Source organism: Hylobates moloch, unplaced genomic scaffold (genome assembly GCF_009828535.3).
Source record: "Hylobates moloch isolate HMO894 unplaced genomic scaffold, HMol_V3 SCAFFOLD_3, whole genome shotgun sequence".
Taxonomy (NCBI): domain Eukaryota; kingdom Metazoa; phylum Chordata; class Mammalia; order Primates; family Hylobatidae; genus Hylobates; species Hylobates moloch.
Window position 1 is genome coordinate 79,258,867 of NW_026652278.1, and position 132,659 is coordinate 79,391,525.

A 132,659-nucleotide genomic window follows, 5' to 3' on the forward strand; every position below is an offset into this window, starting at 1 on the left:
GGAGCAGGGTGAGGTGCGGAGAACTCCTTTCATCACTAAGCAGAAACTGTTTCCTGGGTCTCAGTTCCCTGGCCACCACTTGCGTGCTTGGGAAGAATCTGCCTGCCAGGGCTGTGCCAGCTGCAGGGAGAAGTCTACCATCCAGTGCCAGAGGCTGTGATCACTCACCCTACTGTGTTGCCGGACCTCCTCCTCCAGCAATGGCCTGAGGTGTCCCTGAGACAGCAGAGCCCCAGGGTGCTAAGCAAGAGCAGAAACAGTTATCAGGCCAGTCACATAAGGTGTCTGCAGCCTGTTCATGGGCTTTCTGCTCAGTTCCTGGTTTGATGTTCCATTGCCCAGCCCTACCTTCCTTTATCCTGTGGTGGGATTCGGCTCCTGGCATCACTCACATCCACTCAGAAGTTCTGATAAGGTCTGTGACTCCCACACTCACCAGGTATAAGCCAAGTCATTGCCTCCATACCCTGTGGTCTTACTGAGAAATCCTGCACCTGAGCTCAGATGCTTTAAAGGAACACAGTTTCTGGCTTGGGTTAGAATGGGGTTTGATGCTCCATCCTCCTCAATGGCAGCTGCCTGTTTTCCATCCCTGAGGGACATGTCCTTAGGCCCACCCTCTTCCCACATCTCCCTCATCCCCCACCCTGGACCATACCAGAGAGGGCAGGAATCTTTGACCCAGACCAGGACTCAAGTTACAGATCAAGGGGAAGGGAAATTTGTCCTGTCTCCCTACTGCATGCTTTCCAGTAGCTTCTAATGCCCTATGGTTATCAGACACTGGGATATATTAGAATTACTTAAGAAAAAAAAGTAATCCAACACAATCATTGTGTTTGGTACTTGATAAATGCTTAATGAAGTTTGTTTAAAAAATTAAAATATTCAAATTATTTGCTAAGAGCTTATTTTTGGTGACTTTCAGGGAAAGGGAAACACATAACCAAGCAATCAAGGGAATCTTCAACTATGAGAAATCAGCTTCACCTCTAGGTGGGGTGGGGGAAGAGGCAAGCATTTAAAACAATCATCACTACTTAAACTGTGGTTGTATTCTGCTTTTTTTTTCTTATTTTTATAAGCGTAATAGATCATATGCATATTGCTTAAATTTAAAATTTGTTAAAGTTCAAATCAACTATAATGGGATAAGGATTATAACTTCTAATTACATAGATTTCAGGCAATGTAATTGTGCAACAGTTTGGGGGGAAGAACAGATGAATGCAATGCAATGGATCTCTCTCATTTCTTAATATTGGGCTTTATCCTTAACTGTGGAAAAAGGCCAAACTCCTGGATCTCCACTAATCATCCCCCCATAGTTCAGTTAAAAATACATTTCTGGTTAAATCATGTTAAATCCCATTCAGAATGGGAAGGAGGCAAAGAAATACATGAGTTTGCTACATCTTCTCACAACACGCCTGTGAGGTGGGGACCCTTATTCCTATTTCACAAATCAGAAATCTGAGCTCATGGGTCCAAATTGATGCTAAATCTCCAATGCCTACTTCTGTCTGTTACACAATGGATCAGGTCAGAGCATCAGTTCCGGGTGAAGAAGACAACAGGGTAAGGCTTTGACAAAGAAAAGTCCCAGCAAGGAATGATACTGTCAAGATATCAAAGAGGCACCAGAATGTGGGAGAAGGATCAGATCTTTTCTTCATGGAACCTGGAGATGAAACCGCAGTGAAAGCTTCAGGAAGCTCAGCTTGCTTTCAACACTAAAAGGAAATTACTAGACCTTCTGAGTTCTTATAGACAGTGGATGGCTTCTGTGGTGGTCAGCTTTCTAGAGATGAATAAACATAGGAAATAAATAGGCTTATCAGAGATGCTGTAGGAGAAATGCAATCTGCAATCAAATAACTGCTTCTCTTTAGGTCATTTTCAAATCTGAGGACCTCTGAACCCTGTGTTTCAACTCCTGTTGTCTTAGTTTCCTCATCTTCAAAACGAGAGAAGTTGAATTAAAGCCTAAATAAATGTGTCAAGTTTCATAGCTACGCATGTGTGTGTGTATGTGTGTCCTGAAATGAAGCCTATATTTAAGTCTAGCTTGTGAAATTTCCATATTACACTGCTGCATTCAGTCAGCTCACCACATGTTACTGCAACAAATGATAGATTATATTTCCTGATCAGTTGATTAATAAAAACAATTAAAGAGAAGATAATCATTATGCTATTTAGATTGATGAAAAATGGCAATAAGGAATGATATTCAGAGTTGGGTGGTCCAGGTTTTTCTTAGAGGATGACTATCTTATTTTCATAATAAAAGCAGACACTATATACTAAAAACAGCCAATCTGTGCTTTCTACTTTCCAAGCGTGTACTATGTTTCCCATATATAATCTGTACAGCAAATTTTTATTAATAGTTACTATTTCCATTACACAGAAGAAAAAAATAAAGCTCACATATGAGAGGTGCCGTGCCCAAAGTCCCCGCAGCTGGTAATTCCAGTCTGATTCTGAAGCTCTTGCTCTTTCCATGGCATATACTGCCCAAGAATAATAAGAGAAACCAGCCCCAAAGAGTTAAGATGTTCATTCTCATAATTTCATGCCAAATTAATTTTTAGGTAATGTGGTCCTGTAAAACAATTGGCACATTTTTTGGTGCTGGATGCCCTCTCCCCATCCTTGAGTTTGCAGCATTCCACCCTCTTTGACTCAGGAGCCCCTCAGCTTTGGAGCCTGCCTTCTCCAGTAAACACGCTGAAGAGCATCCTCTAGAAAGTGCCAATTCCCACTCCACACTCAGATCCCCAATAAAGAACCTCAACCTGGATTCTTTCAGCACTACTTGCTTACTCATGCACAGAACCAGCTTCCCTGAGATTCCCAGCAACACTGTCTGTCCTTAGCTATAGCATCTTAAAAAGTTAAAGACAAGTACATTCTCTTTTACAGAAAATTAACTGCTTTGCACTGACATATGCTGTATTGACGAAGGGCCGCAGGCCTTTCTCTCCCCAAAACTTTCAAAACATAAGGCTTCTGTCCAAAATAGAAGTGAATGTTACACTGTTCCCACAAAAGAAGGAAACAAGAGGAGTCTCAGAGCCACAAATGTTCTATTTCCAAGTTCAGAGCAAACAAAAAATATGTCAGCCCAGAGGGGATGGATTTGGTGGGAAGGGGGAGAGAGACATGCAAACTTTATTCTATGTTTAAATCTCTCAACATATGGGCTGTTTCTATTTTAGGATGACAAATACTGACTTCCATATTATGATAATTAATGACATACAAAGAGGAGCTAAGCTACATTTGATGTCCCAGTGGGCTATCCCAGTATCAGTAGTTTGGGGACCATGTGCCCAATTTGTAGATTAGATTTGAAGACATCAATTGGCATTGCTCAATCTCCCAGCTATTTAAAAGCAAAGACTCTAAGCCAGTGACCTCATTTCTTCTGATGAATATCATTTTTTGGGGATCAACTTTTAACAACTTGGTACATTCCTAAAATGAAACCTGCTGAGATCCAAGGTTGGTGGGAGACCCTTGCCAGTGCTGGGATGAGGGGCAAGCATTTCTGAAGGCTAGTGATGGGGATATGGCACTTGAATTCCAGTATAAGGAGCTCTTTGTGGGCTGATCCCAGGGCTTAACAGACCTCTGGACCATTCCTATTTGTCAGACTTTTGTTTTTAATTCTGTTTATGTGGTGTCTCACATTTATTGACTTGCGTATGTTAAACCATCTCTGCATCCCTGGTATGAAACTTGCTTGATCATGGTGGATTATCTTTTTGATATGTTGTTGGATTCAGTAAACTACTAGTTTGTTAAGGATTTTAGCATCTATGTTCATCAAGGATATTGGTCTGTAGTTTTCTTTTTTGGTTACATCCTTTCCTGGTTTTGGGATTAAAGGTGATGCTGGCTTCATAGAATGAATTAGGAAGGCTTCTTTCTTTGTCTATCTTGTGGAATTGTGTCAAAAGGATTAGTACCAATTCTTCTTTGAATATCTGGTAGAATTCTGCTGTGAATCCGTCTAGTCCTGGACTTTTTGTTGTTGTTGTTGGTAATTTTGTAATTACCATTTAAATCTCACTGCTTGTTATTGGTCTGTTCAGGGTACCTAATTCTTCCTGACTTAAGCAAGGAGGGTTGTATTTTTGCAGGAATTTATACATCTCTTCTAGGTTTTGTGGTTAATATGTGTAAAGGTGTTCACAGTAGCCTTGAATGATCTTTCGTATTTCAGTGATGTCAGTTGTAATAGCTCTTGTTTTCTTTCTTAGATTATTTGGATTTTCTCTCTTCTTTTCTTGGTTAATCTTGCTAATTTTCTATCAATTTTATTTATCTTCTCAAAGAACCAGTTTTTGTTTTATTTATCTTTTGTATTTTTTTTTTCTTTGTTTGTTTCAATTTCATTTAGTTCTGCTCTGATCGTGATTATTTCATTTCTTCTGGGTTTGGGTTTGGTTTGTTCTTGTTTCTCTAGTTCCTTGAGGTGTGACCTTAGATTGTCTGTGCTCTTTCAGACTTTTAGATGTAGGCATTTAGGGCTATGAACTTTCCTTTAGCACCACCTTGCTGAATCCCAGAGGTTTTGATAGGTTGTGTCATTATTGTCATTCAGTCGAATAATTTTTTAATTTCCATCTTGATTTCTCTTTTGACCCAATGCTCATTCAGGAGAAGGTTATTTAATTTCCATGCGTTTGCATGGTTTTGAAGGTTCCTTTTGGAGTTGATTTCCAGTTTTATTCCACTGTGGTCTGAGAGAATGCTTGATATAATTTCAATTTTCTTAAATTTATTGAGGGTCGTTTTATGGCCTATTATATGTTCTATCTTGAAGAAAGTTCCATGTGCTGTTGAATAGAATGTGTATTCTGCTGTTATTGGATAAAATGTTCTGTATATATCTGTTAAGTTCATTTGTTCCAAGATATAGTTTAAATCTATTGTTTCTTTGTTGACTTTCTGTCTTGATGACCTGTCTAGTGCTGTCAGTGGAGTATTGAAGTCCCCCACTATTACTGTGTTGCTGTCTATCTAATTTCTTAGGTCTATTAGTAATTGTTTTATAAATTTGGGAGCTCCAGTGTTAGCTGCATATATGTTTAGAATTATGATATTTTCCTGTTGGGTAAGGCCTTTTACCATTATATACTGCCCCTCTTTGTCTCTTTTAGTCACGGTTGCCTTAAAGTTTGTTTTGTCTGATATAAGAATAGCTACCCCTGCTCACTTTTGGTGTCCATTTGCATGAAATGCCTTTTTCTATCACTTTAAGTTTATGTGAGTCCTTATGTGTTAAGTGAGTCTTCTGAAGGCAGCAGGTAGTTAGTTGGTGAGTTCTTATCCATTCTGCAGTTCTGTGTCTTTTAAGTGGAGTTTTTAGGCCATTTACATTCAATGCTAGTATTGAAGTATGAAGTACCATTGCATTCATCATGCTCTTTGTTGTCTGTGTACTTTGGGGGTTTTTTTGTTTGTTTCTTTTTTTTTTTTTTTTTTGCTTTTTAACTTGTATTTTTGTTTTATAGGTCCTGTGTGGTTTATGCTTTAAGGAGGTTCTGTTTTGATGTGTTTCCAGGATTTGTTTCAAGATTTAGGGCTCCTTTTAGCAGTTCTTGTAGTGGTGGTTTGGTAATGGCGAATTCTCTCATCATTTGTTTGTCTGAAAACGACTGTTTCCTTCATATATGATTCTTAGCTTCACTAGATACAAAATTTTTGGCTGATAATTGTTTTATTTGAGGAGGCTGAAGATAGTTCCCAAATCCCTTCCAGTTTCTAGGATTTCTGCTGAGAAATCTGCTGTTAATCTGATAGGTTTTCCTCTATAGGTTACCTGGTGCTTTTGCCTCACATCTCTTAAGATTGTTTCCTTTGTCTTAATTTTGTATAACCTGATGACAATGTGCCCAGGCAAAGATCTTTTTGCAACGACTTTCCCAGGTGTTCTTTGTGCTTCTTGTATTTGGCTGTGTAGGTCTCTCACAAGGCTGGGAAAGTTTTCCTCAATAATTCCCCTAAATATGTTTTCCAGGCTTTTAGAATTCTCTTCTTCCTCAGGTTTGGTGGTTTAACATAATCCCAGACTTCTGGGAGGCTTTGTTCATATTTTCTTATTCTTTTTTCTTTGTTTTTGTTGGATTGGGTTAATTTGAAGACCTTGTCTTTGAACTCTGAATTCTTTCTTCTACTTGTTCAACTCTATTGCTGAGAATTTCCAGAGCATTTCACATTTCTAAAAGTGTGTCAAAAGTTTCCTGAATTTTAAATTGTTTTCTCTTTAAGCTATCTATTTCCATGAATTTCTTCCTTCAATTCTTGCATAATTTTTTTGGATTTCCTTGCACTGGGCTTTGCTTTTCTCTGGGCCCTCCCTGATTAGCTTAATAACTAACTTCCTGAATTCTTTTTCAGGTAAATCAGGATTTCTTCTTGGTTTGGATCCATTGTGGGTGAACTAGTGAGATTTTTTGTGGGGTGTTGAAGAGCCTTGTTTTGTCATATTACCAGGGTTGTTTTTCTGGTTCCTTCTCATTTGGGTAGGCTCTATCAGAGGGAAGGTCCAAGGCTGAAAGCTGTTGTTCAGATTCTTTTGATCCACAGGGTGTGCCCTTGATGTAGTACCCTCCCCCTTTTCCTGTGGATGTGGCCTCCTGTGAGCCAAGCTGCAGTGATTGTTGTAGACTAGCCACCCAGTGAGTCTACCCAGCTCTGGGCTGGTACTGGAAGTTGACTGCACAGAGTTCTGTGATATGAACCATCTATGGGTCTCTCAGCCATAGATAACAGCACCTTTTCTGGTGGAGGTGGCAGAGGATGCAATGGACTCTGTGAGGGTTCTTAGCTTTGGTGGTTTAATCTCTGTTCTGTATTTGATTACTTTCCCAGTCAGGCTCCATCTGAAGAAACAGGCATAGACTTGCTTGGAATTTTCTTTTTTATCCTATCAGAAGTAGCATTTTATCCAAAAGCTTAAATATATCCCCAACATCTGGTTTGTTCTGGTGAGTGGATTCCCTTTCTTAGTGCATCTTTGAAATTATTGTTTCCAAAGTCATTCCAAGGACTCTTAGAATCTAAACCTTCTTTATATTAGAACTTTGTAAATTCACATGTGAAATCAAGAATTAAGGGATATAATGATATGGGGGGAACCCACCCCCAATAATTTAACATTATTTCACGTAGGTTCTTTTCTATTTTCCCTAAGTGTCAGCCAGTCTGAGAAATAAAGGGAAAGGGTACAAAAGAGACAAATTTTTAAGCTGGGTGTCCGGGGGAGACATCACATGTCAGCAGGTTCTGTGATGCCCCTGAGCCATAAAACCAGCAAGTTTTTATTAGCAATTTTCAAAGGGGAGGGAGTGTACAAATAGGGTGTGGGTCACAGAGATCACATGCTTTAAGGGCAACAAAATATCACAAGGCAGAAGGTCAGGGGGAGATCACAAGGTCAGGGTGAAACTCAAATCACTAATGAACTTCCATGTCCCGCTGTGCACTCACTGTCATTGATAAACATCTTAACAGGGTTCAAGGGCAGAGAACCTGTCTGACTAGAATTCACCAGGCTGGAATTTCCTAATCCTAACAAGCCTGGGGGCGCTGCAGGAGAGGGTGTGTTTCATCTCTATCTATATCTGCATAAGGCAGACACTCCTAGGGTGGCCATTTTAGAGGCCCCACCCTGGGAATGCATTCTTTTCCCAGGGCTGTTAATTATTAATATTCCTTACTGGGGAAAGAATTCAGCAATATTTATCTTACCGGTTTTCTGTAATAAGAGAAATATGGCTCTGTCCTGCCCGGCCCACAGGCAGCCAGACTTTAAGGTTATCTCCCTTATTCCCTGAAAATCATTGTTATCCTGTTCTTAAGGTGCCCAGATTTCATATTGTTCAAACACACATGCTCTACAAACAATTTGTGCAGTTAACACAATCATCACAGGGTCCTGAGGTGACATACATCCTCAGTTTACGAAGATGACAGGATTAAGAGATTAAAGGCAGATATAGGAAATCACAAGAATATTCATTGGGGAAGGGATAAGTGTCCGTGAAATCTTCACAACTTATGTTCAGAGATTGCAGTAAAGACAGGTGTAAGAAATTATAAAAGTATTAATTTGGGGAACTAATAAATGTTCACAAAATCTTCACAATTTATATTCTTCTGCCATGGCTTCAGTCAGTCCCTCTGTTCGGGGTCCCTGACTTCCCGCAACATAATATGTGTGTGTGTGTGTGTGTATGTGCACGCATGCATGTTTTATAATTTACAAATTAAATATTTTCCTTACGTTAACCAATCTTTTTATTTTATCAACTGAGATGATTACATAATTTCTCTCTTTTATTCTATTAATGTGGTAAATTGCATGATTAATTTTCAAATGTCAATTTCGGAATAAAAAAGACAGCTTAGTTAGAAAAGTACATTTGCTTTTTATGTAACTGGATTTGGTTTAACAATAGAGTTTAGGAATTTTTGCATGTATGTTCCTCAAAGAGCTTGTCTTTCTTTGCAAACTCTTTGTCAGATCTTGATATTAAGTTGTGTTATCTGATAAAATGAGTTGGGAAGTATTCCTTCTTATTCCATTAACTGGAAAGTTTGTTTAAGGTCTGTGTCCTTTCTTTCATAAGAATTTGGTTGGTTTCACTGGTGAAAGCATATCAGCTTAAAGTTGTGTTCTGTGGAAATTTTAAATTTCTTTAATAGGTATAGGGTTATTCAGATTATTTGTGCCTCTTCGTGTCAGGTTGGGTTAAATTGTATTCTCTAGGAATTTATTTCACTAAGACTTTCAAAATTATGGACAGAAAATTGTTCATAGTGCCCCCTTATAATCTTTCAATCTTTTAACAGTGTCTATTGATTCTGTAATCATAGTTTTCATCTCATTTCATTTTGAAGTTTATGTCATTAATTTATTTTTCTTGCTATTTCCTTTAGGAGTTTATCAATTATTTTAGTCATTTCAATAAACCTTTGCCTTTGTTTGTTATCTGTGTAATGGGTTTATTTTAGACTCTAGTGTGTTTAGTCCTTATTGTTCTCTTCTTTCTACCTTCTTTGGCTTTAATTTGATGCTTTCTTTTGAACTTCCTGAAATATAGACTGTACCTATATTCCACCGGTTTAAGATTATACATTTCCCTTTAAACACGTTTAAGTTTATAAATTTCCATTTAATCATAGCTCTACTCTAGTATCAAATTTAAATACATAAAATTTGTATTATGATTCAATTCATTATTTTTTGTTTTCCAATTTTCATCTTCATGCCTTCCTCTATCATGGATTATTTAGAAATGCGCCATTTAATTTTCAAATGTATAGGATATTCCAGCTATTTTTTGCTATTGACTTCTACCACAATTCTTATCCAGTTAATAAAATATTTTATAATGCCTCCTCTTTTTTGTATTTGTATTATCTTTTCTACTGCATATTTGAAATTATTGGTTCCAATGTCATTGCAATGAATTATAGAATCTAAACCTTTTTTTAATAAGAGCTTTAAAATTTTCAATCATTTAGAATCTGATGAGAATTGCATCTATCCAGTAATTGGTCAATTATGGTAAATGTTCTATGTACTTTTATAAAGAAATGTATATTTTATAATTGTGAGATGCATTATTTTAATCAGATTCTTGATTTTTTTGTCTTTATATTATTATCAGTAGTATAGTGGTATCTTATCTTTCACATTTATTATGTCTTCATTTAAATTTTTTCTTGTTTTAGTTTTGTCAGTATTTGCTTTACATACTTTGAGGCTACTGTGGGTTGAACTGTGTTTTCTAAAAGAATATGTTTAAGTTCTAACCTGTGAACATCCTGACCTTATTTGGATAGGGTCTTTGTGAATGTCAAGTTAAGATAAGGTCATACCAGATTAGGGTGGTCCCAAATCCAATATGACTGTCCTTTATAAGAAGAGAAAGCAGAGGTTCAGGGAGGAAAATGCCATGTAGCAACAGAGGTAGAGATGAGAGTGATGTGGTTGAAAATCAAGGAATGCTAAGTGTTTATAGCCACAGTCGGCAGCTAGGAAGAAGCAAAGGAGAATTCTACCCAGAGTCCCAGAGGGGGGATGGTCCTGCTGACCCCTTAATTTTAGACTTACAGCCTCCAGAACTGTCAGAGAATGCATTTCTGTTGTCTTAAGCCACTCACTTTGCTTGGTTGATAGAGAGAGTATATTACTAGGTGCATAAAAGTTTAAAGTTTGTGTAATTTTCTGGAGAGTTGAAACTTTTATAGTTATTGCATGTGCTTATTTATCTATGATTGTCAGCTTACAGTCTACTTTGATATTAGTATTACTACCCTGCCTCTATTTTGATTGTTTGCATGCTATAACTTTTTACATCTTTTCATTTGCAAGCTTTGTGCGTCCGTCTCTTATATTTAATACTTGTATGTTTTTTTCAAATAAGTCCAAGAATGCATGCCATTTAATTGTATTATTTAGTCTTCTTACACTAAATGTCAATTTTTGTATTTTAGTCCACCCTGTTCTTAATTGCTGTCTATTTGTCCCATCCTCCTATCTTTCTTTCCCTCTGCCTTCTTCCTTTTCTGAGGAATTATTGTTATTACTTATCATTCCCCTCATTAAGTTGTTATTAGCTTATTATCCTAGAAAATCCTTCATGAATCTTTGACTCATTAAAGTCCAATGTAAATCAGTACTTTTATCACTTATTAGATAAGGCAAGGACACTAGAATACCATATCTATATTTAATTACCCTCAAACATACATATTTTTAATTATTTGAACTTTTATATTTTAACCACAATGATACATTATTATTGTTTTTATACACTTAGGATTCATTTAAATGTGTCTACATTTTTACCCTTTCTATTGCCTGTTACTTCTTTATGCTCTCTTGAGCTTCTACCTGGGATTACTTTTTTCTTCCACCCAAAACATGTGCTTTAACATTTGATTTAGTGTGGACCTGCTGGTGATAGTCTGATAGTCTCTTAAGTGTGTGTGTGTGTGTGTGTGTGTACGCATGTGTGTATATGTTTGAAATATCTATATTTTTGCTTCATTTCTGTTTTAGTACACGTGTCCTTCTGTAACAAAATAACAAAATACCTGAGACTAGGTTCAGCATCTGGTGAAGTCTCACTCTTTGCTTCCAGGATGGTGTCTTGTTGCTGTGTCCTCACATGGCAAAAGAGGTGAACACAGTGTTCTCACACGATGGACAGAAAAAGGGCAAAAAAAAAAAATGGGTCTAGCTATTTCTTCACAGCTGTTTTATAAGAGTGCCACAAATCCCATGTATAAATGTGGGTCCTTCATGATTCAATCACCCCCTAAAGGCTCTACCTTTTAATACTGTCACATTGGGTCTTCAGTTCCAACATACGAATTTTGAGGAGCCATATATATTCATTTTTATTTTATTTTATTATTATACTTTAGATTTTAGGGTACATGTGCATAATGTGCAGGTTTGTTACATATGTATCCATGTGCCGTGTTGGTTTGCTGCACCCATTAACTCGTCATTTAGTGTTAGGTATATCTCCTAATGCTGTTCCTCCCCCTCCCCCCAGATATATTCAAATCATAGCATTATAACCCTGGCCCCCCAAAACTCATGCCCTTCTCACATACAAAATACATCACTCCATTCCAATAGCCCGCGAACTCTTAACTTGTCTCAGCAACAACTTAAGAGTCGAAGTCCAAAGTCTCATCCAAATATCATCTAAATCTGATATGGATGAGACTCAAGGTACAATTCATTCCAAGGCAAATCCTTTCAAGCTGTAAGCCTGTGAAATCAAACAAATTACATGATTTCAAAATGCAATAGGGAGGACAGGCATAAGATAGACATTTCTATTCCAAAAGGGAGAAATAGGAAAGAAGGAAAGGGTAATAGGTTCCAACCCAATCCAAAAGTTAACAGAGCAAATATTGAATCTTAAGACTCCAGAATAATTTTCTTTGACTCTAGATCTCACCTTCTAGACACACTGGGTGGGAACTGGGCTTAAGGCCCTGGACCACCTACCCTCTATCTCTCAAGGTTGGAGTTGGTGGCTGCAATTCTCCCAGGCTGTACAGCTGGTGGCTCTAAAGGTCTGAGGTCTTGGAGGCAGCCCTGCCTCCATAGCTCTACTAAGCCTTTCCCTAATGAGGGCTTGTCACAGTGGCCGTGGTGCATGACTCTGCTTGGCATTGCCGTAGTGGGGACTCTCTGCATGGGCCCTGCTCCTATGGGCTCCACTAGGCATTGCCCTACTGGGGAAGGTCTGTGGCAGCTCTGCCTCTGTGGCAGTTCTCTGCCTGGGCCTTGAGGCTCTCTGAGGCATCCTTTGAAACCTAAGTGGAAGTAGCCATGCCTTCATAGCTCATGCACTCTGCACACCAGCAGACTTGGCACCACACACATGCTGCCAAGATTTGCCACTTGTGCTTCCAGAGCACTGGCCCAAGATACAATTGAATCTATTTCAGCAACATCTGGGGCAGCCAAAATGCGAGGAGCAGAGACTTGAAATGGTGCTAAGCAATGAGCCCCAAGATCCCACAGGTGCCCTGGGCCCCTCCTTTGTAATTGTTCTGTCCTCAGGGGCCTGGTACTCTGGGCCTGTGATAGGTGTGACAATCTCAAAGATCTCTGGGATGCTTTCCAGGTCATGTTCCCATTGTCTAAAGAACAGCATCTGACTTCCTTATATGTATGTTAATCTCATCATCATTCACTTGTCCATACTCTTTGATGTTATCTCCTGAACACATCTTTTTAGCCTTAATATTCTTACCAGGCTGAGAATTTTTCAAATCTTTAGGTTATAGTTAAAATTAAGTTTGTAATTATAAACTCCATATTTAATTCCTGTCTCTCTTCTTATATTTTACTATAAGCAATCAAGAAAAGCCATGGAGCACCCTCAACACATTGCTCAGAGATTTCTTTGGCCACATATTCTAGCCCATTACTCTAAAGTTCTGCCTTCCCTGCCTTCCACTGAGTACTAGAGCATGGACACAATTCAGCCATGTTCTTTGCCACTTCCTAACAAGGGTGATGTTTCCTTCGTTTCCAATAAGATAGTCCTCATTTTTATCCAATACCTCATCAGAATGGTCTGTACCCAAAGCACCTTTCAGATTAAATGAAATCCCTTTAAAAATATCAATGCATTCTTCACAGAAATTTAAAAAATTCCTAAAATTTATATGGAACCACAGAACACCCAGAATAGCTAAAGCTATCCTAAGCAAAAAGAACAAAACTGGAGCAATTACATTACCAGACTTCAAGTTATACTACAGAGCTATAATAACAACAACAGCATGGTACTGGCATTAAACAAACACATAGACCAATGGAACAGAATAGAGAACCCAGAAACAAATCCACACACCTGCAGTGAACTCATTTTTAACAAAGGTGTCAAAAACATACACTAGAGAAAAGACACTCTCTTCAATAAAAGGTGCTGGGAAAACTGGATATCCACATGCAGAAGAATAAAACTACACCCTTATCTCTTGCCATATACAAAATTCAAATCTAAATGGATTAAAGACTTAAATCTAAGACCTTAAACTATGAAACTATTACAAGGAAATATCGGGGAAACTCTCCAGAATGTTGGCCTGGGCAAAATTTCCTTGAACAATACCCCACAAACATAGGAAACAAAAGCAAAATGAACAACTGGGATTACATCAAGTTAAAAATCTTCTGCACAGCAAACAAAGGAAACAATCAACAAAGTAAACAGACAACCCACAGAATAGAAGAAAATATTTGCAAACTACCCATCTGACAAAGGATTAAGAACTAGAATATAAAAGGGAGCTCAAATAACTCTATAGAAAAAAATCTAGTAACCTGATCCAAAAAGTGGTGAAATATTTGAGTAGACATTTCACAAAAGAAGACATAACAATAGCAAACAGGCATATGTAAAGGTGCTTAACATCACCGATTATCAGAGAAATGCATATCAAAACTACAATGAGATATCATCTCAACTCAGTTAAAGTGGCTTATATTCAAAAGACAGGAAACAACAAATTCTGGTGAGGATGTAGAGAAAAAGAAATCTTTGTACACAGTTGGTGGGAATGTCAATTAGTGAAACCACTGTGGAGAATAGTTTGCAGGTTCCTCAAAAAACTGAAAATTGAGCTACCATGTAATCTAGCAATTCCAGGGCTGGGTATGTACTCAAACAAAGGGAAATCATTATATCAAAGAGAAATCTGCATTCCCATGTTTGTTACAGCACTGTTCATAATAGCTAAGATTTGGAAGCAACGTTAAGTATCTATCAACATGTGAATGGATAAAGAAAATGTGGTACATATACACACTGGAGGACAATTCAGCCATAAAAATGAGGGAGATCTTGTCATTTGCAACAACACGGATGAACCAGAGATCATTATGTTAAGTGAAATAAACCAGGCACAGAAAGACAAACATCACATGTTCTCACTTATTTGTGGGACCTAAAAATCAAAACAATGGAACTCACGAACATAGAGAGTAGAAGGATGGTTACCAGAGGCTGGGAATGATACTGGTGGGCTGTGGGGGAGGTGAGGATGGCTAATGGTTACAAAAAACAATAGAAAGAATGAATAAGACCTACTATTTGATAGCAAAATAGGGTGATTATAGTCAATAATAACTGTACATTTCAAAATAACTAAAAGAGTGTGGACTGTTGGTGATACAAAGGATAAATGCTTGAGTGGGTGGATACCCTATTCTCCATGATATGATTATTTCATATTGCATGCTTGTATCAAAACATCTCATGTACCCCATAAATATACATATCTACTATGTAGCCACACAAATTAAAAATAAAAATAAAATAAATAAATAAATTGAAGAAAAAATGGCCTTTACTGTAGATATTCCTACCAGCATTCTGATCACAACCACTTAGATAATCTCTGAGAAGATTTAGGCTCTTTCTACAGCTCTCTTCTTCCAAGCTTTCACCAGAATCACCCTACGTGCTCCATTCACAGCAATCTAGGCTTTTTCTAGCATACACTTCCAAACTCTTCCAGCCTCTGCTCATTACCCAGTTCCAAGACGCTTACAGTTTCTTGTATTTGTTATAGCAGCACCACACTTGTCAGTTCCAATTTCTGTCTTTGTTCAATTGTGTTGTTATAACAAAACACCTGAGACTAGGCAATTTATAAAGAATAGATATTTATTTCTCACATTTCCAGAGGTTGGGAAGCCCAAGAGATGAAGGCACCAGCAGACTTAGTATCTGGTTAGGGTTGACTCTGCTTCCAAGATGGTGCCTTGTTGCTGTGTCCTAACATTGCAGAAGGGAAGAACACTGTATCCTCACAGAGGGAGGGAAGAAGAGCAAAAATTAGGCCCAGCTAGTTCTCTAGAGCTCTTTTATAAGGGGACTTATTCCACTCAGGAAGGCAGAGCCCTCATGATTTAATCAACAAGGGCCACCTCTCTTAATCACACTGGGTCTTAGGTCTTAACATATGACTTTGGTGAGAACACATGCATTCAAACCATAGCAACATCTGAGAGCTATTTATATTTGGCATAGAATTCTAAATGGACAGATTTTTATTTTCTTTCAGTAATTTGCATACCTAATTCCATTAGCTTCTGTTTTACATTTCATTTCATGTTGAGACATCATCTGTTAGCCTTCAAAGAGCCTATTGTTGCTCTTTTAAATTAATACATCTCTGCAACATCCACTCCAGGCTGCTTTTAAGATATTTCTCTTTGTCTTTGAATTGAAGTTTTACTATTATGTGCCTAGATATGGTCTTCAAAATGTTTCTCCTGTGTGTTTTTCAGTTTCTTGAATCTGGGGCTATATATCACTTGCTAGCTTGTGGAAAATTCTAAGTCATTATTTATTAAACTATTGCTCTCTCACACTTTATCTCTTTCCTCTCCTCCTGGGAGTCCAATTACACGTATGTTACATCTTTTCACTATATTATATGTGTCTTTTATTCTGTTTGTATTTTCATTTCTTTTACATCTTCATTATTTAGAATAAATATTTTCTTCTGATCTATGTTTTGGTCACAAATTCTGTCTTCCCCTGTGACCAGTTTGTTGATAAACTCCAAATAATGAATTTTTAAATTCAGTTGTTTATTTAAGTTGTTCTAGGCTTTTCATCAAAAATAACATGCATCTCCTCTATTATATATAAAGATAAAACCTTAACCTGCATGGGGAAGTAATCACAAACTGCTGCCAAGCGGCACTGATGGACATCCGTTGCAGTTGGTGAAGTGAACAGAAATAAATTTTAACCCAGTTGGAGAGACAGGACTATGTTCTAGGCACAGTACAAAGTCTGGAGGAGGTGCAGGATCACTGTGAAGGCTGGACACCAGGAAAGGAGGGATACAATGTCTACCTAAGTTTGAAGCTTGACCAGAACATCAGGGAACAGTCCCTTTGCCTGCCATCCACCAAAAGGCTAACAATCATGGAGTCAAGTAACAGTAAAATCCTAACTGGAAAGCTACAAGAGATAAATCCCGTCCAGGACACAGAGTAAAGAGAAGATCCAGAGTCAAGGAGGACGCAGACATTGAAACAATAGCCTCTGTCAGACCAGTTCACAACCTAAACTCATGTATCACTAGAGGAATCTGAAGCCCATTTTGCACTGAGGATAACCATAGCAGCAACTAACTTTGAAGCCAGAACAACTCCTGCTAGGTTAACACACACCTGTACTATGAAAATCTGCCAGAAAACAATTGTGCTCATCTTGAAGCATACAAAATACTTTCCTGAGGCCAGATGTGGTGGCTTATGCCTGTAATCCCAGCTCTTTGGGAGGCCAAGGCGAGTGGATTATCTGAGGTCAGGAGTTCGAGACCAGCCTGACCGACATGAAGAAACTCTGTCTCTACTAAAAATACAAAATTATCCAGGCATGGTGGTGCATGCCTGTAATCCCAGCAACTCGGGAGGCTGAGGCAGGAGAATCACTTGAAACCAGGAGGCGGAGGTTGCAATGAGCTGAGAGCATACCATTGCCTACAGTCTGGGAAACAAGAGTGAAACTCCATCTCAAAAAAAAAAAACAACTTTCCTGGGTATCTACTTTCCTTCACAATATGTCCAGCTTTTTAACAACAGCAACAGCAACAAAATCACAGCATATGAAAAAGCAAGAAAAACAGATCACCAAAAGACAAAGCAATCATCAGGATATAAATCATATGTTAAATGTTGAAATTATCAAGTGGAGCTAATAAAAACTGATTAATATGTTAAAGGTTCTAATGGATCAAGATCATATAAGTAATTTCAACAAAGAGATGCAAGTCCTAAGAAATAATTAAGTGGAAGTGCTACGAATTACAAACATAACAGGAGATATGAATGATGCACTCAACAAGCTAATAACACAACACAGCTGTAAGAAGAATCAGTGAACTTGAATATAGAGCCATAGTAATTACCCACAATTCAATATAAAAAGAAAGAGAAGAGTGAGAAACAAAATCAGAATGAAACAGAACATCCAAGAGCTATGAGACAATACGAAATTTTTTTACCATACAAGTTACTGGTATTCCAGTGTAAGAAAAAGAGATGAAGAAGAAGAAATATCTAAGAAATAATGGCTAAGAATACTCCAAATTGACTACAGACACCAAAATAGAGATCCCAGAAACTCAGAAATCACCAAGATTAATAAATACTCAAATAACAACAATGTCTATTCACATCTTATTTATACTGAGAAAACCAAAGACAAGAGGAAAATCTGGAAGGTACTAGAGAAAAAAGACACTACCTAGAGAGGAACAGAATAAGATTTCAGTAGACTTCTTCAAAATCATGCAGGCAAGAAGACAACAGAGAAACATGTTCAGAATCTGAATTAAAACTCTGCTTCTCCTCAATTCTACATAAAGTGAAAATGTTTCAAAAGCAGATGGAGAAAAGGATTTGTATAAGAAAAATGTTTAAAACTCTCAAAACTCAGCAAGGAGGAGTCAATCGATCTAATTCAAAATTTCATGAAAACGAGATACAACTACACACCTGTTAGAATGGCAGAAACCCAAAACACTGACAACACCAAATGCTTTGAGAGTATGGAGCAATAGAAACTCTCACTCATTGCTAGTGGGAATGCAAAATGGTACAGCCACTTTAGAAGACAATGTGGAAATTTCTTACAAAGCTAAACATAGGACTACCACAGGATTCAGCAATTGTGATCCTAGATATTTACCCAAATAAGTCAAAAATTTGTGTTCACACAAAAGCCTGCACACAAAGGTTTATAGCACCTTCATTTGTAATTTCCAAAACTTGGAAGCAATCAAGCTATATTTCAATAGATCAATGTATAAACAAACTGCGGTATCTCCATACAGTGGAATACTATTCAGCAATAAAGAGAAATGAGCTATCGAGTCATAAAGAAACATGGAGAAAGCTTAAATGTATATTTATAACTGAAAGAAGCCAGGTTAAAATGTTTATGAACTATACAATATCAACTATATGGCATTCTTTAAAAAGAACAGCTATGGACACAGTAAATGGATCAGTGGTTGCCACGGGTTTAGGGTAGGAGATGAGTAAAGGGTGGATAAATAGGTGCTGCACAAGGCATTTTTAGGTCAGTGGAATTATTCTGAAGGATGCTGAAATGGCAGATACAAAACATTTTGCATTTTTTAAAACACACAGAATTGTACAAAGAGTGAAACCTAGCCTGGCGCGGTGGCTCACTCCTGCAATCCCAGCACTTTGGGAGGTTGAGGTGGGCAGATCACTTGAGATCAGGAGTTAGAGACCAGCCTGGCCAAAATGGTAAAACTCTGTCTCTATCAAAAATACAAAACTTAGCTAGGCGTGGTAGCACGTGCTTGTATGCTCAGCTCCTTGGGAGCTTGCAGCATGAGAATTGCTTGAACCTAGGAGGCAGGTGTTGCAGTGAGCCAAGATCACACCACTGCTTCCCAACTCTGGGCGACAGAGAAAGACCCTGCCACAAAAAAAAAAAAAAAAAAAAAAAAAAGAAGGAAGAGGAGGAGGAGAGTGAGCCCTAATGTAAACTATGGGCTTTAGTTAATTAAAATGTATCAATACTGGTTCACCAATTGTAAAACATGCAAGCTGCACTAATGCAAAATGTTAAGAATGACAACACTGAGAGTGAAGGGTAGAGAAAGTACATGGGAATTCTGTACTTTCAGACAAATTTTTCTATAAACCTAAAACTGCTGCGAAAATAGTCTGTTTTGAGAAACGCACAAAAGACTATAAGAATAACAAGTAAGCTAATAAAAACATGCTCACAGATATTACCCATTAGATAAATGTATAATAAAACATCAATAAGGTGCCAATACACACCTATAAAAATGGCTTTAAAAAGGAACTGGCATTACCAAGTACTAACAGGAATGTGGAACAACTGGAACTCTTATACATTGCTGGTAGAAATCCAAAATGTTTCAGCCTCTCTGGAAAACAGTTTGACAGTTTTTTTTTTTTTTTAACAGAAAAACACACACTTAAAGTAAGATTAGACAACCTCACTTCTAAGTGAAAACTCTAGAGCAGTATTTTTAAACATGTTTTTCATCACCACAATAGTAGAAAACCTGTTTAAACATTTTTGTTAATTATCTCCCCATGAAATTTTAATACTACAAGGATTATCTACAATTGTTTATATACTCTATATATATCTGTGCTTTATGCATGAAAGGAATAGGATAGTTTTGAACCTCAAAACCAATTTTTGCCACCTTGAAGATAATAATCTCATTAAGAATGTGTATTCTAGATAAACAAAAATTTATGTTCATAAAAAAATCAGATTATAAGTATTTTAGCAGCTTTATTCACAATTTCCAAAAATTTAAAAGAATACAATTGCTCTTCAATGGATTAAAAAGAAATGACACATCCATTCAAGAAAAATGCTATTTGATAAAAGAAACAAACTGTTGATACATTCAACTTGTATTAACCTCAAAGGTATTATACTGAGTGAGCTAAGTAAGTCACAAAAGGATGCATATTATATAATTGTATTTATATGGCATTCCCAAAAAGGTAGAGTTCTAATGACAGAGAATAAATCAGCAGGTATCAGGAATTAAAAGTGGGGTTAAGGGTGTGTCCACAAAGGGACAAAGTTCTGTTTGAGAGAAAAATTATTTTTCCTTATTGTATTGGTGAATGCATAAATTCCTACATTGAAGTATGTATCAAGAAGGTCAATTGTATTGTATGGTAACTAAAAATTATAAATTGCTAAAAGGAAGAAGAAATAAAAATGATTTCACATAAGCAAACAAAGTAGACTTCAAGACAAATATTATCAGGAACAAAAGTAAACATGAAAAAATGATAAAAGACTTAAATTCTCTAAGAAGATGTATTAATACAAAAAGTGTATGCCCCTAACCAAGGTTCCAACTACATAAGGAAAAACTGGTGGAACTGAAATGAGAAACAAATCTGTGATTAGAGTTGGAGGTTTCAACACTTTTCTCTCAATGTATAATACAAGAAGGCAGAAGTCAGTAGTTCTTAACCCAAGATGTAATAGATGTAATGTAGGCTTTTGACAAATGAATCTAATTGTGATGCAGATGTATAACACAACTGCACTACAGGATGTGGGAAAGAGAAACTGGCATAATTATCTTCAAAAGACAGTGATTTCAGCCATATATCATGAGGCTAAAGGCAAAAAGAACTGTATATAAACACTGTATTTTAATTGGTAAGACATTCAAAAACTACTTTACATATACACTAGGTTTTGACAAAATAAAATATATTTAGACAATAAAAGCCAAATTTCTCACTTCCATAGAAAGACGTTACAAATAAGCAATGGAGAAATGCTAGAATGAGCCCATGGTGCTGGATTGAGGTTGGGTATATGAATATAAACTCCTATTTTAAAAATGTATCTACAGATACATAGATACAGAAATAAGTATGTATATATATATATATACACATATGCATACATATGTGTATATATATACACATGTGTTTATTTATACACCTGTATACATTTTATATCTTTCTGGAGAGGGACAGAGAGAGTTTACTTTTTGTTTCTAAACACCATTCTGGGCTCCTTGGAGAAATGGATGATTCCAAGACTGGGACAGGAAGTATAAAGGATAAGCCTAGTGCATCTTTTGATGCCAGCATGTAAGAAATGCTTTTAAAAACAGAAAAATATCAGCATGAGTCTGATATTTCTGAATCTGACAGTTTCCCAAACTCCATATATTCCTGATAGCATGAAAAAGCACTTCCCGAAATCTGTTACAGGGAAGATTCTTCTCTCATGAAGGTCCCAGATCAAAGGAACCCATGATCAAATTTTATTTATTATGTCAGAAGTATTTTTCTTTCCTGGATTTTTCTGAGCAGTCTACTTCATGGCTTCAGGTCGCAGAGGGCAATCTACAAGAGTTCCCAGTGACCCAAGTTGGAACCATTTGAGCAACAAAATTTAAAAATGGTAGTTTTGGGTAATAACCCAAAGAATTAAATAAATATCCATAAGCCCATACTAATAACAAGTACTTAATTGAATAAAACAATAAATGAAGTAGAAATGCCAACTCTTCCTTACAGAAAAATTTTAATAATCATGGAAGAATGGGAGAAATGGAAAATTATCACTAGAACACAATAATAATTGCTGCACCCAAGATCCACTGAGAAATGCTAAATTTAGTAGCTAAATATTAAAGAGACACAGGATATTTGCATAACTTCAAGGAATCTCACCCAATATCTTTACTAATTACTACAGTGGTTTTTTTTGTTTGTTTGTTTTGTTTTTTTTGAGACGGAGTCTCGTTCTGTCGCCCAGGCCAGACTGCAGTGGCGCTATCTTGGCTCACTGCAAGCTCCACCTCCCGGGTTCACGCCCTTCTCCTGCCTCAGCCTCCGGAGTAGCTGGGACTACAGGCACCCACCCCATGCCCAGCTAATTTTTTTGTACTTTTAGTAGAAACGGGGTTTCACCGTGTTAGCCAGGATGGTCTTGATCTCCTGGCCTCGTGATCCGATCGCCTCAGCCTCCCAAAGTGCTGGGATTACAGGCGTGAGCCACCGCGCCCGACCCAGTGGTTTCAATCTTTATTAATTACTATGGTAGTTTTAATTTTTATTAATTACTATGGTTGATCTTTCTCCTTCCAGTAGTTGGAGTTTAATTCCTCACCCCTTAGGTATGAGTTGGACTTAGTGAGTCATCTAATAAATAGAGTAAGAAAAGGTGTAAAGGAAACAGTGCTTTTACAAGAGAGAATCCTGGCCGACTTGACCTTAACCATGTGATAGAGGTTAACATCACGAGTCACATTGATATTGTGTGCGCTTAATAACGATGCAGTATGAAAGGCCGTCACCTCCTGGGTGTTCTTCCCAAAATGTATAACCTCAGTCTAATCACAACAAAATACCAGACAAACATGAATTGGTAAACGTTTTACAAATACCTGGTCAGCACATTTTAAGCGTGAAGGTCACCAAGACGAGGAATAACAGGAATTAATATAAATTATACAAAGATATATGACAATTAAATGCAATGTACAATCCTGGAACAACATCAACAAAAGAACATTAGTGGAAAAACTGAGGATATCTGAAGAAAGTCTGTAGTTTAGGTGTTAGTATTGTTAATTTCTTAGTTTTGATAGTTGCACCATGGTTATGTGAGATGTTAAAGTTAGGGAAAGCTTGGTGTAGGGTGTGCAGAAATGATTTTTGCAAGATATCTGTAAGTCTGAAATTATTTCAAAATAAAAAATAATACACTCTAATAATATTTTATCCTGGAAGTGAAGATCCCTTGGATTAATGGCCCGTTTCATCATCGTGTTTTGAATTATCATCAAACTTTAGCTAATCCTAGTGGTGTCGATGCCTTAAAAGTACAGAAATTCTCTCCTCACCATGAGTTCCTCTTCAGTGACAACCAAGTTGTGGTAGATTTAATTTGCTATACCTTTTTCCCCTGCTGAATATAGTTTGGTTCCTGTAAATGTGAACCATAAGTCTCATCCATTTACAAATAAAAAGTCAGTCTTGGAATCATTTGTTACATTTTTTCATGCCATTTTGCTGTCTCAGAAAACAGAGCAACTTGTTTTCTCCTAAATCTTCTAATAGCCATTCTCTATGTAATCCATCACACACGTGTGACACATGAGAAACAAGTCTCACTAAAACAATTTTATTTTATAGTACTGCAAGGCACTACGTGATTTATGGTTTAAATAGTGCATATATATATACATACTATACTGTATATTTTATTATTTGTGTGTATGCTTTTTGTTTTACTTGTGATTTATCCTACAATTAACATTTCCTAATACATGTAGACAAATTCAGTGGTCTTTCTATGACTCCTTTTCTGGGTCTAGCAGGATCCCAAACCCCATAATTCATGGTAATATAAATGAGCTCTTCCCAAAATCTGTAGCAAGGAACATTGTTCTCTCATGAAGCTACCAGATCAAAGGAGTCCATACTTAGTATAAAAAATGCTTCATCCTATGCTTCTTTCTTGGAGATTTCAAAGCATATTAAAGTCTCTGAAAATACCAGGAGAAGAGACAATTCTTTAACACAGAGATGTCCAAATTGTTTTCTCATGTAATTCCTATTAATTGTGGAAGTCGCTTTATAAATATTCTAGGCTGACATACGGCACTTGGTAACCAGTCCAAGTATGAGGGGAGATTTCTTTGTCTGTAGCTGCACAGACTAACAGATTAGACAGATAAATTATGATATAAGGAAGGAATGAAGGAAAGAAGAAAAGTAGGGAAGAAAGAAAGAAAACAGTCAATATCTGGATACATCCCATCAGTATCCTATCAAATGGGTAGTGAGAGAGAATAGTGGAAGGGAGAACACACAAAAGAGTAAAGTCGGCCAGGCGCGGTGGCTCATGTCTGTAATCTCAGCACTTTGGGAGGTTGAAGCCGGCAGATCACCTGAGGCCAGGAGTTCAAGACCAGCCTGGCCAACATGGCAAAACCCCGTCTCTACTAAAAATACAAAAATTAGCTGGGTGTGGTGGCAGGTGCCTGTAATCCTAGCTACTTGGGAGGCAGGAGAATCGCTTGAACCCCGGAGGCAGAGGTTGCAGTGAGCCGAGATCGTGCCATTGTACTCCAGCCTTAGGGATAAAGCAAGACTCTGTCTTTTGGATAGTGTCTTAAAGATGACACAAGATGAAAAAAAAAGTAAAAGCAATATTAAATATTCATATATTATATGGTGCTTCTCATATAAACTTCCTTTTCTGTATTTCAATAGGACTGCATGGTTATTATTATAGTGCTTATCACCATTACTCATCAATCTTTATTTACCAACATTTATTTTTCTGCATGTAAGCTTCAAGTGGTAATAGCAATATCATATTTATAATTATATCATGGATGACAAGTATTCATCTAGCACAGAATTGGCAGTCAACGAATAAGGTTTAAATCAATGAAATTTATAAAAGCACTTAATTGAGTTAAATTTAATAGCAAAGATGCATAAAGAGGTAACTCCACTGACTCAAAATTTTAATAGTAATTAAATAATAGTAATATAATGTACTGGAAGTTTCTTTAAAAGAAAGTGAAAACTATGAATTAAAAAAATTAATGATGGTAAACAGTGCAAAATAAATGATAAAACTATAATACTCTGTATTTTGAAAAATATTCAACAAAGCAAATCTGAAAAAGAATGAAATAACTACAAATAAAGTGAGAAAGAAGGAAATGCAGTAGTAATTTTAGAAGAAATGTTTAATTTATAATACAACAGATGGCATATATTGGTTAATCTTAAATTTTTATATATCAGATAATTGTTATAAAATATTAAAATTCAAGTTACCAAAATTATTACAAAATGAAGTAGGAAAATCAGTAACTAGAAAACAAGAGAGGTAGTTTACAAATTAAAGAATGACCCAAGTTTGCTCAAGTCTTGTGGATCATAAAGACTAGTTCTTAGAAATATTCAGCAGTGGCAAATGTTCACACAACAGATAATCTAAAACCCAGATCAAATAAACAAACCAATTTAATCTGTAAGAAAAATATAACTCCAATATCAAAATATGCCAGAAAAATGCAAACAGAAAACTATATATCCATGAATTTGATTTGGAAACTCTTAATTTTTTCTCGTATTTGTTTTTCTTTTTCTTTTTCTTTCTTTTTTTTTTTTTCGAAGCAGCATTTCACTGTGTCACCCAGGCTGGAGTGCAGTGGCCTGATCGTAGCTCACTGCACCCTGGATCTCCTAGGCTCCAGTGATGGTCCCACCTCAGCCTCCCTAGAACCTGGGACTAGAAGTGCACGCCTCCATGCCCAGTTAGTTGGTTAATTTTGTTGTAGAGATGTAGTCTCTCTGTGCTGCCCAGGCTCATCTCAAACTCCTAGGCTCAAGTATTCCTTCCAACTCGGCCTCCCAAAGTGCTAGGATGGCAGGTGTGACCCACCATGCCATGGCTTACTAAAACATTTCTACCTTGACCAAACAAGGTTGATTTTTTAAACAACAAAAGAGGAACTTTTTTTAATAATAAAACATCAAATCAATTGGTCAAGTCAAAAAAAAAGCAAAATGAAATTCATCTCAATAGAAATCAAAAAGCCTTGTTAAATTACAAAACTGTTTCTAATAGGGGATGATATCTTCTTAGAATCAATGTTCAAAATGATACTTAGCAGCAAAACAAGGGTCTTCTTGTAAACATGAGGAATCAAATAAGGATGATTACTGTCATTGTTGCTACCTAATATTCTTATCAACAATGAAGTTACTTATATAATAATAACAAAATAACGATATTATCAAGAATTATTTATTGACTGTCCACTGCTTTCTAGTTTTACTTCTTAGACTATTATGTTACTAAAATTCCATGTCTTTATGCCGTTATAGATGAGAAATGCGATGATATGGCTTGCTTAGAGTCTGGAAATCCTGGCGTCAAACATGAGCTTTGCAGGGGACTAGTTCTATGACTTTTGGCAAAGGTAAATGAGCAAAACCAGACAATTCATAAGAGAAATAGTAATAAATAAACATTGCAAGTAAGCTATGAAAAAAAGTTTATCTTTGCCAATAATAAAAAAATGTACACTAGGGCAACCAGTCTTTTTTTATTTATGAAATTGGCAAAATATAACAAATAGGATAAACACCTGATCCCAGTAAAGATAAGGAAAATGTTTTCTCTTGTATAATGAAGGTGGCAATAAAAATGAGAACAGATCACTTCAGGGAATAAAAATAGCAATATGTGTTTGGAAGCATAGTTTTTTAGTTCTTGACGGGATTAAATAAGTAGCCCATTATATGGGAAAAAACTATTATATTAAATAGATTCTCACATATGTGGAATTCAAGTGGTGAAAGATAGGAAGCAATGCACTGTTTTCATAATAATGGAATGGCTGAGTAAGTTACGGTTGATCCACTAAGTTGAATGCTATATGCAACTATTAAAATTATATTTTCAAAAACCATGTAGGAATATTGATATACATTAATTTTAACTGAGAAAACAGGTGCAAGAAGGAATGAACACTAGGGTTATAACAAAGATATTTGCACATGAAACCTACCATGACATTGGGTATAAAACAATTACCCAATGATGCCCTTAAGCTGTAGCTTCTGGAAAGTGGTACAATGGTGGAACGCAAAAAAACATCAGTGCTTTGCACAATGGGAATCTGTTTTCCTATCAGTCTCTTCCCGGTAATGTAAAGCACTACTTCCATTGCCAAAGCTGCAGCAGAATGCTGATGATGCCAGAGACAATTCAGAGATGGGATGCATCTCTTCTCTTTGAAGAGAAAGATATCTGCAATTTCATCTAGCCATTAACAAGAAGAGCAGGAAGCCAGCAGGTTGCAGTGCAAGCTGCAGGGAAGCCAAGCATTGTGGGCACGAAAAGAAAGAAGAAAAGAGAGAAAGAGAAGAAGAAAAAGGAAGGAAGGAAGGAAGGAAGGAAAGAAGGAAGGAAGGAAGGGAGGGAGGGAGGCAGGGAGGGAGGGAGGCAGGGAGGGAAAGAGAATAAAAGAGGCTGAAGGTTGAGCAAAAATTAAGAACTGATGAATAAAGACTTGAAGTAAAGACTAGCAGTTCAATGAAAAGTACAGCACCAACAGAGGGCTCAAAAGATCTTCTTTACAGCAAAGAAAATAAGTCCACATGAAACAGTATTTTGCATTAGTGACTCTGATTATGACTCAATAACAATTCCTTATTGACAATGAGGCTGGGACCTGAGAACAGAGAAAAATTATCTTTTTATATCTAACTATAGGTAGGTAGAAATGCATCTCTGGGGACGTTTCCTAGAGTAAAAAAAAGTTGATGTTTTAAATGAAAGTGATTTGAATTGTCTAGATAGGGAAGAACTGTTGTGTGAGTGTGTGTGTGAGTGTGTGTGTGTGCATGAGTGTGTGTATGTCTGTCTTATTTTTAAGCAGTAGAGCACAAAAGACCAAGATAGCGATTTGATGAAGAATGAGTTTCTGCTTGTGCACGTGGGGAACTAGAGCCATGGTGTTTTATCACGAATGTTCATATGACCCCAGTTTTTAGTCAGAAGGTGATAAAATGTGGGCATATTAATTTCAAAATTTGTAATATAAATATTCCAACATATATAGTTTTTGTTTCAGTTGCCTAATACTTCGTAATTAATACTCCCAATATTAAAACAATGACATTTGTTTTGTTAAACAAATGTTAAAACAATAACATTTACTTACTCATAAATCTATAATTTGAGTAGGGTTTGAGAAAAGCTGGCTCTCATAAGCACCCTGAAGTGACTCTACATCTGAGGACTCTGAGCAGCTGAAAGTCTGTTTATTCATATAGTTGGTGAAGTCGTAGTTGGTAGTTGGGGAAGGCTGCAGCTCTTAATTTTTCTCTCCACATGGCATCTCCATGTGATTTCTCCACATAGGCTAGTTTGAACTTCCTTCTAGCATAGTGTCTAACTTTGAACAAAGAATGAGTGTTCCAGAGAGAAAAAGAGAAACAGAAAGAGAGAGAGAGAGGGAGAGAAAGAGAGAGAGAGAGAAAGAGAGAGAGAGAAAGAGAGAGAGAGGAGAGAGAAGGGAGAAAGTAGGTAGAAGTCACTGCCTTTTGTGACCTAGCCTGGAAAATAGTCACATTGTCATTATTAATTCTATTAAGCAAGGTGGTTATGAAAGTACACCTGCTTCTAGAAAACGGCACATAAGCTCATCTCTTGATGAAAGAGTTTCAGTGTCACACTGTAAGAAGAACGTGTGGAATCAAATAAATGTTGATGCTTCTATCTTTGGAAAATACTATCTACCACAAACCATTCTCTGACCACAATAATCCTACTTCTTCCATATCAAAAAATTATTCATTTGTCTCCTCCAAAGCCTTGAGTCTCATCTCAAAGATGCATCGTTTCAAAATCCAGGTTCTTAGCATTCAAATCACGCCCAGCTGCCATGAAGACTCCTCAGGTGAAAATCCTCAAGAATAGCTCTTCAAGTACAGTTTCTTTAAATCTGACGAATTGTGAACCAAAAAGGCAAGTTATGTGCCCCTTGAAAGCCCAGCATACCATGGTAACAGGCATTGCTTAACTGCTATGGACCTTCCTGTTCAAAGAGAAAATGGGACACATTCAGTAGTTACTGCTCCATAGCACTTCTGAAATTCAGCTAGAAAATGATGCTGGTTACCGGGCAAGAACTCAGTCTAATGCCTGCAATGATTCACTATGGTTCTCATTTCCACCCATTTACCTCTTAGCTTTACTCCATGAGTCATCCTATTTTTCCATTCGAAATGGCTGGTATTTGTAGCTGTGTGGTTTTCTCAGAATGCTTTCTGATAGTAGTAATTTGGAGCTACCAAGACCTATTTTAATTTTGTATTGTCTTTATCTGTTTGCTTAAATTGATGTAATTCTTTTTAACTTTGAGGGGTTTTTATGAATTAATTTATAATCAATTATAATTGACAAAGATCCACATTTACGAATCTATTCAAGAAAAGATTTTTTCTACTTGAGACTTTCTGTCTAACTCAGCTGTGGAGCATGACATTTTCAGGGCCTTTTGTTGAATAAAAAAGATCCAGAAGGCACACCATTTGTCTCACTAAATGACTCTCTGAGAAACTACCTTAGATTTTTCTGAAGTCTTAATAATGCATCTTATAGTCTCCTCTGGATTTTATGTTTGCTCTAAAACCCTTTCTTAATTTTGGAACGAAGAAGATGGAAATGAGAAAGTTTTATTTTCAAACCCATTAAGTACTGACTCTTTTTTATTTAACAGTTATTTCTTTAGCTTGAATCTCTCTTCTTACATTTTATTATAAGCAAGTAAAAGTATAACCAGGTAACAACTTCAACACTTTGCCTGGAAATATTTGCAGCTAGACCCTTCAGTTCATGAGACATTTTCTATTTGCCACATTATGACACATGGCACATTTGCTAAACTCCCTGAAATCACTTAATTTCCCTCAGTTTCCAAGAACATTTTTTCACTTTTCTTTACACCATAACTGATAGATTCCGAAAAGGTCATTAGATTTCCTCTACATCCTTTCAACTACTACCTGTTACTTAGTCACAGACCTACTACCACAATTTTAGGTCTTTCAATATCCAGATACCAATATTGGTACCAATTAGCTAATGCTGCATCACAAACCAGTGCAAAACTTACAGGCTTAAAACAACAACATTTAAATGTGTCATGAATCTGTACTCTCTCCAGGGTTCAACACAGGAAGGCTGCCTCCTTCCCTGAGTGTCTGGAGGCCTGGAGGGTGGGGCCTACTACATGCTTGTTTACTCGTGTGTCTAGCATTTGATGTTGGTTGTCAGTCAGGACCTCGGTTTCTCTAGGTGGTCTCTTACAACATGGTGGCTTGCTTCCCTCAGAACAAGCATTCCAAGGGGAGAGAGTGTGCCAGGCAGAAACTGTGTTGCCTTTTATGACCTATCCTTGATTGGCATGCACTGTCACTTCCACCAATTCTGTCGTCTGTAGCAGTTACAAAGTTCTACCCTACCCAGGTTTAATGGAAAGGAGCATAGATTAAACTTGTCAATGCAGGAGTGCCAACCCCTCATTGTAAGAGGAGTAGGTAGGGTGGGATATATACTGATATGGCTATATTTGGGAAATATAATATGGGAAGTTCTTACTATAGAGGCTCAATTGTGCTGAATGCATCATTTTGTTTTTTAAAAAATATAGTACGTTGTTATTATAATAATTCCTAAACCTAGAGGACCCAACTAAATAAAATCAAGATTTTAATGAAGTCAAAATCTGTACTGAATGCTTAACCAGACCTGATTTTCTGAACTGTTAGAAACCAAAAATAAAGTTTGGAGGAAGTTTTCATCAAAATTATCATAGAAAAATGCATTATCCAGGCTAACAACTATTCCCTCTTCTCTGTTTATTACCCCCTCAAAACAATGATGAATCTCTTTCATCTCCATGTCTTTATTATATGTCTATATTATATAACTTTGCACCATCAGGCAGTTCTGGCTTGTCCAGAATTGGACACCAATCTAAGATGTGCTGATCAAATTATGAGTGAAGCCATATTTATGTCAACGATCTGGAGAGAAGTTTAATAAACCCCTGATATAAAAGTCTTTCGGTTAAATAAATTCTAGTTGATTTCCAGCTTGATGTTTATTGATTCACTGCTTTCTTTGATCCCATGAGACAGCCCAGTATAATTCCAGAAATTCCCATTTATGCTTAAACTATTTAGAATTGCCTAATGTTACCTGAAACAGAATAATCTTTATATATGTAATGCATGTATGTGTGTGTGTACTCTATATATAATACTATAAATTATTATATAATAGTTCTATGTACATAGATTACATAGTCATGTACATATAACAACATTTTGGTCACTGATGGACTTCCTATACAACGATGCTCCCATAAGATTATAGTGTAGCTGAAAAATTCCTATTCCCTACTATTCACTATATTACATTTTTAGTTGTTATTTTAGTGTGCTCTTCCTACTTACATATTTTTAAAAGTTAACTATAAGCTTGTAATCCCAACAGTTTGGGAGACCAAGGCGGGCAGATTGCTTAAGCCCAGTTCAAGACCAGCCTGGGAAACACAGTGAAACTCCATCTCTACAACAACAACAAAAAATTAGCCAGGCGCGGTGGTGTGCACCCGTTGTCCCAGCTACTTGGGAGGCTGAGGCTGGAGGATCAATTGAGCCCAAGAGGTTGAGGTGGCAGGAAGCTGAGATCACACCACTGCACTCCAGCCTCAGCAACAAACTGGGTGACAAAGTGAGACCCTGTCTCAAAAAATAGAAAATAAAAAATAAAAATAAAACAGCTTCAATAAGGTCCTTCAGGAGGTGTTTGAGAAGGCATTGTTGTAATAGAAGATGACAGCTCCATGCTTGTTATTGCCCCTGAAGACTTTGCAGTGGGACAAGATGTGGAGGTGGAAGACGGTGATATTGATGATCCTGACTCTGTGTAAGCCTGGGTTGATATGTGTGTCTTAATTTCTAACAAAAAAGTTTTAAAAGGTAAAAAACTAAAAAAAAAATTTAAAATAAAAAATGCTTACAGAATAAGAATATAAAAAATAAAATATATTTGTGCAGCTGAACAATGTGTGTTTTAGGCTGTGTTATTATAAAAGAGTCAAAAAGTTAAAAAAACTAAAAAGTTGATAAGATTAAAAAGTTATAGTAAACTAAGATTAATTTATTATTGATGAAAGAATTTTTGAAACATAAATTTAGTGTGACCTAAGCGTAGAATACTTATGAACTGCAGTAGTGTACAGTTACATCTAGGCTTTGACATTCACTCACCACATACTTTCTGACTCATCTAGAGCAGATTTCATTTCTGCAAGGTTTATTCTTAAGAAGTGCCCTATAGAAGTGTATCATTTTAAATTTTTTATACTTTATGGTATCTTTTACATATATTTAGATACACAAGTATTTACCAATGTATTACAATTGCCTAGAGTATTCAGCACAGTAACATCCTGTACAGGTTTGTATCCTATGAGCAACAGACTATACGCCATATAGTCTAGGTGCGTGGTAGGTTAAACCATCTATATGTATGTAACTACACTGTATGATGTTTGCACAACTACAGAACACCTAACCATTTCTCTGAATGTATTCTTGTTGTTTAAGTGACATACGGTTGTATATGTGCAGATATGTACACACACACACACAAATACATATATACGAATATATAATATGGATATATATATATGCATATATATGCATATATATATTTTTTTCTCTCTCCATATATATATGGAGAGAGAAAAAACAGAAAAATACGTAAAAATGTAAATGCATAGGCCGCGCATGATGGCTAACGCCTGTAATCCCAGCACTTTGGGAGGCCAAGGCAGGTGGATCACAAGGTCAGGAGTTTAAGACCAGCCTGGCCAAGGTGGTGAAACCCCATCTCTACTAAAAATACAAAAAACTAGCTGGGCGTGGTGGTGGGTACCTGTGATCCCAGCTCCTTGGGAGGCTGAGGCAGAGAATTGCTTGAACCCGGGAGGTGGAGATTGCAGTGAGCCAAGATCGCACCACTGCACTCCAGCCTGGGCAACAGAGTGAGACTCTGTCTCAAAAAAAAAAAAAAAAAAAAAATATATATATCTATATATACACATATATACATGTCAGAAAAAATACTTGTGCAAGGGTCTTTATTATTGTTTGAAGGCTATGGGGTTAGCAAATTAACTTACTTCCTATCAAAGTTGATGTTCTTGCTATAACTTTAGATATGAAATCAGAACTAGAAGGGTTTTAAATATATTCATACTTCAATTGCTATTGAGTGAAGAAAGGTTGAATTGTGCATTATCCTTGGCAACTGCATTCATTGCCAGGGAAGCTTTCTCTATCTTTTCTCAGTCATGTTTAAAATCAAGCCTGTGCCACTCCTACTTATATAAACACCATCATCAAAAGATGCCATATTACCTGCTCCGATTCTTCTTCATGATCATGGGCACTTGAAAGGTCCACTGTACATGTTTGAGGTTCATCTTTTGTGGAGAATGACAACATTGCAACCAATTAGTTTGCTTTTAAAATTGACATAATTATGTAGTAGCAAAGAGAGCACGTATTTTGGAATTAGATCAAAGTTATAATGTGAACCAGCTTTGTAACCTTAATCAGTCATTAAATTTTGTAAGCTCATATATAATCTGAAGATATCTGTCAATAAAGCAAGGTCAGTGTGTAGATTTAATGCAATAAAATGTGAAATAATCCACATAATACCATTTACAGAATGATCACTAAAAGCTGCAAAGAAAGAACTCCTCTCCTCCTTTCTTTGCGCTCTTGCTCCATGTATAAAAATATACAAATGACTTTTGGCTTGCTTCCTTGAGGGGAGGGTGAGGTGGGTTGGTAAACAGATAATATAATCTAAGAAATTATTTCATGGAGAAATGAAAAGAAGCTTATAAACCCAGAGTGGAGAACATTTTAATTAAACAAAGTACCACCCCAAAAAATGTCCATGTAAGTTAAAGTTCATAGAATACATAGGAGATAGCTTCAACCCAACTCTTAATCCCTGCATGCATCAAGGATTTGGGAAGGCCTCACAGCAGTGCTCTCTACTTCATTAGAAAGAGAAAGCTGGGCCGGGTCCTGTGGCTCACACGTAATCCCAGCACTTTGGGAGGCTGAACTGGGTGGATCACAAGGTCAAGAGATCGAGACCATCTTGGCCAACATGGTGAAACCCTGTCTCTACCAAAAATACAAAAATTTGCTGGGCGCAGTGGTGTGTGCCTGTAGTCCTAGCTACTTGGGAGGCTGAGGCAGAAGAATCTCTTGAAACCAGGAGGTGGAGGTTGCAGTGAGCCGAGATCTCACCACTGCACTCCAGCCTGGTGACAGAAGGAGACTCTGTCTCAAAAGGAAAAAAAATAAAAAGAAAGAGAAACCTAAGCAACCTTCCTTAAGACAAAAGAAAATGGAAAGAAAAAGGTTCAGTAGCAGTTAACTTTGCTGCTACTGTAGCATACATTTCAGAAGTAAAGCATATTTAATTTATACACGTCTCTATTTTTTTTTCCAGGAAGACAGATTGTCATACTATCTTTCTACTTGTAGGGCACCCAAAGGGTTTTGTTTATAAAAATCAATAAGTCCAGGGCTCTTTGTTTTTTGTAAGCCAACCTATTTTATCTTTCACCTGTCTGCTGAAGGGAGCCATGTATTCTTTGTGGTCCATTATCAGCCAGCCAAGATTCAAGGTCACCCACTTTAGATGTTTGCTTCCTGGCAGAGGGCCCTTGTCCTGATGAAGGCCCTTAAAGTTGGTAAATGGGCATAGACTATTTTGGGCTTTATGAAATGTAATTCATCACCCTGCCCAGTGCTCCTCATCTAGTCTCGCTTTGTGTCTGATCACTTGGCATTTTTAGTAGGTGAATGGTGCTTTCATGGAGCTCCTAATTTTCCCTGCGCCTTCTCTAAAAGGGCTAGGGCAGTTCAGTGTGTTAGATCTATGAGGTAAGGTTGTTCAGATTATCAGGATTATTCACTATAAAGAAGACAATTTCTGCCAAAGATTATGTAATCCAGTCACTTCCCCAAATGTCAGGGTACTAAAAATAATCCCCAATTGGTTTCCTAATTCAAATACATTGACAAATTTTACAAACATATATTTAAGGATTCTCTGGGAGCCTGGGTGCGGTGGCTCTCGCCTGTAATACCAGCACTTTGGGAGGCCGAGGCAAGCAGATCATGAGGTCAAGGGACGGAGACCATCCTGGCCAACATGGGGAAACCTTGTCTCTGCTAAAAATACAAAAATCAGCTGGGTGTGGTTGTGCACGCCTGGAGTCCCCACTACTCAGGAGGCTGAGGCAGGAGAATCGCTTGAACCCGGGAGGTGGAGGTTGTGCCACTGCACTCCAGCCTGGCAACAGAGCGAGACTCTGTCTAAAAAAAAAAAAAAAAAAGAATTCTATGGGGTTTTGGATACTTCCAGTTTTACCTTTTTATGTTATTATTTTGGGCTACTATGTTTATTAATTTCTCCTTTCTTTTCTTTTTTTTTTTTTTTTTGAGACAAGAGTCTCACTCTGTCGCCCAGGTTGGAGTGCAATGGCACCATCTCAGCTCACTGCAAACTCCGCCTCCCGGGTTCAAGCGATTCTCCTGCCTCAGCCTCCCCAGTAGCTGAGATTACAGGAACTCACCACCACGCCTGGCTAATTTTTGTATTTTTAGTAGAGACAGGGTTTCGCCATGTTGGCCAGGCTAGTCTCAAACTCCTGGCCTCAGGGGATCTGCCCACCTCAGCCTCCCAAAGTGCTGCGATTACAGGCATGAGCCACCACGCCCGGCCTAATTTCTTCTATTTTTCTTTAATCACTGACTTGCCTGCTCCAGGTTTTTAAATCAAAAACTAAGTTCATTTATTTACAAAATTTCTTATTTTTTAATTTTTCAGTTCTTTAATAGTCAATGTTTATTACTGTATTAGCCAGGCATGTCCAGAGAAAAATAACCAATAGAAGATTGGGGAAAAAAGAGAGAGAAGATTCATTAGAAGGTATATTGGGTCAAATGGTTATGAAGGCTGAGAAGTCCCACAGTCTGTTGTCTTTAAGCTGGAGACAGAGGGAAGACTATAGTGTGGTTTGAAGGCCTGAGATCCAGATGTAACTCCTTGACCTTGAACTTCTAAGCCTCCATAACTATGAGAAATGAATTCCTTTTTTTTTAAATATATATTACTCAGTTCCAAGTATTCTGTTAAAAGCAATAGAAACAGGCTAAGCCACAGTCTGTGAAGGCCTGAGAACCAAGAAAGCCAAAGGCAGGAGATCAAAGTCCCAACTCAAGCCATCAGGCAGAGGGTGAATTCAACTCTACCTTTTTGTTCTATTCAGGCCCTCAGAGAATGAAATGATGCCCACTCACAGTGGGAGGGGGGAGGGCATCTGCTTTACTCAGTCCACCAATTCAAATGCTCATCTCTTCCAGAAACACCCTTACAGACACACCCAGAAATAATGTTTAACCAGCTATCTTGGCATCCCATTGCTCAGGCAAGTTGACACATAAAATTAAGCACCACAATTGTTTTTTATATCTAAGTGATACCTTTGCTATCAATTTTAACAGCAAATTTCCATTTCAATGTTTTATCTAACTCAATAGTTCTCTATAAATGTATGTTTTATTTATGCATAGATTTTACATTTTAGTATGTTTTTTTGCTCCTAATTTGTTAATTCTTAATTGTATTGGGTTTTGTTTAATGGATATAGAGTACCTAAAATCAGCTTTTTGTACCTTGTTCAGATTTCCCTTGGTTCCTACTTCATAATCATTATTTGTGAATGTTTTGTGTATGTTATTTTAAAAGTACAGTTTTGTTAAATTTAAAGGAATACATATTTATTTGCTCAAATAAATAATTCACATTCACAAAAAAATGTGCAACTCCTATTGAATTTAAACTCTACTTGTTCAAACATTTTATTATTCGATATACCTGTACTTATTTTGGTCTACTTATCTGTTCTGTCACTTTTGAGAGAGGTGTAATAAACTCTCACTAGTTTTGTAGCTTTGTCAATTTGTCTTCCATAGCTAATCATTTTTTTCTGTACGTATTTTAAGCTATGTTTCTGAATGCATAAGTATTATTGACTAAAATATTTTCATGGTGAATTATTCATTTCATCAATATGAAAAATTGTATTTTACTTTTCATCTGAATTCTACTTGATCCTGCTTGCTTTGTTTGTTCTTCAAAAAATGTGCTTTTAGTAGATTAATGTTATCCATTTATGTTGACAATCATTATTTCATTTTAAAAATTTCATCTTATTTAGTGATTTATTTTTATCCTAAGTCTTCATTACATCTTCCTCCACTTTTTAAGTTCTTATATATTTATTTATTTATTTATTTATTTATTACATTTCCTTCAAGGATTTTGTTGCTGTTCTTTCTCTAATGATCTGGAATTTATTTACTTCTATTTTTCAAGTGTTTACATTAAAGATGTTAACATATATACTTAAAATGATATTTGTCAAAGTCTTTCTAACATTAATCCATATTTGTGTCACCCTCCTCCTCTCACTTTTAATTTTTCACCCAACAGAACAAAGAAATAACCCTATTTATCTTTTTTTTCCCTACTAGACATGAGGTTTTATATGATTTCTATCTATCATGGTATAGTTTTTTAAAAAAATTATTGGTATTGTTTCAGAGTGTATTTTTTTTTTTTACTCAAGTGTTATTCGGCCTGCTTGGGAGTACTTTGCAGTCTATGCTTTATGTTTTGTGGGGGAGCTAGAATGTACCACCTCCTCCTGTGTATCTCTGGCATAGTCCCACTATTCCGACACAAGTGCCCAAACTCACTGCTCCTTCCCTGAGCTACACTGCTTTGTGGCTTTGCACAGGCTATATAGGAGAGATGAACTTCGTACAGATGTCGAAAAGCTGGCCTAATTGTGTATCCTAACTGATCACACTGCTTAGAGATATGGCCCTATCTTCCAGTGTCTTCCATTTTCAGGCTTGGAAGGCCTCTGAAAACACCTCTACTATTTAAGCAGTCTTGGCCTGTCCTTGTTTTTGCCTGTGGTTTCATTTATTTTCATCTAGAAGTTATCCGTTTTACTAATTTCAGGAATTACTCAGTTAACTTGCTTTGTTCAACTTGTATTTTAAATTCAGGGGTACATGAGCAGGTTTGTTACATAGGTAAGCTTGTGTTGTGGGGGTTTGTTGTACTGATCATTTCATCACCCAGGTATTAAGCCAAGCATCCATTCACTATTTGTCCTGTTCCTCTCCCTAGTTCCACCTTCCACCCTCTGATAGGCCCCAGTGTGTGTTGTTCTCCCGCAATCCATGTGTCCATGTGTTCTCATCATTTAGCTCCCACTTATAAGTGAAAACATGTGGTCTTTGTTTTTCTATTCCTGTGTTAATGTGCTTATTTCTGGGTTGTCTATTCTCTTCCATTGGTTTATCTGTCTGTTTTTGCACCAGTACCATACTGTTTTAATTACTGTAGCCCTATAGTACTGTTTGAAGTTGGGTAGAGTGATGCCTCCAGTGTTGTTCTTTTTGCTTAGGAATATCTTGGCTGTTCAGCCTGTTTTTCATTCCACATGAATTTTAAAATAGCTCTGTCTAGTTCTCTGAAGAGTCCCAGTGGGATTTTAATAGGAAATAGCATTGAATATATAAATTGCTTTGGGCAGTTTGGCCATTTTCACAATATTGATTCTTCCTATACATGAGCATGGAACATTTTGCCATTTGTTTCTATCACCTCTGATTTCTTTGAGCACTAGTTTGTAGTTCCCCTTGTTGAGAACTTTTACCTCCTTAGTTAACTGTATTGCAAGATATTTTATTTTTTTGTGGCAATTGTGAGTGTGCGTTATTCATGATTTGGCTCTCAGCTTGATTGTTGTTAGTGTATACGAATGCTAGTGATTTTTGCACATTGATTTTGTATTCTGAGACTTTGCTGAAGTTGCTTATCAGCTTAAAAAGCTTTTGAGTGGAGATGAAGGGGTTTTCTAGATAGAGGATCATTTCTAGATACAGGATCATTAGTCATCTGCAAACTAAGATAATGTGACTTCCTCTCTTCCTATTTTAATACCCTTTATGTCTTTCTCTTGCCTGATTGCCCTGGGAGAGGACATCCTTGTCTTGTACTGGTTTTCAAGGGGAATGCTTCCAGCTTTTGCCCATTCAGTATGATACTGGCTATGGGTGTGTTACATACAGCTCTTATTATTTTGAGGTTTGTTCATTCAATACCTCGTTTATTGAGAATTTTTAACAGGAATCGGGGTTGAGTTTTATTGAAGGCCTTTTCTGCATCTACTGAGATAATCACGTGGTTTTTGTCTTTTGTTTTGTTTATGTGATGAATCACATTTATTGATTTGCATATATTGAACCAACCTTGCATCCCAGAAATAAAGCCAACTTGATTGTGCTGGATACACTTTTTGATGTGCTGCTGGGTTCAGTTCACCAGTATTTTGTTGAGGATTTTTGCATATATGTTCATCAAGGATATTAGCCTGAAGTTTTCTTTTTTTGTTTTGTCTATGCTAAGTTTTTTTTTTTTTTTTTTCTGGTGTTTTGCTCTGTCACCCAGGCTGGAGTGCAGTGGCACAATCTCGGCTCACTGCAACCTCCACCTCCAGGGTTCCAGCAATTCTCTGCCTCAGCCTCCCGAGTAGCTGGGATTACAGGCACCCACCACCGTGGCCAGCTAATTTTTTTGTATTTTTGGTAGAGACAGGGTTTCACCATCTTGGCCAGGCTGATCTTGAACTCCTGACCTCGTGATCCACCCTCCTCAGCCTCCCAAAGTGCTGGTATTACAGGTGTGAGCCACTGCGCCTGGCAACTCTGTCAGGTTTTGGTATCAGAATGATGCTGGCCTCATAGAATGAGTTAGGGAGGAGTTCCTCTTTCTCAAGTTTTTGAAATAGTTTCAAATACAAATGGTACCAGCTCTTTTTTGTACATCTGGTATAGAGTTCAGCCAAGAATCCATTTGGTTTGGGGCTTTTTTTGGTTGGCAGGCTATTATTACTCTCAATTTCAGAGTTCATTATTAGTCATTTCAGGGATTCAGTTTCTTTATGGTTCAGTCTTGGGAGGATGTATGTGTCCAGGAATTTATCCATTTCTTCTGTATTTTCTAGTTTATGTTTATAGAGGTGTTTATAATATTCTCTGATGGTTGTTTGTATTTCTGTGGAGTCAGTGGTAGTATTTCCCTTGTCTTTCTGGTTGTGCTTATTTGAATCTTCTCTCTGTTTTTCCTTATTAGTCTAGCTAGCAGTGCATTTATTGTATTAATTCTTTCAAAAGAACAGCTCTTGGATTTGTTGACCTTTTGAATGGTTTTTCGTATCTCAATCTCTTTCAGTTCACCTCTGATTTTGGTTATTTCTGGTCCTCCATTATCTCTGGGATTTGGTTGCTCTTGGTTTCTAGTTTTTTTGGTTGTGATGTTAGGTTGTTAATTTGAGATGTTTCTAAGTTTTTGATGTGGACATTTAGTGCTATGAATTTCTCTCTTAGCTGTGTCCCAGATATTCTGGTATGTTGTATCTTTGTTCTTATTAGTTTCAGAGGGCTTCTTGATTTCTACCTTAATTTCATTATTTACCCAAAAGTCATTCAGGAGCAGGTTATGCCATTACTAATGATAACATTTTGTTTTTGGTGGCTTTTTGTATTTATTGCACTTTATTTTTTCCTGTTGATGAGTTGTTGTTGCTGTTCTTGTTTAGCTTAGCTGGCTTTTCATTTAATATTGTCTACTATGTGATGCCACTTAGGGCGGGGGTTGGAGAAGTAATTGGCATAAGGCTCATCCTGCCATTTGAAAAATGAAAATTTCATATTTTTGCTAGAAAACTATTAATTTATACTGTATTGTCAAATGCACAGTGTTAAACTTAATAATCATTTATAAATCTAATTTATTTGTATTTGTGCTTAAACCCCCTTTGTCATTCTTAATGTTTTCAGTTGTTTCATTTTCTCTTTTTCTCATAAGATGAGCTTCTTAGCATTGCATTTATTTTACTGTTTTGGAGAGAAAAATGTTTTATTATCCTATTTACCCATTTGGTTGTTTTCTATTCCTTCAGTTTTAGTTCTTAATTTTAATTAATTTCATCCTTTTAGTTCTTTTTTTTTTTTTTTTTTTGAGACGGAGTCTTGCTCTGTGCCCCAGGCTGGAGTGCAGTGGCGCGATCTCGGCTCACTGCAAGCTCCGCCTCCCGGGTTCACGCCATTCTCCTGCCTCAGCCTCCCGAGTAGCTGGGACTACAGGCGCCCGCCAACACACCCGGCTAATTTTTTGTATTTTTAGTAGAGACGGGGTTTCACCGTGTTAGCCAGGATGGTCTCGATCTCCTGACCTCATGATCCGCCCGCCTCGGCCTCCCAAAGTGCTGGGATTACAGGCTTGAGCCACCGCGCCCAGCCAGTTCTTCTTAATGTTTCTACATTTAGTAGTGAAATACTCAATGTATTATTCTATTAGCCTTTTAATAGTAAAAAAAAAGTACTATTACAATTTTTTATAGTTACATTTTGCTTTTACACATATTTTAGCATGTAGTTTTGTCCTTTTCAGATTGATTTTTTTTTTCTTTTTCTGAGACAAGGTCTTGCTTTGTCACCCAGGCTGGAGTGCAGTGGTGCAATCATGGCTCACTGTAGCCTCAACCTCCTGGGCTCAAGCAATCCTTCCACTTCTGCCCCCAAATAGCTGAGACTATAGGAATGTGCCACCATACCCAGCTAATTTTTAAAAAAATTTTTTAGAAATGGAGTCTCAAATGTGTGTCCTAGGTTGTTCTTGAACTCTTGGACGATCCTTTTTCCTCAGCCTCTCAAAGTGCTAGGATTACAGGCATGAGCCACCCAGATCAGCCTGAGGTAGTTTTTATTTCAATTTTGATATCCATTTTGCTTCAGAGATTACTTAAGAGTGTCTTAATTGTCATGATATTAAGTTTTTGTATAATTCTATAGTTGACATTTTACTTCATATATTTATGAACAATGAAGAAGGTTAATAATATCTCAACTTTTTTAGATAAATCCTTTTATTTGATAGAATCAAATCCTTCTGTTTAATCATTCAAATCCTCATTATCCATGTGCATTTATTATTGCCATCATGTGTCCTTTCAGAAAAAGAAGTTTTATTAATATCTTCTACTTTAATTTCATGTTATCAAGTTCCATTTTCTGCAGGTTTTTCCTTATTTGGCTCCATTTTGTTTTTGCATAAAGAAATATATTTTAATAATTTTTTGCACATAATATTATTTTTCCTGTATAATGCATTTGGCTTTTTCGATTCACTCCATTTCATCTTATTACATTTGCTTAATTTATATTTGCTAGAATATTTATTTCAAACTTTGCTTTGGTAGTTTTCATTGGGTATTCTACTTGAAAATATCAAACACATCGTGCATGTGTATGTGTATTTATATATTGTATTATGAAAATGAACATCATGAGGGACTATTTTAATCCACCCGTATTTATTGTGTTCACTAAAATATTTGGTTTTTATTATTTTCATCCTAGCTTGTATTTGCTACTTATTGTCTACTCTTTATTGATGCTGTTTGCTTTCTTCTAATCCTTATTTTTGCTGGCCTAGACTATTTTCTCTTTACCACCCACTGTTAATTTTAAAGTTCCAGTATAATTTTAAATTGCTTCAAATATTATCTTTTCAACAATAAAAATATTAACTTGCCTCATTTTATCAGTAACTATATTCATATTAAACAATAATTATATATTTCTAATAAATATTTTGCTCACCCATTCTTACTTTTCCCATCTTTATAAAATGAAATCATTCAAAGGCATTTAAATCTCTAACTTCTGATCATAAAACTTAAATAAATAAAATAATTTGAAATATTTTATTTATAGGCTATTAAATGTTTTTCCTGATTTTTGTTGTCTATGTTTTATTTACCTTTACTTAAATTTTATAGTAAAAATTATCAGTCATATGATCATAATCAGTTTATCCTATAAATATATATTTATAAATATGTGTACATAAATGTCTGTGCATGTATTTTAAAATCTTTGCTCATGATTTATTTCTTTGTTATCTTTTATTTAATATATCTGTTTTAATTTAATTGCCATTTGATAACATCATTTTCATATATCCTTGTGTTTTTCTTTAGATAAAACTGTGTAACATGTCCTATGAATTCCTGAAAGAAACACACAAACGCACGCACACACACACACCCTTCCTTGCCCTAACAAATGGACGGTATCTTGGCTAGATAGATTTTTGTCTCACATGTAATTCTATAGTCTACATATGTTCACTTCAGTAATCTGAGATTATCTGATTCTCTTTCTTGTGTAGAAAATCTGTACATTCTGCTTGAAACTTGTAATAGGAAATTTGTTCTAGTTGATGTTGGTTATTTATTCTAATTTGTCTTTTCCACTTATTATTTTAGTAACTGATTATTTCTACATCGGTTTTGCTTAATCTGTCCCTCATATCTCTTTTTGTTTTTGTGAACTTCAGTAATCTTTGGGCATTGAGGTACAACTATTTATTTGATCTTCTGAATTGGGAAACTAGTAAGTTTCTCTGCAGAAATCATTCTGCTTTTCAGTTTGTGTTCTAAAATTGTAAAAATTGGACCCTTCTGACCACAAAGCAGAATACTTTGTTGTTGTTCTTTTTCGGATGTGGATGGGGGAAGTTGAGGGGTTTGGGGATTTTTTTTTTCAACTTGTCTCATAATATTCCTTTCTGCTTTTGCCTTTTTTGGTCATCATATATTTTAAAAAGTCAGATATCTCACCTTTTCAGATCCCATCAATGGCTCCATAGAATGAACTAATATCCTGTTTGCTTATATCACTTTAGACCTACTTATGCTAAAGGAGTGCCTATCTTCTTTCTAGCTTTAGGTTACATATAAAGACTTTGTTTACTAAATCTCCCTTGTCAATTTTGAGTTTCTCATCCCCCTTTGATTACATACTGGAAACAATCCCATTCCACAAATAAATATGCGGTACTATGTTAAAATGTTTTTGTAATATTATCTTATTTAACGTATGGTTGCTATAACTTTACATTTGTATATTATTGACTGATATTTGGACAAAGCAGTTCAAATGCACATGTATTTAGACAAATGAAACTCAGAAATCCTCTTTCTTTGCACTGCTCATATGCACAGATAATTGTTCATTTCATCTATCAAAGCTGTAATATTAACTGTAATACACAGCATCAGTCAATTTTGTTCAATTAAAAAGTTGAGTTGTCTATCTTGAGTGACTAGGTAGCCAGTTTAATCAATCACAAAAACTGTTTATAAATAAGAGAGAATCCTTCCGGGAAAACAGGAAATATAAAAACTGCAAAGAAGTTATGTAATTATTTTACTGATATAATTTCTTTTCCTCGGATCTTTCTCGGAGCACCACCTCTAACCCTAGCCCAGGTCTCTCAACCTCATGTGCCAGTGCATCCTTCATCTGGTAGTGCTCACACAGAACAGGGACTTTCTCTCTATAAGCCATGGTGGCCACTCTAAGAAAGAACAAACTGCTCATTTATGCACTTTCATATCCTTCATTTTATTTAGACATTTCAGGCTTTGTTTGCTAATCAAAGTCTGGTTTTGCTTGAAGAATTGAATCACAATAGATGGATACTGTGAACACGTTCAAATTTGTAAAATATACTTCAGATACTAGATAAAGGCAAAGAGTGATTCCCTATGACCCCTATAAAGAAAGACATGGAAAGCCAGACCTTGCATCAAGCCTCATTTTCAATATGAAGATGTGACAAAAGAAGTAGAGTGATAGTGGGGTTTGAAGTCTGAGCCATCCAGGAATCAGGCAGATTCCTATCACACTACCAGGACTTCTGTAGGCAAAACAATGCCCTCATAAAGGTGTCCACATACTAATCCCTGGAATCCTTGAATACTGTAGGTTACATGGGGCTGGTGGGGGGAACTAAAGTTGCAGATGGAATTAGAGTGCCCATAAGCTGCCCTTGAGATGGGAAAATTATCCCAGATTGTCCAGATGGGCTTGTGATTGTAGGTCGTGAGGTAGAGGCAGACATGAGCATGGCAGGAGAGCTCCCCTTCTCCCCACCAAGGTATGCCAGGTGAGCATCAGGTGATGTTCAGGCAGTTGTTGAACTGCCTCTTTAAAATAATAATTGGTTACAGTTAGCACCAGGGAAAGGCAGTCTCCCAGTAGACAGAAACACCTAATAAGAAATAAGATTTCAGGAGTTGGGTGGGTGAGTGGGCTCAAGCATGTGCCCTAAGAGGCAAAATGGCAGAGTTTAAATGGTATATAACCTACTAGGGACACTCAACCAGTATGGAAAAAATGCCTCAAGTGAGCATGTACACTTCAGTAAACACATTGCTCATGCTTCCCCGGCCCCCACCAAGTGCAGGCAGGCCACTGCACATGCAGAGAGCCCACCCCAAGGGAAGAGTCAGGGGAGTAGAGATGCAGACTCTGGAATAATGATGAAGCATAAAACCCCAAGTCAAAGGTCAAACCGCACACTTGACTCTCTCAAGTTGCCTGCTTGGCCCTCTTCCAAGTGTACCTTACTTCCTTTCATTCCTGCTCTAAACTTTTTAATAAAGTTTCACTCCTGCTGTAAAACTTGCCTCAGTCTCTCCCTCTGCCTTATTACCCTTGGTTGAATTCTCCCCTCTGAGGAGGCAAGAATTGAACTTGCTGCAGACCTGTACAGCTTTGCAGCTGCTAACATATTTTGGTGCCATGTGACTCAGATACGTTCCCTGGTGATTACAAGCTCAGTGTAATTACAAGTGTCTTTATAAGTGGAAGAAGGGAGCAGGGGAGAGAGAGATGAAAATGTGACATTGGAAGCAGAAATTGGTCATTTAATGTAAGAAAGTCTCAATCTGCCTATGTTGTCTTTAATGACGTAGGAAGCGGATTGTGAACCAAGGATTGTGGGCAATCTGCAGAAGCTGAAGATCAAGGGAACAAATTCTCCCTTAGAGTCTCCAGAAAGGAACATAGTCCTGTTGGCACTTTGGTTTCAGCCTAGTAAGACCAATTTTTAACCTCTTACCTCAAAAACAGTATTGTTGTTTAAGCCACCAAGTTTGTGGTAACTTGTTACAGCAGCCATGTGAGACTAATACAAGGTTGGAATCACTTTCAGGTTAAAAAACGGCAGCCTGTTCTGACATCAGTTCTAAAGTTTTCCATGTTCATTTTCTTCATCTCATATCTCCTCCAGCTCTTTCCTCACGGAACTTCTACCTTTAAGGTGATCCGATATCCTCCCTTCTCCAACACCTCCCTCTTTTATCTTCTTTCTTCCCTATTTCTACCTCTCCATTGCACTATTCCCCTGTTTCTCTTTTCTCCTTTTCCAATCTCCCATTGTTTACCCACCTTCCATATTTTCCATTTCCCACATACTTCTACTTTTTTGGAGTGAGATGGAAGTCTGCAGCGGAAAGTAGGCAGTGTAAGGATATCTGAGTACCTGTTGTACATTTTTATTTTTAGAAAGGGATTTCACCAAGCTGCAGCACTTGCCTTGAGCAATCAATGAATGTAAACTTTCCAGCAAAGATCTGCAGAACAATAGGAAAAATACATGGCTCCTGGCAACTCAGCCACATGAAAACACAAGTTCAGTTGCAATTTGCTCCTATCTGTAACTCTTCAACTTACTGGAAAGTGCTGCTCCATTAAGGCATTTCTTAGAGTGGTGTTCTCAAAATGCAGAGGTTTCTATCCAAAGATTCTGTCTGTTCAGGATTTAATTCTGTCTACACAGGATTGAAATTTTGCAAGTTTCCTTTAATTAAAAAATACTAAATATAAAAATCCTACAAGAAACTGAAAAGAGGAGATTAAAAAAAAAAAACAAGATGTACTAAATTGGAAACTGACTATTGGGAAATTGAAGCCAAGTTTAAGTTGTAATTGTAAAATATTATGCAAATTTTAAACAACATTCAGAGTTTGGCCAAGGGGTCAATCTGGGTAAAAGTGGTATGAAAAGTGCTCAATCCTTCTTTTCCTGCCATTCTGTTATTGCTAATCCATAGCAGTTCAAAAAATGCAGAAGTTTCATGCCTCTGAGAGGATGCTAAGCAAAATGTTTCAAATGGCACATTTCCCAACTGTTCATAAAAATTAGTAAAGGATAATAATTGAAATGGCTCACATTTTAATTCATATTTTGTGACCCAGCCCCTAGAATGAGAAACAGCCAGAAGGATGTATGTAATAGTTTTGCTCGTAATCACAGAGGCAGAAAGTGAGGCCTTTTCACAGGAAGTCAAGAGGCGACGGCCAGACCCTAGAAAGCTGATGTTGTAACTGGACATCCAAGAAAAGAGCAAAGATTTGTGACAGATGGTCAGGGATGGAGGGACAATAGGAGTTAATTCTGCTGAGAGGTTTTTCTAATTCTATGGGGTTTAAGTCACTTTATGTTGAAGATGGCATTAATGATCCCCACAGGGAGAGATTTTAGGGGATCACAGGGAAAGTGGACAAACAGTACCTGAAGTCTAGCCAGGGAAGAGGAATTGCTGGTCTTTAGCTCTGGTCTTGAAGAAGAAGCCACGATTGTGAAGTATTATTTACCCTTAGAATAAAAGCTATACTTTTCATCATGACCCTTGTCTCTGTCTATTCCCTCAGCTTCATCCTACACTACCCAGACCCTGTTCACCATGCTTCAGCCATACTAGCCTTCTTTCTGTTCCAAAAGTTCAGTAATTTTAAACCACTCCTTGATTCATTTGTTTGTATCTGTGAATATAATCAATAGAATATAAACTCTTTGAAGGTAGGAACCTGCCTGTCTTGGTCATGACCGTATAGCCCATGTATGCTATAGTGGCCAACATATTACAAGTGCATCAAGAAATATTTGTTGAATGAATGAATGAACAAAGACCCACAATATGGCACTTACCATGGCCATGACCTAAAACACAAGGCATATATCCAAAGTCCTGAACATAAAATTTTACTGCAGCACCAGAGAGAAATATATTATGAATTATCTTTAAAATTTAATAATAAAGTCTGTGAATATAGGCTTTTCTCCTCAGGATAATGTAAACATCTTTTTATAGTTTCTTTTTCATTTTCCAAATGAATCTCTTTGCTGTTTCCCACAGATGTTTATGAGTTTATGGGCTCCCTTCTCTGCTTGCTTCTTTGTACTTTGCTGAAATTATGGAGTGGCAACTTCAGCATTGCATTGGCCTTATACAACATTGTATTCATCTGGGCAGTGGGAAAATCATACCATCAAATATTAAGCAGTCAGACCTTATAACTAACTCAGGAAGCCGGCTCTTTAGAATGCAATAGGCAGTAGAAAATGCATGCCCCAAAGACACACTGGCAATCAGTTCTGGACCTTCAAGCACAGCTGTGTAGAAGGGATCTAGAGTGCTCACTAATGTAACTTGTTAAGTGCTCCTTCAGGGGCCACCATCGTACGTAACTCATGTCAGTGCTGAGGCTGAGGTCCTTCAGTATTGAAGTAGAGAGTCTTCAGAGCCTGGGGTGTGTCTCCTCCCAAGCAACAGCTACGTCCAGGGACAAATCGACTTCACATTTAGTGTCTCTCATTAAGGGAAAAGGACAGAGAGAGAATGAGGAGGGAGGAAGAGAAGAAAGAAAGGAATAAGAGGGGGGAATGAAAATGTGACAGAAAAGAGGCAGATGATTTTTAAAAAGGACGAAGAGAATAAAATGAGAAAGAGGAAAAATACAAAACAAGAGAATGTCAAATGAAAAATGAGGGCGGAAAAGTATTAAAGAAAACAATGCAAATGAATGCAGAAAGCCGCAAATGTCTCTGTGTGCTGGCTGGTTGGTGCCTGTGGTTGCTTTCTTGTCACTTTCAAGAAAAGTCTGGATATTCACTCAGAATTTTGAGTTGCCTTCAGGTTCACACATTTTGGGTAAGGAATTAGATGCTGACTTAAATTTACTTCTTAGTTTATTTCCGGGAATCTTAAGATCATCCTGGGGCCTGGGAAGAAGGCTGTCAGTGAAACCCTCACCAAGTATTTCACTCGGGAGAAATCCAAGTGCAGGGCTTGTCAAAGGGAGGAAAATCCTTAAAGTGGAGGAGACAGTTAGCTGAGAGCCTCAGGTGGATATTCATTCTATAATTTACCACTGACCCAGTCCCCTGCCTGTGGTATCATGAGAAGAGGGAGGCTTTCAAGAGATCAGCACACCTCTGGGTGAATCTTGAAGTATGCCAGGCTCTGCTGCCTAACTCTGGGTGTCGTGTCTGGAAGAGGTGCACTGGGGATGGCAGGCACAGAGGGATGGACACAGGCAATTGGCTTCCTGAAGGGTGCTCCCACCTTTTGGTCATCTTAGGTTTCCAGCCACCACTGTCACCACTCCTGTCACCCCAAGCATATTTCTAGAAGTCAACCACCAACTGCATGGTGACCATGAAAGGATCGTTTTATTCATGTGGAAGTACTCTATAATTTATCACCTAAACTAGAGCACATTACTTGAGAGTGAGGGAGGGTGCTGTGGATGATTAAGTTAGGCTGAGAGTTGTAAACAGGACCATTCTAGGCAGGCTGGAGTGCATTCTCACTGTAGTCATGAGACTTCCTACGCCAATCACAATGGATTGGATCAAGGGTTGGTACCTGCCATTGAAAAGCCAGTCTAATAGCAGTCTTTTTCTAGGGATTTTAGAACTGGTAGTAAGCAGAACTGTCCCTGTCTTTCTGATGAATAAAGCTATTCTGGCAGTTATGCCAACCTGTCAGTGGCCATGTTTTCCACATTGTGTCTGGGAGAGACTGAGGGCAGATATGGAATCAAGGCAAAAGAACCTGGAGCAACACGTAATCTGCATATGTGGTGCCCAGGTTCCTGTATTCCACCTCCATGATTTCTTGAATGTTCTCTTTTCTGTAACAACCAGTTGCCCTTTGGAGAAGAGAAGGAGGTGGTGAAAGATAGCAGAAAGATTGAGGATACATTCCAAAGAGACTAACTTCACACTCATCAACACTCACACTCACCTGTGCTTACACATCAATGACTTCCAAGTTAGCCTGAGCTCTCTCCTATGTCCATCAATTCAACACTGAAGAAAAATGTTTTGAGAGCCTATTATGCTTCCATTCCTGAGATGAAATGGTGAATAGAAACAGAATGAACCATTCATCTGCCCTCATGCAATTTGCATTCTAGGTTGGAAAAACAGAAAATGAACAACAAGTAGATAAGTTAGATAATTCCAGGTAGCAAAAAGTGTTAACAAAATAAGTTGGGGTAATGGGATAGAAAGTGACTAAGCAAAAAATGTATTATGCAGTTTGTACTATGCATAAGTAAAATGCATAATAGCAGAAAGGTCAGGAGAGGAGAAATGGAAGTATACTGTTATAAGGTTCTCGTATAATATGTGAAGAGTATTTCCTGTGGCTAAGGTGGTCAGAGAAGCCCTCTTTGAGGAGGTGACATTTGAACTAGCACCTTATTAATGAGGAGTATTATTTTAACTGGCTCCATGGTATGTCCAGCCATGGGAAAAGAATTTGAAACTCATTTCAAAAACTCAACGGGGCAGCATATTCTTCCCTAACTCTAATTCTCTTCCTCTAGGTCTCAATAATATCACTATCCAATTCACCTTCCAAAAGAATTATCAGTATCTTGGTATGTCCTCAATACCCTCAATTTCCCAAGGGCAGGAAGCATTTTTATGTTTTTCACCGCTGTGTTTCCAGGGGCTTACGCAGTGCCTGACACAGGGTAAGCTCCAACATATCTTTTTGTTGACTCAACACATTTGATTATGGAAACTACCTTAATTGGTTTTCTGTTTTCTATAGGATACAAGCTAAACAATTTATGAATTAATCCCATCTCCTCTATACATCTTCACCTGCAATCATTTTGAATTGACTGTATCCTGTGCATGCTGTGTTCTTTCACAGTCCAATGTCTTTACACCTGCTATGTTGAATGCCTAGTTCGTCTGAAAACAAAAAACAACCCACAAAATCTATCATGCTGAGAATATAGCTGAAGCGTCCTCCCTTTATGGAGACCTCCTCTAATTTATAACTGTATTTCCATATCACTAGACATTATAACACCGGCAGTTATGTATTTCTATTATGCTGTTTCACTCATTGTGAATTGCTTTAGGTGAGAAATTTGATTCCTCACATTGCTAGGTGCCCAATAATTATAACAGTGCTAGGCACAAAAGTAGATGCTCAATAAATGCTAACTGAAGAGAGAACATGAGATTTCTGCTGCCTTACTTCTAAAGATAAATTGATCCAATAGATGTGTGCCTTTGATAAATCATTGTGATGGTTAATACTGAGTGTCAACTTGATTGGATTGAAGGATACAAAGTATTGATCCTGGGTGTGTCTGTGAGGGCACTGCCAAAAGAGATTAACATTTGAGTCAGTGGACACACTGACTACACAAGCCATTTCAAAGTAAATTAAAAATATTAGAGTTAATTTACATACTTCATTTTATGAAGCAAACGTGACTTTGGTTGTCAAATATGATGTCATGGGCAAAAATAAAAACCCATACATAATGATAGTCTAACCTATGACAATACAAAACTATTTTTTCAAGCTTATCTTAACCAATCTATTACTCTACTTATCAACATGATCAAAACAACTTGTTCTTTAAATATTAATAGATGGCAGCTTTAACACAAACATAGGAATGAGATTTAAATCCCTCTGTGCCAGTTCACTTATCTCCAAAATGGGAATATATCTCATGCATACCCACCTTTTTATGAGAATTAAGTGAGTTAATCTATGTAGAGTCCTGTAAAATAGTGCCTGACACTTATTAAATGCTAAGCAGTATTAGAAGTCATTATTGGTAATAGTAATCATAGTGATAGTCATAAGCACTTGTGTGTCTCATACATTATTCTAATTATTTTACATATTTTAATTTATTTTATCATTTCAACTACTCATTGGGGAAGGTAATAATATATGCTTTTTAATAAAAAATTTTTTCTAATTCATTTTTTAAGGCCATTTCCTAAGTCTTAATTTTCCTAAAGTGTCATAGCTAGAAAGTGCTAAAACTGAATCTGAATTTGTATAAGTCTCTCTCTAGAAGTTCATGCTTGAACATCTAGTTACAGTGTCTCAGAGCAGAAGGAACAAAGCTTTTAGAACTGAGCCTTCTATTCATTAAAATCTCACTATATTTATTTGTTTTAGTCACCAAATGACTAATATTATACCATACTAATTCCCACAATTATCAATATGTAACAGTATAAAGCATATACATATTACTTTTTGTATGTATTTTTATACTATATAGGTTTATATGTTACTAGGTAAAACATAATTATAATAATAAATAACCAAATAAAATAAATTGTAGTTTTAAAAGTATATAAATAGATATTACACTATGTACATTATAGATCATATAAAAATGAAAAGTGAAAACAATGACATAAAGTTAAAATAACCCATGTTTATATTTTAAAATAATTTTTAAATAATTTCTACATATTAAATATACATCACACCATTTCAAAAAGTAAATATTTTATTAATAATAAAATTTCCACAAGAACAATGTGTTTTAATATACATATTATTTTTGAAAAATATTTGTTTCACTCAGTGATGTAAAAATTCAAAAGTCTGGTGTTTGGTTTATTTTGGTTCTTGGTTTTATGCCTATAGTATCTAAAAAAAGATAGCTCCCAAAGATTCATGAATCCAGATGTGACTGTGCATAATTAATCACAACATCATTTATCATCCACATTATGCAGTGGTATTTGGAGAAATTGGACTTGTATATTTCCACGAATCCTGAAGTCAATCAGCAGTTCCTACACACTAATGAGAAAATATTTCATTTTGATATTTTAACAAATTGGCTTAACACTCACTGAAATTCTGTATTTGGAAAGTTTCTAAATACATAAAAATTCCATTATAATTTTTTTGTGTGTATGTGTTTGTATGCACACATACAGATTTTATGATTTTATTTTATTTACTTAACCGGTTTATGAAGTATACTTAGTCATTTTATGATTTTAGCAGTCACATTTGGGTTTACAGTATGCTTCATTAACTTAGCACAGCCTACCTTTGAGTGTTACAGCACTTCACATATTATACGTATAAGAACCTTACAACAGTAGACTTCCATTTGTCATCCTGGTCTTTCTTCTATTGTTATGCATTTTATTTATACACATTATAAATTGCATAATACTTATTTGCCTTAAATGATAAATTATCTTACAAGGAGATTTTATAAAACAAGAAAATATCTTTTATATTTACCACATATCTAACAATTTCCAGTGGTTTCTATTATTTTATGTAGATCTTATTTCTATCTCATATATTTTTTCTTCTGTCATTAGGACTTTAACCCTTTTGATAGTGTAGGTCTGCTGGTGATAAATTATTTCAGCTTCCGTAAGCCTGCAAAAAAGTAGTTTGCCTTCGTTATTGCAAATATTTTACTGGGCATAGAATCTTAAGTTGATAGTTTTGTTTTGTTTTGTTTCTTTCAGTACTTTGAAAATATTCCTTCACTGTCTCCTACCTTATGTTGTTTCTAAGAAGTTTAACGTATTTTTTCTTTCTTTCTTTGGTTCATATTTTTGTTTCTTATCTAAGAAATCTTTGCCTAATCCAGATAACTAATATTAAAATGTAAAACCTAAACCTATAAACCTTATAGAAGAAAATATAGGAGAAATTCCTATGACCTGGGTATTTTTTTGCCTTTTGAGTCACTATGAGTCAGAATATAAAAAGACAAGCTACAAATTAGGGGAAATACAACTAACACAAATACCTTTAGCCTTTAGTATAAAGAACATTTAAACCTAAACACATATTTTTAAAAGCAACTAAAAATAAACAGAAAAAGATTTGAACAGAGATTTTACCAGTAAGGAATTTTGAATGGCAAATAGGCAAAAGATTAGCAACATCATTCAACATTAGGAAAAAGCAAACTATGACTATAATGATAGACTGCTATTATACTACACAGTCACTAGTTACTAGAACAGCTAAAATTGAAAAGACTCATTGCATATTGGCAGTGATCTGGAGTAACTGACACTCTCAGATATTTGTTAATGGGAATGTAATTTTATAGTTTCTTATAAAGTTAAATATGCACTTGCAATACTAGAGGCAGGAGTCCTACTCCCAGATACTGAACCAAATTAAATAAAAATTTATATCTACACTAATAGCTTACAAAAATGTTTATAGATTATTTATCAAAAGTAACCCGAAGTCAGACATGACTCAAATTTCCATTCAGCTGGTAGATGAGTAAATCACTCGTGGCATATGCATACAATTAAAGGGAATAAACTAATGATGCATGAACCACACGAATAACTCTCAAAACTTTGTACATGATAAAAACATATGAAGTTAGCTGCCAATTTTTAAAAGAAGAAAATAAATTTAAAAAGCCTTACATAAAAGGCTACATTCTGCATGGTCCCATTTACATTAAATTCTAGAAAGGTCAAATCTATGATGACAGCAAGCAAATTAGAGGTTAACTGGGTCTCGGATGGGGTGAGAGTATTGACTGCAAAGAAGCATAAGAAAAACTTGGGGAGTAATAGATATGTTTTATATCTTGCCTTTGGTGATGTCGACACACATGCTTGGATTTGTGAAAACATCAAGTTATATGACTAAAATTGACACATTTTATTAGGTTATTCAAAGATAAAGCCTTTTTTTCCAAAACGGGTAAAACCCAATATAAAGTAAGCAAATACCCAAAACCACACATATACAAAAATAAAAGGCAAACCTCCAACTGAATGATGACTTCTTAGAACACCATGAAATGGAATCCTCCAGACATTCTATTATTAAAGAATAATAGAACATACTTAATTAGGTTTTACAGGGATGCAAAGATTGATTCCATACTAAGAAATGTACTACAGGGTCTGTCTTCTATAAGAAATCTAAAAAGGAACATCATAGGATATTCTCACTACCTTCTGAAAGGAGTTGGGTCAAATTCTGTATTCATCAATTTAGGTAAGGATAAAAGAATTATTCACACACCCAGTCAATTGAGATGATTATGCTTGCTTCCACTGATGTCAGGAATAAGACAAAAATGTAATACTTCTTTACAACAGTTGTACTGGAAGTACTTGCTCATGCAATAAAAATAAAATAATAGGAAGCATAAACATTAGAAATAAAGGGATGGAGGAAAATCTACCAAGCAAACTGAAAACAGAAAAGAGCAAGGATTGCAACCCTAAGTTCTGACAAAATAGATTTCAAACCAATAAGAATTAAAAAAAAAGACCAAGAAAGCCATTACATAATGGTAAAGTGTTCAATTCAACAAGACCTAGCTACCCTAAATATATATGCACCCAACACAAGAGTGTCCAGATTCATAAAGCAAGTTCTTAGAGACGTACGGAGAAACATAGACTCTCACACAATAATAGTGGGAGACTTCAACATTCCACTGACAGACTAACAGTATTAGACAGATCATTGGGGGGCAGAAAATTAACAAAGATATTCAGGACCTAAACTCAGCATTGGACCAAATGGATCTAGTAGACCTTAAAAATATACATTCTTCTCGTTGCCCTGTGGCACATACTCTAAAACTGATCACATAATTGGACATAAAACAATCCTCAACAGAGGCCGGGCATGGTGGCTCACGCCTGTAATCCCAGGACTTTCGGAGGCCAAGGTGGGTGGATCACGAGGTCAGGAGATCAAGACCATCCTGGCTAACACAGTGAAACCCTGTCTCTACTAAAAATACAAAACAAAACAAAACAAAAATTAGCTGGGCATGGTGGGAGGCTCCTGTAGTTCCAGCTACTCGGGAGGCTGAGGCAGAAGAATGGCATGAACCCGGGAGCTTGCAGTGAGCCGAGATCGTGCCACGCACTCCAGCCCGGGTGACAGAGCGAGAGACTCCAAAAAAAAAAATTAACAAAGGTAAAACAATCAAAATCATACCAAACACACTCTTGGACTACAGCACAATAAAAAGAGAAGTCTGTGCAGCAAACCACCATGGCACATGTTTACCTATGTAACGAACCTGTACGTCCTGTAGATGTACATCCTGTACATGTACCATAGAACTTAAAATAAAAGTAAAAAACAAAAGAATTTCACAAACACAGTGAAAACATCAAACAATAAAAATATCATAATATGCAAAAAAGACTATGAAAATTCCTCAAAACCATGCAATAACTGGAAATCAAACAGCATGCTCCTGAATGACTTATGGGTAAATAGTGAAATTACGGCAGAAATCAAGAAGTTATTTGAAAATAATGAGAACAAGAATGCAACATACCAGAATCTCTGGGACACAGCTTAGGCAGTGTTAAAGAAGGAAATTCATAGCATTACATGCCTACATCAAAAAGTTGGAAAGATCTCAAATTAACAACCTAACTTCACAACTAGAAGAATTAGAGATGCAAGAACGAAGCAACCTCTAAGCTAGCAGATTATGGAAAATAAAAATCAGAGCTGAGCTGAAGGAAATGAAACATGAAAAACCATTCAAAAGATCAATGAATCCAGGCATTGGTTTTTTTGAAAAAAAATAAATAAATAAAATACATAGGCCACCAAGTTGACTGACAAAGAAGAAAGAGAGAAGATACAAATAAACATAATTAAAAATGATGAAGGGAATGTTACTACTGACCTCACAGAAATAAAAACAACCATCGGAAACTACTAAAAACACCTTTACACACACAAACTAGAAAACCTAGAAGAGATGGATAAATTCCTAAACATATACACCTTCCCAAGACCGAGTTAAGAAGAAATTGATTCCCTGAACAGACCAATAATGAGCTCTGAAATTGAGTCAATAATAAATAGCCCACCAGCCAAAAAAACCTGGAACCTGAGGGATTCACAGCCAAATTCTGCCAGGTGTACAAAGAAGAAAAGATAACATTCCTACAGAAACTATTCCCAAAAATTGAGGAGGGACTCTTACCTAACTCACTCTACGAGGCCAGTATCATCTTGATACCACAACCTGGGAGAGACACAACAAAAAAAGCACATTTTAAACCAATAACTCTGATGAACATTGATGCAAATATCCTCAACAAAATATTTGCAAACTGAATCCTGCATCACATTAAAAAGCTAATTCACCATGATCAAGTAGGCTCATGCCTAGTGCAAGATTGGATCAACATACACAAATCAATAAATGCTATTCATCACATAAGTGGAGCTAAAGATGAAACCAAATGATTAACTCAATAGACACAGAAAAGGCTTTTGATAAAATTCAATACCACTTCATATTAAAAACTCTTAATAAGCAAGGTGTTAAAGGAACATACCTCAAAATAATAAGAGCCATTTATGAGAAATCTACAGCCGACATTATACTGAATGGGCAAAAGCTGGAAGCATTCCCTTTGAAACCCAGCATGAGACAAGGATGCACTCTTTCACCACCGCTATTCAACATAGTATCGGAAGTCCTGACCAGAGCAATCAGGCAAGAGAAAGAAGGAAAAGGCATCCGAATAGGAAGAGAGGAAGTCAAACTATCTCTGTTTGCAGACATGATTCTAATCAAGAAAACCCCATAGTCTCAGCCTAAAAACTCCTTCAGCTGATAACTTTGGAAAGTTGCAGGATACAAAATCAATGTACAAGAATTACTAGCATTTCTCTACACCAGCAACAGCCAGGGTAAGAGACAAGTCAGAAATCAGAAAGGCAATCCCATTCACAATTGCCACAAAAATAATAAAATACCTAGGAATACAGCTACCCATGGTGGTGAAGGATCTCTACAACGAGAATTACAAAACTCTGCTCAAAGAAACCAGAGAAGACACAAACAAATGGAAAAGCATCCCCTGCTCATGGATAGGAAGAATCAATATAATTAAAATGGCTATATTTCCCAAAGCAATTTACAGATTCCATGCTATTTCTACCAAACTACCAATGACATTCTTCACAGAACTAAAAAATACTATTTTAAAATTCATAAGGAGCCAAAAAAGAAAAAAGAAGCCAGAATAGCCAAGGAAATTCTTAGCAAAAAGACCAAAGCTGGCGGCATCATGATACCTGACTTCAAACTATACTACAGGGCTACAGTAAACAAAATGGCATGATACTGGTACAAGAACAAACACATAGACCAATGGAACAGAATAAAGACCCCAGAAATAAGTCCACACATCTACAATCTTCTAATCTTCAACAAAGCTGACAAAAATAAACAATGGGGAAGAGACTCCCTATTCAATAAATGGTGCTGGGATAACTGTCTAGCCATATGCAGAAGATTGAAGCTGGACCTTTACTTACACCATACACAAAAATAAAATCAACTGAAGACGTATTGTAGATTAAATGTAAAACCCCAAACTGTAAAACCCTGAAAGGCAACCTAGGAGATAATATCCTGGACATAAGAACAGGCAAAATTTCATGACAAAGATAAAAACAATTGCAACAAGGGCAAAAATTGACAAGTGGGATGTAATTAAACAGGAGCTTCTACACAGCAAAAGAAACTATCAACAGAGTAAACAGATAACTTCCAGAATGGGAGAAAATGTTTGTAAACTACACATCTGAGAAAGGTATAACATCCAGCATCTATAAGGAACTTAAACAAATTTACAGGAGAAAAACAAATAGCCCCGTTAAAAAGTGTGCAAAGAGCATGAACAGACACTTCTTAAAAGAAGACATACATGCAGCTGGCAAGCATATGAAAAAAGCTTAATATCACTGATTATTCGAGAAATGCCAATCAAAACCACAATGAGATACTATCTTACATCAGTCAGAATGGCAATTATTAAAAAGTCAAAATAGATGCTGGCAAGGTTGTGGAGAAAAGGGAACACTTACACACTGTTGGTAGGAGTGTAAATTAGTTCAACCACTGTGGAAAGCAGTGTGGTAATTCCTCAAAGAACTAAAAGCAGAACTACCATTTGACCTAGCAAACCCATTACTAGGTATACTCCCAGAGGAATAGAAATCATTCTATCATAAAAACATATACACATGAATGTTTATTGCAGCACTATTAACAATAGCAAAGACATGGAATCTACCTAAATGCCCATCAGTGACAGATTGGATAAAGAATATTTGGTACATATACACCATAAAATACCACACCACCATAAAAAGGAACGAGGTCATGTCTTTTGTGGGAACATAAATGGAGGTGAAAAGTATTATGCTTAGTAAACTAATACAGGAACAGAAAAATAAATACCGCATGTTCTCACTTATAAGTGAGAGCTAAACGATAAGAACTTATGAATACAAAGAAAGAAACAACAAAAACTGGGGTCTACTTGAGGGGGGAGGGTGAGAGGAGGGAGAGGAGCAGATAAGATAACTATTGAGTACGGGACTTAATACCTGGGTGATGGAATAATATGTGCAACAAGCCTCCATGACATGTGTTTACCTGGGTTAACAAACCTTCGCATGTACCCCCAACATAAAATAAAAGTTAAAATATAAAAATAAAATAATAAAAAATAAAAACTATTAGGTTGCACTGAAAACAATGTTGCAAATGTCATTGTAGATAATTTTTTGCATAACAAGAAAATCCAAGATAATCAACGGAAAAATTAGTATTCCTTCCATGTAAAGTTCTAAAAGTGGTCTTAGGCAAAAGTTCAACAGACATAAATTCGGAATTTTCTCATACTCCAGAAGTAGCTAATTAGGAAAGAAAAATTGGGAGAACAAATTTTATGCATGATGTCAACAAAAGACTTAGATATCACCCTAAATAGAAATCTACAGAAACTATGAATCTTATTAAAAAAAATCCAAAAAGTGCCAAAAATATGACAAATATAGAATGTTCCCCTGCCAAAAGACTATTTTTATATAAATTATTTATTTTTAAATAGATTTACAGAAAAAACGTGAAAATAGTATGAGAATTCCCATGTACCCTGTACCCAGTTTCCTCTGTTGTTAAGTTCTTACCATAGTATAGTACATTTAAACTTATTATTTAGAAAATATCTATTTTCTACTTACAGTTGACAAAGCCATTTGAATCACAAATATCCCAATAGAATGTCTTCTCTGGAAGACCTAACAGTTTGATTCTAAAAGGTATTTAGAAGAGCGATGGTGCAAAAATATCTAATATAGTTTTGAAAATGGAAAATACAAATTATTTATTTTAAAAACATAAAAAATTAAAATGCTGATATAAAAACACTATAATTACAACTACGGTCTTCATGTATAGGACTAACAGTTCAATAAAGGAGAACAAATAATCCAAAAAACAAAAACAAGTAAAATTTATTATATGATTAGTGTAATCTCTAATAATGAAACTGTATCTGTGAAATCCTTGTTTAAATATAAACCACAATAAAAATGAATTAAAAGTATCAACATATACCTCTGAATAGTTTTCTAGCCTGTGTCATTTTTTCAACTAAACAACATTGAGAAGGAAAATGATTTTTCTTCTCCTTTGGTTCTGTCTTTGACAGTTAATAAGTAATACTTAGCATTTTGGTTCATTTATGGGTATTCATTAACAAAATATTAGTAAGTTTTAAATGGTATACAAGAAAAAGAAGAAACTAAAACCTACAGTACAGGCACCAACAAGTCTTTTATTGACAGAAAGACAACAAAACTGTAAATATTAAAATTGAATACCTTCTTTATGAGAAGAGATACTATGCAGCCATAAAAAAAAAGAAGGAGATCATGTCCTTTGCAGGGACATGGATGGAGCCTCAGCAAACTAACGCAAGAATAGAAAATCAACACCACATGTTCTTACTTATAAGTGGAGCTGAACAATGAGAACACATGGACACAGGGAAGGGAACAACACGCACTGGGGCCTGTTGAAGTGGGGATGTGAGGAGAGGGAGAACATCAGGAAAGATAGCTAAAGCATGTTGGGTTTAATGCATAGGTGATGGGTTGATAGATGCAGCAAAACCCCATGGCACGCATTTAGCTATGTAACAAACCTGCACATCCTGCACGTGTACCATGGAACTTAAAATAAAATAAAATAAATAAAACTTTAAAATAATTTTAGAAATTATTTTTAAATAATTTTAAAATTTTAGGAAAAATTTTTAAAATGACATATCAGAAGAGATGCAATAGAAAAATAGGCATTGGATATATTAATATATTATTTGATTAATTGAATATTGCTATATGACAAAATGTTTATAATATATAGATGCAAGTATGTCAAATACCTAAATTATACCAAAAGAAACACAATTTTCCTGCTATTGAGAGAGTTAAATTTTCTACCTATTTAAAATGCAAAATGATATCAGAAAGAAGTTAATTGATTTAGAGATAAATACATAGGTTTAAAATTATGTGCGGGAAATATACAGTAGAAAAGGGTAATTTAAAATTATAAACAAAATGATATAAAATGATTTGTTGACATCAAATTCAAGTTAGAAATGTCTAAAAAGGAGAAAAGAGCTAAATGAATTCAGGAAAGAAAATGAAGTAAGAGATATTAGCTCAACAATGAAGATTAAATTACATGGTGACCAAAGAAGAATGAATTCAATACAGTAAGTGGAACATTAGAGAAATGAATAAAAATATCCAAGAAGAGAAAAATGAAATAAAGAAGTAAAAATGATGAGACAGAAAGTGATACATATGGAAAGTAAGTTAAGATTATCAGAGAGAGATAAGTGGGGAGGTAGACAGATAGAAACGATAGATAATGAGAGGGAGAGATATATATCACTGCTCAAAACTAGTGATGAAGATAAAATCATAGAAGTAGCCAGAAAAAAAAGGTGAGGATGCCGGCTAAGTACAGAGCTATAAACATAAAGATTATGGCAGATTTCTCATCATCTTTAAAAATCTTTTAAACACTAAAAGAAAAAGAAATCCATTGAACAAGAATCCTACACTTTTTGAAAATATCCTTCAAAAATAAAGGAAAAATTAAGTCTCTCTTCAGGGAACCAAAGGGTGAAAGACTTAATCACCAGCAAACCTGTACTACAAAAAAAATGTTAAAGGAAGTCCTTCAGACAAAAGGCAAATAGTATCAGAGGAAAATAAAGATTTACATAAAAGACAAATGAAAACCAGAAACGGTTACTATGTGGATAAGCATAGAATGCATTTTTCTTGTTATTTAAATATTTTTAGAGGATGATTACTATTTGAACAAAATATAATAACAAAGTAGTGTGGAGTTTGTAACAAATGCTAAAGTAAAACGAATGGCAAAAACAGGAATAGAGCAGAGAGTGGGAAAATTGAAGAATGGTGTTGTGTTCTGATACTATACATGAAATGGCATGTCACTTAAATGCAGACAGCAATAAAGGAAAGATGTATATTCTAAACAGTAGGACAGCCAGGAAAATAACAAAACAAAAACTGATGGCTAGTAAGCCAACAAGGAGATAAACAGAATCACAAATAATATTCAATTCATCCAAAAGAGGGAAGAAAAAGAGGAAGTAGTAGATAAAACAGATGGGACAAACAGAAAACAAATAAAGTAGTAAATTTAAGGTGAAACATATCAATAAACACATTCAATATAAATGATCTAAACCAACGGTTTTCCTGCACAAACACAAAGCAACAACTTTTTAGACTGGATGAAAAAGCAAGATCAAAATATATGCTGCCTACAAAAAGACTTCCTTTAAAGATAATAACACAAATAGGTTGAAAGTAAAGAGATGAAAAAAAAAGCTAAAACTAAATAAAGGAAAGCAGAAGTAACTGTATTAATATTTGATAAAGTAAATTTCAGTGCAAAGAACATTACCAGGGATAAATAAGTTTATGTCACATAATAAAGAAGTCAATTTGTTAAGAAAAAATTACAATTCTAAATGTTTATGCACCTAATAAAAGAGCTTCAAAATATATGAAGCAAAAACTAATCTAACAGTAAAGATCAACAAATCCACAATTTCAGTCAGACACTTCAATATCCTTTACTCAATACTTGATAGAATGACTAGGTAGACATTCTGTAAGGGTGTAGAAGACTTGAACGATCCTAGCAAAATTTGACCTAATTCACATTTACACCACACGCCACCCCACAGCAGTAAAATATTCATTCATTTCAAGTGTACATAGAACATTTATCAAGATAGAACATATTCTGGACCATAAAACTGTTCTCAATTAATTTAAAATGATTCAAGTCATGCAAAGTACGTTCTCTGACCACAATGGAAACACATTTGAGAAAAAATAACAAAAAACCATTTGGAACATCTTCAAATATTCAGAAATTAAATGTCTAAACAGTGAATAAGTCAAAGTGTAAACCAAAAGGAGAATTAGAAACCTTTTTTAACTTGATGAGAACAAAAATGTAGCATATCAGAATTTGTGAGATACTGCTAAAGCAGTGCTTAATGAGAAATTTATAACACTACAAATATTAGAAAAGAAAAGGGCCTCAAATCAATGACTTCAACTTCCACTTTAGGAAACTGGAAAGAGGAAATAAAGCCCACAACAGCAAAATAATGTTCAGTAGGTTTTTTTAAGCATTATATATACACCTAACTTATGATCTAGCAATTCTCATCCTAAGCATTTCCCCAAAAGATATGAAAGCATATTTTTTACACATTCATAGAAGCTTTATTTTGTAATAGCCAAAAATTGAAACAAATGTCTATTAACAGATTAATAGATAATCAAATTGTTGTAAATGCATACAATACAATACTGCTCAGCAATAAAAAGGAAGTAATTACTGAAACAAGAAATAACGTGGGTAAATTTCAAAATAATTATGCTGTTGGAAAAAAGCCAGATGCCCCTCCCCAAGAAAATCCCCAAATACTGTGCTATTTTATTTATATAAAATAAAATAAAAATTATATAAATAAGCCATGAAATAGTGACAGAAAGGAATTCAGTGATAGAAACAAATGGTGACAGAAAGTCTAAGAGGCTGAGTGGATCTGGGAGGTTTAAGAGGGAAGTATTATCAAAGGGTACTTTTAGAGGTGATTAATATGTTCATTATCCTGAGTGTGGTAATAGTTTCACAAGTGTACACATATTTAAAAATTTATCAAACTGTGCACTTCAAATAGGTGCAGTTTATCATATGTCAATTAAACATCATAAGAAGCTGTTATAAATATTGTAAAATTAGCAAAAGTAGGAAGTATCTTCATGACTTGGAGTAAGCAAAGATGTTTCTGGGAGACTACAAAAAGCACTAACCCACAACAGTCCCCTTCCTGTGTGATGTTCCTCTTCCTGTGTCCATGAGTTCTCATTGTTCGATTCCCACCTATGAGTGAGAACATGTGGTGTTTGGTTTTTTGTCCTTGCCATAGTTTGCTGAGAATGATGGTTTCCAGCTTCATCCATGTCCCTACAAGGACATGAATTCATCATTTTTTATGGCTGCATAGTATTCCATGGTGTATATGTGCCACATTTTCTTAATCCAGTCTATCATTGTGAGGTGGAGGGAGTGGGGAAGGATAGCATTAGGAGATATACCTAATGCTAAATGAGGAGTTAATGGGTGCAGCACACCAACATGGCATATGTATACATATGTAACAAACCTGCACGTTGTGCACATGTACCCTAAAACTTAAAGTATAATAATAATAAAATAAAATAAAGCACTAACCTACAAGACAGAGTTAAGACAATGAAAATGTAAGCCTCGGAGTGTAAGAAGATATTCATAAAACATATTTCCAACAAATAGACTCGTATCCAAAATACATAATTCTTAAAAATCATTAAGAAAAATATTGACAATGTAATAAAAAGTAGTGGAAAAAACTAATTTTACTTATTCTAGAATGACCAAGCAAGCTTTTACTTGATCTAAACATCCTGGAAATAATAAGCATATATTTATCATTATTTAATATGAAAAATTTTTTAAATGAAATTACATGAAGGCACTGGAGAGTATGAAAAGCATCTACATCCGGAAGGGACTTAAAGCTTGGGAGAAGGGGCCCGTGCAATGAGTGAGAGAGAAGGTCAGAGTTTTACAAGACTGCTAAAACTCCGATAGAAGAAAGCAGTTTATCTGAGCTGAAAAGCCCGAGACAGAGTCTGAAGCAACCACAGCTATTAACACTAAAAACCTGATTACAGAAACCTACAAAAAAAAAAAAAAAAAAAAGCCAGACATGGGAGCAGTTGCAGAAAGAAAATGCAAGCAAGTGGCAGTTTAAACACTGCCCAAATCTCTGGCTTAACCCTCAACCACACATGCGTAGGGCAGATTCAAAGCCATACAGTTAGAAGTTTTTAAAATCTAAACTTATATTGCGGTTGACAAACAAACAAAAAACAGAGTTATCAATTTGTGTCCAACCAAGTTAACACTCTACAGAGGAATAGGCAAAATCCAGAGTCTCTACATGAGCACATTCACAGTGGACAGGATACAATAACAAAACAGCCTCAACAGAAAAAACAGTGAACTGAAACTGGTACCAAAATGACCTAAATGCTGAAATTAGCAAACAAAAATCCTAAATCAGCTGTTATAACTACATCTTATAAGTAAAAGAAAATGTGCTTATACAAATAAAAACTTAGGAAATATAATCAGAAAAAATAGAATCTACAAAAATTCAAGTGGAAATTCTAAAACTAAACAATGTATTGTCTAAAGTTAAGAACACACTCTGTGGGTTTAACATCATAATAGAATTATTAATTATAGGACAGAAGGGGGAAAATACTTAAAAGAAAGAGACAGGGGGAGACTAGAGCAGAAAAAAATATTTGAAATTATAATTGCTTCAATGTTTCCAATTTGTTGACATGTAATAAAGTGACAAACTCCATGTTTAGTGTTTGATTGCTGACTGCTTTTAAGCCCCACTCTGCTTCTTCAGATTTCTGCCCATATTAAGGCAAGCAAATAAGAAAGCCCAAGTGTGTCCTCCTTTTACACCAATGGGAAGTTTAAACCAGGCAGCCCTGGAGTGCATAGAGGAACACCCATGCTGAATCTAATCCCTAACCACCGTAAAAACCCCAAGCCAATCCCCTTTGTCTGCTTTCTCATGTCATTTTTGATCTTCTTGGGAAGCCTGCCCTTCTCTCCCTAGAAAGTTTTATTAAGTGAGTAATAAGTATGTTCATATTCTCTTGGTATGTGTGTATAGCATTGCCAGGCTTGACATTTGCATCAATTTGGGAGGTTTGGGGGGACTTCATCCCACTTTTGTTGGGTGACCAGAACATGACATCATAAATTTACAGATTTAAGAAGCTCATATAACTCCAAGCAGATTAGGCACACACACACTTCTAGGAACACTAGTTAACGTGCTAAAACCAAAAAGAAAGAGCAAATTTTAGAGGCAACTATAGGAAAACAATAAACTATCTATAGACATATATTGATTTGAATGATCACTATCTTCTCAAAAATTATGGAGTTTGGAAGACAGTGGAAAGATACCTTTGAATTGAGAGAAAAGTAATCTCAGTCAAGAACTGCATATCTTTAAGAGTGATTGAGAAATTAATTTATTTTTATATAAAAAAATTAAGAAAATCCTTTGGACCTGGACACAAACTGTAAGAAAAACCAGACTTGAAGGAGGGTGCCATCAACATTTAGTGTTTAGAACACAGAGATCTCTAAACATCCTGCACAGCATAGGACAGTTGCATAAAACAAATAATTATGTAGCCCAAAATGTCAGGAGTGTAAATATTGGGTATCACTGAGTTAAAATATTCATGACAGTGTAGTACTGACATAAGAGTTGACAAATACATAGATGAAATAAACTAGAGCATCCAGAAATATACCCACAGTCACTTCCTTTTAATGAAGGTCTCAAAAGTATTTATTGGGAAAGGAAATTCTTCTCAACAAATGGTACTTATATAACTAGATATTCTTTTTGGGAAAAATAATGAATCTTCAACCCTACCTAATACTATACGTATAATGAAGTTAAATCCTAGGCCTAAAATAAAAGCTAAAACTAAAGAGATTTTAGTGGATAACACAGGAGGATATATTTGTGATTTAGGAATATTCTTAGAGAGGTCGTGGAAAACAATAACCCTAAGAGCAAAATTGATTAGTTAGACTTAACTGTTACTTTTTAAAAATCTGCTCTTCAAAAGAATATAGGAAAGCTCACTCTGGGAGAAAATTAAACAGTTCATTTCTAAATAATTCATTGATCAAAGCAAAACAAGAAAAATAAGGAAACAATCTGAAAAGAGACATTAGAATATATTTTTAACTGGGTGGCAATGAAAACACTTGTTAAAATTAGTGAGATACAGCTACATCAGTGCTTAGAAGGACACTTACAACTTTAAAGGCCTGTATTAGAAAATAAGAAAGGTCTCAAACCGTTTACCTAAATTTTGACCATACGAAACTAGAGAAGGAGGATAAAAGTAAACATAGATAAAGCAGCAATAAAGAAACAAATATTATACCAGAAATCAACAAAATGGAATAAGGAAAAATCTAAAGAAAAATAACAGTGAAACCAAAAGGTCTTTCTTTGAACACATAAACAAAATGAATAAATCTTTACCTAAACTGACAAACTAAAAATGAAAAAGACATAAAGTATCAAAACCAAGACTAAAGGAGAAAACCTCACTCTCAATCCCATGTAAATCAAAAGATTTTCTTTTAAAACAATACTATAAATAATGATATCAACAAATTAAACAATTTGAATAAAATATAAACTCTTAGACACAAATTATCAAGGATTACTCAAGAAAAATTCTGAATATGCATATAACCAACATATAAATATTGCATTCGTAATTTAAAATATTCTCACAAAAATAAGTCCAGGCCCAGATGACTTCACTTTTGTAATCTATCAAATATTTAAGGACTATAATTTAAAGAATAATACAAATCTTTCACAAACTGTTTCAGAAGATAGAGAAGTAGGGAACAGTTCTGATTTCATTCTGTCAGGCCAACACTACTCAGATATTAAAGCTAAAGACATGAAAATAAAACAAAGTGAAAAATAGATACAAAAATTCTCAACTACATATGAGCAAATTATATCCATCAACATATGAAAATAAATACACATCATAACCAAGTGGAATTTGTGCTAGAATTGCAAGGTTAGTTTAACATCCAAAAAGCAATTAAAGTAATACACCACATTAATAAAATAAAGGACAAAAAGGATCATCTTAATAGATGCAAATAAATCACTTAACAAAATCTAATACTTATTTACGATAACAATCTCTCAACAAACTATGAATAAATAGAATGTCCTCAAACTGAAAAAGGACATCTATCACCACACTCAATGGTAACATCATACTCAATGGTAAAAGATTGAATGTTGTCTCCCTAAGATCCATAACAATGCACAATGCATGCTCTTACCACTTCCATTCTACATTATACTGAAAGTTATGTCCAGTGCAATCACACTGAAATATAGAATACTCAGATTGTAAAAAAGAAGTAAGACTGTCTTTATTTGCATGCACAATCTTATATGTAGACAGTCCTATGGAATTCACACACATAAACGTGCACACACATGCAAAAAAGCACACGTAACTACTGGAACTAACGATACAGATCAGCAAGATCACTGGGTTCAAAAATCAATATACAAAAATCAAGTCCATTTATATATGTGAACAATAAATAACCCAAATATGAAACTAAGAGAATGATGCCACTCACAACATTAAAAATAATAAAAAGACATTGGGGAAATAAGTTCCCGTACACAGAAAACTACAAACCTTTCTGAGAGAATATTGAAAATATATAAATAAAATAAGGGACACTCCATGTTAATGGACTGGAGGACTTAATATTGTCCATATAGCAGTTCCATCCAAATTGATTCTATGCTGTTTACATGCAGGGAGAAAGTGTTTTGGTTATTTAACATAACATTATTTCCCCTTGAGGGTCCTATTTCTCACTGTAACCTTGACATCCATTTGTATCTCAGTCTCTGTGAGTTTGGTTAATGCAAGTGTGATCATACTCTGGTGTTCGTTGGAAATTGTTGCTTATCCAGCATCTATTTTCTCTTCCTAATAATGCTTGTTTTAAAAAATTATCTGCTCTCCCTTTCCCAGCAGCTCACTGTAGCCCCTGCTCTAGGGGAGTGGTCCTAATTCGTAACCCACTGTAGATACACTCCTTGCAGGGATTGTGTGGATTGCTGCAGGAACACAGATAACACCCACCAAAATAAAGCAATTACATCAGAAATGAGCAAGAGACCCATTTGAGTCCAAAGACTCACAGGGAATGTATCCAGGATGGGAGAGCAGTTATTTTTGAGAAGTCTCGTCAATCTTTTTTTTTTTTTTAAAGAGAGACCCTAAAAATTAAGATTCCTTCAGCATCAAGATGAAGTGGACGCCAAGAGGAAAGCAATGTCGAGAGAATGGTAGAAATACGGAGCCAGGTGCTGATGAACAGAGCAGGCACCTGACTTGGTAAATCCGCTTTGCAGTTTTAGCCAGTTTGAATTGGATTTTTTTGTTTTCGGTGACTTAAGACATTTCAACTTATTCAGGCTCTGACAAAATCAAGTTTCTAGAACTGTGGAAATGAGAGCCTGACTGTGGAACAGTGTGGCTTCACTATGTATTTCTCCTTTCTGCAGTTTTCCAGGGGTGCCTCCCAAAATACCTAAATTAGGAAAACATGCTATGAGTGATAAAAATGTTTAAGTCAATGCTGACAAGATTGTGGGGAAACATGAACGGTGCACTTTGTTTTTGGCATAGCAATTTGATTCAATCTTTCTAAGGAGAAATCTGTTGCTATGTAATAAAATATTTAAAACTGTTCACAGTTTTGACCCAGAAATTCAACTTCTGTGATTATAACTAAAGAAATTCTCCTGAATAAAAATAAACAAAATTTTAGGTCCTCATAGAAATACAATTAGAAATAGGAGAAAAGCTGGCAAATACTTCAATTACCAATCAAATGGGGAGGATGATAAATTAATATAAAGAAATATTGTTATCTATCCAAATAAAAAAGATTGGAACTGTGCTCACTTGAAACAAATATGAAATAAAGCTAAATTAAAACAGTAGAACACAAAATGGTAAGAACACATTATTCCCTAGGACATCAGCCTTTCTTTATGTGCTCGTAAATTATCATATCAAATTATCTTCTACAGATATAGGGGAAGGTTACTCTCCTATAAACACATGCACACACACACACATAACACACACACCCAACTACCTCCCCCAGACACAGCAGTAGCAATTTGAACTAGTAGTGAGCTAAGAAATAGAAACATAAATGGGAAAAAAGATCAATACGTATTTTATAAACTTTCTGTGGAGTACGGAGCACAACAGATGGGCAGGAAATCACTGAATGAATAAGGTATTCACCAGTTGTGATAAGCTTGCTGGCAATGAGTATGGTGATGGGGGGTGTGTAACTGCGTGAATGAGGTTATGGACTGAATGTTTGTGTACCCCCAGAATTGATACATGGAAGCCCTGCCTTCCAATGTTGGTATTTGAAGATGGGGCCTTGAGGAGGAAATTATGTTTAGATGAGGTCATGAGAATGGGATTAGAAGAAGAGGAAAAGACTGGAGTATTCTCACTCTCTCTCCTCCTTGTGAGGACACAGCAACAAGGTGGCCGCCTGAGATCCAGGAAGAGAGCCCTCACCAGGAACCAAATCAGCCTTATCTTGACGTCCCAGCCTCCAGGTGAGAAATGAATGCCTGTTGTTTAAACCACCCTGCCCATGGTGTTCTGTTTAGTAGCTTGAGCTAAGTTAGGTTTCTTTGGATTAGGTGATAAGGAAACAATTTGTCTGAGGAAAAGATATTTAAGCTGAGATTTAAATAATGAAGAGAAGCTTTCCAAGAGCCAGGAGAAGGGAGTCTATGTAGGGCTGTTAATAAATGTGATAAACTGAGATGAGGAAAGGCTTAGCATATTCCAGGAAGAGAAAAGGCACCGTTGTGATCAAAGCACGTACCAGGGTACAAGGGGCACACCATGGCCTTCTAGAAGGACCCATGCAAGATCTTTCCTGCCACAGTAAAGAACTGGATTTATATTAAGTGTAATGGTTGCCATTAAGTGGACTGAGGCAGGGGAAGGAAATGATCACAGTTATTTTTTAAAGGGATCACTCTTGCTGCCATATAGGCAGTGGATAAATTATAGGGGCCCAAGTTTGGAAGCAGGGAGAACAGTGAGGAGGTTGCAGTAGTGTCCCAGGGAAATATGATGATGACCTAGACCATGGCTGCAGCAATGACACTCAGAGCAGCACAGCTTGTTTGGAGGTACCTTTAGTAGGACACACAAGTGGATTCAAGATGGGAGCAGAAAGCAGGGGAAACACCAAAGCCAGATCACAGGAGTATGGGTTGGACTTCCTGCTACTTCACTGCAGGTACAGAGCATGGAGTCTAGAGAACAATACTAATGATGAGCCCATGTGATCCTCAAATGGAATACACAGGCAGAAAGCTTATGATGAGAAGCAAGAACCAAACACAAAGCTGGTGGAGTATGGAACTGGGGAGTTGAAGCCCAGAATAAACAGAAGGACCATGGATTCTTTAAGCCATGAAGAAAGAGCTGCATACATTTTGTCTGTGGTTCCTGCTGCCGTGGGCAGACAGGCTGAGGTAAACTATATGCTCTTGCATTGAAGTCCTGGCCTAGACTCAATCTCCAACCTGTTTTAAAAAGTGTCCAAATGTAAATCTCTACCCAAGAACACTGTCCAAAAACATGAGTTAAAATAGACAGCATTCTACTGGGCATCAGATATCCTGCTGGCATCTGATAATCCACATGTATAAAAGAGAAAAGCATCTTCTATGGCCTTGCCCCCAGCAGCTACACTTATGCACCCCACTTAATTTAGCAGGGTCATCTTGCAGTGCTAGAGTTTTCTTTTGTTTTTAGAAATATTAATGTCTGGTGAACTTGTTTTCCAAAGCTCAGCATTGCTTATCTCACTGTAAAGTCCTCCATGGTCTTGGGTTGTTTCTAAGCAGTAGCAGTCATTCTCTCCACTCCCTCTCATGAAAACTTGTATCCATTTGTTACCTCTCACCACCTTTTAGCAATTGTCTGTAGACAATCTATCTCTACCAACGTCACTCATCTCTGTATTCCCAGATTCTGAAAGTGACTGAGCTACATTGCTATTAGATGCTCAGTACTTCTTTGCTTAATGATGGGATGCATGCAAGCCTATTCACTAGCAGGCAAGGCCATTGGTGAGAAATGAAACATCACAATTGGAACATCACGTTTGACAGGAATAAAGCATTATGCTGATAGAGGAGATGGAGCTGCTCAAGCAGGACTTAGAAGAAGCTCTTATTGCAGCCATTCTGTGCAGATTCCTTATCTCATGCTATGTGAATACCAGTGTGCCAGTCAAGGCTCAGTCAGAGAAGCAGAATATCCATGGTGTGGATGTCCTGCAGAGTCCTGTGTTCCTTGTTGTTTAAACACACACCTGGCTCAAGAGTCAGAGAAGCTGAAGGAGGAGCCAGGGGAAGGTGAAGCAGGTGTGGGACCAGCTGCAGACTCATTCCCACAGGTGAGTCAGCAGATGAGCAACTGTGGCTGACCCCCAAGATGACTGCCACTGTCTTTTTGCCTCCAGGTCTCCCCATGGCCCACCCTGACTGGAAACATAGAGGAAAGGGTGTTCTAGAAAGTGTGGTTTAGCATAGCCAAGTTAACAAAGACACCAAATACAAGAGCATTGATAATGGGGTTTAAAAGGGTGATCCTGGATGTTCTAAGGTTTGGTTACTCATTTTGGAGCTGGATACCTGATGCGTCAAAAAGATGTTGAGTTTCCCTCAATAGTCTCATGAATACATTATTTGTTAATTTTGTGGCCCTCTGTCACTCTAATAAAAGACAACTTAAATCTTGGGCTTCAGCTGTAAAAGCCTCTATTAATGCATTCTAGCTGTGGAGAAGCAGGATCAAGGTCAAGTGTGACAGAGCCCTTCCCCCTAGAAGGGAACTCTTGACCACCAGCTGGCCCTTGCACAAAGGGTGATCCAGTGTTCTAAACACAGTGGGACAGGAATAGCTGAGTCCAATCTTACCATGAGGCTTTGCTTTACTAGATGTACCCTGAGGATGAAGTTATCAACTAACGATAGATGCGTAGATAGATGGATAAATACATGAGTAGCTAACAGTGTGTGTAATATAAAAGCAAAATAATTGCTCAAAATTATGACTATTCTTAGTGTTGAATTTTTTCTGTGTATTGTCATACAAAGAACCACATGTGATCAAATAAGCAGTGTCCTCAGCAACATTCGGACAGTACTCACAATACTAAGTTTCACAGGGTCACTCCTTATTGTGACCTTCAGTTTAATCAAATGGCACCACACAAAAGCACAGTTTAATAAAGTGGTTTACTGGGGCCCAGGAAGATGTAGCTGAGCCAGAACAACACTTTAATATATAAAACAGTGTGTTTTTATTTTTCTGCTACTATTTTTTTCTCCCTATTCTTACCCACTTAAACCTCAGAGAAGGGTTATTAGAGCCTTTTGAAGTTTTAAAAGTCTAATTCTTAGAGGACAGATGGCATTTAGAAAAAAAGCAGCATGTTGGGGCAGAACATGGTTTCTACCTCCAGCCACATGCCCCCCAAGGTTCCCCAGGCTATGAAGATGAAAAAGGCTGAGAGGCACATGGCACAGAGCAGAGGGTGTCAAAATCAGGGCTGAGGTCTCCTTGAGGCTTCATGGAGACAAAGAGGCAAAAGAGGAAACAATGACTCAGCCAGAACAATTTAGAACATGTTGCACTAACAAACAACCCCCAAATCTCAGAGGCTTCAAATACCAAAGTTCATGTCATATTTATTGTACGCACCGGAGGGTGTCCTTGGCAGGGCTTTTCTCACTCCAGGTATGCGGAGACCTGGGCTGACAGAGCAGCTACCATATTGAATGTTGCCAGCTGCTATGTCAGAGGAAGAGAAATCACTGTTCTCAAGCTGAGAGTTAAATCCTCCAGCCAAGGTGATGTCTATCCCATCTGATCAAAGCTCACTGGACGGAGCTAGTCAGATAGCTCCACTCAACCTCAGGGGTCCAGAGGAACCATCCTACAAGTGCCTGGAAAGAGGAAAGAAGTGTCTATATATTGGCAGCACCAATGAAAACGCCGGTTAGCATCCAGAAATAGCCTGGCCTCCATCTGAATAAGCACCATAAAAGCATATCCTGAGCCCTCCTGGCCTCAGTTTCCTCCTGGGGAAGTGCTGTGCTTCACCTATATGGTGGTGCTGATTTCAATTACCCCCCCATTGTGATCCAGGAAGACCTCTACGGACAGTAGCCAGTAAGTTGCCTATTGACTTTCATGCAGGAGTTAAGTCCCTCAGTCCTATAGGATGCTGCTGCAAAAGTGGCCCAGGATTCTAAGTCCCTAAAAGAAAGAGTGGGGCCTAGGGCACTGTGGCAGTGATGTGAAAGAGAAAGATTATTTTGGGTGGAAATGGAAAGGTTCCCCCTAAGGTGATAGCTTCCTATAGCTGTAGTCATTCATTCACAAAACATTAATTTGGAGTGGTGTCTCTTTCAGATTCTGCGGTGGGCAACGAGGCATTTTGCTACGCTTACTCATGGGAAAATATTCCAGTCTTTTGAGGATGTGCAATGAGGTTGTGTTGATGAAATTTTCAAGATTTCATTTAATTCTAACAATTTTATGGTAAGTCTATGAGTGATATTTTGTATATCCATGCAAGCAAGATTGTGTAATAATAAAACACACAGATTTTAAAGTCAGACAGATTTTAGTCAAATTCTGTCCCTAGATAGCCTGTCACACCTCAGATGATGTACTTCATCTCTCGTAACTTTTCTCATACAAAATAAAATTATTTTTATGTGGCAGGGTTGGCTTTGCTTACCTTAAAGCGGAGATAATATTTATGTTGGTATTGACCCTACAATTAATATTTATATATATAAACTGATTAACACAGAACATGGTACATTGGAGAAATGATTGTTATTACATTATAGCTATTATATCTATTAATCTGTAAGATGTATATTGATTAATTTCAACAATCATTTATTCATTCCTGCTGCTGATGAAGCCTTAAAGAGATGAATCAGATTTGTTTTGGGGGCCCTCAGATATCCCTGTTAAGTGATGTTTGTTTAAGATGCATGCAACGCTCTACCCTGCAGAGTGGACTCATAATGGAGGTGAGCTTATATGGAGGAATTGGTGAGAATAACAGTCATTGCTAATATTAGGTGAAGACAAGAGATTTGTAAGGACAAAAAGAAGGAGCTGCCCAACATTGAAAAGAAGATACTGAAGTATGAATATAGCCAATATGGAAAGGGGCAATATAGAGAGTTTGGAATGGATAAAGAAAAAACAATGGAAAGAAATCATCAGAGAAATTTAAATGAACTAACAAATAATATGGAGACAGACATTTGTTCAAATCTTTACAACATTGTAACAAAATAAGCTATTTGGGGTGGAGTGAGTTTCCTGAATCTCAGTGCTATACCTAAAATGTAAGAGCTCTAAATCTATCACACAACATCTAGAATACAATAGGTATTTAATAAGTGCTTTTTAATTATTTCTGAATGGACTTTGTTAGATTATAGACATATTATCAATGAAAATTATGTCATTTAATTTTCTTAATGTCTTCATAAACAGTAGAAAAGACATCATACATTAGATGTTAAACTATTTATTCATATTAATTTTTACTCCATAATCTTGTTTCTAGAAATATACCTTTAAGGTTCATTATATATGTGCCTACAGATTCACTGTCATGATGTTCATCTTAACTGCAAAAATGTTGTAAACAGCCTAAATATCCTCTATCCCAGATGTGTGTGTGTGGTCGGATGGGGTGGTGGTGGGAGGAGATGGAGGAATTTCAATAATTTATGGTACCTCCATTCAATAAAACATTGTGCAGACATTAAAATTTAAGGTTTAGAATATTTAATCACAGGAAAGGTAAGTCACTTTCCTCTTTCTACTTCTATGAAACCATGCTTTCACACTGCCCCTGCCCCTGACCTCACTGACCTCTCCTGCTTCCGTCCACTTCATTGACTGTTGTTTCTCTTGCCAACTGCTGAACTCCTCCAAGGGTCTCCTCTGATCTCATATGTACCTTGTTCTATAAATCCAAGGCCAACATCAGTGCCAAAGTCAATGTCCCACATTCATATCTTCAGTTCAGGCCTCTTCTCTGAACTCCAGATAAGCAGACCTCATGACCTACTTAAAACCTCCACTTGGATGTTTCACAGCATCTCAAATAGCACATACCTAAAATGAAGCTCTCAATTTCCCCATCCCTACGTCCCCTCAAAGAAAAGCAACTCAAAGTTAGTCTTCCCCTAGCCAGATCCATATCAGTCAGTATCACCACCTTTTTAAAAACCTTGAAGACGTAACTGACCACCCACATCCAGCCATTAGCATAGATAACTGGTCTATTTCCAAAGTATATCTCAGAAGTTTGTATTTTTCTCCATCCCTGATGCTACCAATGCAGGCCTTGCCACCATGGCATGTTGCCTGGACTACTGCAATAGCTTCCTAATTGGCCTCTCAGCTTCTGATTTGTCCCCTTACAATATGTTCTCCAGACATTGGTCAGAGGGATGTTTTCCTGAAAAAATTATAAGATTAAGTAACTACACTCTCTTGCTTAAAATCCATTCATGCCTTCCTTCTTTATTTAAAGTAAAAATTATCTTTTGCTTAAAAGACCCGATTCTTGTTATCCAGTTTGACTTCTTAATTCCTTCTGTTTCCACCCTACTGCCCTCCGCCAGTCCCTCCTGCACACCAAGGTCCTTCCCACACCAAGGCCTACAGGGTTTCTATCCCCTTCACTGAGGTCACTATTCTGGCTGCCACCTTGTTCCCAAACCCTCTGGTCTCAGGCTGCACTCCAGCTATATTAGTCTTTGCTTCTGTACTTTTTCCTCATCAGAATACTTTACTTTAAGCTCTAATGTTAAGTTTCCTGGCTGCTGTCTCCCTCTGTGCCCTGTCAGTTCTAGGAGGACATGGGAACTATTAATCACCACTGCATCCCCAGGCCTGGAGAGGCCTGCACAAAGGGGGCATTCACACATGCTTTATAAGTGAATAGATTGTTAATCAATGCTAAAAATCAGATTTCCAAATAGGATCATCCTACTATATTGGTAAAACCAGAAGTATGAAGGGAGTGATTGTGTGTATGTAAAAGGATTGGAAAGATTAAAACTAAAATATTAACCCAGGTAATTGATGAATGAGGTATTATTTATGGAAGATTTGAGTCTGTTTTCTATTTTCCAAAGATTCTACATTGCATATATGATTTGGATCATGGGGGAAAATGTTATTTTTTAAAAGATGCCAATTTTAAGTGAAAGTTTTCGGTAGGCAGGTGTGACCTGGCCGATCTCTGGAGGTCATTGGTGAATGCTTTGGTTTCTGAGAATCTCTGTCTCAAGCAGACATAATGAGCACATCATTGAGTTTGGCCAATTTGCTGATTTTAATTTGCTCAGGAGTGAATCCACTTCCCTGAGGCTCGACTTCATCCCCCCACATTTCCTTCCTAGTAAGGTGAAGAGTCCCCGGCCCCCTTCTGTTTCTGTCTCTTTGGGATTTTTCTTATCTCTTGCAATAATTGCAGAATGTTAACCCTGGATCAGAGGACAGAAAGGAGATAATGCCTTGAGCTTAATTCAACCTGCATTTTAACAAGCTACCTTCTGGTTTCACAGGATACACCCCACAGAGGCGATTACAGAAGCCTGCCTCCCTGCCTTGCTTTCTCCCCACTGAGCCTCTGATCTCTCACCCGCAGGAGCTGTCCTGCCCCAATTCCCAGGGCAGTCAGGTGGCAGGGCCCTGAATCACCCTCCCCAAGGACTGACCTAGAACAGGGAGTTCGAACACAATGACGGACTCTAAAGGCCTAGACTGCCCCTCTTTCAGCAGGAATCATGGAATACCACTGTAGGGCTGGCCTCAGACTTTTGTATCCATTTCCACCTGTAGGCACTTACCCCACATTAATTACACATGAAATGTTTGAAGTTCTCTGCAAGCTAACTCAGGTTACCTCATGTGATCTTGTTACTTTTTTTTAATGCTTCTTCTTATAATATGCATATCTTCTCCTTGCTCCTTTCCGAATTAAAGTTATGTTTATCCTTAACTGCTCATCTCAAGAATCCTCCTGGGAAGCTTCCTGAATGCTCTTTGCTGTGCCCTCCCTGTTCTTTTTGCATGCCCAACTAAACTAACTCACTTTGTCCTGGACCGATGGAGGCAACTGGCTTCTAACAGACCTCACCAGCACTTGCACATACGAACCAGCCTCCAACTACTAGGGAAAGAGCACGTGCTCCTGGCAAGGCACAAAATTGTTCTAAGTACAGTTCCTCCATCATCTTCCTGGAACTCTGCTCCTTAACTCTCCACTCTTTGTCCAATATCGGAAGCATCACATTTCCAACATTAGCTTTGGCCCATCGAATTTGGAGGCCTGTTTGGACTTGACGGATACCACTCCCAGCTAGACATGGAGCAACCTTTGCTCTGTGGAGTTTGGAATTACACTCCAAGTGACAGGCACTCTCAAAGCTACACACATTCTCCTCTCTGCCATGGGACAGAAATTTGGCAGCAGGTGAGTTGTATCTGTTTACATTTTTGACTCCCCCAGCATACAGAGCTCTCTCAGGGCAAAGACCTGTCCCCATTCTGTGTGTTACCTATGTTTGGCAGAGTGCTCCGAAGCTGGAGGAGAAGGCTGGGAGGATTTGGTACATGAAGGATTCCTCATATTCCCTAATTGGTCCTCCTTGAAAGACAGAGGCTGACTGTGAGTCTCAATGGGGATCTTTGGGCTCCACATTCCTAAAGTGGAGATCATTGGCTTCATCTCATTGCTGCAATGAGATGGGGTGCACAATGGAGCCCCTGTATAGCTGCTAGGCCCCAATACATGGCCTCATGGCAGTGGACTTCTGTCTTGATCTGTGTGTGTGTGTGTGTGTGTGTGTATCGGCATGTGAGGTACATGTTTGTGTATATGTGTGTGTTTGTGTATTTGTGTGTTTGTGTATTTGTGTGTGTGTTTGTGTATTTGTGTGTATATGCATATTTATGTGTGTGTGTTTGTGTGTGTGTGTGTAAAGGGCTCTACCTCACTATTGAATCCCAGGTTTCTTGCCTAGACTCTGGTTATTGGCTGCCTGTATTTTAACCTGGATGCAGTTATTGGTTCTCCCCTCACTTGGTGTCTCTAAATCCCCAATAGAGCTAAAGATCATCATGCAGTGACTTTTTAAAAAATATTCCCATGTAACTAAATCATTTTTATATAAATCATGGTAATAGTAATGACCAGAAAGAAAAGCACAGACAGGGAAAATATTGTTTTAAATTTCAACTAATTGTGAATTTTTGTAGATAAGTGTAAAATACCTGTTTCACTGTTTTAAAATTCAAACATAAACTTCAATGGAAGTAACTCAACTTCTATTTGATTGTCTCCAAAATTACCATTAATTTCTAATTTACCACTTAAACACAGGCACTTGGAGTAGCACAGAGCTGAGAGAGATTGGCTGCAGTGAAATGAGGTCAAATGACTGCCAACATTTTTTCTTTTTTAAGTTCCGGGGTACATGTGCAGGATGTGCAGGTTTGCAACATAGGTAAACATGCGCCATGGTAGTTTGCTGGACCTATCAACCCATCACAAGCCCAGCATGCATTAGCTATTTTTCTTAATGCTCATCCTCACCCAGCTCCACCCCTCTGATAGACCCCAGTGTATGTTGTTCCCCTCCCTATATCCATGTGCTTTCATTGTTCAGCTCACACTTATAAGTGAGAACATGTGGTGTTTGGTTTTCTGTTCCTGCATTAGTTTGCTTAGGATAATGGCCACCAGTTCCTTCCATGTCCCTGCAAAGGACATAATCTCATTCATTTTTATGGCTGCATAGTATTCCATGGTGTTTATATACCACTATTCCTTTAATAGATCAGTCTATTATTGACAGGCATTTGGGTTGATTCCACGTCTTTGCTATTGGGAATAGTACTGCAATGAACATACTTGTGCATGTATCTTTGTAACGGAATGATGTATATTCTTTTGGGTATATACTCAGTAATGGGATTGCTGGATCAGATGGTATTTCTGGTTCTAGATCTTTGAGGAATCACCACATCGTCTTCCCCAATGGTTGAACTAATTTACATTCCCACCAAAAGTGTAAAAGCATTCCTATTTCTCCACAACCTCACCAGCATCTGTTGTTTCTTGACTTTTTAATAATCACCATTCTAACCAGCATGAAATGGTATCCCATTGTGGTTTTGATTTGCATTGCTCAAATGATCAGTGATGTTGAGCTTTTTTTCATATGTTTGTTGGCCACATGAACGTCTCCTTTTGAGAAGTGTCTGTTCATGTCCTTTGCCCTCTTTTTAATGGGTTTTCTATTCTTGTAAATTTTTTTGAGTTCCATGTAGATTCTGGATATTAGAGCTTTGTCAAATGGATAGATTTCGAAAATGTTCTCCCACTCTGTAGGTTGCCTGTTCATGCTGATGTGTTACAGGAAGTCAGGGACCCTGAATGGAGGGACCCACTGGAGCCACGGCAGAGGAACATAAATTGTGAAGATTTCATCTTAATATGGAAATTTTCAGTTCTCAAATAATACTTTTATAATTTCTTGTGCCTGTCTTTACTTTAATCTCTTAATCCCATTATCTTCGTAAGCTGAGGATGTACGTCATCTCAGGACCACGGTGATAATTGTGTTAACTGTATGAATTGATTGTAAAACATGTGTGTTTGAACAATATGAAATCAGTGCACCTTGAAAAAGAACAGAATAATAGCAATTTTTATGGAACAAGGGAAGGCAACCATAAGGTCTGACTGCCTGCAGGGTCGGGCAAAAAGAGGCAAATTTTTCTTCTTGCAGAGAGCATATAAATGGATGTGCAAGTAGGAAACATATCACTAAATTCTTTTCCTAGCAAGGAATATTAATATTAATACCCTGGGAAAAGAATGCGTTCCTGGGGGGAGGTCTATAAACAGCCGCTCTGGGAATGCTTGTCTTGTGCAGTTGAGATAAGGACTGAGACAAGCCCTGGTCTCCTGCAGAATCCTCAGGCTTATTAGGGTGGGGAAAAACTCTGCCCTAGTAAATTTGTGGTCAGACCGGTTCTCTGTTCTCGAACCCTGTTTTCTGTTGTTTAAGATGTTTATCAAGACAATATGTGCACCACTGAACATAGACCCTTATCAGTGGTTCTGCTTTTGCCCTTTGCCCTGTGATCTTTGTTGGACCCTTATCAGTGGTTCTGCTTTTGCCCTTTGCCCTGTTCCCTCAGAAGCATGTGATCTTTGTTAGACCCTTATCAGTGGTTCTGCTTTTTGATCTTTGAAGCATGTGATCTTTGTACCTACTCTTTGTTCTTACACCCTCTACCCTTTTGAAACCCTTAATAAAAACTTGCTGGTCTGAGACTCAGGTGGGCATCACAGTCCTACCGATACGTGATGTCATCCCTGGTGGCCAAGCTATAAAATTCCTCTCTTTGTACTGTCTCTCTTTATTTCTCAGCCAGCCGACAATTATGGAAAATAGAAAGAACCTATGTTGAAATATTGGGGGCAGGTTCTCCCAATACTGATGATAGTTTCTTTCACTGTGCAGAAAGCTCTTTAGTATCCCATTTGTCAATTTTTATTTTCGTTGCCATTGCTTTTGATGCTTTTGTCATGAAACCTTTGCCAGTGCATATGTCTTGGATGATATTGCCTAGATTTTCTTCTAGGGTTTTTATAGTTTGGGGTTTTACATTTAAGTCTTTAATTCATATTGAGTTAACTTTTATGTAAGGTGTAAGGAAGGGGTCCAGTTTCAATCTTCTGCATACCACTAGCCAGTTCTCCCAGCACCATGGAAATCCTTTCCCCATTGCTTGTTTCTCTCAGGTTTGTCAAAGATCAGATGATTGCAGATGCGAGGTCTTATTTCTGAGTTCCCTATTATGTTCCATTGGTCCATGTGTCTGTCGCTTTGTAGTATAGTTTGAAGTCAGGTAACATGATGCTTCTACCTTTGTTCTTTTGGCTTAGGATTGTCTTGGCTACATGAGCTCTTTTTTGGTTTCATATCAATTTTAAAATAGCTTTTTCTAATTCTGTGAAGAATAAATGACAGCCAACTTTAAGAACTTACTCTGACAATAACAACATGTAGCTGAGTCTATAGGTGCCTGGGGACAAATGTATAACTGGTGTTTCTCAAAATTAACATGACTGTTATTAAATATAACGTTTATTAAAAGGTAAGTAGAAAAACTCAACAATAACTGGAGCAATTCTTTATGACTTACATCACAAAATAACTGGGAAGGGGAGAACATTTTCTTACTGAAATTGTTTAGAATTGGTGAAGCATGGGGATAATAGAGTCATGGGTTGAATTGCACTTCCCCCATATCTATATGTTAAAGCCCTCACCCCTGGCACCTTACAATATGACTGTATTTGGAGATAAAGCTTTTAAAGAGGTAATTTGGGTAAAATGAGGCCATTAGAGTGGGGTCTAATCCAATATTGTGACTGGTGTTCTTATAAGAAGAGGAAATTTGAACACACAAAGGGACACCAGGGATATATGATCACAGAGGGGAGACCAAGTGAAGACATGGTGAGAAGACAGCCATCTGCAAGCCACAGAGAAAGGTCTTAGGGGAAACCAACCTGCCCACACTTTGATCTTGGACTTCCAGCCTCCAGAACTGTATGAAAATTAATTTCTGTTGTTTAAGCCACCCAGTCTTTGATACTTTGTGATGGCAGCCTAAGAAAATGGATACAAATATAAAATACTGATTTTCAGAACACTGCAGTGTTCTTTTTATTTACAAACAATGCAGCCCAGGGTAGACTCTACCTTCTGCTTTCTCCATCCAATGCTGCTTATCCCTCTGCTCTATGCAGGATGCCCAGGGGCCCTCCAGTCTGAACTGACAGCTCTAGGGCCAAACAATGTTGGTCCTTTTGCTACAAGGAAACCATAATTTCCTGAAAATCCTAAAAGATAACTGGAGCATGCAGCTATTCCATAGAAAATACCCACCCCAGTCACAGAGGCAGAGACATATTCCAGAAGATATTAATACATGTCCAGGGATGGCAGTGGTTGTGGAGACTGTTCCATGGGTGGTGCCCATGGGAGAGACCGTGGGGCCACAGGCAAGATGCTTCCCACACCTGCTCCATGCAGGAGGTCATGAAAGCAAAGACAGAATTGTCTGCAGAGATGTTCCATACACATAGCCTTAGAGGCGTCGACAGATGGTACAGAGAAAAATGCCCCTATCTGCGATCACACACTCACCCAAGGATTGATCTCAGATGCAACCCTGGAACAGGAGCCAGACATGACACCAGTGATCTTCAGATACCAGTGGGTATTTCAGGAAACACACTCTCATCTGGAGATCAAAGAAGCCCAGCAAATGCTTCACTAAAGGTGGCCTGCAGAGATGATCCCCAAAGCTCAGGACAATGACATCCCAAGGTCAGAGAAAGGAGCAGGAAGGCCCCAGATAGCAGTCTTTGCAGAACTTCCATCTAGAGGACTGTCACTCTATCTCCCATCTTAGCTTGGCACCCAGCTCCTTTTCTCTCTGCCAGGAGATGGGCCGTCTGTCCTTAAGGTGCAGACACAATTTCTGAGTTTGTTTGAGAATGCTATCCTCATCCCCTGGGGTTAAGTCAGAAGGCAGGGCATTGTCACAGGATGTGGATTGGAGGCTTTTCATAAGGAATAAAAGTTTGCAGGGGATAGATAAAGCCCAGGAAAGCATATCACGGTTGAATGGGCCGGAGATGGTTTCCCTGCAACTTCCAACACTATTCTCTGCTTTTTTATAAGCATGTTAGCACTTCTGTAAAACTGAATAATATTACAAATTATAATTAATTACCCATGTGAGGAATGATTGGTAACAAAGGCAAAGGACAGAGAGGTACAGGCAAGGTTTATCCAGGAAGTGCTAGTTAGACCGCAGGGAGGTCAGGCCTTCCATGAATATCTTTTTTCCTCCTCCCATGATGCAGCCATCCACATTCCCGACCACCTCCTCACTCTCCACTCCTGCACCTGATTCAGAGCCCCTCTCTGACTTTCATGTTCGCTGTCTCTTCCTTTATTACCCAATGCTGCAGTGGTAATAATTGCATTTATAGTCTGGGTCATTATGCTGCCTCTGGGGATCCCACTGCTGAGCTCGTTCAGGCTAGCAGTTGCTTGGGAGAGGCAAACGTCCCAAAGGGAACTCAGACAGTTTTCAATTATAGATCAGTAGAAATCTCCCTGCTGAGTGTGCATTGGGAATTTCTATCCAACTCCCCCTGGCCTCTCCATCTATTAGCACCTGCCTGCAATGGCATAGGAAAGATAAAGGCAACAGGTGCCGTTACCTCTATGGGGAGAGAGGTTTTGTTATTGATATCGGGTTTTAAATTGCCAAGGCATTATGGTAATAAAAAGCAGACCAACTTTTAGTTGATATTAATACTGCTTTTAAATTTCCTGCAAAGAATGCACATCTTTATGATGGGCACCCAGAACAGACTTCCCCACTGCCCAATCCTTGACATGCTACTGTCCACATGGGCATCAGTGGCCTTGCACAGTAGTGAGCATAGCCAATCACTGTCTCAGACCAATCAGATTGGCATCTCCATTTCCCAAGGTGTGGATAATGGAAAAGCTGCTAAAAAAAAAAAAAAAAAAAAGTCCCTTGAGCAAGGGACAAGCTAACAAATCTTCCTCCCTGTAGTACTATAAAATTCTTTCAGAAACAAAACAAAACAAATTAGGGCCAACGGAGATGCCTGGGGGGACCTGGAGTTCTTGCAGTGATAGAAAATGTGATTTCCCAGTTAATACAGCAGTTCTCAAACCTTGATCATATTCATCTATTTACTTCTAGACAACTTCCCATGATTTTTTTCCATCAGACCAATAAATGATCCTGCTCTCTGAATACGTAGGGTCTCACTTTCGTCCTTAGATGGTTTGTGCTTGGCCAAAGGAAAAAAAGTGCATGAAAACACAGTTGGGGAAAGTTGAAAGGACTCTAAAATGAAAGAAAGGAGACACAGTTTCTAATGCTGGCTCTCCCATTCACTAACTGGGGGAACATGTATATAAGTCAGCTCAGCCTGCTACAGTAAAACAGCAAACTAACTGGCTCGCACAACAGAAATAAATTTCTTAGGCTAGAATCCCAGGTCAGGGTATAGCAGGGTTGGTTTCTGGAGCTCTCTTCTTGACTTGCCTTCTCATCTCCTTGCTGTGTCTTCACAAGTCAGGGCCAGATTGGAGTGGGGGGGGTGGAGAGAGAGAGAGAGAGACAGAGAGGAAGAGAGAGAGAGAGATGTGACTCTTCTTATGAGAATATTATTCCTATCAAATCAGGGCACCATCTTTATGACATCATTTAACTTAATTCCTTAATGACTTCCTAAGAGGCCCCATCTCTAAATATAGCCACATTAGGTGTTAGGGCTTCAACATATGAATTTAGGGGTGATGCAAACATTCAGTCAATGACACCGTAAAAATTATCTTCACCTCTCTTAGCTTTAAACCAAAAAAAGTCCAGGACCAGATGGATTCACAGCCAAATTCTACCAGAGGTACAAGGAGGAGCTGGTACCATTCCTTCTGAAACTGTTCCAATCAATATAAAAAGAGGGAATCCTCCCTAACTCATTGTTTGAGGCCAGCATCATCCTGATACCAAAGCCTGGCAGAGACACAACAAAAAAAGAGAATTTTAGACCAATATCCTTGATGAACGTTGGTGCAAAAATCCTCAATAAAATACTGGCAAACCAAATCCAGCAACACATCAAAAAGCTTATCCACCACGATCAAGTGGGCTTCATCCCTGGGATGCAAGGCTGGTTCAACATATGCAAATCAATAAATGTAATCCAGCATATAAAGACAAAAGCCACATGATGATCTCAATAGATGCAGAAAAGGCCTTTGACAAAATTCAACAACTCTTCATGCTAAAAACTCTCAATAAATTAGGTATTGATGGGACATGTCTCAAAAGAATAAGAGCTATCTATGACAAACCCACAACCAATATCATACTGAATGGGCAAAAACTGGAAGCATTCCCTTTGAAAACTGGCACAAGACAGGGATGCCCTCTCTCACCACTCCTATTCAACATTGTGTTGGAAGTTCTGGCCAGGGCAATCAGGCAGGAGAAGGAAATAAAGCACATTCAATTAGGAAAAGAGGAAGTCAAACTGTCCCTGTATGCAGATGACATGATTGTATATCTAGAAAACCCCATTGTCTCAGCCCAAAATCTCCTTAAGCTGATAAGCAACTTCAGCAAAGTCTCAGGATACAAAATCAATGTACAAAAATCCCAAGCATTCTTATACACCAATAACAGACAAACAGAGAGCCAAATCATGAGTGAACTCCCATTCACAATTGCTTCAAAGATAATAAAATACCTAGGAATCCAACTTACAAGGGATGTGAAGGACCCCTTCAAGGAGAACTACAAACCACTGCTCAATGAAATAAAAGAGGATACAAACAAATGGAAGAACATTCCATGCTCATGGGTAGGAAGAATCAATATCATGAAAATGGCCATACTGCCCAAGGTAATTTATAGATTCAATGCCATCCCCATCAAGCTACCAATAACTTTCTTCACAGAATTGGAAAAAACTACTTTAAAGTTCATATGGAACCAAAAAAGAGCCCGCATTGACAAGTCAATCCTAAGCCAAAAGAACAAAGCTGGAGGCATCACGCTACCTGACTTCAAACTATACTACAAGGCTACAGTAACCAAAACAGCATAGTACTGGTACCAAAACAGAGATATAGACCACTGGAACAGAACAGAGCCCTCGGAATTAATGCCACATATCTACAACTATCTGATCTTTGACAAACTTGACAAAAACAAGCAATGAGGAAAAGATTCCCTATTTAATAAATGGTGCTGGGAAAACTGGCTTGCCATATATAGAAAGCTGAAACTGGATCCCTTCCTTACACCTTATACAAAAATTTATTCAAGATGGATTAAAGACTTACATGTTAGACCTATAACCCTAAGAACCCTGAAGAAAACCTAGACAATACCATTCAGGACATAGGCATGGGCAAGGGCTTCATGTCTAAAACACCAAAAGCAATGGCAACAAAGGTCAAAACTGACAAATGGGATCTAATTAAACTAAAGAGCTTCTGCACAGCAAAAGAAACTACCATCAGAGTGAACAGGCAACCTATAAAATGGGGGAAAATTTTCACAACCTACTCATCTGACAATGGGCTAATATCCGGAATCTACAATGAACTCAAACAAGTTTACAAGAAAAAAACAAACAACCCCATCAAAAAGTGGGCAAAGGATATGATCAGACGCTTCTCAAAAGAAGACATTTATGCAGCCAAAAAACACATGAAAAAATGCTCATCATCACTGGCCATCAGAGAAATACAAATCAAAACCACAATGTGATACCATCTCACATCAGTTAGAATGGTGATCATTAAAAAGTCAGGAAGCAGCAGGTGCTGGAGAGGATGTGGAGAAATAGGAACACTTACACTGTTGGTGGGACTGTAAACTAGTCCAACCATTGTGGAAGTCAGTATGGCGATTCCTCAGGGATCTAGAACTAGAAATACCATTTGACCCAGCCATCCCATTACTGCATATATACCCAAAGCATTATAAATCATGCTGCTATAAAGACACATGCACATGTATGTTTATTGCGGCACTATTCACAATAGCAAAGACTTGGAACCAACCCAAATGTCCAACAATGATAGACTGGATTAAGGAAATGTGGCACATATGCAGCCATAAAAAATGATGAGTTCATGTCCTTTGTAGGGACATGGATGAAACTGGAAAACATCATTCTCAGCAAACTATCGCAAGGACAGAAAACCAAACACCGCATGTTCTCACTCATAGGTGGGAATTGAACAATGAGAACACTTGGACACAGGAAGGGGAACATCACACCGGGGCCTGTTGTGGGGTGGGGGGAGGGGGGAGGGATAGCATTAGGAGATTACCTAATGCTAAATGACGAGTTAACGGGTGCAGCACACCAACATGGCACATGCATACATATGTATCAAACCTGCACGTTGTGTACATGTACCCTAAAAGTTAAAGTATAATAATAATAATAAAAAGTGGGTAAATACTTGCCTTAAATCATCAACAAGTGAGAAAACAATGGAAAGCAACATAGCTAGAAATGTAGAGAGCATGATACCAACTAAAAAATTATCATCATTATTATGCCAGCTTCAGATTACTAAAGTTTTACACTGTGAAAAACCAAACTTAAAGATTCCTGAGTCCAGTCTCCATGATACAGCAAGGAGGAAAGTGGAGCAGGGGAATTTGGTATCAGAAAAATAAACTTTGGAGTCAGATGGGTTCAAATCATGATTAGCTGTGTCGTACTCTAATATTACTACAGTTAGTATCAGTTGCCTCACTTGTTTAAGAAAAATAGTTCTTTTCTCATGATGATGAAATAAAAAGAATTGGAGTAATCACATCTCTTGTTGTGCACTCTGATTTTTCTGGTCCATGTAGTTTAGATTGGACTATATCCAGCCTATCCACAGGGAATGGTCAGATGGACCACGCCTAAACCAATCACTGCTCTTCATGGCTTTGGCCATGATGATTGGATCAGGTGTGGATGGATAACCCAGCTTGATCCAACAACAACCCAAATGCTCAGTGATAAAGAGGCCCTCTCTTCTTCTTTCTGTTGCTTCTGGAGGAAGGTACTTTGTAAGCTTGGAACTGCAGCTACCATCTCATATTCTCAATTGAAGAGCCTGCCTGACATGGAGGCAATGGGAGCAGTCAGGGAAGCAGAGCTGGGAGATTCCGGGGTATTTGTTCCGAATGACCCATTTGAGCCCCTGGATCCAGCCATTCATTCTAAGAGTCAGCTCTTCACTGGTATTTTCAGTTACGTGAACCAATAAATTGCTTCCCATTTTTAAAAAGATATTTTGAGTTGCATTTCTTTTATTTGCAACAACAAAAAAGGAACAATTAACAGAGTAATTGGACTCAAGAGTGGGCAAGTAAAAGTTACAAACACTAATAAGGAGAATGAATTTATCACTGGAAGTCCATAGGGACCCCTCCGTTCATGGCTGGGAATTGATCCTTTCATATCACACGTGTAAGTGAATCACATAAGTTCACTTATACCCTGGGACTGGGACTATGCACCTACGGAGGCTAGAGTGTTAAGTGACTCCGTGAGGAAAAAAAAAAAAAGAAAACTGCAAATGCTAGCTTCTGTCTCTGTCTGCCAGTCTTCAATGAGGTTACATTGTTTTAAATCCCCTTAGTGCAGAACCAAAATGGAAGCCATTAAGGTCAGTTTTGAGAACACTGAAACCTAAAGCTTCGAGAACAGAAAACCCTGGTGAAAGCTTTATATCCACGTAGTCATGTGAAAGAGAAAACTAAAAGTGGCAGGTACAAGTCTGTGGTTCACTTCTCAGTTTCTAAGAGGATGCACTGCCTCCATGCCCCCCTGGTCCTGGGGGTCCCCCAACTTTACCTTGCATAGCCATTTGGTGCTTGCCAAGAAAGCCTTTTTCTAAATCCCAGTAACGAAAGTTTTGTCTTCATTATTACTGCCCTTACCAGATCCTGGAAGACAGGTATAGATCATTCTGTGGTCCACTTTGAACACAATGAAAACAGGACAAGATAAGCGCAGGGAACCTATTTCCCCTCAGGAATTCAGTCAGGAGCCCGCAGAAGAACTATGCCTAGGTGGGTATGCAATAACCACATGTGCCCCAGACATTCACGCTGAATCACGAATGAGTTTGCAATGAAGATACTTAAAATAAATTCCCTGTAGCATCCAATGAGAGAAGAAAACAAAACTGTCTAGTAAAAAGCAGCATAATTTCATGCTCAATTACCGCCAACCTTGAGAACAAAGCAGATTAAATGTTCTAATCCAACAAAGGATATTTTTCAAAAGAACTTTAATAGTAAAACATGATGACTGACATCTCTCATACTTTTACCTTCCAAAATTTGCTTTCATTGGAAAGTTGACTGGCAGGATAATTAAGAAGAACTAGTTAGAATCACTAACCATTGCCCATATGATGTGGGAGTCTCTTCACCACCCCCACCAGAATTGCTTGTTCTCTTATGGTGATATATTATAACACAAGTCATATCACAGAATTGAATGTGCACTTTACTTCTGCCCAACCCCAGGGAATAGTCAGCAGAAAGGATTAAGAGGTACGTTAAGGGGCTTAGTGCTGGTCCTTTGGAGGTGTCGGCATAGCTTGTTTAGCTTTTTCAGAGAGCTGAGGGAGAGAAAACACAGAGAATAACACAGAGCTGAGGGAGAGAAACACAGAGAAAATTCTGCAGTTCTCTTCTTATCTCCTTGCTCTAGGGGTCCCACTTCCCATCATGCTGTGTGTCTTCCCCTGTGGTGGTGTACAAGATCAAGCAACTTCGCTTTTCCAGAACTATTATACTGCACCTTTGTTTTCAATTTATTCCTTTTTGTGAAAATCTGACTTTAATAATACAGGCTTTCAGTGCTGAAAGGATCCAGGAAAATCACTTGGTACCAATGCACCCCTCTTTTGCACTGTTGTTCAGCTTTGGAGGGCTGAACCAGCTTTGTGCAAGGCTGCAGAGCCGGGCCTGGAGTCCAGGTACTTTGTGAAATCAGCTCACTGTAATTTGTGCCCTGCCTCTGTGACCCCCTGTGACCTCCTGCTGCAACTGTCTTTAATAATCATGCTGAGGTGTCCCTTAACACTAGAAGAGGGGCATGCTGCTTTCCCACCAGGAAGTGTCCACTCATGCTGTCAAGGCAAGGAGGCGCCCAGGCTTCCGACCTGTATTGAGGACTCTGGATCAAGAGAGGGGACTGGAACCAGGCCCGCTCAGTTCATGTAGCTGCTGCTTAGGGGAGCAGTCTGTGTAGGTCTGCATGGAGAAGAGTCAACCCCAGATCCCTGTCCTGAAGGGCTCATCAAATAAGGGAATCTTGTTTGCTGGGAGTCGTTTCCAGAGAAATCCGACAGAGGTCAGTGGATCCTTTGACGCTTCCCATTGACTTTCCTCAGTGAAGCGAAGGAGATGGATCAACAGTGGGAGGGGAGATGCTTCCAGGCCTGTAGAACCTGATATTCAGCCCAGCCAGCCACCGGGAGACCCCTTTGGTTACCATGGAAACAGCTGCAGGAAGCCAAAGAGTAGATGGAATCCTTTAACTGGGTTTAAATGCAAATTCTGTGGGTAATTAAGTGGCAAATCACAGTAAGAACATTATGGGAGATATACAGTCACTGGAAAGGTAATAAATGCCTGCCTCGAAATGGATATAATAAAAAAATTTGACAGTTTGTCTCGGCAAGAAATTTTGTCTTTAAAACACCTCAACCTTTTCTATTTCCCCCTCCAGTTTTTGAAATTGTCATCTAGGTTTTAGAAAAAAAAAAAAAAAACTAAAAATTCAGGCCTGCAATGGTTTTAAAACTCTCCTTATTAGCAGGTGTCTCCTATCTCCTCCACAGCTCTCACTGGAATCTTTCATGAGCTGGAGTTCCATGGACATTTCAGCTTCAATTTTCATGTTGTTTTTGAGGAATCAATTGGTTTGAATGGGAAAATGTTCTCTTCCGTTCATCTTTCCTCAGACTTGTGCCTTGGGGTGAGCATGCACATGGAATCCTCAGTTAATAGGCTCGGGGTGCTCAGCCTTGTTCTTGAGAAATCCCACCTCCACCCCCAAACGGCCCTAACTCACCTCCACAGGCCTCCGGTACTTTCCCAAGTAATTGAAAGTTTCCCCTCAATAAGCCCAAGCAGGAGCAGAAGAGAGAGTCTAATCAGGGTATATTCTGGCTGGGAATTAAAACTTGCACGATGTGCCCCCCTCCAGATGAACGGTCTGAATTAGGTCTGAAATGGCAGCAGGCTAGGCCTATGTGGCTGTACTTGAAAAAGTGGGCAGCTCCTTAACTAGAGTTTCATTGCTTTTTCATTGTTTTTTGATGCCTATGCACCTAATGGGGGGCTCTTCTCTCTGAGTGGCAGGGACTGTGATTGTGAGAGCACAGCTTTCTGCAGAGTGGATCCTGCCCCACACACCCCTCAACTCCACAGGGCTCTACAGGTGTGATCCTTGCTGCCCCTTAGGCCTTTCCCAAGGAAGACCTTGGCCTGACTGTGACTTTTTTACATTATTAAGCCCACATTTTTTTTAAACCAAGCTCTGCTTTCTGAGCTAAAATCCCACATTTTAAATTGCATATATTGAAGCAGGCCACTTTAGCACAGTCATAGAGTCCGACTGAAAAGTTTGGGTTTTTAGAGGTGAATAAAATGATGGCGATGGAGAGAAGAGATCTTTTTTTTAACTCCCTCCTTAGAAATCTCATGGCTTCTCTCTGCATAATTAAAATTAAAAAGGAGTCATAGGAGCTAAGAACTAGACGGGCTATTAGAATTTATCTAGCTGTGGTTTCTTAATTTAGGGCCCATATATTAGTGTCAAGGTAATCATAAACACCTTGAAAAGTAGGATGCTGCCTGTTGCTGACATCAGGAGCTAAAATGGATCCATAACATTAAAAAATAAAAAGATGAGGAACTACTGCTCTATTATGACATCTGGTGCAAACAGGTGGTCCCCATTTATGAACTGTTGGATGAATGAATAACTAAAACTGCGTGATTAAGACTTCACTAATTCTCCTCCTACGCCTCTACATGTTCTGCTTCTACTTTTTCCTCTAGTGCCATCTCCTCCATCTATTTTTCTATAGGGCAGATTAACACATTCATTAACGGAAAGAGCGGGAGAAAGGCAAAATGGCAAATAAACAACGCTGGAAATAGGGATGTTGTTTCGGCATGTCATGGATGTCCTATAAACATACTCTCATCCACAGGGCACCTGACCCACTGTAGCTGGGAGAGTCCATGCAATCAAGGATGAAAGATTGTTGGTACAATCCTTAGGGCTGACCTCAGCAAAGATGTTTCCTGGCTGGGTGAGGTGGCTCAGGCCTGTAATCCCAACACTTTGGGAGACCAAGGTGGGCGAATCACCAGGTCAAGAGATCGAGACCATCCTGGCCAACATGGTGAAACCCCATCTTTACTAAAAATACAAAAACTAGCTGGGCATGGTGGTGCGCACCTGCAGTCCCAGCTACTTGGGAGGCTGAGGCAGGAAAATACCTTGAATCTGGGAGGTAGATGTTGCAGTGAGCCGAGATCACACCACTGTGCTCCAGCCTGGCAACAGAGCAAGACTTCATTTCAGAAAAAAAAAGATGCTTCCTTCCCCGTAATTACCAAACGATGGCTTGAAATCATAGATGTCCCAATGTTAATGCATCTTAAAACCATCTAGGAAAAAAAAAGCCAGTTCTGGAGTTCTGGATAAGTAAATAAAACAGAAGTTAATGAAAACTGGCACCTTGTGTGGAGACTTCATGACAAGGGCTACATCCTAAAGCTCCCCGACCCTCTACAGCTTAGCATGCAGATGAGGATGGGATAGCCAAGGGAGAAGCTATGGTTTGCAGGTGAAAGCTCTTACTCCTGGGACCCCAAATAACTCATAAAATCCTCATGAAGAAAGACTGACCCAAAACTAGGTAAAGGAAATGGAGAGCAGCTCTGGGGATGACATTCTACCACCCATGCAGGTGAGAGATAAACTGACCTCTGAGAGACGAGTGTGTTTCCAGTTACAGTGGATCAGAAACCAGTGAAACTCCCAACCTTTATTTAGGCATAGATTCCCCCAATTTTACTTCTGCTTTGGTTTTGTCAACTGTCAGATGAGGATACTGTTATTTTATTTGTTGATTTGTTTTGTGGACCAAATAAAATAACACAGGGAGTGGGCCTTGTATATAGCACTTAATGGGTGCTAAATACTCACTAGAGAGCAGTCTACCTCATTCTCTGCCTGGTTGTCCTGAAATAACACCCCCAAACATCATTAGAAACCATGTTTGGGATGGATTGTTACTTAGACTAGGCAGACCCTCTGGTGGCTCCAATTATATTAAGAGGATTTTATTTTTATGACAAAAATTAATTTTCAATTGCCTCTACTTGTAGATAAACTAGTAAAAATAATTCTGAAGAGATGGCAGAATCAGATGAATAACAAGGAATCTATTCCCCTTAATACTTATCATTATTACTATTAAATCATCCAACTCAAGGAGTTCCTAACAGCAGCAGCAGCAATGAAAGGGAACAACCAGGGCTCCCAGGAATGGAAGTCCCACAGCATTTTTTCCTTTCTGCCACACCACTCCCAGCACACTAGGAAGCTGTTTCTGTATTCGGCCATGGCTCTTGTCTGATGGCAGTGATATGCTCCCTCGCCTGTTATGTGCTACAGCCAAGGATGCAGGAGACCATCTAAGAGGACCAAGGCCCCTGGGGCAGGTTTCACGAGCAGCTCACCACACTCATTCCCCTATGATCTAAGTAGAGGTCCTTGGTGCAACCGGACAGACATCTCTGTGTCTTTCTCCTCGAGGCTTCCAGAGCCTTTCTTTCCAGTCCCCGTCCCAGGTAGTATCTACACTTAGACAGATGAACAAAAAGGACCTAAGCCTCTACCTGTTCTGCTTCTATTCAGGGTGGGGTGTAGGAGAAAGAGAAAAATGGGACCTCCTCATCGACTTTTCCTTTAGGACTAGATCCATGTCGGCTGGGCACGAACTTTAGATGTACCTCTTTAAGATAACTAGAAAAAAGTGATGATCAGCGTATCAGAAAGTACAAAATCCTGTTGCTTATTAGCAAAATGTGAAAGCACAGACACCACAGCCAATCAAATAAAAATGATGTTGGAATAAGTAAAATGTGACTCTTCAGAGAATCAAATTGGTGACATAAAAGATAAACTTAAGGAAAACAGTCTACAGACGGCCCCCCACATCACCCTAAATCCCCCTATCTTCTGTGGTCCCCTGCATGGTGGACAAGCCACCGTGAAAGCCCTATTGTTCTGGGGATTCACATGTGTCTTGTTTTTTTTTTGTTTTGTTTGAGATGAAGTCTCGTTCTATTGTCCAGGCTGGAGTGCAGTGGAACAATCTCGGCTCACTGCAACCTCCACCTCCCAGGTAAAAGCAATTCTCCCTGCTTCTGCCTCCTGAGTAGCTGGGATTACAGGCACCTGCCACCATGCCCGGCTAATTTTTGTATATTTTAGTAGAAACGGGGTTTCACCATGTTGGTCAGGCTGGTCTTGAACTCCTGACCTCAGGTGATCCACCTGCCTCAGCCTCCCAAATTGTTGAGATTACAGGCGTGAGCCACCGTGCCCAGCTGCATGTATCTTTTTACTATTGATATCCTGAATGGCCAACAATATACCTTATCTTTCAATCTCCAGTGTCTGGAAGTGTCTCTAGTGGGTAGGGATGTTTGGGGACTGTTTATTGAATGAGTGAAAAAATTCCCAAATAAAATAAACGAGTGGATTAGGAAATGAATGGCAAGATGGAACATAAGAGAATCAGACCCTGATGGTCAGTATCCCCAAAGATGGACATTAATAATTACAGATATAATGGAAGAAAACTTGGAAGAACTGAAAAAAAATATTAAAGGGATCTGAGATAAGAAATTGAGTGGGATCATCACATATTCAACAGAGTTAATAATAAGAACATATGCCAAGGCATATCCTAGAGGGAGGGAGAGGAGCTTTCAATTTCAAAGATAAAACTCCTTCAAGCTTTTAAGTCAAAAAGCCAAAAAGAAAAAATATATATCTTACATGCTATTCTTTAAAAAGATTCTTTGACTTACAAGAATAAAACCCTGAGTGTTCCTGATTCAAAATAGAAGAAAATGGAGCAGCTCATGTTACAGACAGGGAAGATTTTAAGAAGAGATTGTCTTTGTTTTGGCATCAACTATTATCACTGGGAGGATCAGTACTCCCCTATAGAACAGTGTCTTCAAAGGCTCCAGCAAGCATGGCTGAGGACCAGTTTTCATAGCCTCTGTGGGAGAATGTGGGTCCCAAGGCACCTTGTCACACCTCTAGAACTCTGGGGTCCCACTAAACCACCAACTGTCCCATAGAGTACAGGATCCACAGCTGTACTGAAAGAGTTAACACTGTAGGTCTAAACTGCTATCTTCGGACAGGCAAGATAAGTCCCTGGCTAGTGTCTAGGAACTTAGAGTTCAGAGGGTTCCCATCACTCCTTGATAAGAATGGCTCACTATACCTAAGCTGTTTTTTTCAAACAATGTCATTTATGCTGAACACTTGCTTTACTTCTGAAGTCTGGAGTTTTGGTGCATTCTAGGTAGAGGCTGCCTACATGACTGGCTCCCAGCAAAAGCCCTGGGTGCTCAGTCTCTAATGAGCTTTCCTAACGGCCAACATCACTTACCTGTTACTGGAGGAACTGAGTACATCCTGCATGATTCCAATGAGGGAAGATTATTGAAGATTGAACTTCATCCCATGTGCTTTTCCCATTTGCTGACTTTGTTTTGTATCCTTTGATTGTAATAAATTATAGCCATGAATACCACTATATGTTTAATCACTGTATCACACAGATTATTCTAACTGTCTTCATCCAGGCAAATATAATAACCTTTTAGAGTAATTGTCTCTATGGAATTCTACAGGCAGACAAGCTGGAGACCAGTGTGGTAAAAAATGGAGGAACCAGGAGAAGACCATGTCTGGGTCCCAAGACTATCATGTCTATCTTTGGCAAGAGAGAGGCCTGGAGATGATTCTGGAAAGCTTCATTGACATGTCAAATAGATGCTCAATATTCTTCTTGAGCACCCCGGTGTCCTGCCAGGTCCTTGCCCATTCCTGCTGGGATGATAAAGAGCTTTATAGACCCTCTAAAACACACACATTTTTTTCCAGCTGTGCCATCTGGTTGTTTTTCTTTTTACAGGCAGTCAGCAGAAAGACTCATCTGTTGAGACCTAGATGTAGTAGTGTATGTGTGTTTGTGTGTGGGTGTGCATGCTCATCTATGCATTGAGCAGAGAAGTCTAATTATTGTTATGGCAGAGGAATGCATAGGGAAAGCATTCTGAAACACATAGGAAAGATTAAGACTCAGATGTTCCCCAAAGTGCATGTACACCAGCATCAGAAGTCCATCAGACTCAGCCTTCTGCTGCCCCACCACCTCTGCTCTGACCTCCCTAAGGGGCTAGCTTTGCTCTTGTTCTGAAAGCAAATCAAGGGCAGCCCCGAGATTACCGGTAGTAGAATGCACTGCACCCATGCCTTTGCAAGTCGAAGCTGGATGCTCTGCTGATGAGAAAAGCTGTTGCCATTGGGATGGTGAAAAACATCGTGCCCGACTCTTGCAATCAACTGGCCATTATAATTTGGTACTCTATGAGCACTTCTGCTGCTGCCAATATCTGCCTATCAATGGGAACTGAGGCAACAGTTTTTTCTTAGAAATCTAATATTGCAGATTCAAGAGGCTATCTTGTCTATCCCTCTGGGTTTGCCTATGTATCTGAGGTATCTCTGAAATATCCAAAATATTTATCTGAATATAGAATAGATACTCAATAATGGTAACTGCTTTTCTGTTGGTCTCCAGGGAAGGCAGTTATTCTTCTACAATCATTCAATTGATGTCAAGTATTATTGAACTTTCACTGCATATGCAGATACTCTACTGGTCATCATTAGATAGCTCTCCAAAGAACAGAGATTCAGAAGTCTTGTAAAGATTACAGCAATTAAGTGGAAAGATCGTGGTTTGCTCCTTGGGCCACTGGACTGCAAACCTGTTTTCTTTCCCCTAGATTAGGATTTCTCCACTTCAGCACTGTTGACACTGTGGGCCAGATAATTCTTTGTGGCAAGCCCTGTCCTGTGCATCGTAGGCTGGTATCCCTGGCTGATACCAGTTGCAGCCATCTAGTTATGGAACCCAAAGAGATCCCTAGACATCATCAAATATCCTCAGGAAGGAGTGGAAAATCTCCCGCCCTCCCACCTTCTGTTGAGAAACACTGCCCTGTAGCAAGCTGCCTGTGAAGCTTTGCTACTCAAACTGTGGTTTGCTTCTCAAAGTATGCTACTCAAAGTGACCAGAAGCTTCAGCGTCAGCATCACCCAAGACCCTGTTAAAAATAAATGCAGAATCTCGCACCTCTTCTCAGGCCTGCTGAGTCAGAACTGACGCTTAAACAGGAGCTTCAAGGTGATCCATATGCATACTCAAGTTTGCAAAATACTGCTCCCTGGTATCTTGTGGTCACAGTTGTTCCTCACAGATTTTCCCAGACAAATTCAGGTTCTGAAAGTGAGATGTCTAGCAAACTGCTCATGAAGTGAATCACATTCTTTCAATTATATTGTTCACCAGATTTTTGTCAAAATATTATAAATTTTTTTATTTTACTTTAAGTTCTGGGATACATGTGCAGAATGTGCAGCTTTGTTACATAGGTATATATGTGCCATGGTGGTTTGCTGCACCTATCAACACGTCATCTAGGTTTTAAGCCCTGTGTGCATTACGTATTTGTCCTAATGCTGTCTTTCCCCTTGTCCCCGGCCCCCAACAGGCCCCAGTGTGTGATGTTCCCCTCCTTGTGTCCATGTTCCGTGTGTTCTCATTGTTCAACTCCCACTGCCACAGTATTTTCTTAAAAGCTAACTCCTGGGATAGGACCACCACTAGGATCCCAGGCTTTTTTTTTTTTTGGAGACGGAGTCTTGCTTTGTTGCCTAGGCTGGAGTACAGTGGCACGATCTCAGCTCACTGCAAGCTCCGCCTCCCAGGTTCACGCCATTCTCCTGCCTCAGCCTCCCGAGTAGCTGGGACTACAGGCAACTGCCACCATGCCAGGCTAATTTTTTTGTATTTTTAGTAGAGACGGGGTTTCACCGTGTTAACCAGGATGGTCTCAATCTCCTGACCTCATGATCCACCCACCTTGGCCTCCCAAAGTGCTGGGATTACAGGCATGAGCCACCTCGCCCGGCCGGATCCTAGACTTTAATTAGTGCATCCACTCATTCATTCATTGATTCATGCTGAGGAAGTGCATTGTGCAGAGCACTGGGGATAAGGAATGCACAGAGCCTGGGTTGCCAACTGGAAGCCCATTCTGCAACTGCACTTTCTATGAGAGCCCGCATGGATCTCAGCTTCTGGACACAGATGCATCTGCTGTTCTCTGAGCTCAGCTAATGTTCACAGTCCATGCACTTCTGAGAACACAAACTGAACTCACTGCACCCGCATAGAATCAGCAGTGTAGGACCCCGCCACTGCATGGGAAGGGGATCTTGACTTTCAAGCTTTCTGTTGATTTATTTGAAATGTTCGATGAGGGCCAGCCAGTAGCCTTAAGGTGAATGACTGTCTGATTCACAATGAGGAATGCTGAGTTCATCATACAGTGCTCTAGAAAAAGAGTAGTGGGGAGGGTTTGAGTTTGGAAATCAGGGTTATTCCCTTTTCCCCATCAGCAATTTCACAGAAGTTGTTTAAGCATGTCAGTTAAACGTGGGAATGTTTTTCAAATGAAACCTACAATAAGGAGGGGAGAACTGTGCCCTTAGCCTCATAAGGCCAGGGTTGAAAAGAATTATAAACGAAGACTAGAGTAGATGGTATATAAAATGCAATTAATTCTCAAAAAATGAATATTTTCATGCACAGCCCACTTTGGAAGTTCTCCCACTCCCTATCACCACCACCAATTTACCTGTCTGGAGATCATTCAAAGCCAACAGAACTAAGACCAGAGCCCATTCTCTCCTGGCCACCAGCAGAAACCGAGTGGAGAATAAACTCTGGGGCTATGAACCTTATAAGAGGACCTGAGAACTGGACTGAACTCTTGTCATGAAGTGGGAGGTATATGGCTTCCCCGGGCACTAGGAGGCAGGATCACCACACAGGGAGGGCTTAAAGGAAGAGGAATACAGAAAGAGAGAAGAAAATGAAAAGATTCATAGAAGTACGGGGCAGAGTCCCAGGAGGATGGTGGTGAAGTGTTTTGCACCTTAGGAAGTTCAAGAGAAAGAGAGACCAGGGAGCCATGAGCCTTCTACTCACACCCACAGACAGAATACTCACCCTATATGGCCTTGAACACAGTTCTCTTCCCATATTTTCAGTGAAGACTGGTGTGACTTCCCTGTGGATTAAGTATGTTTTCACTTCAAGATAGGTGGGAGGGTGGGAGAGGTATTTCTTTCTTTTTCTTTTTTTTGAGATGGAGTCTCACTGCGATGCCTCAGCTGGAGTGCATGGTACAATCTCAGCTCACTGCAACCTCCGCCTCCCGGATTCAAGTGATTCTCCTGCCCCAGCCTCTCAAGTAGCTGGGACTACAAGCATGATGCACCACCACGCTGAGCTAATTTTTGTATTTTTGGTAGGGACAGGGTTTCACCATATTGGCTAGGCTGGTCTCGAACTCCTGACTTCAAGTCATCTGCCCACCTCAGCCTCCTAAAGTGTTGGGATTACAGGTGTGAGCCCCTGCGCCCGGCTGGGAAAGGTATTTCTTAGAATGGCAGAAGAACAAGTCCGTCCCACGATCATCCAATATATTGGATGATATCATACTCAGTGACCAATAAGCATGGTGAGCTGTGATTTTATATCTAAATCTAATTTTATATATTTATATATGAGTATACATATAAATATATATATATATACTCAAAATGAATCTGTATTGTGTAACAAAATCTAATAAACAGAGAAGACATTTAAAATTAATTGCTGGACTCCCAAGTTAAAAGTCCATTAAAAGTATCAGTAATGTATCAACTTTTCAATTGCTAATTTAGACTGGTAAACATTTCACTGTCTTTCCTCAAAATTCAGGAAGAAGAAATGATGTAATTTTCTTCATAAAACACAATACAATCTGTGCATATGCAATTTAGCAGATCAAATTTTATGAAAATTGATGACGATTAGCCAAGGACATTCTACCAGTGAAAAACAACAACAACAACAACAAGATTGACTGCCTGCATGCCAGGTTCTATAGTTAGCATTAAGAATGCAAATATGAGAAAAGTTACAGCCCCGTTTGGAGGGGTCCTGACGTTATGGGAAAGATTACAATGGGACTTGTCCATTCTGACACGTGTTCTGTACTCTTGCAGAGGTTCAAGAGCTGTCACTGGCACCAGGAGCCCTCCATCCTCAACCCCACATGTTGGTGGTAAGGGCCCTGGAGAGTCTTTGGTTATGCAGAGATGATACAGACCAGTTTTATTTGTTTTGGTTCTCTCTGTTTGTTTGAACTTCACAGTACTCACTGTTATCATGGGAGCAGAGTGAGTCATGGCTCAAGTTTAGCTCAGAGTGGTACATTTTAGCCAAGCTTGTGTGTCTGTGTGTGTGTGTGTGTGTGTATCTATTTATATATGTGTGTATATACATATTTACTAATATATGGTTTATATATGGGTATACATATACTTTGTGTATATATGTATATTTACATATATGTACATATATAATACACATATATTCATCTATATATTCATCCCATGATATATGTGTATATATGTATGTATAAAATCACACACCCATCATGAGATGTATTAAAATAATGCAAGAATATACATATATATGTATAAATGTATGAGTAAATACACACACACATACACTCTCACACATATGTACATGCCCTTCCCCTTCCAGTTGTACAATTCCCTCCTGGTTGAGATTTCTACTATTATTTTAATACCCACATGCCATGATGGGTCACTGGGGCATCATCCAGATGGGTGGTAGAGGTGAGCCTGAAATGTAAACTTTACCCCACCACTTGACAAGTTGTCTGTGCTCAGAACCTCATCTGGGATCTAATTTGCTAAACTGAAGGCCTTAGGCATTTTTGGAATGCAGCATATGGCCAAAAGAAATCAGGTTCTTTTTTTTTTTTTCAGTTGAGTAAGGCTAAGAAGAGGAACTCACCCAAACTGAGCATCAGTACATGAGGGGAGGATAAAAAAAAATCCAAAACTGTGCTTGAAACCTAGGCACAGAGAAGTGTAGACAAAGCCTCTGACATGAGGCACTCTGATGACCACCAGGAGCATTCTTTAATGCGCAGGCAAATGAAGAATTATGCAGGGCTGTGCCAGAGCCTCATCAAAGGCAGAAGTATGCCAGGCACTGAGCTTCAGCACAGAGACTAGCAGAGCTTCCCTACATCTATCTGGAGCCCTCTCAGCATGGAAACATTGCAATGGGATGAGAGGAAAGAATGTAATGATGGAGGAGTCCTATAATTGTACCTCAAAAGAGGTGACAGTTACAGGTAGGGGCTGTGATCCCTAGAACAGATTGCCCAATAAAAGCAAAGGCAGATTTCAAGTTGTCTGATCCTGAAAATTAGAAAAGTACATGGCTTAGCTGATATCACTCTTTTTTCTCCCATTCACCTCTGGTGGCCTCAGAAAACCCATAACCTCTAATGTAGTTTTCCAAAATTTCTCCAGTTTCACCCCAACCTTCTTCCACACCACCCTTCCTACCAGCTCCTGGCTCACCTAGTGCAGTACAAGTAGTGCTGGAATCATCCTCTCCACATTGGTGTCAGTCTTTTGATCATCTTCCTTAGAATTGTCCCTTTTATCTATTCCTTCTGCCCCAAACCCTGGTAACATTGCCTGATAACTGAAGTTCTCATGCAACTCTTGAGTTTTGTCCATGACTGGTGGGCATAGAAGGAGAAGATTTGGTATTTGGTGGCCAAGTTTGCTGACAAAATCAGGTGCCTTTAGCATTTGTACGGGACTTTAATGAGTAAGGAGGGATGTGTTGTGTGGAGAAAGGAAGAAGGGCTTCCAGGCAGAGGAAGCAGTGTGCACAAAGGCACAGAGATACACAGAGGGCACCAGGGATGGAGGCGGCATGACTAGCACTGAGGAGACAGAGCACAATATGCATGGGGAGACAGTGGGTGATGTGTCTGTAAAGTTATGACATCATAAAGAAAAGCCACCCTGGGAGCAAAGCAAGTTATGGTTGTAAGAGACATTTCTGAGCTTAAAGTAGCCAGATCTATGATGGAGTGGTTACGGGTGGTTAAAGAGAAGGAGAACGTGAGAATGACTCATGAGACTATTAAATTGACTTAACTGAAATTTTTAAAAAGGGGGAAATACCAACTATCATGCACCGCCCCCACCCCACCATGTTTTAACGCTACTCAAGGTCTATGGCTGGGAAACGCCACTTGTTTTTCTTCAGTTAATGCTGAGACTGTTTGTCTGCCAGAGGTAAGAATGTCCTGCTTGGTCAAAGAACATGCTAGGATTTTGGAAAAACAGAGGAATGCTTTCTCTTCCAATAGAATAGACCTAGATTCTGATATGCTATATGCTATTCCACCAGATCTGGGGAAAATTACAGTAAAACCTTTTTTTAGAATTATCATGGGATATTTAACATTAACCAAGTCCCCTAGTTATGCTGAATGTGTCCACTGGGCCTGACATGGACTCCTTGCATGGGAAGCGTACATGAAGTCAGGCCAAGTTGTCCAGCTGCATTGGCAATGGCTGGCCAGGAAAGGCCAGGCTGGATCCCATTTCATTTGGGCATTTCGCGCCAGGCTGTTGTCCTGTCTGCAAAGGGGCTGCTGGCAAGAAGCATCCCCAAACACTCAGTTGCAAGGATATAAATTTCAGCGAGCCTTTTCAATATTCATGCAATTACCCCGGAAAGCACATTTGACATTTCATAAATACAGCAGAATATTTAGCATTTGTCTCTCCCTCTCTGCTACCTAAGCATACATGGGAAAATATTCCCCAGAGACCCTGCTGTCTGAAATGACGACAGTTATTGAATCCATAAATTTGATGGATCAAAGTCTTCCTTCTTCATCCCTTTTGTAATTTATAAATGGAAGTGTGACCATATAAATAAGGTGGCAGGGTGTCCTTCCTCATGGAGCACAACTAGCCATTCCTTACAAAAGGCCAGCCTCCCGCCAGCTCTGCCTGCAGCTTTAATCCTTTATGTTTGAGTCTCCAAAGTGAGCTCACAAACCAATAGACCCCACACAGACCTGTGGCCATGGCATGGGGGCCTGAGCGTGGAGGCCCCAGACACCCAGGCAGCAGTAGACAGTGCTGATGACAGGCTTGTGTTCCTGCCTCAGAGCCACCGAACACAATTTCAATTTTTCAAGGACTCTGGGGGCTCTGCAGATGGATTGATAGAACTCTGGGGCCTTGCACACAACACTCTCCATCCTCCCACAACCCACACAGGCTCAGGAATAAAAACTGCAGCTCTTCAGCAGCTCACCTGAGGCTGTATCAATGAGAGAAGCAAAACACCTTGCTTGGCCCAAGCCTGGCCTTTGTGAGCCAGCGCTGAAGACAGAGCTTCTGTATAAGAACAGCCCATCTCACAGTTGCCCTTTGGCATCCCAAACACAGGCCAGTTCTTCATGGACCTGGCTCCTCTCCCCAGACAGGAAAGTGGTATCTCTCCTGTGTGCCTGACATGAAACAAGGACCTCCTCTGCCACCAATAGGCCTATGAAGATAAATAAATAATGCATATTTTTCCCTAAAAGAAGTAACAGGAGCCGTTTTCCATACATGAGGCAATAGGGTTGACCTACCTGAGAGTTATTTTCAGAGCTATGTAGCCAATTATTTTGACTTTTTTCAATATTAGAGATGAATTCTTACTATGTAAAATGTGTGTTTATATACATGCATGCATACATACATGTATATATAATATGTGTATGTATGCATCTGTGGATATATGTGTGTGTCTAATAGTGTGGTGTATCTGAGATCAAGTTGATATATGTTCATGAATGCGTATATTGAAGTTTATATGTATAATATATGAATGAGCATAAATGTTAATACCATCCACAGATGTGTATAAAATTATTGTGTGTATTGCTATTTACGACTGGTATTGATATTGGTAAATACGGCTGGTATTGGTATGTGCTTGCATATATGCAAGAATTTATATGTGTATAGGAATGCATATATGCACGCGTGCATTCGTATGAATGAATATGTGTATGTGACTCTATGTAAGCGTAGTTTAAATGTAGTTTATATTTAGTTTGAATTTCTCTATAGCAAAATATATGTCAGGCACTGTATTTTACATATATTCATTTATTCTCACGTCTTTAAAAATCTATAATTACTTTCATTTTAACTGATGCAGAAAGTTACTGTCAGAGAGAGAATGGTTTGTTCAGGATCACACAGGTGGCAAAAGGCAAAGTGGAGATTAAATCCTTGGTCTGACACACTGTAGATAGACAGGGCTCCTAATATATATGTATATACACAAATACTCACACATGTTGTGTAGGTATGTGGGGGTAGGGGTGTGCACGTGCACATATGTATGAAAGGGGTCTCTTGTGCAGGGTCTCTGTTCACAGGATTCACTTGCATGCATATGTAGTCTAAGCCACCTCCTCTCATTGATCTTTTATTTTCCTGAAAGCCCTTTCTTCACCATCAGTCCCTTCACAGGATTATTGTCTGTCTGTGACCCTTTGGCCCTTTTAAGTGCTGCTGCAACAGCAGAAGCAATAACCAGATACGGGACCAGCCACTTTGGCAAGGCCACCCAATTCATCTAGCACGTTCAAGAGACCTGCAGAGCCAGGGGTTAGGAGGACCTGGGGTGCTGAGTGGCTCCAAAGTAGGCCCATCAGATTTCTCCAGTTCATGAAGAAAGTGGGCACCTTCGGGTGGAATGTCGTCATAAGGTCCCAGACGAGTTGCTAATCATAAAATGAGGACTGCTGTGTCTTCCACTCAAAGTAGCTGACGGAAGAAAGCCAGAGAAGATAAAAGTGTCTGGCGTATGGCTATACAGATGCAGCACTCTAAAAGTGTCCTCTCTTGCTGTGGAGACACAGTACACTGCAGTAGTGCTGGCCAACAGGCAGGTGGATGTTTTACTATTCATCTTCTTGCTTTGAAACCATTACATTTTGCACACATGAGTTCACTTCCATCCTGCATCTCCCTCTTTGGGAACTGCCCATAGTGCAGCAGCAGAGGCCCTGCAGCCATGTGGACACCTTGTGATCTGCCTCCACTCCGAGACAAATGATTGGAGAAAAAGGAGCCTCCCACAGTGACACCAGTGAGATTCAGGCTCCAGGAACCTGGACTGAGGTGGAGGGGCTCTTGCAGGCTTCTGGAGCCCACTGGAACTGAGAGCCTCGCTAGAGCAGGACTGAGGCACTCCTGGCACGCTGGGGTGGAGGAAGTTGTTTATAAAGGAAAGCAAAAAATCTAGCTGGAAGAAACAGAATCAAGATACCATGTGGCCCGTAGAAGACAAGCAATGACCTTGCTTCTTAAATTTTCATTTCCATGTTCATTCCCTCCCAGACCTGGCTATTACTCCTCACCTCAGGTTCCTTCAGGTAACTGCTATGTCCTTCCAAAAGCACCTCCCTTTTGCTTATAATATTCTGGATGCGTTTCTATTCCTGTATTTTGCTTATAATATTCTGGGTGCTCTTCTCTTCAGTGATGCCTGAATTTTAAATGCTCAGCTGTGTCTGAGGCACTGAGTGTTCTAGAACTTTCCTGCCACCCCTTTCACTGTTCTGACGTTCCTATGATCTGTCCCCATCTAGTTTTTAGTCTTAGTGAAAAAGAGGCTGGAAAAAAACTCAAAAGGTTGGGATATCCTAATACCACCAAGTAAGAAAGGTGGCCCTGAAAATTTATGATACACTGAAAGCGCCCAATTCAAAATATCCTCCTAATCAGCCATCCTTGTTTCTCCTGAAGATGTAGTATCTGCACGTAGGATTCTAAAAAGACATTATACATGCAAATATCATGGGTATGGGTGACATATGACATACACATGTAGCCAAGGGTGACAGCTGGCATCTCTCTGTTCTTTAATATTTAAATAAAATTGGTTCAAAAGTATATGCTTTTCTGTTCTGAAGTTTCATATTTGCCCATGTCTTTGTGATTTCCCAGGGACTTCCTTGTTTATGTCACCCAGTTTCTGCTCTGTGCTTATATTGATGCGTCCCTCCTTTGGTGATTGTCTTAATCTCTCACCTGGAACCCAGGCCTTGTCCCTTGATTTCTGGAAAACACCATTCATGCAGGCATTTTGGATTTGCAGCTGCTTTTCCTGAAGAGGCTCAACAGTGTTTCTCAGCAAACAACCTAAAACTGAACCACACATACCTCGTCCTCTTCTCAGCAGCCTTGGAACGCCCTTTCCCCTGCACCCCCAACTGCGCCAATCCCTCTGAGCAGGACAATACTTCCTGCTGCTCCCTTCCCCCACTCTCTCACCTGCTTCTCCTCTGCCCTGCATCAATCTCCTTCTCTCTCACCCATGCTTCCCCCTTAATTCCTCTAAGCATGAACATTTAGCTTTCCTTGATAAACCCCCAACCCACTCAGACAATCCCCAAGGGGCCTCCAATCATATCCATAAAGGCCCATTAAGGCTTGTTTTTAAACAAGCACAATTCTCTCCCTGAGTGGAATCCTGCTCCCAACATCCAAAATAACATTATTTCCCTCCCCCTTACACAGGCAGCTGAAGGAAACAAGGCCCTCCTGAAGAGCTTGGGGACCTCCTTCTGTCCCCAGTCTCTTTTTCAGCCCTGTCCCGACACCTGTCTCCTGACAGCCTGCCTGCCTTCCTGCCCAGCTTCTCTCCATGTCGGCCTACAATGGCCTGGCTTCTTCCTGCAGGCCCTTCCTTCTTCCTGGAAGACTTGCCCTTTTCAGCTGTGAAATTACCCTTCATCCTTCTAAACTCAACTCAAATATCGCCTTCTCTTGAGACCCCTCTCCCAATTCCCTGAACCCAAGAGGAATTAGACACTGCTGTCCCTGGGCTTTCTCAGACCTCTGTTTTCATGGCAGGAACAATTGCCCTTGTGGACAACAACATGCTCATACCAGCACCTTCCCCTTCCCAATGAGGAAACTTTTCAGTAGGGGCCAGGTCTTTTCCATCCCTCTATCTTTGTCATGGGAGATGACAAGTAATTACTGCTCTGATAGTGTCACATAAACAAATGTATAAATGAAGAACAAGTGACATTTATCTAATCACTCCCACCACCATATGTCAAGCAGTATTCTAGGCACCTGATAATGTATTCACTTGTTTGAGTACCTATGTGTACTTCCTCACCACAACACTATAAGGCAGGAGAGAGCATTAGGTGTTTTTTATACCTGTATCCTGGGACTCATCAATGTTGAGTTTATATAGAATCACCCAGGTAGAAAGGGCTGGAGCTGAAACCTCAATCCAGCCTAGAATCCTAACAATTATAGTGGACTCTGAAAGAAATGAAATTTTTTAAGGTCAAGGGGAAGAAAATGAAGGGTTCCTTCATGAACAGTGGTTTTAGGCTCTTGCAAAAGACATTTACTAGGGAACCATATTGATACTGTGCTAGAATCAAAAGCCACAAAGACTCGTGTACCTTACTATAGCTGTGACTATAGCTGTGACTTACTATAGCTGTGACTTACTATAGCTGTTGTAGCTGTGACCTACTATAGCTGTGACCTACTATAGCTGTGACTGTTAGGTGCTCTGGAGCCAAATAACTTTAGTGGGAATTCCTGAGCTGTCTTTCAACTGAGGTAGGAAGCACCTGTCATAAATACTTGGGACTCCATAAAGTACAACCATTTTTAATCTCACCGCTGTGTAACATAATGTCAGGAACACACACACACACACACACACACACACAATAATTACAGTCAAGCCTGGTAAATGCCACAGCTCTGTAGACTAATCTGAGGCCAATGGTTGTTACAGGAACTTGGGGTATGCCTTGGCCATCCAGACAGGTCAGTAACCAGAGTGCTTTTGCTGTAGCCACAGAACAGAAAGATAAGCTCAGAATCATGATTGTGGGCCCCTGGCCCTGCTGAACTGGCCAGGTTGGGAGGAAGCTGACCCTTTCTCTAACACTTTAATGGCATTTGAATTGTGTTCTCTTTGCCAAAAGAAGTGTTAGTCTCTGTTAAAATCACACTCTAAAGCTCTCATAAAAAAGATTCTAGCTCCATAAGCCAATATTGACACAAGGACAATGAGAAGCATATGCAAAGAGAGTTTATTCGAACCCGTGGGAACAAATGTTTCCTGCTCTCACTCATTAGAAGCATCAGCAATAGCCAGTGTGGAGTTCCTTTCATGTATGTACAAGGAGAACAGGAGCATGCAGATGAGAGCACACATGAAGACAAGGGAAAGGACACTACTCTGGATAAAGCTGATCATGTTTTTGAGCTTTTGCTAAATAGTACTGATAATATATGATTGTATTAGTTAGCTATTGCTGCATAACAAAGCAGAGCAAAATTAATGACCTAAATAACACCCATATAGATTTTCTCACGCAACAAGAAGATGGCTGGGTGGTTAGCTGAACCCAGTTCATGCATCTGTGGTCATATGGCCAGTTGTCTGGGGCTGGCTCATCTACAGTGATCTCAGCTGGAATGACTCTTCTGCTCTGGGTGGTTTATTTTCCAGCAGGTTAATTCAGGCTTGTTCTCATGGTCATGGTAAGAGTTCAAGAGAAAAGGTGGAAACATGTAATGCCTTTTGAGGTTTGGAACTAACACATTGTCACCTCTATCACTTTCTTATTCCTAAAACAAGCCATCAGGCCAGTCCAGATTTCTGGGACAGGGAAGTAAATGTCGTCTCTTGATGGGAGAAGCAGAGGTCACTTGGCAATAAATTTCCTACCCTGCTCAACAGTAACATGGTGAGAAATTAACTAACATTTGTTGAACATTGAAGACTCACTATTACCTAGTTGTTTTTATCTCCACTTTTATGATGAGGGAACTAAAATTTAGGAAAGCAACTTGGCCAGGACCAGAAAGCTGGAAAGTAAAAGAGCTGAGGTTTGAAACAAGCCTGTGCCTTTTCTGTTTCACCAAATAGGCCTGACAGCTCTCTGTGCTCTTTAATATTGATGTAAAGAAGCAGGCATGCTTGACTTTGGGTGTTTACAAGGGATGTGTGGAGGGAGGATTAGCCGACACACTGGGAAATAGGCAGTGTCCAGGCAAACAGGCTGGCACAATAGAAAGAAAAACGGCTTTGGAGTTAGACACTCCTGGGTCCAAACAGCTATAAATCTCTTTCCTCATTTGCAAGATGGTGACAGCAGCCCCCTTTTCACAAGGCTGTGTGAAGAATAAATACGCTCTGAGCTACCTGGTTTCAGATGCAGGACCTATCACTGGCTGGGTGTTTGACCTCAGATAGGTCATTCTGCTTCCTTGGGCCTTGGTTTACTTATCTGTAGAGTGGGCCTATCAAGGGTCCTTGTCTTATAGAGTTATTGTGAGGATTAAATGAATTCACTTCTGCAGAACATTTAGAATGCCTGGCATGTAGTGCTATATAATAATCAACATGCAAATTTGCCTGTGCACTTATAGTGCCTTAGAGACAAAGGCAGTCATACAAGGCCAGGGTGCTGAGCTCCATTGAGGATCTGGTAAAGGATCTGCTATGGAGTGAGCACTTCATGAATTGCACCTCCGCATGTAGGGGCTGAGGGGCCTGACAGAATCATATCTAGAGACAAACTCTGACTTCAGGTCCTGTTTGAGGAGTCAGTGCTTCTGCCCAACTCAGAGGGAAGCAATGGAAATGGGTTTCAAAGCCATTTTATGTGGAGGGACTCGGCGAGCACTCGCTCTTCCAGAGATAGAATTGTCATGCTTTTGGAAGGCACATAGCCCAGGGGGCTGTCATGTGTAGTTGAAAAGTAGGGAGATAAAAGTATTATCAGGGAGAAAACTAGTCACTTTACAGTCACACATACATACACAGTATGTATTTTTTACAGTCACACAAACATACACAAGTATCACACATACATACACACACATACGCATATACATACACACACTCACATTTCTATCTGGACAGTTGATGGTATTTGAGTGGAAAATATACCAGAAGAAATAAATAGGCTGAAGTGTGTCCAACCCTCAAAATTCGTGTGTCAAAATACTCATCCCCAATGTCTCAGAATGTGACCATATTTGGAAAGAAGGCTTTTAAAAAGGTAATTAATGGGAAAGTAAAACTAGGTCATATAGGTGGGCCCTAATCTAACACCACTGGTGTCCTTAGAGGAAGAGGAGATGAGGACACAGACATACACAGAAGGAAGACCATGTGAGGACACAGGGAGAAGGTGGCCATCTGCAAGCCAATGAGAGAGGCCTCAGGAGGAACCAACCCTGCTGACACCCTGATCTCAGTCCTTCAGCCTCCAGCGGTACGAGAGAATGAATTTCTGCTGCTTCAGCCACTGTCTGTGGAACTCGGTTATGGCTAATACAGTCAATAATTGGCCATTGACTTTATATAAAATTTCAGTAAAAGATTGTGGGACTCCCAGACCTAGTTTGTTTTTCCCAGGCCAGGAGAGCTGTGAATTATTATTTTTCATTGTTGCATAATAATTGCCCATATGTATGGGCATGTGTGATATTTTGTTACATGCATAGAAAATGTCATGATCAGGTCGGGGTATTTAAAATATCCATCTCCTCAAGCATTTATCATTTCTGTGGAGCTGTGGACTCTTCATGAAAAGTATGGAGGGGCTGGCCTGCAGAACCAGGGGTCAGGGTAGAGGGGGAGCTGGAGACACATTCCCATCCTTCTCCCCACACAAAGTCCTTCTGACACGACCATGCCACTCTGGTTGAATCCTTATTTCTGGGACCCTCCCCAATCTGTGTTCATGGTCAGCTTTGGCCTCAGCCCATGCCCTGGATTTTCCACTGTGGCATCCTGCTCCTCCCACACCTGCCTTCCCTCTCTCCTCCCGCGGGACACACTCAAATCTGACCGAGAGACTACTGTGTGCCACCTCCTGCTCTCTCTGCATCTCCCTACTTTTGGGTCTGAAGAAGTGTGAGGACCGAGTATTATGTGCACACCCACAATGCCTGCCGCGTCTTCAGGGTCCCTTAGCTTGTAACTCACTTCACATGAATATGAACAAGTTGATATTTTTAAGGTTAATGACCCAGTTGCTTATAAGACAGGCGGGGTTTGAAATCAAACAGCTCATATGAACCGGAAGCCTGTGAAACAACCTTTATTATGCGGCTCGGCAGTATCTGAGAAAACTAACTCATTCTTTGGCACCGATACAACCATCCAAGACTCGTGTTCTCCAGCTAATTTACACCTTGGAAAAAAATCCCCCAAGTCTTCTCACTTCAGCAAGTGTCTCACGTTTTTTTTTTTTAATTTAATTATGTACATCAGGACTCAACTTGTTGCAGTTGCTGAAAGTAAGCTGAGCTTGCTTACCTATAGGGCAATAGAAATAAATTGCCCTAAGCAGAATGGGCTGCAGTGAACAATATTGAGAAATTATGCTGATTTACAACATAGATAAAAATTGTCCTTTTTTCAGCAGTCACAATTAAAATTAGGAGGTTTTCAATTATACTACAAGTAGCATATCATCTATTTTCTCATTTCTCCTTAATTTTAAGAGGCTGTGAGTTTTCCATCTTTTTGCACATCTCCTCACTCTTGTCAGCCCACTTTCCTGTCTGTAAGATGGGTCCTGAGTTAATGCAGCCACCCCAAAAATGAAAATTAAAAACCCAAACTGAGTTCTGTCAAATACCAACTCTGTATAGGATTGGGCTTTCCTGGCCACCTGCTGTTTCCTAATGAAGAGGAGTATGCTGAATTTTACCTCCCTATTTGATGGTCTATTCTTTTCCTTTTAAAAATTGTTTTATTATTTAAAAATAACAATGATGCATAGTAGTTCTACCATATTCTAAAATTCAGAGTTATAAAAATATTATTGAATCTTCTCCCCATATCCTAATCCCACTTGAGTTAAACAGCATTTGCAGTGTCTATCCTTGCCTTTCTCTCTAATCATATGAAGATAGATGATAGATAGATAAATAGATAAATAATAGATAGATATGCATATAAAAGCCTTTTTCATTTTTAACTGTTTTACAGAAGCGTGATGATGCTATTCACATGACTGAGCCCTTTGATTTTTGTACTCAATGACCGCTAAATCCCTCTGACCCACAAACATGCACCTCATTTTTCCCTTTTAACTGTAGCATAAAATTTGATAGTAAGAATGTTCTGTGGCTTAATCAACCATTCCCCTCTGGTAGATATTTAGGTTGTTTTATCTCTGTGCTTTCTCTTTTGAATACTGCAAACATTACTGTGATAAACGTTGTACTCATGTTTGTAATATCACCTTCCAAAAGGTCAACATATATAGATACTTTCAGCTGCACTCTGTACACTGATATTATTTTCCTTAAAAGTTACAGCAATTTACAGTTAATCAGCAATGTGTTCTTCATATCTTATTCCACTTAGCTATTATCTGTCTCAAGAGTGGGAGTCCTTGACATATTCAAGAAAGTGACCTTTTGTGCTACATGCAATTTGGATTTTCAGCTACCTATGAATGCCTCTAAATTTTCTTTTCACTTAAGCTAATTTCACTTTCATTCTTTTGCTTGCAAGAGACTTAATTAATACATCATATGTTTTGCCATATATAGTATTTTTATTACAAGTTTTCTTCTCTAAAGTATGCCCGCATCCAAAAATTCTACAATTATTCTAAATTTTCATTTAGATTTTTCATTTGTCAGAAAGTTTTTTTTTCCTCCATTGGCTTTAGATATAAGCGAGCCAAAAGGTTAAGATTTTCTTGATAGCAGGGAGGCATTAGGAATGTTTACACATCTGTATTATCCTCAATGCCCTCTACTCAGAATTTCACAAAAGAAGGGCTCAGGAGACATCTGTTTAAGAAAAGAAAGGAGAAAAGATTGAAAGAAGAAAGGAAGAAAAAATGGAAGGAAAGAAGGAAGAAGAAAAGAATGAAGGAAAAAGGGAAGGAAGGGAGGAAGGAAGGAAGGAAGGAAGGAAGGAAGGAAGGAAGGAAGGAAGGAAGGAAAGTTTTCCTAGAAAAGAAGGAAAAAAGATGAAAATGTGTCTATAATCTTTTAGGAAAAAAATTTTTCTATATTACCCAAGATGGTGATGTTAGCCCCTGGGTCTTTCATAAGTCTTGTATTTGTTAAGATTTAAGATTTTCTCCTTTTTTCCTTGCTTTCTTCTATATATTTTTTTCCTTTCTTTTCTTCAACAAGTATTCCTGAGTGGCCTCTACTGGTGATGACTATTCTTCTATATTCTCACTTCCCTTTTCAGAAGTTCTGGCATGCGGGTCACACATATTTGAGTTTAAAATCCTTGATCAGGCCAGGCACGGTGGCTCATACTTGTAATCCCAGCACTTTGGGAGGCCGAGGCAGGCAGATCACGAGATCAGGAGATCGAGACCACGGTGAAACCCCGTCTCTACTAAAAATACAAAAAAATTAGCCGGACGTGGTAGTGGGCGCCTGTAGTCCCAGCTACTTGGGAGGCTGAGGCAGGAGAATGGCATGAACCAGGGAGGCGGAGCTTGCAGTGAGCTGAGATTGCGCCACTGCACTCCAGCCTAGGCGACAGAGCGAGACTCCGTCTCAAAAAAAAAAAAAAAAAAAAAAAAAAAAAAAAAAAAAAAAAAAAAAAATGGAAAAAGAAAGGGCGGGGGGGGGGGGTTGGGGGGAGAGTGATCTCCACCCCACGCCCCAACAGGCGACAGTAGAAAGCCCCCCCAAAAAAAAAAAAAAAAAAAAAAAAAAAAATCCTTGATCAATCACCTACAAGCTGGTTTTCCTTGGAAAAGTAGTCTGGCATCCCTGGGCTTGTTCCACCCACCTGTAAAATGTGGCTAATTGGCACCACCCTTAGAGATCAGTCATGGGACTTCATTGGGATTATAGGGCAAAGGGCCTGACCCAGGAGGTGCAACATAGATGGCCCTAGGCTGACTTTGTTCAATTAGTCCTGCCCCCGGATTTCCTTTGACTGCCCCATTCTAACACATTTGGAAAAAGAGGAAACACCGGGCCCTGGGGATGTTCTCACACATGTCACCCCCTTTTCCCCTCTCCTCTCACACCTCATGTGTGTTGGAGCCTACAGCATGCCAGGGACCAAGCTGCTTTCCTCTGTGTCACCGATTGCCACATAGGATTTACCATCCCTTCACGTTTTCTGGGTCATAGAACTCCTTGAGAAATTGACGAATGCTTTAGATCCTTTCCTCAGGAAAAAAAATAAATATAAAAGCCTCCACTACTATGTGCATGTAATTTTGGTGTCACAGACACCCCATAGAGGATCCATCCTTAGACCTCAGTTAAGGGCCTGGATCTGGAAAGTGGTGGCTTCAAACAAATCCAGCCCCTGCATCCTCCAGAGATCATAGCTGACATAAGAATGTATGTGTCTAGGGCAGGCAGCCATGTGTGCATCAGCCAGCAGCCTCCCCATCAGCGCCCTACAGTGGAATTGTAGGGCTTCCCCCAACAATGTGAGTGGTAATGCCCATGGTGGGCTTGGCAGAGGTGACTGCCCGTTATCCATCAGCCAGGCCTGGGCAGGGGTGGAGGGTGGAGGGAAGGTGCCCAGGGAATTTCACATGCTTTTTCTCTCTTGTGCTTACTTGGCAGTTTGTCAGTTAGTAAGGAAAAATGAAAAGTGGCTAACTTATTTAAGTGACTATATTATTTAACCACCATAACAGCCCTGAAGGAGCTTATTATCATTCTTCTAGATTAGGGATGGAGGAGTCTGGGAGAGGATGTGACTTGGTTGAGGCAACATGAATAGCAAGAGGTGGAAGGGACCATATCCGTGCTCAAAGCCTGTGGTTTAATATTCCAGTGCGGTTTAGTCAAATCCAGACTGCTGCATGTTCTAGGACTCAACAATCTAACAAAATTAAGAAGCTAACCAAAGAGAAAAAAGGAGCCACCCACCCTCAGGAGCAGTTTTCTAAATATCTAAGGACAAATGCAGAAGACCCAATGTTAAGGCAACACAAATGAGGCCTCACAGACCATGAAGACTCTAGAGGCAAGGATCTAAATGAATGAAACTGAGTGTGACCTTGGGGAAAAGTCTCAGTGAATCTCATCACAGACACAACGGTGCCTGTCCAAATTCAATCAGACAAGTATTGGTGTGTGACTTCCCTCCCAGAGCCAGAACTGTGCTGGTGCTAGGGATAGAAGGATAAATAACACATGGTCCTGGTCTCCAAAGGGCTCACAGACTCACAAGAGGAAGACAAGTGCAATGCAAAGTAAGAAGGTGTCTGCAAGATGCTGCAGGGGGTAAAGAGAGCAAGTAATTGTGCTAAAGAGTGGTAAAAATCCCCCACAAGATGTTAATATGACAGCTGGGAATTTTCAAAAATGTAGCAGTTTGCCATGCTTAGAAAAGAAAGAGGGAGACATTCCAGGCAAAGGAAAGATCATGAAAATGAATAGCTTATGCATTAGTAGCAACATGTCTAAAATGTCAGTGGCTTATCACAACAAAGATTTTCATTAGTTGTAGATCCACATCTTCAAGGAGAGTCAGGGATGGGTTTGGGAGCCTGGATGCTGCTCCACACTGTGATTAAGGGACCTAGGCTGAATGGATGACCTCCAAGGTCACAGGCCAGGAAGAGTCTGGACAAGGAGAAACAGCTGTTAATAACTCAGCCCAGAAGTGACACACTTCATTCTCTTCTTCATTGGCTAGAGCTAGTCATTGAACCCCACCTAATTGCAAGGGCACTGGGAAATGTTTTCTTCCTAGAAAGCAGAACCACAACTCAGTGAACACTGGCTGTGGCTTATGAAGGTTTGGGAAAACGTGACTAGTGGGATTTGTTGGATCATGGTTATATGTTGTGTGCATACCAGGACAGTGTGTGCTTAATACACGTTTTAGAATCACTTTTTTGTCTGTGCTTTCTGCAAACCAATTTACCCTGATAATTAGGGAAAGTTCATATATGTTTGTATAAGAAATGAGCAGCCGAGTGTGGTGGGTGGCTCGTGCCTGTAATCCCAATACTTTGGGATGCCAGAGGCAGGTGGATCACCTGAGGTCAGGAGTTTGAGACCAGCCTGGCAAACATGGTAAAACCCTGTCTCTACTAAAAATACAAAAATTAGCTGGGTGTGGTGGCGCATGCCTGTAGTCTCAGCTACTCAGGAGGATGAGGCAGGAGAATCGTTTGAACCTGGGAGGCAGAGGTTGCATTGAGCTATCATGCCACTGCACTCCAGCCTGGGCGACAGAGTGAGACTCTGTCTCAAAAAAAAAAAAAGAAAGAAAGAAATGAGCAAAAAACTAAATATTCTCTTTCATGTTCACAGACCCTCCAAAATCAAGAAAATATTTCAAGGAAATGCCACATGGAGAGAACATGCAGGACAAGTGATGAGAATAATCTTGTTCTGAAAAACCCCCTGAAGACAAGCTGGCTAACAGCTTGGAAACCTGGTTTCCAAACAGCACCTCTGACTGACTGTCTGGAAATCATCCTACCCTCTCTGAATCTTGCAACAGGCGTCTCCAACTGACATCTTTCACTGCATCATGAGGCAGTAGCTCCTCTGAGTCACTTCCCAGCTGGGACTGGGTCTGCTCAGCCCAGCCACTCTGCCTCTCCCACCCCTGCTGCAGCACCACCATTACCCACTTTTTATTTTTTTCTGGTTTCTGTAGAACAGCCTGGTCCCTCATAGACTCGAATTCTCTCACCACCATGACACTGGGCTAGGCAAGCTCTCTCCTGGCCTGCAGCACCTTGGTATTCTCAGCCTCACACTTGAGGGCATTTTTATTCTTTTCTGTGCAGTCATTTTGTCCTTTCACTGGAACTTATCTTCCCTGCTCCTCAAGTCAAGAGTGGTACCATAAGAAAACCATGCCTTGTTTCTGCCAGCCCCAGCTCTAAGCAACTCCCACCTGAACCGCTGCAAGAACCTCCCAACCATCCTCTCCACACCTAAGCATGCACTTTCTAATCATTTTCTATACCTCAGCTACAACCACAGCCGCAGAACACAGCAGTTAAAGGTGCAGCCTTCAGAATCACCCCAAGTTCTAGCTATTTTGCTTCTTTGAGCCTTCCTATCTGAAAAGTAGGGATGATCATTAGATTTACCTGGTTCAATGGTTGTGACTGCTAAATGCAATAATGTGCAGGGTACTCAGCAAAGTTGCTACCACAGTGCAAGTGCTCCATATATTTTACCTATCATTATCATTATCTTCAACATCATTATCATTGCAGACCCCGTGTGCTTAGAATTGGCCCAGCTTCTCCTGGCAACTGGACAGAGAACAGCATGAACCATTATGGCTTCTTGCACCACACTTCGAAAAAGGAAGTATTATTGCTCCAAGATCCTGCCCACAAGACCCACACTGGCATGTCAGTGAGACTGTGACCATCATTGTGGGCACCATCATAGCTGCATAACAACAATTGGCCATTGGATGGCACAGAGAGCCACCTCTAGGGAGTCTGAAACCCCATGTCCATGATGGAAGGTGATTTTGAGATGTGGGAAGAGCAAGCGGGTATCAATGATGAGATCTAGAATAGGGCAGGCAAAACAATTGCACGAACCCACAAAACTCCACAGTGTCTGTAATGCATAGTCCACTTTTGTGGCACTACATTTTATCTCAGAGATACAACTAATCTCAGTCTCTCCATCTGCAAAGCTTCCTGAATCCTTCTTTCCAGGATGAATAAATTTCCCGGCAAAACAAGACCCAGGGGAAAGTTTTGAATCCATACAATAATATATCACTGCATTTGCCACAAACTCTTGATTCAACAGAACTGATTTTGTGCGCTTAGTCTTTGCCCTGGGGATAGAACGTGAACAAGAGAGACAAGGGGCCTGCTCTCATGGTCTTAGCCTTTAGCAAGAGAGATAATAAACAGGTAAAGACATAAATAAGTAATAGACCTTCGGCGGATGGTAAGATCTACAGATAAAAATATAACAGGGTAATGAGCTAGAGAAGGTTAGAGAAAGAGAGGATTGCTGGGAAGATGGAAGGGGCTGCATGTGGCCACTGGGAAGATGTAAAGATTTGTAATCCAGGTCTGTTGTGCATGGGATAAGGACACACAAACAGGGTAGTGTAGAGAAAGGACAAAGTGACATGTACTGGCACCAAGAAGGAGCTCCAGAAATGATGGGTGTTATGTTAGAATCTACTGGGTGTCATCAAGGGTGACCCAGGTACAGAGCCTCTGGACTTGGGGGGAAAAAGGGCCAGGCAATTAGCCAAATTGGAGGCACCCTTCCCAGGAGAGGGCCCTTTTGAGCAAGCTGCCAGTGACTGTCCCCTACATTCAGAGATGCTGCTGCCTGAGCTGCCAGGTTTCACATGCACAGGGCTGGCCAGGAATCAAGAGGCCCTTCTTCTCACGTTAAAGCATAGCAGTCTGTTCTGTTCTCCTGTCATGTCATAAATAAAGGAGCCTTGATCTCATAAAATGGGCATCTCTGGCTTTGTTGTAAGTGAAGTGCCTGAGGACAGATGATTGTAGCTGCACAGGATAACTGAACATAGAGGAATGCGGCCACCTCAGTGTACCAGGGAGTGCTCTAGAGAGGAGTAGCCAGCAGCCTCCAGGGTGCTCCAGAAACCTACATAAAAACGACCAGGCCAGAACATCTGGTGAGGTCAGAGCTGAATCCATGCACCTCAGAGCTTTTGTTCTTCCTGACTAATTGTGCTCCTGCTGGTGTCACAGATCAGAGAAGAGGTGCCAGGGACATGGGGTACAGGAAGCACAGGTTAACAAGAGCACATTCGCACACAAGCACAAGAAAAGCAATTAGGAAAGGCCAGCAGGCTATCCACCTGGCCTTCAGCCTCTTCTCTCAGTGTCTTCCCAGGGTCTGGGAAAGGTTTGCCTGTTTCCTGTGGACTGAATCACACGCAGGGAGACCCCTGAAATGCCTGGCTGAGATTATGGGAGGAGATTCTTAAAAGTGAGTGTCAGCATTAATAGCTCAGTGTGATTCTTTTCTAGGGAAAATGTTCACAAATTTCATTTTGCTCTCAAAAGGACCAATGGCCCCCAAAAAACTTTTAAAGACAGAGCTCTTATGACTTTACTGTGCCAGATGTCATGCCAAGTCCAGGAACCATGTCTCAGGGGAGGAATCTTTTTACTAAAGGGGCATGAAGAGGGGAAAGAACACTGGCCCTGGGTCCAGCATTGTGTCAGCTGCTTCACATCCAGCATCTAATGCAGTTGCCCCATCTAATGCTCAAGCTGTAAGGCTACCTCAGTTTCCCCAATCAACAGATGAGAGGGCCAAAGCTCCAAGTAGTTGGGCAGGTTGCCCAGGATGGATGCATATGTAGAAGATGGAACAACCCAGAGTGGTGTGATTCCAAACCATGCATTCTCCATTGCATCACAGTGATCTTTAAGATCACCAGCAGAGTGGAGTGAGACTTCAGGGTAAGATCACATCAAGATATCAAGTCCAGACAGGCCAACCCCACACCGTTCACATGATCTCTGAAACAACTTTTCAAGAGCAGCATTGTGAATTCAACTAGACACTCTTCCATCAAGCAAGGATGGAAAACTCCAAATGACTGCAAGACAAGAGCTCCCAGCAAACACAGAATTCCAGAGCAGATTCTTCTTTTGAAGCTTCTGTGAATGAAATCTCATAATCAGGTGGGGCTTTGAGCTGCTCTCTCCTTAAAGGTACCTTCCAGCCCCGTGGTTCTAGATTGGGTGTTCCTCCTCAGTGTGGGGATTTTTTTTTTTTTTTTTTTTTTTGAGACAGATTCTCACTCTGTCGCCCAGGCTGGAGTGCAATGGCACAAACTTGGCTCACTGCAAGCTCTGCCTCCCAGGTTCATGCTAGTCTCCTGTCTCAGCCTCCTGAGTAACTGGGACTACAGGTGCCCACCACAATGCCAGGCTAATTTTTGTATTTTTAGTAGAGACGGGGTTTCACCATGTTAGCCAGGATGGTCTTGATCTCCTGATCTCATAATCCTCCCACCTTGGCCTCCCAAAGTTCTGGGATTACAGGCATGAGCCACTGCACCCAGCCAGTGTGGGGGTTTTTTAAACATGTAAGTGCCTGGGTGGGTCAGTGAATAACATTCCTGCTTGCATAAGATTCTAGCAAAATTAAGACCCTTAAGAGTATAGCTTTTATCTCATTCAAATCCCATTTTCATAGATGGGAGAACTGGGGCAGAACTGGCAAACAACCTGTCCAATGTTGTACCATTTTTGGTGCCTGGAGTTGGCCAAGCTGGAAGTCAGATCTAGCTTTGACTCGTTCAGTGGGAAGGACTTCTTCCTTTTTGCATGCCTTACTTTCTCATACCATTTCCTGGCTCTGAGGGAAATCTAGAGTGTCTTGTTTCACAGTTCAGTGTTATCCCTGCACTTACAACAAGGTACTGTGGAAAGAGCATGGCCTGGAAGTCCCAACAGTCTGGAATGAAATTTTCTCTGCCAAGAGACCCTCAGTCTCTTCTTATGGTAATGGGAAGAAACAATGTCTATGATATAGGGTAGTTGTAAGGAGACAATGAGATCAAGCACACAGAGCACTTAATAGGTCCTCAGTGGATGATAGGTATCTCTTGTAATATTCCAACATCAATTGTGACTGCGGCTCAGCCGGCAGGGCCAGCACTGCCGGCCCCGGGTGGAATTCCTTGCCCTTGGGCTGGTCAAGTGCTCTTCCCTTGCCAGTTGCTCTTTAAGAGGAACCAATTTCACACTTCCAGATAGATCCACACTCCAAATTGTGTTTGTTTTAAAATAATGAATAGTGGCATTATTATCCTCACTGCTCTCCAGGGCACTCTGTGCCGAATGTATGTCTTTTGCATTAGTAGAGCTTCACTGCAGCAGATAAATGGGCCAGCGCCTGAGCTCAAATGCACGGAAGCAAGGAAGGCCCACCCTGCCTGTCTCCCACCTCTCTCAGTGAAACCTTCCCAGGAGGCTGCCAGAAAGGCTTCAGATGCTTGGGGAAGCAGTCAAATGTTTCAGCAGCCAAGTCTCCGTCATCCTCCTGCCTCTCACTGACTCTCAGATGATGCCCATAGTGAATGGAGCTGTTGAGAAAGCCAGAAAGGAACTGAGGATGTGACAAATAGATTCTTGCATAAAACAAACCAACAAAAATTTTATGGGTGCATTGAATGCCAGGTAAGCTCAAGACGCTCAAATGAGATATGGTTATTTCCAGTGATGTCAGCAATGAAGTCCCTGATCAGAGCAATCATAAGCCAAGGGATTCCTGGTTCAGCCAAGTTGCTTTTCCTTTTGTGATCTGGAATAAGATGCTGCATCTCTTTGCTCTCTTGATAGTGAGGATGACATGAGGCTCACCATGAGGCTTCTGTTGCCTTTTATTATTATTATTTATTTGCTTTTTTTTTTTTTTTTTTTTTTTTTGTTTTTTTTTTTTTTTTTTTTTTAGATGGAGTCTTGCTCTGTCACCAGGCTGGAGTGCAGTGGTGCAATCTCAGCTCAAGGCAACCTCCACTTCCCAGGTTCAAGTGATTCTCCTGCCTCAGCCTCCCGAGTAGCTGGGACTATAAGCGCGTGCAACCACACCCAGCTAATTTTTGTATTTTTAGTAGAGGCAGGATTTCTTTTTTTTTTTTTTGAGACGGAGTCTCGCTCTGTCGCCCAGGCTGGAGTGCAGTGGTTCAATCTCGGCTCACTGCAAGCTCCGCCTCCCAGGTTCACGCCATTCTCCTGCCTCAGCCTCTCCGAGTAGCTGGGACTACAGGCGCCCGCCACCACGCCCGGCTAATTTTTTTGTATTTTTAGTAGAGACGGGGTTTCACCGTGGTCTCGATCTCCTGACCTCGTGATCCGCCCGCCTCAGCCTCCCAAAGTGCTGGGATTACAGTAGAGGCAGGATTTCACCATGTTGACCAAGATGATCTCAATCTCTTGACCTTGTGACCCACCCACCTCGGCCTCCCAAAGTGCTGGATTACAGGCATGAGCCACCGCACCCGGCCTTCTGTTGCTTTTAAGAGAGGAAATAGAGGCTCTTCTTCCTGCTTGCTAGTCCTTCCCCTTGAGTGGGTGAAGGTGGGAATCACCTACCATTAGTCTGGTAAGACAGGCCTGCCCAGTACGTGTGGTCATATGCTGAGTTCAGGTCTCTGTGTTGAACGCCATCTTCCCTGCCACACTGAAAAGGAAGATTTGGCTGGGACAGGTCTGAGCCCATCATAAGGGTTGCAAAACAGAAAACCCATTCAGTTAATGCTTCTGATGATACAGAGGCTTCCAATGCACACTTTTTGACCCACACATTTATGTTCAGTACAATTACACACAGTCATAGAGCTAACTTGGCTGGCTGAAGGAAGAAGACACCCATCACACAACTTTAAATGTGAGAGAAGTCAAAGCTTTTTATACATAAATACCTTCTCCATCCTCACACTAAGCCTCCTGGAGCACCATCTTGTAATATTGGCTACATGAGGTTTTTTGTTTTGTTTTGTTTTGTTTTGTTTCTTTAATTCTGGGATTATATTGTATAATTTTATCTTTGCCTTATATTTGTTAAAAGCACTAATTTGTTTAAAGTAAGCATGTAATGTCCATAAATTCTATGACCCTCTTTTCAATTTCTTTGTGTTTTTGATGTATCAGGAGTCTCAAAAATAGAAGTGCCTTGGATCTCTGTCAACCTCTAAGTGGTCCCATGGGAGCGTGCCTCTCCTTCTTCCTCTCAATTGCATTCCCTAGCATCTGTCTCCTGTGAGATATGCTTCCCATCTCTGGCATTCTACTCTACTTCATCCTGTGTGTGACCTCCCCAGAACTGTGGAATGGAGTTCCAAGACACAGAGGTAGGTTTTCAGGTGGAGGTGGTCAGAGCAGGTGACCCGCCCAAGGTCAGGAATCTCCTTAAATTCTGACGAACATTCTGCACTTGTTCACCATAGCTGATCAGAGCTGTGCTAGGAATAAAGTGCTGCTTCGCTTGGCTTTTTTCTCTGCACACATATTTCCCGGGAGGCCCTTGCAGGGAAAGGTGACTTGTCAAGGGCATCTACAGCAAATTTGATTGTTCTTGGATCCCCTTGTCAAGTATCACCAGAATATGAGCTGGAGATTTCCAAATAGCCCCCACAGCCAACATAGTGCCAACTATAACATGATCAACATTTTGCATCTATTCAAAATTCCCAATAAAAAGCCCACTCACCAAGAAGAGGGATTCTGAGGATGCAGAACAGAGCTTCTGCTGGTCTCTGCCTTAATTATCATCTGTCCCGTGTCACACATCAGTGCACAGAAACAGAGCTTCATCCACCTAATGAGACCCATGAGCCAGAAGCTTTGGGCTGATGATGTGTCGTTGAGCCTCTTGCCTTTAATTTACTTTCCTTTACTTGTGGCTCCTGGGCTGTGAGACGCTTCTTGATGTCAGTGTCTTGACTCATACACTGGGATTATCTCTGCCTGAGCTTCTCCCTCAACTCTGTTCTGTTCTGCAATAGCTGGAGACTGAAGGTGAGGCAGGTTTCTCCAGTTTCTCAATCTCAGAAATGAGACATGACCCAGGTTCCCCAATGCAATCCTGAGCCGGGGGCTGGCAGAACGCTGGGTGCCAATTTGAATACAGGAGCCCAGGGTCCCTTCAGGACTGTTATCCACCCCTCCATTCTTGCTGAGAATCTCTCTCCCTTCAACCATCCTGGACTCTAACACACAAGATTTAGATGAAATTTGAAGAGAGAAGTCAAAGCTTTTTATATATAAATGCCTTCTCCCTCCCCACACCAAGCCTCCAAGTCTCTCTGTGTTGTGCCACCTTTCTGGAGAGGCAGTGAAAGGGATACATTACTTCCACATTAGCCTACAATACCCACTAGTAGACCCTGTATACCGGTAGGAATGATAACAACAGATTCCTCAAACTCGTTGCTCTCAAATACTAGCAAGCCTCAGAATCACAAGTGGGTGCTCCTCACTCAGAGATTCTGATTCCATATATTGGGGTTGGGCCTGAGAATCTGCATCTCTTAAAAGTTCCCAGATATCTCTAATGCTGCTGGTCTAGGCTCATGTGAGAACTACCACTGGAATTCACTTCAGGACAGCATTGCACCGCACATCGAAAGCCATCAAAGGCTAACTCATCTCTCTCCATTTCAGACTACTTTCGTTGTGCTTCTTTCCAGAGACTTTGGCCTTCCACTGTAACAACTCCTCAGAAATGCTACTTACTTGCCCCAGTGCCATGACCTAGGACCTCTCTCAACTACTTTTCTCTTCCCTATAAATAACACCAGCATGGTCTGCAAAGCCGAAGTGGAATGGGCAGCTTTATGTGCCAGGCGGAGGGAGTGCTCTTCCTGGGGAGCTGCTTAACCACAGTCTGTCTCAGCCAAGAGCTGGGGTTCCACTTCCCCAGAGATCTGGTGGTTTCACTCACTCAGCAGCCTCTTGCCTTGTCTAGTCTTGTTTCCCAGAGAAGCTCCCTTTTCTGGACTGCCAATCAAATATTGCCATGCTTTCTCAATCCCAGAAAGAATCAAAAGAGCCTTTGGGGAATTTTATCACATATAGGAAAGCAGTGAAGTTTTGGCAAAAAAGAGATTATGTGACCCAAGTATATTATCATGCCACTAGCGGTAGACATCTCCAAGTTCAAACAGCTATAGGAGAAAGAAGGACTCAGCCATGGTTTTGATTCCATTTGATTCCACCATCATTTACTAAGCAATCTCCATGTGCTGAGAACTATAGCATTCTAGAGATGCCTGCTAAAGGTTGCCCAAGAAGTTCATAAGAATGACAATAATGACAGCTCCCAGCACCATTACTGCAGGGCTCGGCAGCATCAGAAATTGCTTGCACATAGCCCACCCACCCTTACCATCAAAAGAGTTTGCTGGATTCTACATGCCAGACCCTGCATTAGGAGACCCTCCAGTCTCCCAATGGGGCTTCGTATTAGACAAACTCAAACCAAAGCCAGGCAGCAAAGGAACCCATCAATACAATCCATATAGTTGAGCCCCTAGACACATAGAGCAGGGTGAAGAAGCATGGGAAATAGGGTGAGAGAGGCAAATGGAAGATGCCCAGCACATTTCCCAAAGAGTGAAACTGCATTTGAGAGAAAGGGGGGCCTGTGGGCAGGCACTTAACCCCGGATGGGAAGGTAGGGAGTGGTAGCTAATACAAAAAAATTCAAAAAATCCTAAAAAATGGCTATGAATTGAGTATCCCTAATATGCTTTCAAACAAAAGAAGATCTGGCTACAAACTTGAAAAATTATAAGGCACAAAATGACTCAACTCTTATTATGAGAGGAACTCAACTTTCGTATTCAATATTGAAAAATAGAAGAGGGGCACACTAATTAAGAAGATAGACAGGGGATCTCATAAGGGTTTAGAAGGGTATTAGTGGGGTCAGGGTGGAGCCAAGATGGCCGAATAGGAACAGCTCCGGTCTCCAGCTCCCAGCCCCAGCGACACAGAAGACTGGTGATTTCTGCATTTCTGCTTGAGGTACCGGTTTCATCTCACTAGGGAGTGCCTAACAGTGGGTGCAGGACAGACGGTGAAGCGCACTGTGCGCGAGCCGAAGCAGGGCGAGGCATTGCCTCACTCGGGAAGCACAAGGGGTCAGGGACTTCCCTTTCCTAGTCAAAGAAAGGGGAAACAGACGGCACCTGGAATATCGGGTCTGTCCCATCCTAATACTGCGCTTCTCCAACGGGCCTGGAAAACGGCACACTAGGAGATTGTGTCCCACACCTGGCTCAGAGGGTCCTGTGCCCACGGAGTCTCGCTGATTGCTAGCACAGCAGTCTGAGATCAAGCTGCAAGGCGGCAGCGAGGCTGGGGGAGGGGCGCCCGCCATTGCCCAGGCTTGCTTAGGTAAACAAAGCAGCCAGGAAGCTCGAACTGGGTGGAGCCCACCATAGCTCAAGGAGGCCTGCCTGCCTCTGTAGGCTCCACCTCTGGGGGCAGGGCACAGACAAACAAAAACTCAGCAAAGAACCTCCACAGACTTAAATGCCCCTGTCTGACTGACAGCTTTGAAGAGAGTAGTGGTTCTCCCAGCAGGCAGCTGGAGATCTGAGAACAGACAGACTGCCTCCTAAAGTGGGTCCCTCACCCCTGAGCAGCCTAACTGGGAGGCACCCCCCCAGTAGGGTCAGACTGACACCTCATTCAACCAGGTACTCCCCTGAGACAAAACTTTCAGAGGAACTATCAGACAGCTGAATTTGTGGTCTCACGAAAATCTGCTGTTCTGCAGCCACCGCTGCTGACACCCAGCCAAACAGGGTCTGGAGTGGACCTCTAGTAAACTCCAACAGACCTGCAGCTGAGGGTCCTTTCTGGTAGAAGGAAAACTAACAAACAGAAAGGACTTCAACACCAAAAACCCATCTGTACATCACCATCACCAAAGACAAAAAGTAGATAAAACCACAAAGATGGGGAAAAAACAGAGCAGAAAAACTGGAAACTCTAAACAACAGAGCACCTCTCCTCCTCCAAAGGAACGCAGTTCCTCACCAGCAACGGAACAAAGCTGGATGGAGGATGACTTTGATGAGTTGAGAGAAGAAGGCTTCAGACGATCAAACTACTCTGAGCTACGAGAGGAAATTCAAAACAATAGCAAAGAAGTTAAAAACTTTGAAAAAAAATTAGAAGGATGGATAACTAGAATAACCAATGGAGAGAAGGGATTAAAGGAGCTGATGGAGCTGAAAGCCAAGTTTCGAGAACTACGCGAAGATTGCAGAAGCCTCGGTAGCAGATGCGATCAACTGGAAGAAAGGGTATCACTGATGGAAGATGAAATGAATGAAATGAAGAGAGAAGGGAAGTTTAGAGAAAAAAGAATAAAAAGAAATGAACAAAGCCTCCAAGAAATTTGGGACTATGTGAAAAGACCAAACCTACGTCTGATTGGTGTACCTGAAAATGATGGGGAGAATGGAACCAAGTTGGAAAACACTCTGCAAGATATTATCCAGGAGAACTTCCCCAATCTAGCAAGGCAGGCCAGCATTCAGATTCAGGAAATACAGAGAACGCCACAAAGATACTCCTCGAGAAGGGCAACTCCAAGACACATAATTGTCAGATTCACCAAAGTTGAAATGAAGGAAAAAATGTTAAGGGCAGCCAGAGAGAAAGGTCGGGTTACCCACAAAGGGAAGCCCATCAGACTAACAGCTGATCTCTCAGCAGAAACTCTACAAGCCAGAAGAGAGTGGGGGCCGATATTCAACATTCTTAAAGAAAAGAATTTTCAACCCAGAATTTGCTATCCCGCCAAACTAAGCTTCATAAGTGAAGGAGAAATAAAATACTTTACAGACAAGCAAACGCTGAGTGATTTTGTCACCACCAGGCCTGCCCTAAAAGAGCTCCTGAAGGAAGCACTAAACATGGAAAGGAACAACCGGTTCCAGCCACTGCAAAAACATGCCAAATTGTAAAGACCATCGAGGCTAGGAAGAAACTATAGCAACTAACGAGCAAAATAACCAACTAACATCATAATGACAGGATCAGATTCACACATAACAATATTAACGTTAAATGTCAATGGGCTAAATGCTCCAATCAAAAGACACAGACTGGCAAACTGGATAAGGAGTCAGGACCCATCAGTGTGCTGTATTCAGGAAACCCATCTCACGTGCAGAGACACACATAGACTCAAAATAAAGGGATGGAGGAAGATCTATCAAGCAACTGGAAAACAAAAAAAGGCAGGGGTTGCAATCCTAGTCTCTGATAAAATAGACTTTAAACCAACAAAGATCATAAGAGACAAAGAAGGCCATTACATAATGGTAAAGGGATCAATTCAACAAGAAGAGCTAACTATCCTAAATATATATGCACCCAACACAGGAGCACCCAGATTCATAAAGCAAGTCCTCAGTGACCTACAAAGGGACTTAAACTCCCACACAATAATAATGGGAGATTTTAACACCCCACTGTCAGCATTAGACAGATCAACGAGACAGAAAGTTAACAAGGATATCCAGGAATTGAACTCAGCTCTGCACCAAGCAGACCTAATAGACATCTACAGAACTCTCCACCCCAAGTCAACAGAATATACATTTTTTTCAGCACCACACCACACCTATTCCAAAATTGACCACATAGTTGGAAGTAAAGCTCTCCTCAGCAAATGTAAAAGAACAGAAATTATAACAAACTGTCTCTCAGACCACAGTGCAATCAAACTAGAACTCAGGATTAAGAAACTCACTCAAAACCGCTCAACTACATGGAAACTGAACAACCTGCTCCTGAATGACTATTGGGTACATAATGAAATGAAGGCAGAAATAAAGATGTTCTTTGAAACCAACGAGAACAAAGACACAACATACCAGAATCTCTGGGACACATACAAAGCAGTGTGTAGAGGGAAATTTATAGCACTAAATGCCCACAAGAGAAAGCAGGAAAGATCCAAAATTGACACCCTAACATCACAATTAAAAGAACTAGAAAAGCAAGAGCAAACACATTCAAAAGCTAGCAGAAGGCTAGAAATAACTAAAATCAGAGCAGAACTGAAGGAAGTAGAGACACAAAAAACCCTTCAAAAAATTAATGAATCCAGGAGCTGGTTTTTTGAAAAGATCAACAAAATTGATGGACCGCTAGCAAGACTAATAAAGAAGAAAAGAGAGAAGAATCAAATAGATGCAATAAAAAACGAAAAAGGGGATATCACCACCGATCCCACAGAAATACAATCTACCATCAGAGAATACTACAAACACCTCTATGCAAATAAACTAGAAAATCTAGAAGAAATGGATAAATTCCTCGACAAATACACCCTCCCAAGACTAAACCAGGAAGAAGTTGAATCTCTGAATAGACCAATAACAGCTTCTGAAATTGTGGCAATAATCAATAGCTTACCAACCAAAAAGAGTCCAGGACCTGATGGATTCACAGCTGAATTCTACCAGAGGTACAAGGAGGAACTGGTACCATTCCTTCTGAAAGTATTCCAATCAATAGAAAAAGAGGGAATCCTCCCTAACACATTTTATGAAGCCAGCATCATCCTGATACCAAAACCTGGCAGAGACATAACCAAAAAAGAGAATTTCAGACCAATATCCTTGATGAACATTGATGCAAAAATCCTCAATAAAATACTGGCAAACCGAATCCAGCAGCACATCAAAAAGCTTATCCACCATGATCAAGTGGGCTTCATCCCTGGGATGCAAGGCTGGTTCAACATACGCAAATCAATAAATGTAATCCAGCATATAAACAGAACCAAAGACAAAAACCACATGATTATCTCAATAGATGCAGAAAAGGCCTTTGACAAAATTCAACATCTCTTCATGCTAAAAACTCTCAATAAATTAGGTATTGATGGGACGTATCTCAAAATAATAAGAGCTATCTATGACAAACCCACAGCCAATATCATACTGAATGGGCAAAAACTGGAAGCATTCCCTCTGAAAACTGGCACAAGACAGGGATGCCCTCTCTCACCGCTCCTTTTCAACATAGTGCTGGAAGTTCTGGCCAGAGCAATCAGGCAGGAGAAGGAAATAAAGGGTATTCAATTAGGAAAAGAGGAAGTCAAATTGTCCCTGTTTGCAGATGACATGATTGTATATCTAGAAAACCCCATTGTCTCAGCCCAAAATCTCCTTAAGCTGATTAGCAACTTCAGCAAAGTCTCAGGATACAAAATTAATGTACAAAAATCACAAGCATTCTTGTACACCAATAACAGACAAACAGAGAGCCAAATCATGAGCGAACTCCCATTCACAATTGCTTCAAAGAGAATAAAATACCTAGGAATCCAACTTACAAGGGATGTGAAGGACCTCTTCAAGGAGAACTACAAACCACTGCTCAATGAAATAAAAGAGGATACAAACAAATGGAAGAACATTCCATGCTCATGGGTTGGAAGAATCAATATCGTGAAAATGGCCATACTGCCCAAGGTAATTTATAGATTCAATGCCATCCCCATCAAGCTACCAATGACTTTCTTCACAGAATTGGAAAAAACTACTTTAAAGTTCATATGGAACCAAAAAAGAGCCCGCATCGCCAAGTCAATCCTAAGCCAAAAGAACAAAGCTGGAGGCATCACGCTACCTGACTTTAAACTATACTACAAGGCTACAGTAACCAAAACAGCATGGTACTGGTACCACAACAGAGACATAGATCAATGGAACAGAACAGAGCCCTCAGAAATGATGCCGCATAGCTACAACTATCTGATCTTTGACAAACCTGACAAAAACAAGAAATGGGGAAAGGATTCCCTATTTAATAAATGGTGCTGGGAAAACTGGCTAGCCATATGTAGAAAGCTGAAACTGGATCCCTTCCTTACACCTTATACAAAAATTAATTCAAGATGGATTAAAGACTTATATGTTAGACCTAAAACCATTAAAATCCTACAAGAAAACCTAGGCAATACCATTCAGGACATAGGCGTGGGCAAGGACTTCATGTCTAAAACACCAAAAGCAATGGCAACAAAAGCCAAAATCGACAAATGGGATCTCATTAAACTAAAGAGCTTCTGCACAGCAAAAGAAACTATCATCAGAGTGAACAGGCAACCTACAGAATGGGAGAAAATTTTTGCAACCTACTCATCTGACAAAGGGCTAATATCCAGAATCTACAATGAACTCAAACAAATTTACAAGAAAAAAGCAAACAACCCCATCAAAAAGTGGGCAGAGGACATGAACAGACACTTCTCAAAAGAAGACATTTATGCAGCCGAAAAACACATGAAGAAATGCTCATCATCACTGGCCATCAGAGAAATGCAAATCAAAACCACAGTGAGATACCATCTCACACCAGTTAGAATGGCCATCATTAAAAAATCAGGAAACAACAGGTGCTGGAGAGGATGTGGAGAAATAGGAACACTTTTACACTGTTGGTGGGACTGTAAACTAGTTCAACCATTGTGGAAGTCAGTGTGGCGATTCCTCAGGGATCTCGAACTAGAAATACCATTTGACCCAGCCATCCCATTACTGGGTATATACCCAAAGGACTATAAATCATGCTGCTATAAAGACACATGCACACGTATGTTTATTGCGGCACTATTCACAATAGCAAAGAGTTGGAACCAACCCAAATGTCCAACAACGATAGACTGGATTAAGAAAATGTGGCACATATACACCATGGAATACTATGCAGCCATAAAAAATGATGAGTTCGTGTCCTTTGTAGGGACATGGATGAAACTGGAAACCATCATTCTCAGTAAACTATCGCAAGGACAAAAAACCAAACACCGCATGTTCTCACTCATAGGTGGGAATTGAACAATGAGAACTCATGGACACAGGAAGGGGAACATCACACTCCGGGGACTGTTGTGGGGTGGGGGGAGGGGGGAGGGACAGCATTAGGAGATATACCTAATGCTAAATGACGAGTTAATGGGTGCAGGAAATCAACAT

The 132,659-nt window shown here is 39.3% G+C and overlaps 3 long non-coding RNA genes across 4 annotated transcripts; 1 reads left to right on the forward strand and 2 right to left on the reverse strand.

Moving 5' to 3' along the window:
• Positions 1 to 33,134: 33,134 nt before the first annotated feature.
• On the reverse strand, positions 33,135 to 103,059 carry LOC116479077 (uncharacterized). 2 transcript variants are annotated; one of them, XR_009212585.1, is made up of 6 exons: positions 102,674 to 103,059; positions 100,230 to 100,290; positions 54,644 to 54,698; positions 53,131 to 53,274; positions 49,834 to 50,001; positions 33,135 to 33,195 (listed from the first exon to the last, which is right to left on the reverse strand). It is a non-coding gene; the product is annotated as an uncharacterized LOC116479077 (long non-coding RNA). The 2 variants fall into 2 exon arrangements; XR_009212584.1 differs by lacking the exon at positions 33,135 to 33,195 and adding an exon at positions 49,597 to 49,738.
• LOC131382954 (uncharacterized) lies at positions 90,310 to 93,371 on the reverse strand. Its single transcript, XR_009212586.1, has 3 exons — positions 93,331 to 93,371; positions 90,978 to 91,320; positions 90,310 to 90,431 (listed from the first exon to the last, which is right to left on the reverse strand). It is a non-coding gene; the product is annotated as an uncharacterized LOC131382954 (long non-coding RNA).
• Positions 103,060 to 103,309: 250 nt separating the features above from the next.
• Positions 103,310 to 119,617, forward strand: LOC116479079 (uncharacterized). Its single transcript, XR_009212587.1, has 2 exons — positions 103,310 to 103,405; positions 117,470 to 119,617. It is a non-coding gene; the product is annotated as an uncharacterized LOC116479079 (long non-coding RNA).
• The last annotated feature ends 13,042 nt before the right edge of the window (positions 119,618 to 132,659 follow it).